The sequence below is a fragment of the Lemur catta genome, chromosome 26, assembly GCF_020740605.2.
Source record: "Lemur catta isolate mLemCat1 chromosome 26, mLemCat1.pri, whole genome shotgun sequence".
Lineage (NCBI taxonomy): Eukaryota > Metazoa > Chordata > Mammalia > Primates > Lemuridae > Lemur > Lemur catta.
Window position 1 is genome coordinate 559,706 of NC_059153.1, and position 121,896 is coordinate 681,601.

The window sequence follows — 121,896 nt, forward strand, 5'->3', positions numbered from 1 at the left end:
GTGCCGTGGCGTCAGCCTAGCTCACAGCAACCTCAAACTCCTGGGCTCAAGCGATCCTCCTGCCTCAGCCTCCCGAGTAGCTGGGACTACAGGCATGCGCCACCATGCCCGGCTAATTTTTTCTATATATTTTTAGCTGTCCAGATCATTTCTTTCTATTTTTAGTAGAAACGGGGTCTCGCTCTTGCTCAGGCTGGTCTCGAACTCCTGAGCTCAAAGGATCCTCCCGCCTCGGCCTCCCAGAGTGCTGGAATTACAGGCGTGAGCCACCACGCCTGGCCTCACTCATTGTTTTACCCACGAATCCACAGCACCCACTGAATAGCCGCTGCAGGCGTAGCCCCGTGCTAGACGCTGGGTGTGCAGAAGTGAACATGACCGCGAGGAACTGGCTACCACGTTGCGTTAACAGAAGTTTAGGTGCTTTCCCTCCATGCTTCCCAGCCTCTGTCTGAAGACATCAGCAAAGGCTTCACCAAGAAACGTAACTCATTTGTTTCTGACTTCCTCCAGCCACAGAGAACACGATAAATAGGGTCAATGCCTGAGACATAGTAGGGTTGTCACCCATGAAGCCCTTGGATGGTTTCTAAATACCTAGGATAATGATCAATACGATGATATTTTGCCAATCAATAGCAGCACAAAAATCACCAACACAGAACTTCTCCCCATTCTTCCCACTGGGAAAAATCCGCTCAGCAGCTTAACTTCTAAACACCCGTAAGACCTGAAAAACGGACACTCGGAACCAGCTAGAGCAGAGAAGCAGCGATTCTGATCCACCCCCTGAAGTCACAGGGCTCGTCTGAAGCAGAAGTGGTTTAAAAAAAAAAAAAAAAAAAAAATCTAGGCCAGGAATCTGAAAGTATCATGGGCAGCAAAAGAAAGCCATAATGATCGTCCCGATGAGTCACCTCCCATCTGCCTCTCATTCAGAAAAGATAAGTCAAGGTACAGATAACTCACGGGGAGGAGAGCAATACCGAGAAAATGCAAAGCACACTGTTCTCCAGAATGATAAAAGGAAACGGGACACGTATCGTGATAGGGAGATCGGACTGATTCAGAACCTCACTGAGCAGGCTGGGAACATGTGGGTTTTGTGAGGCCCAGAACCGGCAATGACTGATACGGGAGGGGGAAGGAGGCCGACACTTCGGCCAAACGGAGAACTGGGAAGCCAAGAGACTCAACAGCTGAGTTCCAGTTTGCCACGCCGTCCTTCCCAATCTACCTGCTGGCACAACTCGCAATGCCAGAGACAGGAAAAGGCCCTCACTGGAAGACCCCATTCCAATAAGGAAGAGAAACTGATAGTGCACTTGAAGTCTCTTCTTTAATGCCTTTCTTCCCTTCCCCTATGATTCATTTCGGCTGCCTCACTAGAACAGAGAGCTGTTGTCTGGAAATGTTCATCCCATTGCTCTTGTTTTATATCGCTAGTTTCACACTCATCACCCTGTATCATGGGGCATCGTTTGTACATCTGTCTCTCTAACAGATGATAAACTCCTTGAGATCAGAAGCAGTAGCTAATTCATCTGTCTCTCCGGCACCCAGCACAGCTCCTGGGCCAGAATGAGCACTTTAAAAATCTTAATGCGTTGAATTTAATTGGACTGCCTCTTGGTGTTTCCTTGGTGGTCTGCCATCCTACATGAGTACCAAACAGCACTTGGACTGTGATTCTTCACATCCCTATAAAATTCCGTTTGGATTCTAGCTGCCCCACTGAAAAATCTAGCTGAAGGAGGGACAGGTTACTGATATTCATTCATTTATCCTACAAATCTTTTTTTTTTTTTTTTTTTTTTTTTTTTTGAGACAGTCTCACTCTTTTGCCCTGGCTAGAGTGCCGTGGCATCAGCCTCACTCACAGCAACCTCATATTCCTGGGCTCAAGCAATCCTCCTGCCTCAGCCTCCCGAGTAGCTGGGACTACAGGCATGCGCCACCATGCCCGGCTCATTTTTTCTATATGTATACTTTTAGTTGTCCAGATCATTTCTTTCTATTTTTAGTAGAGACGGGGTCTTGCTCTTGCTCAGGCTGGTCTCAAACTCCTGACCTCGAGCGATCCTCCCGCCTCGGCCTCCCAGAGTGCTGGGATTACAGGCGTGAGCCACTGCGCCCGGCCCATTTATCCTACAAATCTTTATTGAGCATCTACTATGAGCCAAATGCTGTTCTTGGCACTTGGGGTACATGAGTCAGCTAAGACATCTGCCCTTGGGAAGCCTATATTCCAGCGTGAGGCAGGATCAGGAAATAAGCACAGTAAGGAGATATGCCGGTGTGTTGGAAGACAAGTACCACAGCAAAGAAAAAAGGTAGAGTCAGAAAGATCAGGAGAGCCGGGACGTAGGGTCGGGATGGGGCGATTTGCAGCACTAAAGAGAGTGACCCCAGCAGGCCTCCTTGGGAAGCTGAGGTTTGCCCAGACCTGTTGGCCGAGAGCAAGTCTGGGAAGAGACATGTCACACTTTTCCCTTCCCAGCTCCATCTACGACTCTTAGCCGGGCCTCCCTCGGGACTCGGGAGACAGGCGAGTTGGCGGAGCTGCCGCACCCCTTGTTTTTGGCTCACGCAATAACCTGGGTGAGCAAGGTGTGAGTCATTCTGCTAGTGCCGTGTGACATGGGACACTGAGAACAGGAACGGAGAAAGCAGAAGCAGCTGGAGAGTGGCCTTGGGGACGGGAGGAGACAGCTCCACCCGCTCTGAGACCCGGAAAGGTGCTGGACAGCCCGTGGGCAGAACCAGGTCAAAACTCCCCTTATTTCCCAGATGTCCTTCCCTGTGATGAGTTCAAATTATCTAACCCTGACACAGAGCTCTAAAAAGCCTCCTTGCTGCCTCTAAAAACCTCTTTTGGGCCAGGCGCGGTGGCTCACGCCTGTCATCCCAGCACTCTGGGAGGCCAAGGTGGGAGGATCGCTCAAGGTCAGGAGTTTGAGACCAGCCTGAGCAAGAGCGAGAGCGAGACCCCGTCTCTACTAAAAATAGAAAGAAGTTATCTGGACAACTAAAAATATATATAGAAAAAGTTAGCCGGGCGTGGTGGCACATGCCTGTAGCCCCAGCTACTCGGGAGGCTGAGGCAGGAGGATCGCTTGAACCCAGGAGTTGGAGGTTGCTGTGAGCGAGGCTGATGCCAGGGTGACAGAATGGGACTCTGTCTCAAAAAAAAAAAAAAAGAAAAGAAAAAAAAAAAACAGGGAAAGGAGGGGAAGCTCTGAGCAGCACTGGGAACCTACAAGCACAGAGAATAAGAGCGGTCAGGCTGTTGGGGACCACAGGACCCCCGGGCGTCTCCCGTGGGGAGCGGCTCTCTCTGCATGACTCTGTGTGGACTCTGCACGCATGACATCAGTGATGTCATTTTTCATGAGATGCAGCTCAGTTGCCAGAGAACTACGTGTTGTCTTTAGCCTTCTATGTCTGAGTCCCCCGAAACTCAACACACAACATGTGAACCGCGTGTCGCAGCGTGGCTGCTGCCCTGCTATCGAGTGTTTCTCTGTCAACACGCAGGTTGTCACTGCAGCAGGAGACAACCCGTGCATATCCCCACGGACGGCTTCCTTCCTCTCATGCATGGCCTGGACTCACCCTTCTGAGGAGGATTTAATGCAGCTTTTGTTTTCTGGCAGGGCCTGTCCTGTTTCCATTCCCAAATGAAATATCCGTGGAATCTAAGGTTATCAGTTGACCAGGTCCCCTTGGTCCTGCCACTCTGCTCACACCCTTGAATAATTCCTCTCCCCAGATACCGAATTTACTGTCCCTGAGACCCAGAGAAGAATGCTGAGTCCTCAGCTCCTGCATGTCTTCCAGAAAGGTAAGAGAGACCAGCAGGGCAGTACAGTGACAGGCCCATTGTTCCAGCCCAAAGCCGGGACTTCCCCATTTGTATAAGCTGAGTCACTTTTTTCCTGTTGTCAACTTGGAGTCCTGTCCGTTGATGTGTGATAGGGCTATCTTGCTGATAGATAAAGCCAGGCAGACAGGTTTCCTTGCATTTGTTGGCCTTACCTTGGACCTTTACCAATTAGCAGCCGTCCACTGGCCAAACGAGATAAGGGCTGGTTCATTAAAGCTCAGAGACTACACCGAAGGAACTAATTTCTGACAACTTGCTTCTGTTAAAACGCTATCCGCGGTTCCTGCCTTGTGCAATCTCCCTGATTTTGACAGAGGCCTTCTGGGACGTCTATGTGCATTTTATTCTTGATATCTGTGCGGTTGACACGTGCATGGAAACCACAGATAGATTTGATTGGCTGGAAAATTGTGAAAACAGGAAGCCAGAGTCTGGAATCAACTGTGAAAACAGCATTAGCAGGCGAAGCTTCCTTCGTAAGTGCCCAGATGGGAAAGCTGGTAGGAGAAACAAATAAAATGAAATTCTAATATCAGTGTGATTCCAACAGGACGGGGGAGCGTCCGGACTGTGCTAATTATCATGTCTTCAGCGTTCTATAACCAATGAAGCAGTTTTCAGGTCTTAATCCACAATGTCATTGCTGGGCATGATAAAATCTCCAAAACTGGGAGAGAGAGATTATGACATTTGCTAGCTAGGAAATAGTTGAGATAATGTGTTTTGTCTGACAATCATCATCTGTCTACACTGGGCTTTAAAACAAAAACTTGCTCTCTAGTCCTTTTATTTATTTAGCAAATATCTATTGAGCGCTCACTCTAGAGCAGGCGTTGTCATGAGAATTAGGGTTCTGCAGGTCATAGAATATTCCACTCTGGCTTGTTAAGCCTTTGCACACGACACCAAGACTTTTCTTGTAATTCCTCAAGGTTTCCAAGTACCAAGTTCTCCTGTGATAGTCGTTCTTCATGGTGAATTTTCCAAAGGTTATTTATCACCAGTGTAAAGAATTTAAAATATCCTCAAATCCACGAATGTGAGGAACACAGACAAATATAAGAAGGACGGGAATGAGGCAAGTTTTAGACAAATACCAGGAAATATTACCTCACTAGTATGTAATGAGTTCATAAAACTCATTACATTAAAATGTTTATAGAGGCCGGGCACAGTGGCTCACGCCTGTAATCCTAGCACCCTGGGAGGCCGAGATGGGAGGATCACTCGAGGTCAGGAGTTCAAGACCAGCCTGAGCAAGAGCAAGACCCCGTCTCTACTAAAAATAGAAAGAAAATTATACAGACAGCTAAAAATATATAGAAAAAATTATCTGGGCATGGTGGTGCATGCCTGTAGTCCCAGCTACTCGGGAGGCTGAGGCAGGAGGGTGACTTGAGCTCCCCAGGAGTTTGAGGTTGCTGTGAGCGAGGCTGACGCCACAGCACTCTAGCCCGGGCAACAAAGCAAGACTCTGTTTCAGAAAGAAAAAGAATTTTTATAAATATAAATGGATTTTAAAAACACTTGTATAAACTTTGAGGCAGGACCACTGTTGGCAGTAGAATGGGGAGAGGGTGGAGAAGGAACCAAGCCATATGTGGGAAATCCTGCCCGTCCATCTTTCGAGAATTTCTATGTGAAATATACTACATAAGTGATGTCATATGTCAAAGAGTCAGAAAATTAAGTTTTTACACCATGATCAATATCTCTCAAGGTCTGACTCTGCCAGAAAAGAATTTAAGATATTACAGTGGGACATTTTCATGTCATCTCGTTGGAGGGAGAATTAAGAATGAGTGAGGACCTGGCACGATGGATTGTTAGTTAGAAGACCGAGTCACCATGCATATATTAATCTATTTAACCTTCAAGCACCATTTGAAGAGGCTGTTTTAGGAGGAAGGACTTTTAGGCCAGTTGGATGTTCATTTCAAGTTAGCCTTAATTGTATTCAAAAATCTGCTCCGAGACCTTTAAAAATCAAAGCTGGAAGAACACATAAAAACGACCGACTCTAAACTTCTCGTCTCACAGGGGAGGAAACTGAGGCACAAACTAAGTGACATCCAGAGGTCACAGCATGTATGCAGGGAGCAAGGCAAACCAAATCCAGGTCGGGTAGATACCGGAGCTTGTCTCACGTCTCTGCACGGATGGAGAGATGAAACAAAACTGCATCCAGAATTGTCTGATTATTCTCCGTGCCATATTGTGAGATGAGTCAGTCTGGGGACAGAGTCGGTCACTAATTGGAAAAGCACTGCGCCGACTTTAAACTCAGCAATGAATGGCCTTAAGAGGTGTCACACCCACGGAGCAGGACAGAGCTGCCTGCCACCTGCACCAGCAAAACCGTCTCCTTTATTGTTTCATGGAGGTGAAAAAGGGAAGAAAAATTCTAAATAAAAAGGCCCTTCCAAAAAGAAATCCAGTGAAAATAGCAAAATAACAATGCAACATGTTCAACTATGTAATTTCCAAGACTTTCATTTAACTTTATGGTTAAATAACACTATTATTTATTTCACAGCTTCAGATCAGTTTGCTCACGTGTGAAACCTATGAAATACAGCCATTTTCTCTCCAGATAAACGATCCCGGTTTGAGTTCCTCGTACAATTGGATAAAAATACATTATTCCAGACGGACTCCAGTCGCCAGGCAGATGGAAATGTTTAAGGAAAAGCCTAAAAACTTTATTATCCTAAATTAGGCGGTCAGAGAGAAAAGTAGGAGGATATAACTGTAACCCAAATAATTGGTGAGTTTTCTGAATTTGTTTAAATTCTACTTTCAAGAGCAACAACTTCAAGAAAGAAAAAACACAGTGACAGATTTAAGCTTCACAGAAAGTAACTGCTTTTACAGTCAAATTTTTATCGATAAGTTGTAGGTGCCATAAATATGCTTGGCAAAGTCATTTTGTATAACAATTATCTTTACAGTGGACTTTAATTCAAAAATTATAGAAATTTTTGGGTGGAAAGAATTTTTTTTTCAATGTTAAAAATAATTTTTCCTATGTCATATATTTAAAATCTATAATGAATTTTGTCCCCTCTCCCTGTCAGGAGGCCTGGATGTTGTATGTACTTATGTGTATATTGAACCAAAAAGGAAAAGTGAAACAACTCAGTTATTTTCCTGCTAATTCTCCATTTATTCTGATCCAACAAATTAGAATGCTAGAGAGGAAAATACATCTTCTTTGGTTCATGGGATGCACATCATAGTGGAAAAGTCCTCTCGAAAACCGTAGAACTCTTCTATTTATTGAGAACCCATAGTCGTTTAGCTTTGTCTTGGCCAAGAAAAATAACGTGAATTACGAGAATCAACGGGAAATCTTCATCCCAAGCACACATCTCCTGAATTTCCCCACTAGGCAGAGAGAGGACCGATCAGGGGCATATCTGTGAAGGGGACCAGATCATGACAGGTAACTCCAGAAAGTGACCCGGCCGGTGGCGTGTAAAGTTTACATAGCCATGAAGAACGTAAGCTTTGGAGACAGACCAGCCTCAGTTGGAACCTGTCTGCGACACCAAGCTGTGTGGCCTTGGGCAGGTTACTCAGCCCCTCTGCCCACGGTTTCCTTGTGTATCAAACAGATCATCGTGTCGTCTTGAGAATTAGAAGGAAGAGCAAATGGTGAAGCCTTGGTATATGGTTAGCACACGATCAATACTCATTAAACAGGAATTTATCCTCATTATTGTCACTGTGCGTGCAGCCGGCTGTTTCATGTGTCTGAGCCAAATGATAACATTTAGACGTCACAATTTTAATAGGTCTCTGCATTCTCATAGCACCTTTCATCCCAGGACCAGCGTTGTGGAAGATATTAATTCTTGTCCATTTTACTTATGCCAGTAAAGGCAGGAGCACATACAATGGTCTAGCTATTAAAAAGAACTGTGGCATAGAGAGCTAACGCCACAGCCAAAAAGTCATAGAGAAAAACCTCAGGCCGGGTGCGGTGGCTCACGCCTGTCATCCTAGCACTCTGGGAGGCCGAGGCGGGAGGATCGTTTGAGCTCAGGAGTTCGAGACCAGCCTGAGCAAGAGCGAGACCCCATCTCTACTGGAAAGAGAAAGAAATTATCTGGCCAACTAAAAATATATATAGAAAAACTAGCCAGGCATGGTGGCACATGCCTGTAGTCCCAGCTACTTGGGATTGGGAGGCTGAGGCAGGAGGATTGCTTGAGGTCAAGAGTTCAAGGCCAGCTTGAGCACAAGCAAGACCCCATCTCTACTAAAAAATCAAAAAATTAGCTGGACATGGTGGCTCATGCCTGTAGTCCCAGCCACTCGGGAGGCTGAGGCAGGAGGATCGCTTGAGCCCAGGAGTTGGAGGTTGCTGTGAGCGAGGCTGACGCCACGGCACTCTAGCCAGGGTGACAGAGTGAGACTCTGTCTCAAAAAATAAAAAATTTGAAAATTAAATAAAAAAATAAAAACTTCAACAGAATCTAGGTCTCTCATCTAGGATTCCTGTTTAATTAATTGTATGACATGATTCTTTTCCAGTGGCTAAATATTATTTATTGGCAGCGTCAGTCAATGCTGCTGATATATTACTCTTTCGGGGAATGTTTGTGTTTTTGGAAACCGCTCTCCAATTTTCTAAATGCGAATTTAAAAGTCTGTCAGTCTACGTGCCGATAACACGAAACAGATTGCAAATGTGGCGGGATGCAATCGAGTCCAACAAACCCGAGGGGAGTGCCAGGAGTCTTTATTGGGGTTGCTCCCGCTCCCACGCTTTGCTAATGACGGGACAATTGTTTGTGCCGATTTGTGGCTGGCATCGATACGCCGGCAGCAACACTTGCATCTAAAATCGAGCTCCAGATTTTTCTAAGCCCGTCGATGAATTTGCTGCGTCTGCAAAGAGCCTTTCCAGATAATAAGAAACGGGAATATTCAAGCTCAGTCTTAGTTCTAAGTCCAGGGCGTTAGTTGAAATAGACAATGATCTTTCTCTTTGTCATTGTTTTGTCGTCTGCTGGGATCCCTGCCTCTCAGCTACTTGCATGAATTAATAACCAGACACAGCTGTAAAATATTGGAATTGGTTGAGGTTGGAGGTAGGTAGGCGCTCAACTGCAGAAGGACAGTCCAAGATTCCAAACTTATCTGACATTTCCTTCACAGGATAAAATATAATGCAAATGTGCTCTGACTGCTGTTCACATTTACTACAGGGATGGTGGTTTTTTGTTGTTTTTTTTTTTATCAAGCAGCACCTGCCTGTCTATTCAGAGATGCCTACGTGTGAGGATGAGAGCAAACAACAAGGCTTCCTTCCACCGTGGCAGCGTCTGCATCATTTTCTTGGAACTTGCCATTATGTTTCAGGGCAGAGATTGAGGTTTGGTGCAGGGAATGGAGTTTTTAATATCAGGTGAATGGATTTTTATAAGAGGTTGGAGAGCTTTTGGGTCTCAGAAAAACGGTGCTTTAAAAATAGTCACATTTCTTTTGTGCTGTAATTATCAGTGCATGACGAATCATTTTTTTTTTTTTTATTCTGTCCGTGTGGGCAGAAGGAAATATCCTCTACCCAGCTCTGTGGGCTGGCTGTTTTGAGAAGTCAACATGTTCCCCGTATTTAATCAGTTTTCTTGAGACTATATAATCGACCTAGAAAATTCATCCCGAAACATCACTTTTAAGGGAGGACAAAAAAGGAAAAAATAGCACAAATTCATCAATTTGTCCAGGAAGGCACTGTAACCTGTTTGCTGTTTGAACAGGTCATACCGAGTTAATGGGTGATTTTTCCATAATGCCTGTTGGGAAGAGGTTCACATTGTGTAAGTGACCAAATGTCAGAAGCAAAAACAATCAGCCTGGTTAAAAACAGAATGATAAAAATTGGGGTGAGTAAGACAACAGCCCGAGTTGAGCCCAGTTCTGAAGCGGATGGTGACAGCCCGGGCAAGTCACCGATCCGTCTGTGTTTCCAGTTCCTCATCTATAAAACGGAAATGGCAAACTGTTCCCTTCCGGGACTATTGTGAAGAGGAACTGGGACAATGAGAAGTGCTTTGCAAAGGGCAAAACATTTTAAGAGCATGAGGAAGGGCTGGGCATGGTGGCTCACACCTGTAGTCCCACCTACTCGGGAGGCTGAGGCAGGAGGATGCTTGAGCCCAGGAGTTGGAGGTTGCTGTGAGCAAGGCTGATGCCACGGCACTCACTCTAGCCCGGGCAACAGAGTGAGACTCTGTCTCAAAAAAAAAAAAAAAAAAATAGTCACCATCTTGCCCTTTACAGAAAAGTTTGCCAACCTCTGTTTCCTTTCCTTTTCAATGTATACTCAGGGACCCAGGGTCATCGGTTCAGTTCAGGCTATCTTCATTTCTAAGTCATTTCAATGTTCTTTCCTCTCTCTCCCCGTCTCCATCCTAATCTATTCTGCATACCTCAGCTAAATCGATTGATGCAAAATGCCATTTAATTCTGTCACTCACCTACAAACAACTCCATAGTGACTTGTGATTATGTATCTGATAATGACAAAGTCGGCATCCTCCCACCAACTAACGTCAGCTTACCCGGCAAAGTCTCATTTGCGCTTTCCCCAAACCGTCTTCTCTAAGCGGGAGCATCTTCTCTTTCTCCCCTTACTTCATTTCAGAGCCTCTGATTGTAGGAATTCTGTCCTGTTGCTCATAACCCTAGCACCAAGGACAGTGGCTGGCGTATGACAAACAGGTAATACTGATTTTATTTCTACTTCGTCACTTTATTTATACACTGCCTCTACCTAGGATGCTCCCTCCAAGCTTTTCCGTCTATCCAAACCTCTCCATTTTCTCTCCAACGTGTCCTCAGTTTACGATCTCTTCCTTCATTCAAATTGCAAATCCTAAAAATCCATCTCTCCATTGCCTGCAGTCACAGGGTGGATATTAGTCACGATATTGATTCTTGAGACAGTAGCACGGCCTCTATTTAAATATGCACAAATCATAACATCCTTTTACCTTCCTCACAGCTGTGCTTTGAGGTATTTCTTATTATCCTTGATTTGGGATTTGTCCAAAGTTACAAGATTTAGTAACTATTAAGAACGAGATGTGCTCGCTTCAGCAGCACATATACTAAAATTGGAACGATACGGAGAAGATTATCATGGCCCCTGCGCAAGGTAAAAAAAGAAAAAGAAAAAAGAATGAGAATGACAGTGCAAATTCTAAATGTATGTGCTCTAAGTTCTAAATTCCACATTTATAAGGCTTTCTAGGAAATTTCAGATGCGTTGTGGAATATAAGATTTTATTCTAAAATCTTTGTCAGTTGAGAAAGGAAATGATTCAAGTTGGGAAGGAAGAGTTGGGGGAAAGACACAGAAAACACTTATGCGTACATTATTACTCAGAAGTGGAAAAAGTTCACTTGCACAGAATCTAAAAATTACAATCTGTCTTTTCGGTGTTTGTGAACAAAACCCTGGGACAATACAGATATCCCTGGAAACCGACGCTTATGACAGTTGTGTGCTGGAGTCCTTTGCTACTAGCTGAAGAAGACAGATTGTTAAATATTCAGAAATTTTGCAAACCAAGTGTCGAACCATTGGCAACTTGAAATCACCCATCATGTGGGTATTTTCATCGAAATTGGCAAATGCTTCAAATGAAGGCTTTTTTTAGCGTTCTCTCTGGAAGCATCTATACATACATACATAAAAGAAGAGGAAGAGGGAGACAGAGCACAACGATTATCATAATAGGAATGATGATTGATAAAGACACACATTAGTGTAGCATTTACTATGCTTCAGGCCACATTTTAAGCACTAAACATGTATTCTGTGGTGTGCTAGAGCCAACCAGCGCTAGATTGCAAAAGCCAACTGTGCACATCTCATCCCAGCTGTATATCCAGTGGCTTCGTGTTGGTAGCTTGAAATCGGCCCAGGGTGGAAGAATTTACACCATGGAAATCAGCAAATACCATAAATCAGGACTTTTTTATGCAGAAAGCCAGTTGTTCAACATTAACACATCACTGGTCTCCAGCCAGATTTCTGTAAGGCAGCGTACTCACTACTGGATTCCTAAGGCATTATTCTGTGCAGTCTGATCAACAAAAATCCAGTCCTCAAGCAGAGGAAGGAGAGGGGAAAAATATGATATCACAAAAAGGAAAGAGTTGACCTCGATACAACTAGTCCGTGATAATAGAAGGCCTGGGATATAAACACGTTACTTGCCCTTCACCGTAGAAGCTTCTGGGAAGAGCTGGCAGCACACTCTTCCTTTCAGGCTGGCTGTCTTAGTGCATTTTGTGCCACGGTAACAGAATACCTGAGACAGGTAATTTATCACAAACCGCCTCCCAGTTCTGGAGGCTGAAGGTCCAAGGTTGAGGCCCAGGGCTTCCTTACTGTGTCCTCCCATGGCAGAAGGGCTAGAGAATGGGGGTGGGAGAGAGAAAACGGGGTTGAACTCACCGTTTTATGTTAAACCCACTCCCAAGACATGGACAGTAATTCCTTGCTGAGGTGGAGCCTAATCCACCCACATTGCCTAACCCCTCCTCTCTCCATACTGTTACAATGACAATTAAATTTCAACATGAGTTTTGGAGGGGACCAACCTCTGAGCCATTGTCCTGGCCCTTCTCCGGGGAAACCAGAATTGTGAACAGTTAATCACTTCAGGTTCTTGAGAACCACTGTTTCGATCCAATCACACCCTCTGCCGTCAATAAGTAGATCGTTCCTAAACCCGGACAATCAGTTATAAAATGTGACCTTGGGCAGACTCAAAGGAGCACTCCGGTGTTAACAGAGTAAGGAAAAGGGTGGCACAGGGACCAGGGGACAGGAGCAACAGAATAAGACATGACATTAAGAATGGCACCGAGGATGGGTGAGCTCTAGCAGAGTTAAGTGTCTACTATTAATAGGGTTTCCTCGATGTTTTGATATCAACCACGATGCCAGCACTCAACATGCCTCCTTCCTTCCCCCAACAACGCTCAGCGCATCTGTAAGAGAAATCCGGACCCGTGCACGCAAGGAAAATCCTGGCAAGCTTCTTCTGTCATCAATCTGCAACAGGGGACAATATCTTCACATCTAGGTCTTAAGAAACAAAAGTGAATTTTTAATTCAAGTCGATGTTTCCCTCAGGGGAAGAGCTGTTCAGTGAATGAGATGATTTTCAAAATTTTGCTAGCAGAAATAAAAATCCAAGACGTTGAAGGAGGAAAATGAAAACGATGACGGATGGTAAGTTATCTGCCACTGGGGCCTGGGAGCGAGGGGGGGGGTACAGCTTAATGAGGAAGGGCCCCCCCAGAATACCGATGGCCTCCACTTACTTTGCCATGGACCGTTGTCTCTCCCCGTAAATCTAAATTAGCATCAGCAGCCGCTCTCCTGGAAATAAAGACTTCAGCTCAGCGCTTCATTCCGAACACCCTCTGGACTTGAACTAAATTTAGCTCATGAATGGAATATTATTTAAAGGTTGATCATCTTCATGCGGCATCACTTCGGCAATGAAACCAAAACCCCTTGAAGGAAATTCTGCTTTCTAGCCAAAAGCACCGTGGCTAGGTTTCAGTTTAATAAAATGGTCTAGCTTTTGTAACTTTAAGTGCCTTTGTGTTTCAAGGTGCTATTGTAATCTCTACCACATTGAGCAGGAAGCGATTAAACGGTAAAACCTGAAGCTAATTTTTAGGTAGAAGTGGATAGCAGAGTCCCATGGGACTGTCCAAATTGGGAGAGAAGGAGTAGAGTCTCTTTTCTCTCTTCATCTCTAACTTCGAACAAGCAGCAGCCCCTCTGTCCCAAGGGGCTTTTAAAATGGCCATTTGGGGCCGGGCGCGGTGGCTCACGCTTGTCATCCCAGCACTCTGGGAGGCCAAGGCGGGAGGATCGCTCGAGGTCAGGAGTTCGAGACCAGCCTGAGCAAGAGCGAGACCCCGTCTCTACTAAAAATAGAAATAAAAATTATCTGGACAACTAAAAATTTATATAGAAAAAATGAGCCGGGTGTGATTGCGCATGCCTGTAGTCCCAGCTACTCGGGAGGCTGAGGCAGGAGGATCGCTTGAGCCCAGGAGTTTGAGGTTGCTGTGAGCGAGGCTGACGCCACGGCACTCTAGCCCGGGTGACAGAGTGAGACTCTGTCTCAAAATAAATAAATAAATAAATAAATAAATAAATAAATAAATAAATAAAATAACAATCAAAAGTATAGTAAAGACATAAGCCAGTAACATAGTCATTGATTATCATTATCAGGTATTATGTGCTGTACATAATCGTATGTGCTGTGCTTGTATGACTGGCCGGGCAGTAGGTTTGGGTACACCAGGATCACCCCCAACATGAGGGACGTGTCCTGCCAGGACTTTATGGCTACAGTGTCGCTAGGTGACAGGAATTTTCCAGCTCCCTTATCTTATGGGACCATTGTCTTACGTGCAGTCTGTCATTGGCTGAAGCATCATTATGTGGCACACGACTAATATCGTATCAAATATTGGAGAACTAATGTTCAATAGGGAATGTTCAAAAATATACGAAAAGGAGCCAATAGGACCCCAGAAGCTGAGGAAAACGTCAGGGATGCTCTAGCCATTCTGAACTTCAGGAAAATAGACCAGCTCATTCTGTCAGAAACAGAGCGGAGGTGGGTTGAGTGTTGGAACCCTGAGGATTGTTAGGGAGGGAAGGTGAGACCAAGAAGAAGGGTCGTAGCCAGACTCTGCAAATGTCTATGGTATCAATGAGGAACCCAGTATAATATATGACTGACAATCCTCAAAAATCCATGATATTTCTATATTACTACATATATGTGCATATCTACGTATTTATAAACAGAAGCCCTGATATAGGTAAATGGAGACAAAAAGCATTACTACCGCCATCAATCAATTAATAAAAAATACGACACGTCCACTTCTATTTTTACTTCCTTTGCATGTGCAGGGTAGAAAGAAAAATATTCATGAGTCCATTGTTGTGTTTCCATCCATGATATCATCTTGGATCCTCATTCCAAAATTGCACAGCTGTGGTCATCGTAATCGCAAAACAACACCGTGGTTGCTTTATGACATTTAAAATAGTTTCTTATGTGTTATTTAATCTCTTAACGGGCCTGTGAGAAAAGCAGGCTGTCAGAGCAGAGATAGTAGCACTAAGGAGGAAGAGAAGGATGGAAAAGAAATGAAGGAAGGAGAGAAAGGGGGAAAGGGGAGGACAGAGAAGGGAACAGCTGCCTGCTCAGCTCTTCTTGTAGCTGTAATTAGATATCAGTCTTTTTTTTTTTTTTTTTTTTTTTGAGACAGAGTCACACTCTGTCACCTGGGCTAGAGTGCCGTGGCGTCAGCCTCGCTCACAGCAACCTCAGACTCCTGGGCTCAAGCCATCCTCCTGCCTCAGCCTCCCGAGTAGCTGGGACTACAGGCATGTGCCACCATGCCCGGCTAATTTTTTCTATATATATTTTTAGCTGTCCAGATCATTTCTTTCTATTTTTTTTAGTAGAGGCGGGGTCTCGCTCTTGCTCAGGCTGCCAGATATCAGTCTTAATCCTACCACTGCCCCCTAATGGCTCCTACCAAGTGCTCCAAGAGTTAAGATCCACACAGTTCTTGGCACTCCGCAATAATAATTGCCCTACATATTTCAAGTAATATTATTGTCATCCCCGGATCTTAACTATAAAAAGTTTTATAAACTCATATATAAAGTTGAGGAAGCGTCATTAAAAAAATAAAATAAAAAACCAGTAAGAGCACAGTAAAACACAAAGTTAGGAGGAAGGAAAGCTTGTTCTCAATGTCAGGTTGATAAAAGGAAAAAATAGAACACAAGCAGCAGGCACTGACTTTCTCTCTGGGCCTCATAATCTTTCTCCACGAGGCGCTGTGGAGCCAAGTAGTAAGTTTACATTAAAACCCGGGCGTGTGAAGAATCAGTTTGCTGTACAGCCCACTTCTCCAAGACCAGCTTAGGGAGAGGAAATCCCTCCCTCCCTCCCGTTTTGTCCTCGGTTCAACTCGCAAGATTCCCACCCTGGGCGTGTGACTCACACGGCAAGCGCCCAGATCCGCATCTGCACGGATTCCTTCTGCTTCAGCAGGAATTTCAAGCTCCTGCCTGCCCGTAACCAGGGGGAAGATCAGTGCAACAATGTGTCCCCGTGCCGAGAAGCTGGCAGGCGGCAAAACCAGTAGTGCATTGGGCTAATTTTCTTCTCCAAGGCTTTTTACTACAAGGGAGACTGCCCTCCCTCCCTCCCTCCGTGGATTAAAACAATGTCCGCACTCGCATCCCTTTCTTGCATTTGCTCTCTTTGTTTCCACGTTAGTATGTTGTGGGAAGTTTCCTGTGACTGTGTAAACAAGCTTTGTGTTTGTTGCAGTCGCTTGTTCCTCCTGTTTCCAGGCTCTAGACAACCCCCAGCACTCACTCAGATCCTGCTGGTTAGAGTAGAACTCGACCAAGTTGCAACCCGAGTCCCTCGTTCTGTAAGAGGAAGTGCTGGGATAAATAAAAGGATGGAATTTCCTACAGCAGCTGAGACTCCTGTTAACCGGAGAAAGAACTAACTCCTCAGTGAAGAATTTGTCAATCCAACTAGGTTAGGAAAGGAAAAAAAAAAAAAAGCCTTTGAGGCGACTAATTAGCAGCTTTGGAACCTGAATACCCACCCATGAAAACATCTTTCCTTTTCCTATTAAACTTGAACATTGTATCTCTACTATGTTTCTCAGTCAATCACCTTGAAAGTGTTGCCTTATTCAGAGTTTCTGCTTCCTCTCACCTGATTTATTTTATTTTTTTTTTTATTTTATTTATTTATTTTGAGACAGAGTCTCACTCTGTTGCCCAGGCTAGAGTGAGTGCCGTGGCGTCAGCCTAGCTCACAGCAACCTCAAACTCCTGGGCTCAAGCGATCCTCCTGCCTCAGCCTCCCAAGTAGCTGGGACTACAGGCATGCACCACCATGCCCAGATAACTTTTCTCTATATATTTTTAGCTGTCCAGCTAATTTCTTTCTATTTTTAGTAGAGACGGGGGTCTCGCTCTTGCTCAGGCTGGTCTCGAACTCCTGAGCTCAAACAATCTGCCCACCTCGGCCTCCCAGAGTGTTAGGATTACAGGTGTGAGCCACCACGCCCGGCCAAGACCCCATTTCTTAAAAAAAAAAAAAATTAGCCAGGGTGGTAGGGAATAAAAAACTATTAGAAATCATAAAGTTGAAGATTGTATGGTATAAAATCAATATATAGAAATCAATTGTCATTCTGTACACTAGTAATGAACAATCTGAACATGATATTATGGAAATTTGATTTACAGTAGTAGCAAAAAGAATAAATTACTTATAAATCTAACAGAAGTGCAAGAGATGGACACTGAAAACTGGAAGACATTGTTGAAAAAAATTAAAAGAGATTAAATAAATTTCAAGATATCCCATGTTCGTTGATCAGAAGACATATTGTTGTTCAAATGGCAGAACTCCCCAAATTTATCTGCACACTCAGCAAAATACCTTTGAGAATCCCAGCCAGCTCCTTTGCAAAAATTAACAAGATGATTCTACAAATTCATATGGAAATGCAAGAGATGCAGAATAGACCAAATAATCTGGGAATAGAAGAACAAAATTAGAGGACTCACACTTCCCAATTTCAAAACTTATCCTAGAGCTACATTAATCAAGGTAGCGTGTTGCTTGCATGAAGACGAGACATGTAGATTAACGGAATAGAACAGAGGTTCCAGAAACGAACTTGCACATATAAGCTCAATTGATTTTCATCAAGGGTGCCAAGAAAATGTAATGGGGAAATAGTCTTTTAAATAAATGAGGTGAAGACAACTGAATACCCCAAAAGATTGCCAAACTATGAATTTGGACCCATACTGCCTCCCGTACATAAAAATTAACTCTAAATGAATTACAGACCTAAAACTATAAAACTATTAGAAGAAAATGTAAGAGCACATCTTTATGATCTTGGGTTAGGCAAGGATTTCTTAGATGCCAAACAAAGAACACAAGTGATAAAAGAAAAAAATGATAAATTGGACTTTATCAAACGGATAAACTTGTTCTTCAAATGTCACTATCAAGAAAATGAAAAGATAATTGTGGTAATTCCTGTTAATTAAACTTAATTAATTAATTTATTAATTTTATATGTTCCTAGGCTATGCTATTCTGATGTTTGGTCAAACATCAAGCTAGGTGTTGCTGCGAAGGTATTTTCTACATGTGATTGATATTTAAATCACAGATGTTAAGTGAAGCAGATTTACCCTCCAGACTGTGGGTGAGCCTTATATAATCAACTAAGGCCTTAAGAGGTTGCCAGAAAATAAATTCTGTCTCCAGCCTGCCTCACTATTCAAGAGTGCAACATCCATTTCTGACAGAATTTTCAGCCTGTCAGCAGCCTGCCCTATAAATTTCAGACTTACCAGCTCACACAATTATAGGAACCAATTTCTTAAAATTTCTGTCTCTCTTTCTGTCCTTGTGTGTGTGTGTGTGTGTGTGTGTGCACGTGTATTTCTAAGGGCATAGCTCAGAAATATTGCAGAGATACTGCTGGTTTGGTTCTAGACCACTGCAACAAAGTAAAAATCACAATAAAGTGAGTCACATGAATATTTTGGCTTCCCGGTGCATATAAAAGTTAGATTGACACTACTCTATAATGTATTAGAGTGTGCAATGCATTATGTCTTTAAAAAAAAATCAGTGCACCTAATTCAATTTAAAAATATTTTATTGCTAACAACAAAAAGAAAAAAAAAAGAAGAAAAAAAAACAGAAACAAAAATAAATTAATGCTCATCTGAGCCTTCAGTGAGTTGTAATCTTTTTGGGGGTGGAGGGTCCTGCTTTGATGCTGGTGACTGCTTAGTGATCAGGGTGGTGGTTGTTGAAGGTTAAGGTAGTTGTGGCAGGGGCCGGGCACGGTGGCTCACGCCTGTCATCCCAGCACTCTGGGAGGCCGAGGCAGGTGGATTGCTTGAGTCAGGAGTTCGACACCAGCCTGAGCAAGAGTGAGACCCCGTCTCTGCTAAAAATAGAAAAATTATCTGGCCAACTAAAATATATATATATAAAAAATTATCCGGGCATGGTGGCACATGCCTGTAGTCCCAGCTACTTGGGAGGCTGAGGCAGGAGGATCGCTTGAGCCCAGGAGTTTGAGGTTGCTGTGAGCGAGGCTGACACCACGGCACTCTAGCCCGGGCAACAGAGTGAGACTCTGTCTCAACAAAAAAAGAAAAATGCAAAGCAAACCCACAATACCATGTCACATTCACCAAGATAACTAAATTCAAGAAGTCAGACAATAACAAACGTTGGGGAGAACGAATGGAAATGGTAACCCTCCTGCTTTGTTGGTGGGAGTGTAAAATGATGCCACCACTTTGGAAAACGATTTGGCAGTTTCCTGATCAGTGTTAAATGTGGAGTTAGGACACGACCCGAGAGCAACTTCATTCCTAGGTATAGACCCACAAGAAGTGAAAACATGTCCACAGAAAAATTCATATGCAAATGTGTATAATAGCATCATTCATATTAGTCAAAAAGTGGAAACAACCCAAATGTCCATTAACTAATATGAATAAATAGATACATGATGTATGATATATCCATATAATTGAATATTATTTGGCAACAAAAATGGATGAAATTCCAGTATATGCTACAACTTGGATGAACCTTGAAAATATTAGGCTGAGTGAAAGAAGCCGGTAACAAAAGACCAAATATTGCATGATTCCGTTTACATGAAGTGTCCATAAGAGTCAAATCTGTGGACACGGAAAATCGATGAGTCCAGGACTGGCTTGGAGAGTGGAGAGAGGAGCATGAGGAACAGGGACTGACGGCTACTAGGTATCGAGTTTCTTTTGGGGGTGATGAAAATGTTCTAAAATTAGATTATGGTGACCTCATTCTCTCTTCTTTGCCATCTGCCTTCATAAACAGCCCTGCTTGTGTTTTTGCCAGAGTCTCCTCCTACCCCAGCTTCTACTTTTATCTACCTCTTCCTCTTGTTCCTTCTAGTTTTGCTTCATAATCCAGTCCCCAAACACACACACACAATTCACTATTCCTAACATCCCCGAATCAGAAGGTTTAGCAACTATACGCACCGCCCTTCGCCCTGGGTCCACCAAACCCGTCCCAGTCCCTGTGGCCACATCTGTGGTTACGGTGGTGAGCAGTAATGTCACCAAACGAAAGAAGCAAGAAAGCTCCTTCACAGCAATGGCTGAGACGCTGTTTGAAGGTCAATTGTCTTTTTCTTTTTTCTTTTTTTTTTTTTTTTTGAGACAAAGTCTCACTCTGTTGCCCGGGCTAGAGTGCCGTGGTGTCAGCCTCGCTCACAGCAACCTCAAACTCCTGGGCTCAAGCGATCCTCCTGCCTCAGCCTCCTGGGTAGCTGGGACTACAGGCATGCGCCACCATGCCCGGCTAATTTTTTCTCTATATATTTTTAGCTGTCCAAAGAATTTCTTTCTATTTTTAGTAGAGATGGGGTCTCGCTCTTGCTCAGGCTGGTCTCGAACTCCTGACCTCGAGCTATCCTCCCGCCTCGGCCTCCCAGAGTGCTGGGATGACAGGCGTGAGCCACCGCGCCCGGCCTGCATCAATGAGTTTTGATGCTGCTCAAAAACACAAAACATCAGGAATGTAAGTTTTCAGCCAGGCTCAACCCTTGTCCCTCGTCCTTCTCCACTAGGACATCATCGAAGGGAGAATGCATGGAACTGAATCAGTACTGGGGATGGATCCGTTCTGCCAGTGAGAACCCTGGGTTCTTTGGAGTTTAATGCTCTTCTTGGAATTAGAACCACGAGAGTTCTCTGCTGCAGCCTAAACGGGAGCAGTTGCTTTGTGGTAACTGTTGGGTAACATCGAAAGAAAGAAAATGGGAAACTCTGAATGCAAATTAAGCCTGTGGTTAAAAAAATTTTAAATAAAAAATTTAAAATAAGAAAAAAATTAAGCTAGCTCAGGGGAAGTTCTATTCCTCAACTGAGGGGGTAGTGTGATGTCTTGAGTGGACAAGCAATGAGGGGGTTACTTCAGATGTGTCTCATGTCACTTAGGCAGGTGTGACAGGGAATGGACTGATTTTGGTAGTCTGTCTCTAAAAAGAGCAGTATGGGTAACCGAGGGTGTTTAATTATCAAAAGACTTATTCTTTCTAACAATCTAAAAGATGGAAAACATTAAAAGGAACCCTTTCGGCCGGGCGCGGTGGCTCACGCCTGTCATCCCCGCACTCTGGGAGGCTGAGGCGGGAGGATCGCTCGAGGTCAGGAGTTCGAGACCAGCCTGAGCAAGAGCGAGACCCCCGTCTCTACTAAAAAATAGAAAGAAATTAGCTGGACAACTAAAAATATATAGAAAAATTTAGCCGGGCATGGTGGTGCATGCCTGTAGTCCCAGCTACTTGGGAGGCTGAGGCAGGAGGATCACTTGAGCCCGGGAGTTTGAGGTTGCTGTGAGCTAGGCTGACGCCACGGCACTCTAGCCCGGGTGACAGAGTAAGACTCTGTCAAAAAAAAAAACAAAACAACACTATTCAGGAAGAAGGAAAAATGCTAACATAGTGCCAAGTGACGTACAAAGAATTAAAAATTGCACCTGTCTTATGATTCAACTCTGCAAAGTCATGGAAGCACAAGGAGAAGGTGCTCCGTTGGACTATGCACAGGATGGCAGTGAGGGTTATCCTTTTAAAGTCCCCATTGCTGTTGCTACAAGAGTAGATTTCGGATAATTGCTCTCTAAATAGCACAGGGCAGGAGTGCAGCAAAGTCTACTAATGGAATATTCCTTCCAGAGTGTCTGAAATACGAATTCTCTCTTCACCTCCGCTGCAGACGATCCACGTTGAAATCATGTTAAATCTGCGTTACTTCCCAGTCTATTCTGCTACAAAAAACACCTCTTTAAGACACAAAAGTAATATTTACAAGATTAGAAAAACTATGCCAATTTGATGAAAGGATGTGTTTTAGGTTTGCGCCTTTCGGGTGTGGTTTTGGAATTGTCAACACTTGCATTTCTCTTTGTCATTTCAAGGAAGCTTGGTTCAGAAGGACCACAAAATGTACTAAAGGTGAGAACAAGGGCTCTAGAGTGAGGTGAAGCTGGGTTTTAATCCCTTCTGTGCCTTCTAGTTGAATGCCCTTGGGCAAATTTCTTATCTCTTTGTACCCTCATCTCCCTATCAGTAAAGTGGGTACAAAACGTCTACCTACTTTATAGGAATTTCATGAAGATTAAATGAGTCGCTACATATAACATTCTTAATAAATTGCATGACATGCAGCGATGCTAGTTGAACATCAGGGATTGTTATTGGTTCTCTTTCATCTACCTCTTTCCCAGAACAAAAAGTTGAGTCTAGGGGTGGTCAAACTATGACATATCTTTTAGTATTGTGGGGCTCAGTTCTCATTTCCATTGTAGCCAGAATGTCCAATGGCTAATATTCCTTGAAGACAACTTCAGTGCCCTCGTTCTATCACCATATAAAATATTAAAAATTATAATAGTAGGGTTGTGGGTGTTTATTTGTGAAAACTATGCAAACTATGTCCAGTTACCAGGTATGTTACTTGGAATTGAAGGGAGGCTGAAGAGTACATTTTGATCCACCTCAAACCTCTACTAAAAAGAGTTCACTTCCCTGCTGCCTCTTGCTGTATTCCCAATATTCAGGGTTTAGATTACCCCAGAAAAATTTCAGACATTTTAGGTCACCTACACTTCTTTCTTTTTCTAGAGAAGTAAATTGTGGAACCGTGGGAATTAATCCAAATTTCTTAGAGGGATTGTCCTTAATTTTCTCACCCAGGATATGCACAAATAAATAAATTACAGCGAACAAGTGAATGCCTGCAAAATAGGATCCTATCAAAGCATGGTTGAGAGTAAACTTTAAAGCATAAAAGCTTCATTCCAGCGAGGAGTAGTCTCTTGGTTCTCGTTAGATCCACCAATAACTTAGGTCTTGAACTTTCAACACTTCATTAACTGAAAGAAGAGGCTGGGGCAATCACTTTTGCAATAGCATGACTGCTATTTTTTTCACTCTCGGGGCTGCCGACTGAGAGCTACAAAGCTGCGCTTGCCGGAGCTGTGTTGGGAGTGCTTCAAGGCTCAGCGAAACTTACCCTCTTGCTGTCAGAAGCACAATTAGACGTCTGACGTGGGGCCCAGGTTAATTATAAAGTGAGCATCTCATTGGATTAATAAATGCTGAGGTTGTTGCCCTTACAACAAGCGAAGGTTAGACCGAATAATTTACTTTGCTCTTTCTGGTTGGCACTCGGCAGTGCCAGGGAGTTGGCAGATGAGTTTGACCTGGGTTGTGTCACTTAAGGCCACACGGGGCAGCTGTGAAAACAGATCAGTGATCCTAGCGCAAGGGTTACACAAAGCCTCGGTGCCCACTTAGCAAGTTCACGTTCTGTGCAGCATAGGTTAGGTTTCCCCTGAAACAAAAAAATAAACATGTTTTCCAATTGTTTCCCTGGTGAAATATTTTTTTTTTTTTGGAGCAACATTTCTTTTTTTCTTGGGTGATTTTTTTTTTTATTCTTATTTCAGCATATTGTGGGGGTACAAAAGTTTAGGGTACGTATATTGCCCTTGAAAGTCATCTCTAAAAGTATCTACGAGTTCTAATGCCTTGAACAACACGCTAACAGGGTAAAGGAATCTGTTATTGAGAAAAGTCTTTCAGTGTATATAATCTATGGCCAAAGCACAGTAGAAAGCAACTCTGCCTGAGCACATCAAAAGTGATATCTAGGCCGGGTGCGGTGGCTCATGCCTGTAACCCTAGCACTCTGGGAGGCCGAGGCGGGAGGATCGCTCGAGGTCAGGAGTTCGAGACCAGCCTGAGCAAGAGCCACACCCCGTCTCTACTAAAAATAGAAAGAAATTATCTGGACAACTAAAAGTATATATATAGAAAAATTAGCCGGGCATGGTGGCGCATGCCTGTAGTCCCAGCTACTCGGGAGGCTGAGGCAGGAGGATCACTGGAGCCCAGGAGGTTGAGGTTGCTGTGAGCGAGGCTGATGCCACGGCACTGTAGCCTGGGCGACAGAGCCAGACTCTGTCTCAAAAAAAAAAAAACGAGGGGAACTCTGTCTCTACACCCCTTGAATCTAGACTGCCCTTGTCACTGATTTGACAATCAGATTATGGCAAAAGTGACTCCGCATGACCTCAGAGAGCTACAGATTCGGCTTCGGCCCCTCTGGAAATGCTGTCTCTTGGAAGCAAGAGCCGGCAAAGGAATACAGGCACCCGGAGGGCAGCGTGCAGGGGGGAAGCCTGAGCTAAGCTTCTGGGGGGGGGGGGAGTCCGTGTGGAGAAGCACAGAAGTGTCACACGTGTCAGTAAAACTTGCTCAGAGCGTCCGGTCCAGCTCAACCAGCACGAGAGGGCAACTGAGTGCACGACTCCAAGCCCGAGCCCAGGGAGCAGAACTCTCCTACTAAACTCCGCCTCAAGTCCCAACCCACAGAATCCTGAGCAAATAAAATCATTTAAAGTACCAAAGTTCTAGGATAATTTGTTTTGCAGCAATAGGTACCCAAAACGCCCAGGGACAAATTACTTTATTTTTTATTGCCCACATGGTCTCTTTCCTATATTATCACTGGTTTTCCCGACTGACTGGTTCATCCTCCTCTTGCACTCTTACTGGGAAATTCTCCCAGCAACCTCCAGAGAAAATTCTGGAAGGCTGCACAACATCCATGCAAGTTCATTTGGGTTGGGCTGATTGGCTTAGCTCATTCTTATCAGCTCACGCTTCTTGGGCAGGAACTTTTGTACCAGTGCAATTAGTTCATCAACATTTGTATGGGTGGGTCTTAGTTGACCAGGTAGCCTGTCTTGTCAAATCAGCGTCTGGCTCTGCACAAGGAGTCCCCAGAGAGCCCGGTGCTGTCCTCCTGGGCAGGGGAAGTTCACAGAGATGTCGGGCGTGGTGGGAATCTAACCTGAGTATTCCAAACATGTCATGATTAAATCCTCAGACCTTTGAATTAACCAGCTGTCCAGTGTTCAAGTGCAGATACGCCCTGAACACATAAACTACGCGTCGATTGTTTAAACTTTAATACTGTGCACTAAAATAAAATCTTAAGGCTCACCACCACCCCACCACCACTGGCTGACTAAATGGACCCCCTCGTGGCCAAAGGAATATCCTAAAACTAAATTGCCTGCCAGGAGGAGGGAGGTCAGACATGTCTTATCATGCCCCCTCCCTCCTTGGGGACATCCTTTGTAATGCATTAACAGGCCTTAAGGGCATGCAAGACACACCTGCAGGTCCTCAGTTTACACAACAAATCTATGTCCAGTGGCTCATCTCTGATAAACAGCAACTGTGTTAAAAGATTCCAAGCCTTTAGACAAAGCTTCATGTCTTTAACCAATTACAAGTCAAAGAATCTTTAAACCCACCTGTAACCTTGTAAGCTCCCGCTTCAAGATGGCTCACCTTTTTTGGCCAAACCAATGCATGATCCCCACATATTGATTTTATGACTTTACCTGTCACCCCTGTCTCCCTGAAATGTATAAAACCAAACTGTAACCCAGCCACGGCAAGTCCACTTGCTCAAGGTTTCTTGGGCGTGGCTCCGGGTCGTGGTCCTCAAATTTGGCTCAGAATAAACCTCTTTAAAATTATTTGATAGAGTTTGGTTTTTTTTTTTTGCGTTGACAGTCCACATGAAAGGTTTCCAATGGGATCTAGCAGAACCCGAGCATTCATGTTGGAATAGGAAGAAAAGACCTGAGATCTTTGGAGGCTTGAGAGAGCAGAGGTGCTGGGAAAAAGTCAACAAGGACTTAAAGGAATGAAAAGACAATGAAAAATTAATTTTTCCTAGTTTTGCCTAGAGCCGGCCTTTTGCTTGCTGATGGTGCTGACATTTTAAAGAGAGATAGCTAAAAGATAGGATTTTTCTAAATATGGGAGATCACTTGAAAAACTGCACAAGGGCATAAATGTGAGCGTACTATGGTGATTAAGACCAAGTGGTGGTGATGTGCAAAAAAAAAAAAAAAAAAGCAATAAAAAGAAATAAAGAAAAAAAAAAAAAGACCAAGTGGCAGCAAAGGAAGAGGAAGATGGAACAAGAAGATATATGAAGAGCGTAAACAAGAAAAAGAGGAAGAGAGAAATTTTGGGAAGTATAGAAAGGATGAGACCCTGAAGAAGTTCATTGTCTATTCCTCTCTGGTAAACACTAAACACTCAGCATTTGCACAACAAGTGGCTGGGACCCTTTCTGACACACAGCTGTTTTATTGGGATTTTTCTAGAATCTTTAAGGGCAATGTTCCCAGAAGTATTATTTTAAGAATCACCAATTCTGAGTATATACCTGTCAAATGATAGGGTGGCATAACTCAAAAATATGTTAAAGAAGCAGAATAATTAATTAGAATTTGATAAGCTAAAAATTGCTTAATGTAATTTATAAAGGTGCCTAAGGGGTGTATCTTCTCTATTCAATGACTATTGCTCAACAACAACAACAAAATAGCAGCATTGAAAATTGCAAGGTTTTTAAAAGTTGAAAGAATCTAGAAGCTTTAAATGTCAGCATCTTCTTATGTTCCTGGAACTTCAGTACACAGTATTCTAACAAGAGTAACAACTCTAGACATCCCGACAGATCTTACAATTTTATGGCTCAAAATATTCTCTTTGAAAAAAAGTGTGAGAAACAAATAAAATAAAAAGATCCATTTATGCAACATAGATATTGACTTTATTAGCCTTGCATTATTGACGTCTAAGGTTATCTTAATTGAGAAGGCACGCCTGGCTAATTTTTAAAATGTTTTGTGGAGAGGGGTCTTGCTATATTGCCCAGGCTGGTCTTGAACTTTTGGCCCCAAGTGATATTCTGGCCTTGGCCTCCAAAAGTGCTTGGATTACAGGTGTAAACCACTGCGCCCAGCTGTAAGTATGTTTCCAAGTGGTAATCTTTGGCGTGTTTTTTAATAAAAAAAACTTACTCTGTTCCCTTTCACGGAAGAAAAGAAGTCTATCCAATTGTACAGCCTAACCCCTCATCTAAGCTGGGTGAGGACAGTCTCTAAACAGTCTTTTGGACCTATGGCAATGCCATGCCTCTTTTATCACAAACTATCATCCTAATTTCAAATTTATAGGAAACAAACTTCAATTGTTTACTCTCCTCTAAAGAAAGCCGGACATTTCAATAAAATATTTGCCGTTGTAGATTATCTTCTTGGCTGAAGAGGTTGTCCATGAGACAGATGGAAATAAAATCTGTGCTGAAATGAAAAGTAATTGGAGTTTATAAATTGACCATAACCTAATGTGATGAGAACATTTCTCTTCTGAAAAGCAATATGATTGCCTTTCTTCAGGGATCAATAAGGTAGTAACCACACTATCGCAACCTGTATTTGAGGGCGATTCCGGGAGGCACGCTAGAAACTAAAGCACCCACAAAATCAGTTTTCGAAGCTAAACTCCATTTGTCCACTGATGCCAGCCAATACCCTCCATGACTTGAAATCATTGGCAGGTGTCCCCAGCACCATGACGTTATGAGCACATGATGGCAGCCAATTTTCTTGTGGCTAAACATACGCTTAGATATTGATTAAAATAGAATAGGGAGGTTACTTTTTAAGCTGTGATCCTCACTGCTGGATATGTGGATTTATGTGAAGAAACTTGTATTTTAAGGACAATCACTTGTAAAATCACAAGCGGGTTACCCCAAACCTCTGTCACTTATAATTGGCCACAGAAGCCTGGTTTTGAATAACAGAGTCTGTTAAACAGTACACTGGGCTTCATGCTTATCATCCTATGCTTCTTCTCAAGGGAAAACAGTAGTCTGGAATGTTTAGCGATCAGCTTCTTGAATAAACTGTCTCAAGAAGAGCATTTCTACACTGCATTTAAAATTCATCTTGGGGCCGGGCGCGGTGGCTCACACCTGTAATCCCAGCACTCTGGGAGGCCCAGGCGGGTGGATCGTTTGAACTCAGGAGTTCCACACCAGCCTGAGCGAGAACAAGACCCCATCTCTACTAAAAATAGAAAGAAATTATATGGACAGCTAAAAATAATATATATAGAAAAATTAACTGGGCATGGTGGCACATGCCTGTAGTCCCAGCTACTTGGGAGACTGAGGCAGGAGGATCACTTGAGCCCAGGAGTCTGAGGTTGCTGTGAGCTAGGCTGATGTCACGGCACTCTAGCCTGGATGACAGAGTGAGACTGTGTCTCAAAAAAAAAAAAAAAAAAAAGAAAATTCATTTTTCTTCTGCAGATGGATACAATGAATTACTCAAAATACTCTCAGAAATGTGCATGCAAATATCTCTTGGTCAATCCTTAAGCAAAGTTTCACCTCCGTAAAATATGTTGATAGTGATAAAGGAAAAAGAACATTGTTAAGAAGGAAATCTTGTGGCTCCAGAAGCATTTTGGGCTGAAACCAAAAATGCAAGTATGGGTTAATATCTTCACACTGGAAGAATATAATGGGAAGCCAAGGTTGGCATTGTATCACCAGAAATTTGCAAATTTTTCTCAGGATAATGAAATCATGTGATTTTATAATTATTTTCATAAATGTTAGACTTAATGTTAAAAATTAAATCACATGAGACCTAAAGTTTTCAAGACCTCAGAAGATTAGAAAAGTTTGAACACAACAAATGTAGAGAAGGAGGTGATTTGTTTCTCATCTTTAATTTGAGTTCTGTATCTGCAACAGTGAGATCAGTAAAGATATACAACACCGCTAGGAATAGTCATATCAGTGGAGATTTATTCTAAGGACAGAATTTTTCTGTTATAAATTGAGATGAATTTTTTTTCCTTTTTTTTTTTTTTTTTTTTTTTTTTTTTTTTTTTTGAGACAGAGTCTCGCTCTGTTGCCCGGGCTAGAGTGAGTGCCGTGGCGTCAGCCTCGCTCACAGCAACCTCAAACTCCTGGGCTTAAGCGATCCTCCTGCCTCAGCCTCCCGAGTAGCTGGGACTACAGGCATGTGCCATTTTTCCTAATAATTCTAGGAAAAAAATGCATTTAAAGAGAGTTGCGTTAATCTACTTAACGAAGTTTGGGGACTTTCCTAAATACTAAGAGATACTATTAGAGAAGGTGATAGAGTAGTGATGACATCGCATGCGGAAAAAATGCTACTTGCTTTTAAAGTAAAAAATTACATCAGAATTCATTTCCAAATCACAAGAAGTCACTAAAAAACTGACTCGTTTTTCCTCAAAATGATCTTTCCTAAAAATCTTCAATAAGAAACATATTATTGGATTATGCTATACAATTATCCCTCGTAGGGGTATGTGTGACACAGTGAGTATCTTTGTGTAAATACCTAATTTTCAACTTTTTTCTACGCAATAAAAAGTAGATCATAGTATTTTACCCAAATCCAGATCCACAACAGGTTGTCGAGAAATTTGATATTGTTCGTTGGTAGTTAGCATGCTTTTTTTAGGAATATTTATGCCTAACAAGACTTCAGATTCCAGAAATCTGTCTGTACAAAGCTATTCTTGATGCAGTGTACACTGTGTGCATACTCAGGACAAAAGGTGATTCTTTACATCCTGGGCAGGGGGGAGGGGGCGGCATAGGATTTCATTCGCACCCTACTTAGAACAACTTAAAACATGAATTGTTTACATCTGGAGTTTTTCCTTTGATAATTTCAGAGCTTGGTTGACCACAGGTAACTGAAACCGCAGAAAGCAAAACCAGTCTCCATCTGTGCATCTCCCTTGTCCCCAGTGAGGACCCCATAACCAGAGTTACATTTGGTCTCTTTACAAACATTGGGTACAGATATAAGTGCAACCCGCCGGCTGGCCGATTAGCCTTTTACAGCTTTTTGAGAATAAAACGGTGTTCTTTAAAGCGAGCTACTCAAAACTTGCTCAACATCTGATCATCCCTCCCCCGCTTAAATCCATTTTATGACTTCCCATTGCTCTTCGGTTAAAGACTCAGCTGGGAAGGACATGAACCCAACACAAACTGGATTGCCCAGAAGTGGAAAGTGGAGGGAGTCTGACTAACATCATGACAAATTCCACAGATAGGTTATCTTCAGGTTCAGCTAGCTCAAGGGGCTCGAATGATAACACTAGGACTCCCTGGAGCTCTCTGTATCTCTCCGCTCTCATTTGTTTATCTTGGTTCTATTGTCAGATGGGTTCTTCATGTGTGATGGATGCTGGAAACTCCAGGCTTACAACAAACATCTCAGCAGAAAGAAAATGCCTCTTCCCCAGCCTCATTGTGTTTGACTTAATTGGCTTAGGTATGATTCAGATATTCAGGCCTGGTTCGGATACCCAGAATCAATCCCTAAAGGCAGAGGGACACAATGTTCAGTGTCAACGTTGACCTTGAAGCTAGATGCGAAGTCACAGTCACCTACCCACGTGTATTATAATAAAAGTGGGGTGAAGAGTATTTCCTCTGGGAAAGTCAGACTGAACCAAAGAGAAAGGGACTCCAGGTAGGACGAAACACAGAAAACTGTCACAGGTCACCTTTTGGCTGCACAATAGCCACATATGTGTTTTTATACCTCAAAATTCAAAACTCGCCGGGCGAGGTGGCTCACGCCTGTCATCCCAGCACTCTGGGAGGCCGAGGCGGGAGGATCGCTCGAGGTCAGGAGTTCGAGACCAGCCTGAGCAAGAGCCAGACCCGTCTCTACTAAAAATAGAAAGAAATTATCTAGACAACTAAAAATATATATAGAAAAATTAGCCGGGCATGGTGGCGCATGCCTGTAGTCCCAGCTACTCGGGAGGCTGAGGCAGGAGGATCGCTTGAGCCCAGGAGTCTGAGGTTGCTGTGAGCGAGGCTGATGCCATGGCACTCACTCTAGCCCGGGCGACGAGGAAGACTCTGTCTCAAAAAAAAGAAAAAAAAAATCAAAACTCCCCAGGCCTACATTAAAGCAATAATGTCATATGGAATCAAAAACATAGGCACCAGGACCTCTCGTTTTATCTGGTTACTGCATTCAGCCTGAGTCCAGACTCTTGTGCAAATGTGCTTTCCTCATGGTCCAGCAACCTCTTGTAAAATGGTACATGTAACCATCTCCAGCAAACATAATATACATTTATGAGAAGGAAACAAAATTACTATGATAAAAACGCCTAATTGAGAAAGGGAAAATGGCGGGGTGGCAGGCAATGGTGGTCATTCGTTGGCATCTACACTGTCCCGCTGGGTAGGAGAGGCAGCGAGCCCCTGTCCTGGCTTTGGAGGGACTTCCTTGGTTAGCCTTTCTGTCTGCTCTGGGATCTGTCTTTTGGGAAGATTTCCCTTGTTGCTTGTCCATTATGGCCGCAGCTGAGAAAGGCACTGCGGAGTGTCTACTTTCTGGATGTCACACCCAAGGATCCCGGCTGAGTAATTGCCACAGGGGTTGGGCAATCACAGCTCTCCGTTTACGGCTGTTTGAGTTTCTCTGGAAACCCAAGTTCCTTAAAAGTTTAGTGAGCTCAACAATCTTATCTGTTTCCAGAAAATGTCAATGAGTTTGCAACCAAAACCAGAGTTAGCATTGAGTTCTAATCCTTGATGCTAGATTTCAGAGCTGTTGTTCCTACTTTCCAACAATTGGCCTTTGTCTACCCAGGTGGGTAGAGCTCCTAGTTTTCGCTGAGGCTTCCAATTTTGTTCTACCCTCCCTCTCTTTGCTAACACTAAATGTAGAGGGGGGACCAGAGCAAAGAAGTTTTTGATTCTTAGCTAACAGGACAAGGGCTAAAAGGGCTGCTCTTAGCATTTTCCAGACAAGACAGCTTTTAATGCACGACCTCCCTGAGCTTCACAAAAAGGAACTAAAACATTCTTGACCTTTTTTCAAACACATCCTCTCATCCTCAACCTTAGTAAATACATGGTCCGAATTCCAAGATACAATAGACAGCAGATTAATTAATCAACTGCTGTGTCAATTTCTCAGCTAAAGAAAAAGGGGTCCCCTTTGCCTTGGATTCAGCCAATTCCACATTTTAGGGTCTGTTACTTACCACACTTTGAATCTCGGACCATTTGAAAAATGGGTAATAAATCAATTCTTTTCCAGATCTAAGTGACCAAAATACGTCTCCAACCGGCTTGCTTGGTAAGAGGAATTTTCTGGTTCATAAAACTGCAAAGTTATTAATAGGAAGTAGGGATATCAACTGGACTGCCTATTTATTAATAGCTCTCTGTTCCACCATCTTCTGTGTTGACTACATTGTAGGAGAGTCATTGTCTTTGAAAGAATTGAGCTTCTCTCTTCTGGTTCCCAGTCGCTTTGGGATGGTGTTACATCCAGTAGCCGTAGCAACCCCAGCAGAAAGAGAACATTTTTTCCCCAACAGCATAAGCCGAAGGCCCAGAATTGGCTCCATCGGTTCATGGTGGCCTGGCTTGGGTTGCGTTTTGCCCTCCCCATAATTGCCGTGGGGAGTGGAGGATAATTCTCTGATGGGCCGAGGCTGGACTAACACCTGCCCAGCTTTGAGGCCGGAGGTAGTTCAGCTCCTCTGAGCGTTGTGGTGGGAGGCTTGGCTCTCCAAGGATAAGTCATAGTGTTCTTCCTCCACAAACGGGAGGATGGATCCTGAGTAGGTAATGTAACAGGTAATTACAAAAAAGACGCAGTACTTACCAAGGCCCACGGGGCCCTATAGGATCTGACCCTGTTCCCTGCTTCCGCTTTGTGCTCTGGCCACACTGGCCTTGTCATGTCCCTTTCTTCTTTTGATCCTTCACACCTGCCATTCCTGCTGCCAGGAACAAGGCTCCTTTCCTCGTGTTCCATTTGATTGGTTCATTTCTACTGGTTTTTCAAAGGTTAGCTTAATTACCACTTCCCCAAGGAAACCTTAGGCTGACTCGTACGTTGGAGTGTATTCTTCCTTTCATCTTCCCCCAAAACAGCCTCCACCACTCTCCTTGTGGCTCTTGTCATAACTGTAATTAAGTATTTAATTAAGCAATTAGCTCTAGCTCTAAGAGGAAAAAGTACCCCTGTGAACCGTGAATTTAAAAATATTATAGTATTGAATAAATAAAGGAGAAGATGGGCAAGGTGAAGGAACACGTGATACCAAAGATAACGATTCTGTTTCTCTCATCGATCTACTTCTGGATCTAATTTTTCTTCAAGTCTCTCTATCTCGTATTCCAATACCGATTTCTCTCAATGTTGGTTGTGTACTATTGTGTAACAGAGAAGATATTTTAGTTGTATAAATTGCTATGAGGGAAATTCAGAGTAAAAATAGTTTTCAGTTGATATCTATGAAGGTTGCATCATGTTATTGAGGGCAAAGGGTGTATACGCTGAAACAGGCAGATCTAGGTATGGTGCCAGTTCAGTTATTTAATAGTTCTTTGTAGGTGATTCTCTCCAAATCTTCATGCATCTGTAAACTGAATAGTATTATACCTACCTTGTATAATTCTTGTAAGAATATATAAGCCATACAGGCCTACCTCAGAGATATTGAGGATTCAGTTCCAAATCACTGCAATAAAGAAAATGTCAAGGCCTTGCGCGGTGGCTCACACCTGTAATCCCAGCACTCCAGGAGGCCGAGGCGGGAGGATTGCTCAAGGTCAGGAGTTTGAGACCAGCCTGACCAAGAGTGAGGCCCCGTCTCTACTAAAAAATAGAAAGAAATTATCTGGACAACTAAAAATACATAGAAAAAATTAGCCGGGCATGGTGGCGCATGCCTGTAGTCCCAGCTACTTGGGAGGCTGAGGCAGGAGGATCACTTGAGCCCAGGAGGCTGAAGTTGCTGTGAGCGAGGCTGACGCCACGGCACTCACTCTAGCCCGGGCAACAGAGCGAGACTCTGTCTCAACAACAAACAAACAAAAACAACAACAACAACAAAACTAACCTAGTCAGGACGCTTTTTTCAGAAATGTTTTCAAAAAACTTGAGAAGGGAAGGTTTGTTAGTCCCATTTCCCATCGTTTAAGTGGCTGCTCGAACCTGAATTCCTGATTTATCACAGTTTGCGGTGAAGCGTCGAGGGACTGATGTGTCATTTCTCAATCGGTGCGTGACCACAGCCACACCGTGACCCGCACTGTCGCGGGTCTCTGCTCAGAAAACCCTCAGATCACAGAGGGATCCGAAGGGGACGGAAATACTGTCACAGGACATCTTCCACATGGTGTCATCAGAATGACCCATCTGCTCTTCTTGCTTGTTTCACGTCCGTGGTGGCATTTCCCCTGCTCTGTTTGCTCAGCCTGGTTCTATGTTTAAAGTTAAACCTACGGAGTGATGGCTCACCGCACTATTCTCACTTTAATACACTTATTCATTCATGTATTTGTCTCATTCAGGGACGTAAGAGTGAATGAGGTGTGTCCCCTGCCCTTACAGAGCTTATATTTAAGTGAGAAAACAGATATGTAAAGGGGTAGTTACAAAACATTTTTAGGTTATGTGAAGAAACGTGGGTGACTTCTCGGGCCGCGCTCTTGGGACCCGTGAACCTTGCCCGGGCCCCTCTCTTGGGACCCGTTAAAAAAAAAAGAAAGAAAGAAAAAAAGAAAAGTGCACGGAAGTGCAGTAGGAAGGGGGCTTAACACATACTTGCGGGCTCAGAGAAAATGCCCATGAAAGTAACATCTAGGCTGAGATCTTAAGGATGAACAGGAATTATTCCAGCCAAATAGAAAGAACATTTGTGATTCATGGGAGGAGGTCGAAATATTGCAATTAACAGGAGTTTGGAAGAAGTTCCTTCCAACCCTCATGGGTGACTTTGAGGGGCTCAGAGCTTCGGCGGAGGAAGTAACTGCAGATGTGGTGGGAATAGCGAGAGAAGTAGGGTGAGAAGTGCAGCCAGATACGACCGAATTGCTGTAATATCAAGGTCAAACTTGAATAGATGTCGAGTTGCTCCTTATGGATAGACAGAGAAAGTGGGCTCTTGCGGCGTTAGAATCCACTCCTGGTGAGGATGCCGTGAACATTGTTGAAATGACAACAAAGGATTTAGGATACTACACAAACTTAGTTGATAAAGCAGCAGCTGGTTTGAGAGGATGGACTCCAATTTTGAAAGCTCTACTCTGACTAAATTGCCGTCTCTCTTAGTACAGAGAAATCTTTTGTGAAAGGGAGAGAAAATCAATGCAGCAAAATTTTGTCTTATTTTAAGAAATTGCCAAAGCTACCCCGACCTTCAGCAACCCCTAACTACCCTGTTCAGACAACAGCCACCAACACTGAGGCAAGACCCTCCACCAGCAAAAAGATCACAGCTCCCTGAAGGCTCAAATGACTGTTAGCATTTTTTTTTAGCAATATTTTAAAATTAAGGGATGCACATCATTTTTTTTTTAGACATGATGCTAATTGAACATTTAATAGACTACAGTATAGTATAAACCTAACTTCTGTATGCACTGGGAAACCAAAAAAGTCATGTGAATTGTCTTATTTTGACATTTTCTTTTCTTTTCTTTTTTTATTCTTATTTCAGCATATTGTGGGGGTATAAAAGTTTAGGTTATGTATATGACGTATGACATTTTCTTTTCTTTTCTTTTCTTTTTTTTTTATTTTGAGACAGAGTCTCACTCTGGTGCCTGGGCTAGAGTGCCGTGGCGTCAGCCTTGCTCACAGCAACCTCAAACTCCTGGGCTCAAGCGATCCTCCTGCCTCAGCCTCCCAAGTAGCTGGGACTACAGGCATGTGCCACCATGCCCGGCCAATTTTTTTTATATGTTTTTAGTTGTCCAGCTAATTTCTTTCTATTTTTCATAGAGACGGGGTCTCGCTCTTGCTCAGGCTGGTCTCAAACTCCTGACCTCTAGCGATCCTCCCACCTCGGCCTCCCAGAGTGCTGGGATGACAGGCGTGAGCCACCACGCCCGGCCAAGCCCCACTATTTTATCTTAGGCCTTGAGTAATTTGCTCTTCTTTCCCTTAGAAATGCTTTTAGGAGATAGAGTAACTTTCATCCCACCTTTGGAATGAACAGAATTCCTACCACAGTTGATGGCCTATGTAAAAAACAAAAACAAAAACACCAAGCACACTTTTCCTAACTGTTCCTTATTGTAGCAGTCTCCTCTGTGCAGGGATAGGTGAGAATTAAAATGTATCAGCCTAAGATACAATGTCACAGATTGTTCAGAGCTTCTTTTATGCCCTCAGAAAAGAATAAAAGTTGGCCTATTTGTTTCCCTTTGGTTTGTGGAAGGAATACAGACGAATACTTCAGTCTGAGCATTTATTATATGCTGTGTGACTCTGGGAAAGTTACTTAATCTCCCTGACACTTTCCCTCGTATGTTAAACACGTTTTCCATGTTTAAAAAAAAAATCAGTTTTACTTATTTATTTATTTTTTGAGACAGAGTCTCGCTCTGTCGCCCGGGCTAGAGTGCCCTGGCATCAGCCTCGCTCACAGCAACCTCAGACTCCTGGGCTCAAGCGATCCTCCTGCCTCAGCCTCCCGAGTAGCTGGGACTACAGGCATGCGCCATCATGCCCGGCTAATTTTTTCTATATATATTTTTAGCTGTCCAGATAATTTCTTTCTATTTGTAGTAGAGACGGGGTCTCGCTCTTGCTCAGGCTGGTCTCGAACTCCTGACCTCGAGTGATCCTCCCACCTCGGCCTCCCAGAGTGCTAGGATTACAGGCGTGAGCCACCTCGCCCAGCCAGGCATTTTAAATTTTAAATTCCTTGCTGGACAGAATGAACCCTATGTCATTCATGGAAGCCAGGAGCAGATCGAAGCTGCAATTCCCTTTTACCACATCACTGTTGAATTTCTGTAGGTATTCCTTCCAGAAATTGCACTGTTCTTTTTCACTCGTCACAAGAGAATTCAGAAAGACTTGATCAACATGAAATACCAAAAACGAAGTCACAGGCAGCTTTGCTGGATCTTTGCAAAGGTGTGAGGGCCCCTGCCCCGTAGAGAGATACACAATGTTTGTTCTTCGTCACGGGATGCTCTATGAGTGCTAACTCTGGGTGCCTATTAGTAATAGGCATAAACACCAAATGCTTTTATTACATTTTCAACATGACACTATCCCAGTGATGTTCAAGCAGAGTCGCACATCCGATTGTCTGTGACTCTTCTGAAAAGCAACTGTTCCTCCAGCCCCGTCCCAGAACTCATCAATCAGAATCTCCAAAAAGCTGGTGGGGTGGAGGAGTGGAACCTACTTATGCGTATCTTTCAAAAGCTCGGTAGGTTATGTTCATTTGTTTTCTCAATTAAAAGGTTTAGCTCTTATGCATGTATTGAGGTCATAAAAAACAAAAAGAAGAAAAAAATAAAATAAAAGGTTTAGCTCTATCTTATTCTGAGTATTTTGATCACCAGAGACCCCTGTCCTATGAACGGTTTCAGCAGGTGGCGCGCTCCTTCCACCTGCCAGCTTCCTTGCTTGGCGGAATGAACCCCAAGTCATCCATGGCAGCCAGGAGCAGACCAAAGGTGCATTCAATTCCCTTTCCCCACATCACTGTTGAAAACACATAGCAGAACCTCACCGTGCAAATGATTTCTTAGTGGAGTAAGATATGTGTTCAAGTCGGGGAGGAGTGTGGCATCACATTTATTACACAAATATAATCATTCTTCCCGAGAGTTCATGCATGACAACTTCCTGGCGCCAAATAGGAAACTAAAGAAAAAGGGTAAAAAGCAAATGGTAGGAAAAAGCAAGTAGAGATTTAGACAGAATTTTTTTTCTTTAATATGAGGAAGAAATGGGGAATAATGACGTTATTGCAATGGAACATATTAATTGCGTGAAAAACTTATCACAGGGTAATCATAGATGTCTATGTCTGCTAAATTGGGAGACAGCACAGTGTAGCCTGCAAAAACATCAGCTTTAGGCCGGGCGCGGTGGCTCATGCCTGTAATCCCAGCACTCTGGGAGGCTGAGGTGGGAGGATCGCTTGAACTCAGGAGTTCGAGACCAGCCTGAGCAAGAGTGAGACCCCCGTCTCTACTATAAAAATAGAAAGAAATTAGCCAAACAACTAAAAATAGAAAAATGAGCCGGGCATGATGGCGCATGCCTGTAGTCCCAGCTGCTCGGGAGGCTGAGGCAGGAGGATCGCTTGAGCCCAGGAGTTAGAGGTTGCTGTGAGCTAGGCTGACACCACGGCACTCTAGCCCGGGCAACAGAGCGAGACTCTGTCTCAAAAAAAAAAGAAAAGAAAAGGAAAGAAAAGAAAAGAAAGCAAATGGTCAGTGTCAGCTCTTTAATGGACAACGGCAGACAGGAAGCTGCCTCCACCCTGAGAGGCTTAGAGACTGAGCCACTGAGTCAGACCGCAGGGGCCCGGCCAATCCAGGCAATTTTCTAACACAGACTAGCATGTTGTGGAACTTGTTCTATCAGTCTTTTTTCTCTATTAAGGAAGCAGGATTTTTCTTTGTGGAAGAAGTGCTGCTATTTAAAATTTGAGGAAAAAAAAATGGTAAAGGATTTTGATAACAATTGACTGTTGTTAAAACAGCAAAACGTTCTTTTAAAAATAGATTATCCACACCTATAGGAAGAGGAATCTCAAGAATGCACACAATTAATAAAAGCTGGCTCTCAATTACCCACAAAAATGTGATGTCCAGTAAACAACTCATTATGCCCACTGATATCCTTTCTTTCCCAGAAGTAGCAGCAGCTAAGAAAAAAGTTGTTAAAAATCAACAAAATAAAACAGGACTAAAATACTTTACGTTCGGAGACCTTCAGGATTTTACTTCCTTTTGCTGTTGAAAAGTTCACAGCAGCCAAGAGGAGTAATGTATTTTCTTTTAAATTAACAAATGTCATGGTGGTTAGGAACAGGGCGGGGGTGCAGAGAAAGAAATTGGCAAGAAAATGTTCAGGGCCAACTGCGAGCCAGATATGATTCCAGATAGACAAGAACCACCTGCTACAGCAGAGAGAGGTTTTCAAAGATGAAATCAGAAGGTGACCTGAAAGATCACTCTCCCAATTAAAATACAAATAACTAAAGGAACACAGAGATACTTATATATCAAACACACGTGAATATAATATTGTCCATATATTATTAAGTATAAGAAGACTTATATATTTCTATAGTCAGTCCAAAAAAAAAAAAACTCCTGGAAGCAGGCCGTTTATGGTTGGTAAGAGCAGTAACTACCTGAGCATGTACTTAGTTTCTAACCCAGAGAGAGGGAAGCAACATGCTCAAGATCACATGGTGGGTAAAAGATGGAGTCAAGAGTCCCTCCGGCCTGTCCAACTCCAAACCTCACGCTTCCCACAACCGTGCAATGCTGTGCACTACAGAAACGCATGGAGGACAAAACGTTCTCTTGGGAGGACTTTACTTCCTGGGTTTGAAACAGAAAGCACAAGGAACCTTCCACCACAGCTTAGGTTTTAAAGGGCACTGACAATTGCCAAGACCTCCATGACCCATTAGTTGTAGAGCAAGAAAAGACAGAACTTTATTTTCACCTGAAATGCTTGGGAGAAAATGAACAATTTTGCTTCAGCTCTGCCAAATCAGACATCTGAGTCAACTTTGTTTCAAAGTGAAATAAACAATGTATCTTTAGAGCATACTCTCTTCTTAGTAACAATGTGACCCATGGAAAGAGTTCCCTTTTTAAAAAAAAAAAAAAATGCTTTTCAAAGGGGAAATATTCCAATTTCAAAAATTAGGGCTTCAGTTCTAAAAAAAAAAAAAAAATTACAGACCAAAGGGGGGAAAAAAGTGGGCTAGACAACATAACTAGTGTTGACTTAAAGGTGCTGTGATCACAATCAGTGATCTCATAAAAAAAGGTGTGCACAAAATAACCTGTTTAAAACGTGAATGTCAGTGATGTGAGAACTTAGTAAAGGAGGGAGGAAATGTTCCCAAAACTGCATCATCTGACATAATGTGATTCATATGGGTTTGGTTCTTCAACTCGTTTTCAATTAAAAAGCTGGTGATTAGAAACAGGAGCTTTGAAAAGGGAAGTGAAACTGCTGGGCAATAGAAAAAAAAAAACTGTCAATGGAAAGGCAGAGGGGTAGAGTCCCCAGTGTCAGGGACAACCGAGAATTCGTCATTGGGAATTTAGCTCTTAATGGGCCAACGGTTTGTTGATTGCTTAATTGCACGCGTGGCAATTCTTCCAAGCGCGGGCACTTGCGCGAGGCCACCGAGGCGTTTGCCAGCGCGGGTTTATGTGTCACCCGCGGGAGGCCGTGAAGGTCACCGGCGAGGCTCATCCTGCACCCGAGGCTGCCTCGCCCTCCCCGCCCACGTGGCCAAAGTAAACACCAGGTGGGGCGGGGAGACCCGGCCTGGGCCGAGTCCCTAATTCGTCGGGTCTTTAAAAATGCGGGTCCCCAAAGCGCCGAGGCCGTGCCCGCGGCGAACCCCGCGAGCGCTCCAGCCCAGGGACATTAGAAGCGACAGGAAAGGGAGGACGCGCAGCGGGGGCGCGTGGCCCGCAGAGGCGACGGGGCTGCGGGCCTCTGAGCAGAAGGTGGGTCCGGGGACAGGTCCTGGGACGGGGACAGGTCCCGGGACGGGGACCCCGGGAAGGGGCGAGGCAGCTGGGACCCAGGGAAGTTTCACGGGCCAATCTGCCACCGCACGGCCCCGTCCAGGCTCTCAGGCCACCTGCCCCTTCGCGTGTGTCCCGCGTCTGCCGCCGGGGGTGGAGGCCCCGCCGGGGTCCCCAGGGGCCCCTGGGGCTGCGCCCGGCCCGGCGCTCGGTCCCCCACGCCGCGCGCCCCCGCGGCCGCCGGCCTTTGTGCGGGGCCCCCGGGCGGGGCTGCCTCCCTGGGAGCCGGGGCTGCGGCGGAGCCGGGGCGGAGCAGGGGGAGGCCGGGCGGAGCACGGGGAGGCCCGGGCGGAGCAGGGGGAGGCCCGGGCGGAGCAGGGGGAGGCCGGGCGGCGGAGGACGAGGCCTGGGCGGCGGAGGAGCAGCAGGAGGAGGAGGAGGCCGGGCCCAGGAGGAGCAGCAGGAGGAGGCCGGGCGGAGGAGGAGGAGGCCGGGCCCAGGAGGAGCAGGAGGCTGGGAGGAGGAGGAGGAGGAGGCCGGGTGAAGGTGGAGCAGGGGGAGGCCCGGCAGCAGCAGCAAGAGGAGGAGCAGGAGCAGGAGGCCCGGGCGGAGCAGGAGGAGGCCGGGAGGCGGAGCAGGAGGCCTGGGTGCAGGAGGAGGAGGCCGGGAGGAGGAGGAGCAGCAGGAGGAGGCCGGGCCCAGGAGGAGCAGGAAAAGGAGGAGGAGGAGGAGGAGGCCGGGTGAAGGCGGAGCAGGGGGAGGCCCGGCAGCAGCAGCAGGAGGAGGAGCAGGAGGCCCGGGCGGAGCAGGAGGAGGCCGGGGTGCAGGAGGAGGAGGCCGGGCGGAGGAGGCCGGGTGAAGGCGGAGCAGGAGGAGGCCCGGGGGCAGCGGCGGCAGCAGCAGGAGCCCGGCCCCGGCCCTCCCGCCCGCCCGCCCGCCGGCGAGTCACGTCCGCCCGGCCTGCGCGGCCGCCGAGCGCGGCGAGCGGACGTCAAGGGCCTCATGAATATTGATGCGGGGCCGCTGTCGCGGAGGCGCGGGAGGAAGCAAGATGGCTGCCCTTTAGGGTTTGCAGGAAGGAGCCGGGCTGCGACCGCGGGACGCCGCGCGCCTGAGGACGAGACCGAGGTCAGAGTGCGCCCCGGGCGCCGCGGACGCCGCCCTCCCGCCGCTTTCCCGCGGGCTGCGGGGTCGGGGACGGGGTCGCCCCGCGGGTCGCGGAGCCTCCGCAACATGGCTGACAGCTCGAGCCCGGGCCCCCGAACCCGCGGCGCGTGTCCCCTTGTCGCCCCCGCGGGCCCCGGCGCGAGGGTCCCGGCCTGCGACGCCCGGGCCGGGGCTCCGCTCTCCGCTCCGCGCCCCGAACACTTCGGCTTCGGGGGCCGCGACTTCCCCGCTGGTCCCCGTCCCCGTCCCCGTCCCCTCCCGCGGGACGCGACCCTCGCGCGCCCTGAGCGACCCCGACGGGCGCCTGTCGACCCCCTTTTTGTGCCGCGGGGTCCGGGCTCGCGTCCGCCCCCCTGTCCCCCCTCTTCGGGGGCGCCCCGGGCCAGTGTCACAGGGAACAGGGGACTGGGGACACACCGAGTGGCGCTTCGCTCTCTGCCCGGGTCCGCGCGCTGCCTCGGTGGCGCCGAGGGTCCCCCCCAAACGCAGACCCGAACCCACTTTTCTCGGGGGCGCGTGAGCTCCGCGCCGAGCTGCCCCGGGGGCCGGGCGCAAAGATGCGGGGGCGAATCTGCGCCCCGGCTTTGTGCTGGGGTCCGGCCGGTCCCCGGGCAGGTGACAGCGGCAAACACAAAGGCGGGCGCAGCCGGGGAGGGGCGCGGGGGGCGTGGAACCCCATCCGAGCACAGCAGTGGGGGCCAGATCGGTGACAGTCCCGTGCAAACCTCTTTCCTGCCTTCCCTTTGGTGTCTGTCCCTCTCTGTCCCCTCTCCAGTCTGTCCCCTTCTTCTGCCTGCCTCTCCTGTCCTTTCTCTCCTCTGTCCCTCCCTCTCCACGCACACGCTGGTCGCATCTGCCTGAATCTCTTCACTGGGACTGCTCGTCTCATTTTATTGTCTCGTTTTGTCAGGCTACTAGGAGAGTTTTCTGCCTGTGACAAAGTAAGTGTGGCCTGGATACACTCTTGGGGAGGCTGGCTACAGAGTATCCGTGTTATTTGCGGGTCATTGCCCTCATGGTACACTTTTGATTACATTGAGTGATTTTTTTTTTCTTCCCGCTCTTCATCTGTGTTTAGGGATTTGGAAAAGGGGTTATTTGGAAGGTGTTTGCTTAAAATTTAGTGCATCGTCTTTATGTTTGCCTGTGTAAGGAGTAGAATACATCCATGAATTTAAAAATCTCAAGTCACACATTGTGCTTTTTCCTCTCCAGTCGGGGATTATAATGGCAAATCCAAATCCAAAAGTATTCCACAGCGAATGATCCACTGTAGGAATAAGATTGTATCTTAGGGGGAAGTTGGGATTCACAGAGAAAAGGTATTAGTTTGGTTTTGGTTTAAGGCTGTGGGTATTGTTTCCTGGCTAATGGAATCATTACATTTGCATTTTAATGGGAAGTTGAAATACTGAGGGAGTTATGTTCTTTTACAGGTTTTGCATGTGTATTTCATAATATGTTTGGAATAGGATATAAATTTCAATGCAGTAAATACTGATTTTTAAAATGGTACTAAGCAGAGAAGTGTTAGTGAAGGATTGGAGATTCAAACTGAACTTTAGGAGGCAATTGATAGAATTAAAAGATGGATAGAGAGAAAAGCATAATAATGGGCATTCCTCCATAAATCAGATTTCCAAGACTATTTATCCTTAGTAGTTCATTTTGTAGCTCTTTCTATTTTCATCTTTGGAAAAGCAGTTAAACTTGCTTCAATCATTGATGCTAGAGGTTCTTTCACGTGACTGCAACGCATCTCTGTGGAATAGAAACAGTTCATTGGTTCTTATTTGCCCCAAAATAATAATAAACAAACTACTTAGGATTTTATCATGAATGCTGTTTATGGTAAACTGTTGACAAAAACTTTGGTTGATTATTCCAGCAATTCAGAATTTAAAATAAACAGTTCTTTTGCTAACAGATTAGTATCTATATTTTGGGGACAACTTTTCAAATGTTTTTTTTTTTTTTTTTTTGAGACAGAGTCTCACTTTGTTGCCCGGGCTAGAGTGAGTGCCGTGGCGTCAGCCTCACTCACAGCAACCCCAAACTCCTGGGCTCAAGTGATCCTCCTGCCTCAGCCTCCAGAGTAGCTGGGACTACAGGCACGCACCACCATGTCCGGCTAATTTTTTCTATATGTATTTTTAGTTGTCCAGATAATTTATTTCTATTTTTAGTAGAGACGGGGTCTTGCTCTTGCTGAGGCTGGTCTCGAACTCCTGACCTCGAGTGATCCTCCCGCCTTGGCCTCCCAGAGGGCTAGGATTACAGGTGTGAGCCACCACACCCGGCCTCAAATGTTTTGATATTTACTGTCTTCAAGCTATTCAACTAATAATAGATACAATATTTTCCACTCAAATTGATAAACAGGAATACCCAGAGTGGTTAGTAACTTTGAATGTAACCATGAAGGCTTGTTCTTTCCTACCATCAAATTTAGACCCTTATTATTTTATACATCCTCCTTTTATGCTGAAAATAGCTGCTAATTAATATTATATGAGAGGTTTCAATGGTTACAAGGAGGAGATATATGTATTACCAATCTGAATCAAAGTAACACTTTCTTCTTTGTTGGAAAAGAGAAATCATTTGAATAAGTATGGGATAAATAGTTTACAATAAAAGAGAAAACCTCAGTTCTTCATTTACCGTGTATGTGATAGTACCACCTGGGAACTCCAAAAATTCCATTGGAACTGTCTTGGATAATTGAATTTTAGGAGATTGATGATGGACAATAACAGGGTAGATAGCTTTCCACAAACTATGTCATTGATTTCCTTATTTTCTTATTGAACTAATCATTAATGAGAAATTCACTTGGAATGAGGGAAGTCCCTTGCCTTGCTTAAATTCTCACATTTGCCAAACTCTTAAAACTTAAATTAGATCTGGCTTTGGCTGGTTCATGCGAGGAGCCAGCGGGATTGATATGATTTTGATGCAGTGGTACGTGGTCCTAGACATTGAGAACAAGTAAAATGCACCTGTCAAGGTGTTGTTGTGACAGTTCCAGAGTCCTTTTTGGGCACAGGACTTGCATTAGGTAACAAAACTAGAGTTCATATTTTGGTTTCACTTGCCGGAGTTAGAACTTCTCTATCAATTCCTCCAAGACTCAACCCACCCACAATGTTGTAAGCCAAATGTCAGTATTGAAAAGTATTTCCTTATTTGCTGACCTTGTTAAGAATCTCTTATGGTTTCACAGACACACCTCACAGAAACTTTATTTTCCATCCTGCGCCAAATCCAAATTAGTAAATTTCTTATGAAATTACCTTGACATACAATGTGTTCGAAAGTTATGGATGTTTGACATTGTAGACTGTCAATATTTTAGAATGGGCGATATTTAGAAAATATTAGGTCTGTAATTTAATCGTTTTATTGCTTCTGATACACATTCAATTGGTGGTGTTATTGTTTGGATAGAATTTCATAGTCTTATCTAGCCGTCTCAGATTGCTAGAGAGAGTCTTTGTTTTGTAAATAACCCTGTAGACTGTTTTAATATAATTGTTGCCTATTATAGGGACAGGCTAAAACTCTGGACTAGCTGTCAGTATTAACGTCAAAATAACATTTTCTCAATGAGTATGCCACTGTTGCACAATAGTCCCCAAGGGTAGTAATGGCACCAAAGCCAGCAGCAGGACAGTGTCTCCCAAGCCAACTTTACATTTGGAGCCTTAACTGTGGGAGAGTCCAGTTGCCAAGTAGAGCTGGTTGTTATCTTGGAAACCAGGCTGAAGAAAGCAACCACAAGTGATTTGGCCAAATCTACAGTATTTACTTGGTCTAGATCTCTAATTTCTATCTTGACCCACTGCCAAAACTTAGTGAATACTGGTGACGTTATTGGAGGAGGTCATTCGTTACATCTATTGGTTTGTCGTGTAGTAGAATAGGGTCCCCCGGCGGGAGATGGAAAAGTGAGAGTGTGTGAATCTTTGCAACTGCAGTCCGAAAAGAATTTTTTGCATATATGCTCATTTCCAGCATTATTTTGATCCTAGATTGTACATCGCAGAGAGTCACAGGCTTAAGATGGATATATAATCTTTTCGCAATAAAATAGATTTTTGGTTGCCCGTTCCAAAATAGCAAGTTCTATCAGTTTTGATTTTTTTGTCTTCTCCATTTGTCATGAAGTGTACTTAAACGTGTCTCCTCGCTCGAAGTAGATAGTGAGGTGGGTTTTCACTATTTTTTTGTAAAAATAAATTCAGTGATAGGTTGACGTGATCTGCAATTTTTAAGGATGTAGAACTCAATGTTTTATGTTTAGTGAAGGTCTTTATTCAAAACTATCTTGAAAACACATTCCAAATAATTTGAGAATTAAGAGATGAATAAATTGGGATAAAGTGTTGAAGGAGAATTTAGGGCATAAAATTAACTGGTTGCTTCGCTACAATTACTACAGATGTTTCTTTTAAATTAGATTTCTTTCTGTGTATTGGAAGAGAGGTGTTGATTTCTGTCTTGGTATTCCCTGGTAGAACCTAGTAGAGACCTACTCAGAGTTAAGATTTAATGAATGACATAAAACGAGTGAAAAACCATGTCATTTAACTAGAGAATGTATAATCTATTCTCAATGCAGAAGAGAAAAGTCGTGTAAGAAGTCTTGGTGATGGTGCTAAGGTGCTTTTTCCTTAAATGTAACTTCTACACACTGTGACAACTGCCCTATACAAGACAGCCATTGTAAGCATAAAGTTGAATGGTTTTTAGTAAATTTATACTGGGATCACATTTTAAAAAATCATTTCAAAAGTTTTATTAAAAGCATTTGTGAAATCAAAACATGCACGATAAAAACTCAAAACAATACAGGTTCGAAAGTATGCATGTCAACATAGTAAAGGCCATCTGTAACAAAACCTGGAATACCTTTATACTCAACAGTGAAACACTCAAAGGTTTTTCTCTGGTACTAGGGCTTCCTCGTCCTGCTCCTATCTGATCACTTTTAATCAGCATAGTATTGGAAGACTCAGCCAGAGAAATTAGGTAAGGAAAAAAAAAAAGGCGTTCAAATAAAAAACAGAGAAGTGAAATTCTCTCTGCTTGCACATGAGATGATAGTATATATAAAAAACCCTAAAGACTATGGGATCACATTTTTAATTGAAACAATTTTGAGATAAATATAGATTCAAACGCACTAGTATGAAATAGTATAGAGAGATTTCATGTGCACACTGCCCAGTTTCCTCCAGTGGTAACATTTTGCAAAACTGTAGCGTAGTAGCACAACCAGGATACTGACGTTGATACTGTCTATCAATCTTATCCCTGTTTCCCCAGTTTGACTTGTACTCATTTGTCTATGTGAGTATGTAGTTCTATACCGTTTTGTCATGTGATCACATATTCTTAAATGTTTTTTTTCTCAAAACAGAAGTTTCACGATTTATCAATCACGTGGTTGATAAAGTTTTTTTGCACAATGGCCTTTGTGTTAAAAATACTATAAGTTGCTTTGTGATGCTGTAAGCTGATGTCATTTAATTTTCATCACAACCCCTGAAATAGGTGTTATAATTATCCCCCTATTTAAGCACGAGGACAGTAAAGCACGGTGTGGTTAAATAGCTTGCCCAGGTTCCCACAGCCAAAATGTGTCATAGCTGGAATTTGAATTAGGCAGCCTGTCCCTAGAATCCAGTCCTTTAACCTCTCTGCTGTGCTGCCTCATTGTTAATACTAGTGGAAAAACATATAATGTAGGCTTACGTAGGGAAAGTCATAAAAGGAAACTTAAAATGCATACAGTTGTCTGCACAAAAACTTGTAGCTGAATGTTCATAGCAGCATTATTAATAAATTAAAAAATGAAAGCAATCTATATGTCATCAACTCATCGATGGATACAAAAATGTGGTATATCCATACAATGGAATATTATTCAGTAATATAAAGGAAGGAATTGCTGATAAATACTACAACATGGATGAACCTTGAAAGGAGTAACAAGGCTACATGTGGTGTGATTTCATTTGTATATAATGTCCAGAATAAGCAAATCGAAAGAGACAGAAAGTAAGCTAGGGGTTGGGGGAAGGGGAGGGCCATTGATTGCTAATTGATATGGAATTTCTTTTGGAGGTGATGAAAATATTCTATAATTAGGTAGTCCTGGTTCTACAACTCTATGAATACACTAAAAGCCACTGGATTACACATTTAAAAGGATGACTTTTGTATGGGAATTATATCTCAAAAAAACTGTTATAAAAATGCATACAGTTGAGTTAAGGTATCTGGCTTTGAGACAGTATCTCGTGTCTTTTGCAAACGAAATGTAGGTCCTGTTTGGATCGAATGGGGCCAGGCGTATCTTTGTAGGAATGTGGCACCGGTGGGTTTTATGTAGTTAAATCACCTTTCTCTCAGAGATGAGAAGAAGGATACTTTCCCCATTGTGTTTAGTGCTGAAGAGAGACTTCAGACCTTAGATAGGATGATTAAATAGATTAGGTGGCTTGATGAGCAGGGCTTGATATATAATTGCAAGAAACTTGCTCAGATACCTTCAATTACCTATTCATTTTCCAATTAGCTCAGGAGATGTAACCTAACGTGTTAAAAGGCGTCTGTGAAAATTGTCATCCTTGTTTAAATTGCTGCCAGATACGTAGTTTAAACTAGAAATGGGAAGAAAGCTCTAGATTGCTTATTTCAGTAACATAAATTACTAGATGTTTTTTTTTTTTTTTTTGCGTTAAAATGTCTTTACGTGAAAACAGAAGAGCACTGAAGGGGTCGTAGAGAAGAAGCCTCAAAACTTTGAGTTTGTTAACTTTATATTTCCACTTATTACTGTTGTATTTCAGAGTTTAAAATTAAAATGACAAAGTATCTCAGGGTTTAAACAAGGGATTCTATTTCTGGGTAGTTGATATCGTGGCATGTTGCAGATGTCAAATAAGATTGAGAAGGAGATTGGTCTGCAGGAGTCTCCGTGATGCCAGGACACAGAGGGAAATGTTAGTTAGGGTCAGAATGCGGATGGCCATCCGGATTTTGCTACACGTGGCCGCAGTATTTACAAACACCAGCAGCTTTTTTACAGGCTTGATAATAGGGAAGTGAGTGCAGATTTTTAAGACTAAGTCCCTACGCAATTAGGACTTGTGCTTTTGGATACACAGGATGAATTACTTGGGGTTGATTGTATTTGGATTCCTAACCTTATGTAATTCTAGATACCAGACATTCTTGTTGTGCAATGCCTCTCTCCCTTTTTATCTGATGAGAATGGTGTGTTGCTGCCAGTTGGATCCCATACCTTGGGACCATGGCTGATAACCATGGTGGGGGAAATTCACTGTTCTGGAAGTATTGAGCTGTAGGGTTTAGAGATAAATTTAAGGTGTACATGTTAATTATACTCAATAAGGAAGTATTTTGGCTTCATGTAATTGCTATGATCGTCACTTTTTCAAGAAATAACTGTAGAAATAACCCAGGATTCTACTTTTTAAGAGTGTGGTCATAGAACCTACTTGTAAGTTTGTTGTTTGTTGTGTATTCGTGACAAGCACAAACGAAACACTCATGTTAGAGCCTTTGCCTGTCATGAAGGTGATGTCATGATTCTTACAGAAAGCAGTAGGTGGAATTTAGGTTTTGGTTCTCCTTACCAGAGAAACGAGCAGCTTACTTGTTTTTACCCTCTCTTATTTCTCAGAAGACTGAACTACCTGAGTTGACAATAAATTTTTGTGCTAGTATCTCTGTGATTTTTCAAAAGTCATTCATTGAGTAGAGTACTCCATCTTTGCCTCTTCATGCACTTCTAAGATTTGTGAATCTTTTTAAACAAATTAGGAATATTTTGATTTGTTCTTAATATTTTTGACTTTGTTTTTTATAAATAATTTACATGGAAGAGACATTGAAAGAAAAGAAAAATTGGGCTGTGAATTTTTGCTGTTTGACTACTCTCAGAGAGAATTGCCTATGGTCTGGCGTGAACCCACAGGTACAAGCAGCCAGTAGGTCCGCTATAATGATATTGATTCTTTTCATTTGCTACGTTTACCATTTTACAGTTTGTTACAGTTTGTTGGTGGGTCCTGCTAAGTAATGACAATTTTAATGACAAGTGTTGTGCTTCATTAGCAATTGCTTAAAACTAGCCTTATCACTTATTTTCTTGATAGAACATTAAATCTAACTTCTATGTCCAGATTAAGTTTTAATGGAAACTATTCACCCAACTCTCAAATGGGTTCTCATTATAGTATTTTCTCCAGAAATTGGCATATTTTTGTCTCAAAAAAAAAAAAAGAAGAAAGGCTTGAATGAGGATAATGAAAACCAGATGATGGAACATGGTATCTCTGAGCTATTCTTCCTGCTTTTCTTTCTTCTCTGCACTAAGAGCACCCATTTAAAAAATACCTTAATTATTAGTTGTACTGCTTTCTAAAGTACAGCACCAGAATCTGGAAATAATACGATCATACCACACCCAGATTCCATCCTTAATATACTGTCTTATTCCTATTAATGTATTTTTTAATTGTTTGTTCTCTAGCACTTTCCCCACTTTTGTTTGAAGTGTGTTACTTTGAAATTATAGAATTTTCATATTTGCCATTGGCTATAAAGGCCCTCAGCTCTTTTATAACCTTTCATGATTTTTGCATTAAAAGGATCACTTTTAGGCCACCCTCTAATTAGTTCAGGTGGTTATTAGCTTTTTGTTTTACTGCATACATTATAGCAGAACAAGAAACCATTTCTACAAAAACAATGTTTGATAGTTCGTAAAACTAGAGTGAGCATCATAAAAAGTGAGTTCAGTTATTAAAATATTCATTTATATTTCTATTTTAATGATGAAACATAGATTTAATCTATCTTTGTTCCAATCCAGTCAGCTGACTGTTTTCTCCTATGAAGTTATAGTATCTATAAATTGAAATTAAAATAAGGCTGTATTTCAATGTTTGCATTGTCTACTACATTATAGCTTGTGGAAAAACATTGGCAGAAAACAAAGCTAGTAGACATTTTGCTAATGGCTTACCTTATTAATGGCTAGGATTTGACTGTGTCTTTCTACTGAAAATCAAAATTGGAAAGGTTATTTGGTTACTAACTTTGGGAACTAAATTTTTAATGTTTTGAAACTTAACCTTTTTTTTCTTTAAATACAGAGTCTTGCTCTGTTGCCCAGGCTAGAGTGTAGTGGCATCATTGTAGCTCACTGCAACCTCCAACTCCTGCCTCAGCCTCCTGAGTAGCTGGGACTATAGGTACGCACCACCATGCCCTGCTAACTTTTCTATTTTTTGTAGAGACGGGGTCTTGCTCTTGCCCAGGCTGGTCTCGAACTCCTGGCCCCGAGTGATCCTTCTGCCTCGGCCTCCCAGAGTGCTAGGATTACAGGTGTGAGCCGCTGCACCTGGCCTTAACCTGTTCAATGTTAAAAATGTGATTCTTATTTTAAACAGGAAATCTCATAGACATCAACTAATTTTTTAACATTATAATTTAAAGACATTTTTATCAAGCGTATTTTTCAAATGTCTGTCAGACAGAGGATATGGCATCTTCTTTTTTTCTCAAGAACTCTTTGCTTTCGAAAGCATGTGGCATTTTAAAATGACTTTAAAACCATGCTTTGGATTTGGTTGAAGTCAGAATATTTTTAAAAAACACAATAAGTTTATTTTTCTATGGGCAGTTTTGCTTCATTTATTTTTTTGCACTGTTAAATTTGTCATGCTTTAAATAATCCTCCAGGTTATGGGAAACTTTTCATATTCAGGAACAGAAAACTTAGTTGTTGACATTGTCATTTTTCTCTAACATCGGTGAGAATTTAGCTAGCCCTCCTAAGGAGTAGAGTAGACTGGTTTCCTGTTCAAAAACCCACTGTAAAAGATACAATGAATGTCAGAGGAAGATGAAATCTGAAATAAGAAGATAGGTAATGCTACTAAATTGTTTTCTTCTTCAACCACAGAGAACTCACTGAATACTTTTTGCTGAAAGGGTAATGATGGAATTTTATTTGGGTGTATATTGTCACTTTGCAAACCATCTGCCTACTTAGTGTGTATCTCTAGTGTTGATGTAATCTACCTTTCATAATGTTTCAGTTCATACTGAAGCAAATGAGCAAACAAAAATGATTATAATAAGTCTTGGGGAGAGAAGAGGTAACAAATGCATTCAGAACCCTAAATTGAATTAGGTGGGGGCTGTTAATTTGGATCCTGTTAGAAGAAAAGAAATGGATGGAGAGGGACAATTTTGTCCAGTTCTTCTTCTCATTAATTTTTTTTGGGGGGGGGGGTTTGGGGAGCACAGGGAAGGAGAGAAAAGAAAAATAAATCACCCTTAGAGATAATTCCTTGACATCCGCACGCTCAGTTATAGGGCCAGAGAAATGGGAGGTTTCTCTTTGGAACTGGCTGAAGCTTTCTCGCCTTCCGATGACACACGGTCACGTCAACATTTGACATGTGGGTGCCGTGGCTCTCGCGTGGCAGCGCTGTTTACAAACACCGTCCTGGGATTCCAGACACTCTTGTGTGACAGCCCAGAGAGAGAGAGGACTGCTTTGTTTGTCTGTGGGCAGGGGGTCAACTCGGTTTGATTCACAGCCAGGGAGCACTCGTCTGCCTGTGATGGGGTCATGAACCCAAGATCAAGATGTTCAGGTCAGGATCCTCCCTGATGCCCAGTTTTCCCATCAAAGCCTCAAAGGCTGTGCCTAAGTGCAGGATCCTTCTTTTCTACTGCAGCAAATGGACCCGGTCATGCCAAACCGTCTTTGTGATTTGGGGAAGTGTGGGCAGATGATGCCTTGGGGTCTCACTGCAGTGTCCAGCCCCTGTAGGGGAAGCTCATCTGCCTGCAGCCCAGTCTTGCAAATGTTTTCACCCCCCTCAACACTTCTTTTTTTTCAACAAAGTATATCTTGATGTTTGTAAGTGTCTTGAGAAGAAAGAGAATTCGTAATCTGACTTCCCCCACTAGACAGTCCGACCAGAGAACACTCGAGAAAACTCTCGCTTAATCATTCTCGGTTTTTCCCATCCTCTGCCCATCTCTCCCCGCCATCCTCTGCTCTGTTCCCAATTCTTCACCACACCTCGCTCTGTCCTCTTCCATTTTTAATTTTATGTCAAGACCTGGAGTTAAAACAACCACGACAAAAGCTTTGAGTCTCTATGTTTATGAAATCATTCTTCCTTTCCCGGATTGGTTTATTTAGAGTTTTCCAGTTACACATTTATCAATATAAAGGAAGTTGAGTAAAAAAAAATATACATATAAGCATCAAGAATTCAAATGTCTAATCCTATATATCTGGTACATGTTTACTGGTGCTGTTCATTAGCTGTAAGCAGGCTGGTTTGAATCTTTAAAATATGAGCAGGTTTGAGTTCTTTTTGTATGTCATCTAAGGATTGTTTTAGATGGATGTCAGTATTGATCGTCTAAAAATAGAAGCCTTCTTGCCTAACAAAAAATTGCCATTAGATCATCAAAAGATGGACTTGTAGTTAATTGAAAAGTTGGCTTGTTTGAAATCTTTCTTTCATAGAATTTATTTTTGTAATTATACTACCTGGCTAAAAATGGGAAAAATCAGAGTCTTTGAAATGTGGTACTAATGAGAAAAATTTATTTTTTTTAAAAATAAAGGATCTTTTCCCAAGAGATCAACCAAGCACCAGATCTATTTTTTTAAGTAATATTTGGTATAAGAGAATTTTAGATCTTGAATAATGTAGATATTATCTGCCCAAATCTATAATTTACATATGGAACTCAAGTTAAGTTTTAGTCATTTAACATCTAAATCTGTTCTCATCTATAAGAAATTACCAAAAGAGTGACTGATTTAACCAACAATGAAATCTAAGGATGGATGTTTTTTTATCTCTGTTGCTGAGAAAAAAATATCCTTCTAGATTTTAAAACACATAACTTAGTGTTTATCAGTTGTAAGTAATTGCACATTTCTGATACATTGAATTAAGTTATAGTTTTTTTTAAGAGGTAAGGTACAGCTCTGTTGCCCAGGCTGGAGTATAGCAGTGTAGTCGGAACTCACAGCAACCTCCAGCTCCGGGGCTCAAGCAATCCTCTTGCCTCAGCTTCCCAAGTAGCTAGGAATACAGGTGCATGCCACTACACCTGGCTAATTTAAAATTTTTTTTTGGTAGAGTCAGGGTCTCACTATGTTGCCCAGTCTGGTCTTGAACTCCTGGCCTGGTCTCAAACAATCCTCCTGCCTCAGCCTCCCAAATTGCTAGGATTACAGACAAGAGCCCCACCACACCCAGACAGTTACAGATTTTTAAAGGTTCTTTTCGTTTGCTTGTTTCATTTTCTTACCTTTTGTTGTTTTGGGCTAGAAATGGTGTATTCATCTTAATCATCCTAGACCCAAATAGTGAAGCTTGTGTGAAATTCCTTAGGAGAATACTTTTCCTGCCCCGAACACTCTTGTGCTTTCACAAGAATCATCCTATCTTTTCTTAGAACATTAATATTTTCTCCTCTTCTTAGACTTTTTTTGCACAGTGAATCATGTATGGATATAAGGTAAAAGTGCTCAGAATTTGATTAAGTCTACAAGTGAATGCATTTTTGCTAAAAAAAAAAAAAAAGGGGGGGCGGCACTTCACATATAACTTTCATTTGACCATATTTTGATTTCATTTGAAGGGGCAAGCGTACAGTGAACATTGATTTTGTTCAACGCGTGGGCTATCTTCATAAAGATGAGACTCGGTGGCAATTATCGTTGTATTATGACATATCAGAATGGTAGACTGAATGTGCCAGATGCGTACGAAGGAGCCATGTGGAAATTTTAGGCTGTTTATATCCCTTTTTAATGACTGCTAAGTGTGTTATTTTTTGGACTTTTGCGGTTTAAGTCCTCTTTGGTAGAAATGGTTAATTAAACAGTGGTAAAAGTCTCTTGTCTATCAATATAAAAAATACTGATGTCATGCATTTTCCCAAATATCTTGAAGATACATCTCAGGATCCTTTGTATGAACTTTTACTTTTACATAGTCGTTGTGGAAGATAGCATTCTCTCTCTCTCTCCTCTCTCTCTCTCTCGTGCACACACACACCCAGCTGGCTTGGGGATGTTAAAATTGTCACCAGGGTGTTCCCTCTCCTACACGAGTTCCACATAACCCTGCTGCCTTTTCCTACAGGATCAAACACACGTGGCTTTAATGTTTGCTGTTCCAGAACTCGGAAGACTAGTGTGTTGTAACAGCAGGACTGGCCAAGGAGTGGTCTCTGTCTCCCAACTTGTTTCATGACCTGGATCATGGATATTGATACGGTAGCAGACGGTACTGGCCACAGTGAAATCCGACTTGAGTGGGGAAACAGGGTAGGCGCTAGAGAAGGCTTGGCTCCAACCCCCTGCTCCACGCTGCTGATGTTAAAACTGTCTTTGCCACCTGAAAGGAGCCTTTCACTTTGAACTTAAAATAGTAGCTTTTAACCCAGACAAGTGAGTAAGCGCTTTAGTATTCAAGCCCTGAAGAGTGTCACTCTCTTTCATTAACCACACTGACTCAAACTCTTTCAGACGCCATTAATAATATAGTCGCTTGACAATCTCCAATCGTGTTGCTACACACTTGCATAGAGACAGACAATTGGAGCTAGAGCTGCGTTTTCCTCTTGTTTTTAAAGCGTTTCTTACCCATTATTTATGTTTTATTTTAGAAAATGTGTCATTCTTATTACATATAGAAATGCTTTCCAGAATCACCGAGTATGTTGGCGTGGAACTACTTTGCTTAACATTAAGATTCTGTTTAAGAGCCTATATCTTCAATAATAGGAGGAGAAAAAAAAATCTTTGTATATGATTTATATAGATTCATGATAAAGGGAAAAAAAGGTGAGAAATGATTTTGGAAATTATACGATAATAAACTGGTTGTCTTAATACAACTTAATACCAGCGACCGTGTTTCACATGCAGAAGTGCCTAAGAGGGTGAGGGAAAAACATGTAAAATTAAGGAGCAGATAAAATTTTCAAAGAAAACTAAATGCTGTATCACAAATTGTAAACGTTTTGAAGATCCGTTTCAAACTCTTTCCTACTGATTTCCTAACAAATTATCGAGGATCTCCATCTACCTTTCTGTGAACTGTTTTTCTGAATTGCAGATTTAATTCTGTGCATGTGTGTTTGATTTTTTTTTTTTTTTTGAGACAGAGTTTCACTCTGTTGCCCGGGCTAGAGTGCCGTGGCGTCAGCCTCGCTCACAGCAACCTCCAACTCCTGGGCTCAAGCGATCCTCCTGCCTCAGCCTCCCGAGTAGCTGGGACTACAGGCATGCGCCACCATGCCCGGCTAATTTTTCTGTATATATGTTTAGTTGTCCAGCTAATTTCTTTCTATTTTTAGTAGAGACGGGGGTCTCTCTCTTGCTCAGGCTGGTCTCGAACTCCTGACCTCGAGCGATCCTCCCGCCTGGGACTCCCAGAGTGCTGGGATGACAGGCGTGAGCCACCACGCCCAGCCCACAATATCCTTCTAACGGGTCCCCCTGTTTCTAGCTTTGCCTTTCATTCAAACACGAATTCAAGTGATCTTTTAAAAACTAAGTCAGAGCATGCCCATCCTCTGCTTAAAACCATTACTGGGTCCCCATGTCACCCAGGATACAAGCCAAAGCCCTTTTCGGGGCCCACCTGTCCTCGGCTGAATCGGCCACTGTTTCCATTTCTGATTCCGTGTCTTGCCGCTCTTGTCCCTTGTGCTGCTCTAACGTGCGTGGATGTCTGGCCGTCCTGGGGATCGGCTGAGCCTTCTCTCTCCACCAGGTCTTTGTACTTGCTGTTCCCTCTTCCCGGAACGCCCTTCCCTCGGGAAGCCACGTGTTGCTTCTTCCTCTCCTTCTGATGTCCCCCAGAGTGTCACTTTCCCGGGGATACATTCCCCAACCACTGCATCTAACGGCGCCGCGACTGCTTACCTGGCTGTATTTTCTTTCATAAGGTTTCTCAACCCTTGACAGAGTGTTTGTTTGTCTCTGCTTTTCTTTTTAAAAATGCATTTATTGTCTCCTCCTCCCAGTAGACCTGAGTTCTGTGAGATCAGGGACAATTGTCCGGGTCGGTGACATGGAGCCCCAGCACACAGGACAGTGGCTGGCACATGGTAGGCACTCCATGAATGAATGTTTGGCACATCGGTGAGTGAATGCAAATGGTTGATAAAATGGCAATGCCTGTAGCTACTCTGGAGGTTGAGGCAGGAGGGTCCCTTGCACCCAGGGGTTCGGGGCTGTCGTGCACGTGAATAGCCACTGCACGCCAGCCTGGAGCTCAGGCTGTGTCCTCCCTTCTGCTTCTCTTCCAGCTGTGTGTCTACCACCTTTCTTCTTCTAGGCAAGGAGAACTAGCACTGTCTCCAGTATCTCTCGTATCTGCTGTTATGATGAGATACTATCTTGTAACTAGTTCCTTAGTTCAGAGTTCAGATGTCCTTGGCATTTATTTCACAATGACAAGTCGTTAGAGGTGGATGGTTCTTTGTGTGCACATTTTCTGCTGGTTTTGAAACACCTTCTTTATTCGTTTTTTCCAATGGCCGAAATAAATCCATAGCGTTTTGAGTGCGGTTTTCTTGCTGCTGTGATTGCGGGCTCAAAATCCAGTAGAATTTCAATGTGATTTGTAAGGCAAGTTGCATCTCTGTTTTGTTCAAAGTATAATCTCCAGTGTCTATAGCACAGTGCCTGGTACCGTGTAAGCCCACACTCAATATTTGGTGAATGTGGATCGATACTGTTAGAGAATTCTCATTGCAAAGATTTAGTGGCATAAAAAAACGATAGCGAGCAGTTAATATTCTGTTCCATACCAGTGAAATGAGGTGCAGATTGTTAGAGAAGTTCTTTCTTCACTTTTCCTCCAAATGTATGTAAACTTTCTGAAATCAGAGAGTTGATGTATGAGTTTTAATATCTGTTATTGATCATAATAAATATGTAGACATGTAGCCAGATAACAGAAGCCAGTAAGTAGTCTCTTATTCAACTGCCATTCTTTAAAAAAAAAAAATGACAAGAAGATGAGAATAAAGTAAAAAATTAGAGGTCAAAAGAGCTTTCAGACAAACAGAGCGTAACTTACTGGGACGTTTTCTGTAATCCTTAAATTCTGTGATGGTGCCACACTTGAGCTACAACTGCCTTTTTGATAAAGGATGCCGGTCTTTGCTGCCAGTAGAGTTTGTGCCCATTTGCAGTGGAAAGTACAGTATGGTACACAGGATGGTGACAAAGGGGTAGTAACTAACAATTGCAGCTGTGTGCAGACCTACATACAGGAAGAGATCAGGCTCTGCTAGATTGCATCGTTCATTTTCACATGCTTGCCTTTACCTACTTGGGAAGTCTCTTTCCTAATCTTCCAAGGCTTATAATCTCTTTCAGCTGTACATAGCATACATTTCTCAGATAGGCAAGACGGGATCGGTACATACTTGGAACGACAAAAAGGTCTAGTTGTCTTTAAATCAGATCTTTGGCTTTTCATGTGATGCTGGAGACAGCAGCCTGCTGTTTCTGACTCTGTAAAACGAAGGACGTGGGCAAGATAACGTTTTTTGAAATCTCATTCAACTTCAAACTCAGCAGAATAGATAGATATACATATACATGGTTACTAGCCACAGATTGCAGAATTGAATACAGTTGAGCCTTGAACAACTCAAGGGCCAAAGGAACCGACCCCCTGCACAGTTGAAAGTCTACGTTGACTTTTGACACCCCAAAACTGTAACTGCCAATATCCCTCTGTGACCAGAAGCCTCACTGATACCATAAATAGTTGATTGACACGTATTTTGTATGGTATATGTGTTATACAGTATATTCTCACAACAAACTAAGCTAGAGAAGAGGAAATGTTATTAAGAAAATTATAAGAAACAGGAAATATATTTACTATTATGTGAAAGTGGGTCATTGTAAGTCTTAATCCTCATTGTCCTCACATTGAGTAGGCTGAGGAGGAAGAAGGAGGGTGGCTCTTGCTGTCTCGAGTTCAGGAATGGAAGAAAATCCGTGTATAAGTGGACCCACGTAGTTCAAGCCTGTGATAGTCAATAGTCAACTGTATTTATTACCTTGCATTTTGTAAGTGACCTTGTAATTTCTTTTCAAGAGAAAACAAGAGTGTGCAGTTCAAATAAATGCCTGTATGTTCGTGAGAAACATTTTAGAACTCTGAAGGTTGAACTCAAGGTTTCTTGCAGACTGTATGCTTTCTACAATGTTTCGTACAGTGTGAGAATATGAATGGCCTTAAGACTTGAAACGGATTCGTTAACTCTTTGCCTAACTTACAAAGAAAAATCTGCCGGGTGCGGTGGCTCACGCCTGTAATCCTAGCTCTGGAAAGCTGAGGCGGGAGGATCACTCGAGGTCAGGAGTTTGAGACCAGCCTGAGCAAGAGCGAGACCCCATCTCTACCAAAAATAGAAAGAAATTATCTGACCAACTAAAAATATATTATACAAAAAAATTACCCGGGCATGGTGGCACATGCCTGTAGTCCCAGCTACTCGGGAGGCTGAGGCAGGAGGATCGCTTGAGCCCAGGAGTCTGAGGTTGCTGTGAGCTAGGCTGACGCCACGGCACTCACTCTAGCCCGGGCAACAAAGTGAGACTCTGTCTCAAAAAAAAAAAAAAGAAAGAAAAAAAAAGAAAAATCTTTCAGCGAGGAGAAAGTGTTCATCAGAATTGTTCTAGGAGATGATACAGTAGTGAAATTGACGTGGGCAATTAACAGCTTTTTCTGACTTGTCTGTGCTGCTACCTTCTTGGTCTGCAGTGATACAGTTTCTCTGACAGAGCAGAAACAAAGTTACTTCAGTCTTATTTCCATAAACCAAACTTTAAATATCCCCTCAGGGCATATGAGATGTGAAAAAGAATCTGCTTCTCAGAATTTTTAAGAACATAAATTTTGTTCTTAAAGAGGAAGTTCACTCGTGTGTGCCAATATAAAGGATAAAAAGTTTACCTGTCTTTAGTTTCCAAGAGGAAAATATGCATAAAATTGACATTTACTGTGTGCCGTTTACCGAGGTGCTAACTTCCTAGATCAACCTTTTAAGAAAAATTCAGTCTTATTAATAAACTTCAGATAACAATGAATCATCTTAGTAAGTCAAGGAAATAAAGAAATTCTGGTTTTGGAAATGACAGATTTGTTACAGGAATGCAAAAGTGATGAGACTAAGAAATTCAAAGGGATTTGCTGATTTGTTTTTTCTCCTACTTAGTGAATGCAGACCAAAGATTGCAGCTATTCAGATATTTGTTACATAATAAATCAAAACGTCTGTAAAATCAGGCTAATATCTTTAGGAGAACTGTTAACAAAGTGATAATATATAAACAGGATTTTTTTTCTCTCTTTTTTTTAAGATAGCGGTCTTGCTCTGTCACCCAGGCTAGAAGTGCCGTGACGTCAGCCTCGCTCACAGCAACCTCCAACTCCTGGGCTCAAGCGATCCTCCTGCCTCAGCCTCCCGAGTAGCTGGGACTACAGGCATGCGCCACCATGCCCGGCTAATTTGTTCTCTCTATATATTTTTTAGCTGTCCAAATCATTTCTTTCTATTTTTAGTAGAGTCGGGGTCTCGATCTTGCTCAGGCTGGTCTCGAACTCCTGACCTCGAGCGATCCTCCCACCTCGGCCTCCCAGAGTGCTGGGATTACAGGCGTGAGCCACTGCGCCCGGCCTAAAATATGTCCACTCTTATGGGTTCCCATGGTATTTCAATTCAAGTCCTCTTTTTGACCTATGTCTTCTCACTTGGGGTTAAGGAAAATAACCTAGTCTCCTTCTTAACTGACCCACACCCTGGTTTGCAGTGAAGAATTACCATGGATTTTTCATCAAAAGGCAAACAGAGGAGGTGATAGCACATATCCAAGAGATAGTTGGGCGTAATTCCCTTGCCTTCGTCCAATGCCAATGATGCTTCAAAGGCTACAAGCCGGATTCCTGTTGCTCCGCATCTCATGAGCACTTGCTGTTGTCAGTGTTCTTATTCTGGCTCTTCCGTTAGCTCGTTAAGTATGAAATGTCCGATTTCCTTAAGTACCAAGTCTGATAGTTGATATCTCGGACATTTCACTTTGACAAGTCTTGTGGCGTTTTTTTGTTTGTTTGTTTGTTTGTCATTGAGAAGGCACATGCTCATTCTTTCAGACGCACATTTTGCCTTGTGATTATCTTTCAAATTTCTGTTTTTAGAGAAATTTTTTGTGAAACCATGGGTAAGTCAAAAATTTGCGTTAATGTTTTAATATGAGTTCCATGGTGGAACCAGTGCAGCACAGACAGTTTGAAATAACAATGAAGTGTTTGGGAAGGACATGGCTAATGAACACACAGTACATTGATGATTTGAGAAGTTCCGTTCTGGTGATTTTAATCTTGAAAATGAGCCACGTGGGTGACCTGAGACCAAGGTGGATAATGATGGGCTGAAAGCTGTAGTGGAAGCGAATCCACCTCAACCTACGCGTGAATTAGCAGCAAGGTTTGACGTTACTATTCCAACAATATTGGACCATTTGAAACAAATGGGCAAGGTAAAGAAGCTGGACACATGGGTACCGCATGAATTAAACAAGCATCGTAAGAGAAATCATCTCGAAGCTTGCCTTTCTTTGCTGTCACGACATAAAGGCGAACCATTTCTATACCCTATTGTTATGTGTGATGAAAATCGGGTTCTTTCTGACAATCTCAAGTGTTTGTCACAAGGGTCGGGTAAAGATGAAGTGCCGAAACACAGTCCAAAACTGAATATTTGTCAATAAAAGCTAATGATGTCTGTTTGGTGGTCCAGTGCTGGTATTATCCACTACAGCTTCATGAAACGTGGCCAATTGGTTGCAGCAGGAAGTCTACTGCAACCAGTTGGATGAAATGATGAGGACGCTTGTGATTAAGCAGGCGAGATCGGTCAATAGAGACAGTCCAATCCTCTTGCAAGACTACATGTTGTAAAAAATGCTGCTCAAACTGCAAAAAGTGGACTTGGAAACTCTCTGTCATCCACCATATTCACCAGACCTTGCACCAACTGACTATCACTTCTTCCAGGCTTTGGACCCCTTTGTGCAAGGAAAAATATTCTATTCTCACCAAGCTGTGGAAACACCTTTTGTGATTTCATTGCCACTTGCTCTCCAGGCTTCTTCGCTGTTGGCATAAACAAGCTACCATGGCAAAATTGTGTTGACGGTTTAGGTGCATACTTTGATTAATTGTACTGCTTATTGTTTGAGATATAATAGCCTTTTGATTCAAAATCGGACATTTCATATTTAGTGACCTAATGTGTAGTAGTATCTCACTGTTTTAATTTGCAATTCCCTAACGACATGATGTCGAACATGTTTTCATGGGCTTATTTTCCATTTACATATCTTCTTTGGCGAGGTGTCTGTTCAGGTCTTTTGCTCATTTTTAAAGTTGAGTTTTATTTTCAAATGATTGGGGTTTGAGAGTTCTTTGACTGTTCTGGACAGTCATCCTTTTTAAGAAGCGTCTTCTGCATTTTTTTGTACCTAGGGGCTCCATACTTTTTCTCAGTATTCAAGGTGTAAAGTCTCGTTTAGTTTTATGTGAGGATTTTCCCCTTTGTTTATCGTCCAAGCATGAAGGGTATATATCCTCATCATTTGGGAAATGAGTGCTTATAATAGAAAGTCATTTGTAGTCAGCTGTTACACTTAGATGATTTATGACTTGCTTTCTGATAACGCATGACTTCATTCATGGCACAGGGGGGTGACTTGTGTACCCTGACCTGGCATAAACCTGGAGTGTTAAGTCATTTTGGTGGCACTTGTCGGAGGGAAGATTGACACCCCAGTGGAAGACTGTCCACAGCGAGGTCCTGCCAAACAGCTGCATTCCTAGTGAGATATGATTAAATTTATCTCCCCCTATTGGGTTCTTGCGTATGACTCACCTTCCCCAAGAGGAAAGACATTTTTCTAGGATGCAGAGTATCTGTTTTTTAATGGCTCCTGGGCTGAAAAACATGCATCTACTAATGGTTGTTGATTGGTTTTGTTGCCCTTTTCTTTTTACTGGTTGATGCTTGGAGGATAAAAGAGTTATGCCTTTCTGGTCAGCTGACAATTGCCCTCTCTTTGAAATGACACGTTCACATCTCCAAGGGTAAGGAGGTACAAGTGCCGGCCTTCACTTCGGTTGTCGTCCAGTCAGTGATAAGATTCTCAGTATTGATCGTCCACGGCCCGAGACCCCGGGTCAGCTTGGCACGAAAACCTTTTCCAGACAACCAAAGGCAGAACCAGCGACTTCTTTTTGCCAAAGTCCACCTTGCTCAGTGATGACTTTAAAAAATGGTGATTTTACTGTTTCATAGTCTTAAAATACTTACTCATTCATATTCCAAAATCTCAGCCATTAGTACGTGGAGGACAATACAAATTGTCACTTGCCTGTTCTTCTCTGCTCTTGGACGTGTATAAGACACATGCAGACACGTTCTATCATCATTGAGCTGTTTGAAGTTATATAGTTTCTTTGTTTACTGGGGAGCTAGGTCATGTGTCCTTTTTTATTCCGGAGCTTGTTTTATACACTAGTATTTCATTATACTTAAAAAAACTTTCTAAAATATAAATATTCCCTGCCATTTACCTCTATCTCATTATAACAAATAATATTTCAATTCTAATTGATATTGCCCTTGTGTCATTTTTTTTTTATGACTCAAATCCTCACATTTATTCCTCTGTGTTGAAGTTGCTGTCCCTAACTACCTCCTGTGCTGGTTTAATCTTCATTCTTTGTTTGCCTTATAAAAACAAGTTTGAAAGTAAAGTCTCTGATTCTATAAATCATTATCATGCTGATTTATATTTCTACCTAGACTATTTTAAAGCTCTTAACAAAGTTTCCATTATGCAGTCCTGCTTTCTAAGCTATGATCTATATACTCTTTGGGGATGTCTTTTGTTGTTGCTTTTATTATTAGTATTATTGTTATTATTTTGGAGTGTGGGTATGTGTGTGTCTCTGTAGGGTAATGGCTTGTAAATTCTCGAGTTAGTCACAATTTATGTGCTTTTAGAGGAGTTCCCTTTTCTTGGGAATTCCCTGATGATTTTTACTTTGTCATGTGATGAGGAACGTATGTCAGAGCACCGTAGCATAAATAGTGCTTTTCTGCTTACTTGCCCTCTTCCGTTTTAGAAGAACTGGTGGTAGACAACCAATCTTCTTTTATTTTGGTGCCTACAACACAGAGGTTGCTAGGTAACTTGAATCTCTTTCAACACAGGACAATCAACAACAACAAATTCCTACTCTCTTTAGATTCAGATATTCCACCTGGAAGAGTGAGCAAATACAAACAAATGGTTTATAACAGTTTTTAAACACGCAGTTCTGTGTGGACCTCCTACATCTGCAACATTGCACCACATGTTTTGTATTTATGCTGCTGTTGCTTGAGTATTATGGGATGCTTATTCGTAGGCAATCAACTTATAAGTAGCAATAGTTTTACTCCTTTTCCAGGAAATTGAAGACATGAACATCCAGTCTAATACGATAATGATAATTACTTTTATGAAAAATATTGTCAGGAGTTTATTATAAAAATATTCATTTGAATTTCTCATTCATTGATATGACTCTCCAACCTTAGATGTGATTGGATTGACAGCTTTTTATACTGTAGGTCTTCTTTACTTAGGGAGAAATATATTTAAATTCTATTCATCTTGGTTATTGCTTGAAAGTTTAACCTCATACTTTCATTTTTAAATAATTCCAATCCTGTCAAAAATATTATATATGATTTTTCTGTATAATTTTGAAAATACTGTTAAAAATGGTTCATCTTTAGATTTTCATTTCTTTTACCGCATTTCCCCATCGTGTGGCTGTCTAGCTACGGCCAAAGTTAACAGTTACATTTTTTCCCATCACAAGTGGTAGATTTGCAAAGACTTGTAACAGTTGCTTAACGCCTTTCTTTATCCCTCATTTAAGAATCGTACAAACAACCAGAGCTAATACGTAGCAGGTGCGCATGAGTGTGATTGTGCTGGTGATCACTGAACTATTTCCAAGGTAGCTGGTCATTCTGCTGCCCTGAGCTGCTATAGTTCCCTCCCCATGACTCCCCGGACCTCCCGATGCTGCAACTAAAATAAGATATGTCCTGTGGGTGCCTCTAGGACCCTCCCCGAGCACTGTGTGGCCGGCTGTTAAATATTTTGATTATCCCTACTGTGTCGCAAGAGGGACATCTATTTGTCTTAACTTGATGTTTACTAAACTGCTCTTAAGAATACCTTATGACAAAAGTGTGATGGCATATTAATGCCACGACCAATTTTCAAAATGCATAATTTTTAAACACAAGCTAGGTAAACATAACTTCAGAGTTTTCCTATATCTTTTGAAATCTTTTTATAAATTCTCTTTCCTTTTGCCTTTTTTATTGGAAATAAGATTTGATGAAATTTTCTTATTTAAATTTTTCCAATAAAAAATTTATACAGTATTGTCATGGAAGGAATTTTTTTTTAAATAGTGACAGATCAAACGTCAACAGTTACACAGTTTAGTATAAAGTTTCATTTTACATAGTTTGCAATCTCATCAAGGATTGGGATTTTTATAATTGATCCTTTGATGTTTGTATTGATGATATTAATGCTTAAACGTTAGCTCATAGGTCATATGACTTGCAGCATCCTTACATGAAGATATTCTTTGGACTATGAATAATTTATAACAATTGATTTAAGAATTCAATTCTTTTACTTCCCATCCATCTTGAAGAAATTGTAAGGTAGGGTTAGTATAGGCCTAATACTTTCACCAAAACATAGGAAAAATAAACTCCTTTTTAAAATATCTAGGTTAATTTTATAGATTTAAAGCAGTTTTTAAAAGACACAGTCTACGAAGTTATTGATCCTCAATCTATGACTGTTATAAATGAATGCAAGTAGCAATTCGGTCTAAGTGAAACATTTTATAGACTCATTACACTCAAGAATCCATTACATCACTTTGTACTATGAAATTACCAAATCTAAAGGACTAGAATATATGTTGTAAAAATCTCTTCGGAATCAATAATGAGCCTTGTGACTATCAATTATAATCGCATATTACAATTTAAGGAGTATTCTTTGTAATGTTTTAATATATGTGTATTTAAACTGGAATAATTTCATCAGTATGATTTCACTCATGTTTTTATACCTTATTCACTAGTACAATAACTCTTTTTCTTATACATATATTTGTTCTGTCTGTGTCAAATTAGTATCTAAGTCATAGACTCATAACGCCTTAAAGCTGGGTCAGAACAGAAATAATACAATTTCACATTTCATGGGCTTTAGTCCTCAGTTTCCTCAAGTGATCCGCTCAAGCTCATGAAGTTATGGAGGATCAAAGTCAGAATTAGCACGTGAGATCGATTGATGCTTTGTTGTGCCTTCTGCCAGCCCACCTCCTTAGTTTGCTTATGGGTTTATGGGAGTTCAGGAGAGTTTTTCTGAGATCCAGCTCAAAACCTGGCTCCCAGTAGAATTATCGTCCTGCAGCCCACCTTACAAATACAATCACCAGGGCCGGGCGCGGTGGCTCACGCCTGTAATCCTAGCTCTGGGAGGCCGAGGCGAGTGGATCGCTCGAGGTCAGGAGTTCGAGACCAGCCTGAGCAAGAGTGAGACCTCGTCTCTACTAAAAATAGAAAGAAATTATCTGGCCAACTAAAAATATATATACAAAAAAATTAGCCGGGCATGGTGGCTCATGCCTGTAGTCCCAGCTACTCGGGAGGCTGAGGCAGTAGGATCACTTAAGCCCAGGAGTTTGAGGTTGCTGTGAGCTAGGCTGATGCCACGGCACTCACTCTAGCCCGGGTAACAAAGTGAGACTCTGTCTCAAAAAAAAAAAAAAAACAAATACAATCACCAGTACTTGAAGTTTCTTGTGTCACGAAAAAGGAAATGACAGATGAACCATTAAAATCAGTGCAAGCTGGCATTCTTTATCCCTTTCTTCCCCTTTCCTACACTCCATGAAATTGCTAAGGACGTCCTCACAGTGCCTGGGTGTCAGGAATGGCAGTTACATTATAGGGCATCACAGGTTCCACGCCCTTCATTCATTCGCACAGTCTCTGAGCAAAGAGGTCAAGTATTAGCCAGCGTCAGAGTGTTGTGGAAATGTTTCTCTTTCAGGTTCGGGAATTTATATGATTTTTCTACTTGAGATTTTATTTGGTATTTTCTTCCAATGTGGGGTTTTGCATCTTGCTTTTTAAAAAAATCCCTATTATTTTAAAAATATCTATTTTCTCACCACTTTTTGTTTGTTTGTTTTGTTTCTGGAAATTATATAAGTTTATCTGATAATCTGCACCCGATGCTAAGTGAATTTATACTTGTACCTCTTTTGGTTCTTACATAATCTCTTTGTGCAATGGAAATACTATGCTACATGGTTTATAACTGGTGGTTAATATTTCAGCTTTGTTTGGCAATTCTAGCTCTATGAAGGCTTGATTAGAGTCAACCTTGCACGACATATATTTGTTTTTATCTTAGTGGAATTTGTTCTGCAAACACTTACTGCATTCTTCCTTGGGAGTCACCACTTTGTCTATGTGAGGAGGAGCAGGAAGTGAATACACATGAGGTCTTTAATTTTCTTCTAAGAGCTTTAACTCCCATGTAGTGACTTTTTTTTTTAAAGCATTAATAGTAGAACAACTATTGCTGCCAAGTAGCTGACATTCTGCAATAGGACTTCCCTTTGGGCACTGTAGGGTTGAGATTATTTACTTGCAGAGAAGAATGTGTGTGTGTGTGTTTGTGTGTGTGTGTGTGTGTGTGTGTGTGTGTGTGTGTGTGTGTGTGTGTGTAGGGAGAAGAAACATTTTGTGGGCACATCCTGCAGAGGTCAGTAACCTGCTGTTCCGTGAACTCCAGTCTGACCCCATCTAAACCTGGAGGAAAAATCACATCAAGTAGGGAAGGAGCAGAGGCAGCAATTTCAACAAGGAAGGAAACATCTGTTGCTGGAAATCTTGGACGAAACGTGCAGTGAAGCTGCATTAGTATCACAAAAGGAAAAGGAAGGGCTAGATCCGCCATGGTGGGCATAGTGCCCTGTTTGTAATGTGAGCATTTGATGACACTTGATCAACCATGGGTCCATCTATTGAAAGGAGAATCATGGAAAGCCCAAGGGAAAGATTCCTACACAACGTACATCATTTGTAATGAGGGAAGTAGAAATTTATAGGCAGAGTGACTTGTTTTTTGAGAAACGTAGTTTTTTGTGTTTTTTTTTCTCTTTTTTTTTCCGAAAGTGTCCACTTGAAATAACAGAATTATTTCTCTTTCACCAAAATGCAATGGTTTTTTCATTGAATCTCCTACATGTCTGCAGAGGGCAGGGAGCGTGCTGAATGAGAGTATAGACTCTGGAGGTTTGCCACCTGCTGAGCGCGCTAAGGTACACAACTGGTAGCATTCTGAAGATTAAATGATTTAGAGTGCATTCAATAAATTTTATCTACTTTTATCGTCATTGTTTTTTTTTTTTTTTTTTAAATCTTCCTTTCTGGAAAATATTGCAGAAAGTAGATATTACCTTTTTAAAACATAGTGAATGGCTGATAAGGATGAAATATCTTAGAATAGGCTTCAGTTTATTTATTTAATTTTTTTTTTGGAGAGACGGGGTCTCATGCTTGCCCAGGCTGGTCTCGAACTCCTGACCTCAGGCGATCCTCCCGCCTCGGCCTCCCAGAGTGCTGGGATTACAGACATGAGCCACCACGCCCGGCCCTACTTGTGTTTTTAAAGTGTGCATTTTATTAGGTGATCTTTTTAATGTACATATCCAATCTCTCTGGCTAAATTAAAGCCCTTGAGCACAGGAAACACGTGTTATCATGTTTTCCCTTTTTCATAGCACTTAGCACATGGTCTTGATGGTGCTGCCTACTGAATAAATATTTGGTATTTGTGAGCTTAGTTGGTGCCACGTCTCAACAAGTACAAGGGCTTAAACCAATGATTCTCCATCCTGGCTTCACCTTAGAATTACCTGGGGAATAAAGCTTCATCTGAGCCCACTGAGTCCGAATCTCCGAGCATAAATGTTCAGCTTTGCACCCAGGTGATATTCCCAGAAACCAGGCTGAGAACCAGTGGACTCAACAGACGAAGGAACATAATAAGGCAGCGGTTCTTAACTCCAGTTGGTTATGCAGTCAAGATGCGGGGACCAAAGGTGCTCTGGGCATTGCAAAGTGCCTGCAAATATCAGACAATATTATTGTGGTGCATCTGAGAGTGTGGCGTTGCTTTGAGAAAGATCCTCTAACCCTAAATTTTTTAGTAGCCAAGAGTGTAAAGGAAATAGGTCATTACAGGTATCTAAACACTTTTAAAGGCTCCACGATGGCTTTTATGCCAGATGCATATGTCCTGTTGCTTTTTGCTAACTTAGAAATATTCACACGCTGTGTCTTTTCCAGGCTGGCAAACGCTGAGCAAGCAGCACGCTGTCCCGAGAGTGTCAACTCGCCTTTGCTCCTGTTGAGTGAGGACTCTGGGGAGCAGGAGATGGGCGCGGGCGCAGCCGCGGCCGGCAGGACGTGATCCAGGCGGAGCAGTGAGGGACGGAGCTGCTGGTAAGACGGTGGGGACGGGGGATGCTTGTTGTGCGAGTGTGCGTTTACTCCAACGTCATGGTTCATCTCTCTTCCAGCCTTCCGCTCTAGGTAGCTTTGCACTCTCTCAAATACCTTCATTCTCTGTGCTTTGGACACATGGTTTAGATTATAAGATCTATGAGTCCCCTAAAGTTGTGTGCTCGCGTATCTGTATTTTTCTGGAGAAAATAAACGTCTTCACCAGATTCTCAATGTCTATGAATTTTTAAAAAAGAGGGAAGAGGCCGGGCACGGTGGCTCACGCCTGTAATCCCAGCACTCTGGGAGGCCGAGGCGGGAGGATCGCTCGAGCTCAGGAGTTCGAGACCAGCCTGAGCAAGAGCGAGACCCCATCTCTACTAAAAATAGAAACAAATGATCTAGACGGCTAAAAATATATGTAGAAAAAAATCAGCCGGGCGTGGTGGCGCATGCCTGTAGTCCCAGCTACTCGGGAGGCTGAGGCAGGAGGATCGCTTGAGCCCAGGAGTTTGAGGTTGCTGTGAGCGAGGCTGACACCACGTTACTATAGCCTGGGCAACAAAGCGAGACTCTGTCTCAAAAAAATAAATAAATAAAATAAAAATTAAAAAATTAAAAAAAAATTTTTTTAAATTAAAAAAAAAAGGTGAGAGCCTTTCATATGTAACTATAAGCACAGACACATGTGATGTCTGTAACCGCATGTTACAGTGTTTCTCTTCTCCAGTTTTACCTCATTTGTAGCCACTTTGTCTCAATCTTGTTAAGGACCCAGTGAGCGGTATCTGGTTATTTGCCGGTCTGACAAGTCAGCCGCTGTCAAGCCCAGGCAGCCAGGTTTCATTCAGGACATTTTGGCAGCATAGAACTAGCAGACGGTAAACCGTGGCAGATCTCAGGAGAACCTAGGTGGTTTTTATATGATTTTCTGAAAACACAAATAGGCAGTGACAGTGAGTGAGACACTAAATACTGTTTGCATCATGTTCTTATAATGGGTCTTAATAAAGATCAGTTTGCTCTGAATGTCAATGAGTTTGCTCCGTGTCCTAACCTAAGGGTCATCAGACCATTTTCACTCATATGCAGGCGTAGAAGTAGGGAAGTAATGTATTTTTTTTCCAAAATACTTAAAGTGAAGACTAGAATGAATTCTATAATATATCCGTTTGTCTGTACTGTAAGCCAGTTAAAATTAAAGGAATATTGCAGGGAAGAAACTGGAGGTTAGGTAGCAAAAAAGAAAAATTAGGTATTTTTTTCTTCTATAACTCCTTTAGCAGGTAATTCAGCTTCAGTTTCCCTGAATCTTGTTGATGCATTCAGCATAAGACATCTTCTAAAAGGCCTGTAGTCTCTGCCCTCCCTCCAGACACCTGAGTGTAGAAGTATCCACTCTGCCACTCGATGCTAGAGACTGTCCTGGTGCTGAGAAATCCTTTCCAGTGTGCACTTAGGTAAACGCCCGTGATTCCTGGATGTTGCCACATTCAAGACATCTGTGTAGATGACCCCTCTACTCTGGGAATTTTAAGTCACTCTGCGAGGGAAAGAGAACTCAGCACAGTAATAACTCTCAGAATGAAAATTTTCCCCTTGCATGTTAATATTTTTAGAGTAATCATTGTCACCGAAAATAGACTTCCTCTTTCCCCTCTCATGCTGGAAAATCTTAGGTAATTATGAATACAGCATTCTTTACTTTTCCCCTCCCTCCTTAATGATCGCCTTAGCTCACATCATGAGAACCGTGGCTGCTTGTTCTGTCCTTGTCCTGTACACGAGGACTGAAAATGTCTTTTGAAGGTGGAATCTTTACTCTTTAGTGAAGTCACAATGTTTGAAGATATTCTCCGCTTGGAGGTAAACGGCAGATAAAGAAGGAAGTGCAAAAGCTTATGGAAAAGTATAAAATAAATGACTGACACAAAAGGAGGACAACAAATTAAAATATTAGCTTCTTGGGAAAAGATTTTATAAGTATAACTCTGAGGAGTTCTTCCCCCAAAGCCCCCCAAAAATCTTAATTTTGCTTTTTACAGTTGGATAAGCTCAGCCTAGCACTTATTTTCAGTAATAAATAAGCCTGGGGTTTATTTTTAGTACATTTATTAGTTGGTTGTTCTCAGGAAAATTATTTAACCTCTTTATATAGCAAGGAGGAAAGTAGGTAGTAATAGATAATAATAAGATTGTTTTGTGGATAATGTGTACACAGCCTGGCACATAGTAAGTTCTCAATTTTATATTTGCTTTTGTTTTATTATTTATTACTATTCTGTTTTTGGTTTTTAAAATGTGAATTCATTCAACAGGATTTCTTGAGCATTAATGAGCATAATAGACAAACGTCTCTGTTGTTGAACTTGGAGTCTTAGAGTCTAGCGTGGGAGAAAGACATGAGCAAGATAAGGAATGGACAGGCTTGAAGCTCTGACTCGGGGGGTCGTTTATATACATATGAAAAAGGAAGTTGGGCGGCACGGTGAAGTGGTCATTAAAGATACAGCCGTCAAAGAGGGCAGCTTTTTGAGATGATGTTTTGAGTAAAATTCTGATAAAGATGTAGAAACAGGCCATAAAGTTAAGTGGGAGAAGAACATTCCGGGGAGTGGAGGAGAGCAGAAAGACCTAGATTATTAAAAGGTTTACGCAGAGTGAATCAAAGAGAATCAGAGCAAGAGCTTCAGAAGTTCCAGGAATGGCGAGGTCCATCTGGAGAGAGAGTGGCAGGGCACGGATTAGATCTTGAAGGACAGGAGGAATTTGGATGGATGAGGAATGACATCCAGCGGAGAGAAGTGGCGGGGAAATAGCATGACATGGAGTGACATTAGGGCTGTTGGCTTGGAGCGCAGGGCTGTGGGCCGGGCGGAGGGCGAGGAATGGGGGGGCCGCTGTGTCGCGAGTTCTCGTTGGCAAGTAGGGAGAGTGAAGGTGGGAAGGCAGGGTAAGGCCAAGCCGAAGATGATTTCATGCCATCCTGCAACTATTGGGGGACAAGTAGAGCAGCTCAGTCGCAAGGTGAGTTCGCGTCCTTAGGAATATTATTTTCACAAATTGAGAAAAGTAGGGAGATGGAGGTAGAGGTCGGAGTGATTTGGGAGATTGAGAACATGGATTTTGATAAGAGAGGGAAGAATGATAGATCTGTTTTAAGGAAATCATGAGGATTTACTTACTAATTGCACATGAAGAATAAAGGAGAAGAGTCAAAGATTTAAAGTTTTAAAGTGAACAATTGAGTGTTGGCATTAAAGGAAATAGGGAAGTTGGGGAGTCTTGTCAGTTTAAACTGAAGGGGAGTGAAGTAAGACAATCCGATGTAGATATCCATATGGCTACTGAAGGTAGAGTTTGTGTAATTTTTGACATGTGGGCTGAATGAAGTTTCTAAGAGATGTTTTTTACTGTGCATTAAAGAATCCATGTAGGGCCAGGCGTGGTGGCTCATGCCTGTCATCCTAGCACTCTGGGAGGCCGAGGTGGGAGGATCATTAGAGGTCACAAGTTTGAGACCAGCCTGAGCAAGAGCAAGACCCCGTCTCTACTAAAAATAGAAAGAAATGATCTGGACAGCTAAAAATATATAGAAAAAATGAGCCGGGCGTGGTGGCGCATGCCTGTAGTCCCAGCTACTCGGGAGGCTGAGGCAGGAGGATCGCTTGAGCCCAGGAGTCTGAGGTTGCTGTGAGTGAGGCTGACGCCACGGCACTCCAGCCAGGGCAACAGAGCGAGACTCTGTCTCAAAAGAAAAAAAAAAAAAATCCATGTAAATACTAACATAATGCAGAAATTATTTGCATGAGAATATTGGCATCCAAATTTTATATTTTTATACTGAGTTGAAGAGACAGAGAATCAACACATTGTTTGCTTGGGAGCATTAGACAGACATCACCTCGTCCAATTGACTCATTTCGTGGAAGGAAAAAGGACACCCAGAGATGTGACACGACTCCCCAAAGGTCATGTCACTAGCTATTACGAAACCTGGTCTAGACCCAGGTCTCCGTATTAAGAATTTCCACCCGCTCTCTGGTTAACAGTAACTGTCTATAAGAAGTGTTAGTGGTTTGCAGTTTGCTGGTGGGGAATGGGGTTGGAAGCTTTGGTTTGCCCATTCGCGCTGTCTCGTGGCCATTCTTCTAATTAACATAGACATTTTCCACCCTTTCTCATGAATCAGCTCGAACTTGTTGAGAAGCTTCACTCTTCTTAACTTATTTCATCATCTTCTCGTTTACAATGTCATCTGCTTCTTCAATGGTTTGAGAAGGAATAGGTATTTCTAACGCCGGACTCTTTTTCTGGGTATCTTTCAGAAGAAAAATGGCTTTACTCTTTGGCCTGCAAAACCATGGGCCTCCAGAAAACAGATCCAACTGTCTGCTTGATTTTTTTCCCGATCTGGTTCCTGATTATCTTAAAATTTACGTTACCGGCTGGGCGCGGTGGCTCACGCCTGTCATCCCAGCCCTCTGGGAGGCCGAGGCGGGAGGATCGCTCGAGGTCAGGAGTTTGAGACCAGCCTGAGCCAGACCCTGTCTCTACTAAAAAAAATAGAAATAAATTATCTGGACAACTAAAAATATATATATATAGAAAAAATTAGCCGGGCATGGTGGCGCATGCCTGTAGTCCCAGCTACTCGGGAGGCTGAGGAAGGAGGATCGCTTGAGCCCAGGAGTTTGAGGTTGCTGTGAGCGAGGCTGACACCATGGCACTCACGCTAGCCCGGGCAAGAAAGTGAGACTCTGTCTCAAAAAAAAAAAAATTTACATCACCTCCTAGACTTTAAAAATTAAGACTTCAGTGTTCCTTCCTTACTGAACTGAAAGCCACAGTCCTTGTTCTAGCAAACCCGAGCAGTTGATCCTTTGAGTCACAGGATTTTAAAACAAAAAGTAGACCCCAGAGATCATTGAATGCAGTTCTCTATTCAAACTGTATTCCTGAAAACGGTCTTTCTGCTTCCCATCTGTTATTTGCTTTTAATAAAACGTCACTATTGACTAGCAAGGGAGCAGAAAGGAATTTAAAAGAGAAGATGTTAATTTTTCTGTTTATAATAGCTCTACGATTCTTTCTTTAAATACTTGTGTAGACTGTCTCGATTACACCCGCCTCATGGTGTGATATAAGTCATAACCGAAACCACGTGAAAGCAAAACCTGTCTCATGTGTGGGGTCTTGTGTACACGCTGAGGCCTGGATTGCTGGTAATGGTCCATCTGTCCCAAAAGACTGACTTAGAGAAGACTGTTGACGTTCTCAGGGACTCAGCTGAGAACACTGGCAATCCCTGAATTCACAAACAGCTCTATGGCGTTTTTTTAATTAGTGCCCACCCACGTGTGCTCTGTCCTTTGAGTCTAGAACGAGTAAGCCACGCTAAAATAGACTGTGCCCCGTGAGAGTCATTTCCACCATTCTTGTTTCAGTTTCCTCATCAGTAGGTGTGGTTTCAGTTGCCTCTCTTGATCTCAGGATATTGAAGCAGAAATGACAGCGTCTTGGTGCAAACACGCTGTATTCTGAAAGAAATCTGCAGTGCGCATAAGGCTCGAGAAATGTTCACCCAGCTTCACAAAGCGTTAATCTGGCCAGACATTTGAAAATAGTATGAGTTATCTTAGCTTTTTTTTTTTTTTTTTTTTGTAATGTTGAGAAGATTGGGAGAACGTTGTTTTTCTAAGAGAATCTGTTATCATGTGATTCTCTTTGTAACTATCATGTAATTAGAATTATCATGTAATTCTAATTTCTAAGAGAATCTGTTATCATGGAATTAGAACTGTCCCTCGGTATCCGTGGGAGGTTGGTTCCAGGACCATTCTTGGATGCCAAAATCCATGGATGCTCAAGTCCCTTATATAAAATGGTGTCTTTGCCTATAATTGACACACATCCTCCTATATACTTTCAATTAATCCCTGGGTTCTTTATAATACCTAATGCAATGTGCATGCCATGTAAATAGCTGTTATACTGTATTGTTTAGGGAATAATTATAAGAAAAAAAAATTGTGTACATGTACAATACAGACACAGCTATCCTTTTTCCCCCCCAAATATTTTTGATCTGCTCTTGGTTTAATCCGTGAATGCTGGAACCCGTGGGGGGCAGGCACTGATGTTGTCCCTATGTCTTAACACTTTTACAATCCTCAACCGAAAGCACATACAGTTTTGACTCTTGGTGGGGGTCTTGGAAGGACATTTTAATTAAAAACCCTTGGCCATCTTCTTAAGATCTTAAATCTTCCTCACACTTGCACACGCATGTACATGTCCATGCACATGTGTGTACACACACACACACACACACACACACACAAAAACAACATCCTTTGTTAATCCTCTCATCCGCTGGCTTCCTGCTTTGTTGATGATACAGAACTCGTTGAGAAAGAACTTCTGCCTTTCCTTTTCCACCCATACCCAAAACCCAGCTTAGGCACACCTTGACCCAGTTCTTTCCGCTCTTCAGAATCTTCTCTCTTCTTCCATGAATTCATTATTTCCTAATGGTTCCCTCCTCCTCTATTCTTCTATGGGTTTTTTCCGGTGGTCAGTTTAAAGCGCCCCGACGTGCTCATTCTCAAATGCAAATGTCATGATGTACATCCCTTCTTAGTAGCCTTTTCTGGGGACCCGTTTTCAAGCTTTACTAAAGCAATAGGAGCTCCCCCCTCTCCCTGATGCTTTTGCAATTAAACGGGGGTTCAGCTGGCCCATGCCGACACGGATGTGTGCAGGGGTCTTGGGTGCACCCACCCACCTCCTCTCCGGGTGGCCCTGAGTAGCTCTGTGAACCCCTAGGATTTAAAGTCCTCAGTTCAGAAAACCATCGGCCTGCAGGAAGCAGATCAAACCGTGTGCTTGATGCTCCCAATCTGGCTCCTGACAGCTCGTCAACCTCCTCGTGCCCAGATTGTCCCTCAGGTTCTGCAGGGTCATTAATTCTACCTCTTCGCAGGTCTTGAACACGACACCGTGTCTCACATATTCAAGTCTTTGCACTTACGGCATCTCTCCTGATGAACTGCCCTTTTTTTCTTAATGACACAGCTTGATGCCACAGCTTCATGTTTGTGGCACTTTTGTTCCTCAGAGATCACACGGATTGTAGTCATTTGCCTGTGCCTGTCTTCTCTACAAACTCAGATTTCCAGGACGAAGGCTGCGTCTTACCTTTTTATTCCTACCGTCTTGCACAGCGTGTGGTTAGGTAGTGAGCTCTCAGTCACGCTCTTTACTAGAAAAAGTTTACTTTATCATTTTCGTATGTTTTATTTCTCCTTGCCCCCCACTGGTCCCCTCTTAAAACAGATACAGCATGTGCCCCTTGAGTGGGGGCTGGGGGGAAGAGTTGTGGGATTGGGTCGTTGGAACATCAAGGGTCAAAACGTGACACTCCCATATGCAAAGTTACATTGTGTCAGAGCTTGAACCTAAGAGATTTGAATTGAAACCAACACTTACGGAATATTTGATACTTTAATTTTTTTCCCCGAAAGTATCCGACCAACGTTAACTTTGTTGCAGTTGAATTTGATGAGCTTTGAACTATTTTGGGAAACTTCAGGGATGTGTTTGTTCAGTGTTCTCATTTCAGTAGTATCAATGAACATAAATGTTTCGCTATAGAGGAGAAATCTGAGAGCTGATGTGAATCATATTTGATGTTTATTGGGTGATAATTTTTTTTTTTTTTTTGAGACAGAGTCTCACTCTGTCACCCGGGCTAAAGTGCCATGGCGTCAGCCTAGCTCACAGCAACCTCAAACTCCTGGGCTCAAGCGATCCTCCTGCCTCAGCCTCCCGAGTAGCTGGTACTACAGGCATGCACCACCATGCCCGGCTAATTTTTTCTATATATTTTTAGCTGTCCATATAATTTCTTTATATGTTTAGTAGAGACGGGGTCTCGCTCTTGCTCAGGCTGGTCTCGAACTCCTGGCCTCGAGCGATCCTCCCACCTCGGCCTCCCAGAGTGCTGGGATGACAGGTGTGAGCCACCGCGCCCGGCCGGTGATAATTTTTGATGAATAAACACGCTCGAGACCTTGTATAGTGAGTGAGACATCAATGCAGGAGATATTTTGAAAATTACAGGAAGTGTAGTTGATGGTAGATTTTTCTCATCCAGCAGTTTTTTTGTTTTGTTCTGTTTCTCACTCTGAGGAGAGGAAAATGGTCAGCACACTTTGGAAGGTAGGCTCTCGTGGGAGGCCGTGTGTTTGGGATTTCTGTCCAGGTGCTGTGTAATGTCATTTTGACAACAGCTGAGAGTGGACACGAGCTTGCAAGGGAAAATCAATATGCGAGATCTCTAGAGAGCATTTTAGGAAAGACCTCTGAGCTCCAGGTTCCCTGACCAAACAGTAAGTGATTATTAAAACTCACAGCTAAAGAGGACAGTGAATATACCTGCCGACATCAAATGCAGAATTGAATATTTGGGTATTCTAAGCATATTTCACTTAGAACAAAAAAAAAAGGCACATATTTATTAATAAAATATAAAACCAGATGGTCTCTAAAAGGTTTTTTTCCCCTTACTCAGCATTAGACTGTTTTTTTTTTTTAAGGTAAGAGATAGTAGTTTTGTTTAATTTGTATTTTAGTTGTCTCTTGCTGTTTTTTCAAAAGTTTTACTTACTGAAAGTGAATCGTCACTTTTTAGACATTTGAAAAATTGAAATTACTGTGATGTTTATTCTGTTAGTGAGTTTTCCTAGAGTTGCAAGGTGGGAAAGCACAGCTGGGTGCTTTGCACATGGTTTGCGTTTAATAAATGCCTTTTGGTTGAGTGAAGGTGCTAATGACTTATAGGGAGGAAAATAATATCAAAATTTTTAACCGCTTTTATTAATAACGTGGAAGATATTTCTTTATTGACATAGGTCAGAAACTGGAAGAGATCATAAAATGCCAACTTCAAATCTTTGAGGCCAGGTAAAGGAGACAGAAGGGGGAGGGTTTTGGGAAGAGAAACAGTAGCCAGAAAATAGGACAAGAGAATATTTCCTAAACTTCTGAGAATCAACATCTTTACAAAATGGCTATTATTACCATCTGAGAAAATTATGCATTTTTAGCTTGATGAGAATGAACATTCTCTTTCCATACCATGCAGGAACCTGCTTTACTGACTTTCTAAAAAAGGACTAATCTAGCACCTGACTGGGTTCTTCTAATAGAAATTGGAAACTCAATGATTTGATATGTTTTTAGAAAGTTCGAATTGTTTAGTATCATGTTGCGTTAGAATCTGTCACTCCAGGTCTTCTCTTCTTTATTAAAGAATGTTGGATCCATTTTTAAGTGAATGGTGCCTTAAATATTAAAGTTTGGTATTTGGTATCTTAGATATGATCTGATCACCATAGGGCTCTCCTCGTTGCCTGGACATTGTTCATCTATTAATATAGTCCCGTAAGCACACTTGCTTTTTGAAAGCAAGACCACACTCTTTAATCACATTGAAGTTATAGTCGTTTTTGTCTTCTGTTCATGCAAAAACCAAATCTCTTCCATCCTTCACTTTTGTGATTGTGGTTTTCTAAGTCAATGTTGAAGATTTTAACTTTTAATTTATTAAATTCCGTCTTGTTACTTTAGGTCCTTCCTTTAAACCTAGGGAAATATATAAAAATCTTTTTTGCATCCCATCTGTTGGTCTATATACACGTTTTCTTATCTCTCTTTTTCATTTCCTCCATAAATTTTATAAACGTGACTTCTTCATTTTCTTCGATTTTACTGATTAAAATGTTGATTTAATTTCATTTTGCAAAGAAACTAATCATTGAAAGAACCAGTCATCCTTGTTTAAAAAAATCAAAATCTTACATGAAATTTAGCATCAGTTATTCATGATGTCCCTCATCTGTTCTATTTTTAACTTTTGCCTTTGGTAAGTTGGAGCATGATGCATTTTACTTTATAGGCAAAAAGGGTCTGTTTTCATGCTATAACATCATACTTTTAAAAGTTTAAAAGTTAGCTTTATATTTTTCACTTGACAGCAAACATAGACAAGCCCCCACAGGCTGGAGGTTTTGCATCAAGGTAGGCAGCTGAGGAAGGTCAAAATACACTCTTTATCTTTCTCCCTCTTCTCCAAAAAAAAAAAAGCAAACATTGAACTAGCCTGGCCTTCCTGGAACAATTTGAAGGCATTTGTTCCGTGAGTTTGACACTATCATGAATCATGAACCTAAGCATGAATTAGAAGGTAAGCTTGAAACATATGGAAACAATTTTTTTTTTTATTTCTGAATTTGTGGTTCCTTTGCCTTTACTTAGGGAGAGAGAAACCATTACCCTTTTGTTCCTGCAGATAATGCATTAATCATCCTTGATCCATTGGTAGACTTTTTTTTTTGTTTTTTTTTTTTTGACAGTCTTGCTCTATCACCCAGGCTAGAGTGCCGTGGCGTCAGCCTAGCTCACAGCAACCTCACACTCCTGGGCTCAAGCGATCCTCCTGCCTCAGCCTCCCGAGTAGCTGGGACTACAGGCATGCGCCACCATGCCCGGCTAATTTTTCTATATATATTTTTAGCTGTCCATATAATTTCTTTCTACTTTTAGTAGAGACAGGGTCTCGCTCTTGCTCAGGCTGGTCTCCAACTCCTGACCTCGAGCGATCCTCATGCCTCGGCCTCCCAGAGTGCTAGGATGACAGGCGTGAGCCACCTCGCCTGGCCCATTGGTGGACATTTTACATGTGACCCATTTATCAGGTATATCAGATAACACATTTAATATTAGGTAATAATACATTTCATATTAGCTAATAGAAATGTGCGAGTGTTTGGTTTAAGTCACATTAAAACGTGAGCATGAGTGGCTTCAGCCTCGCTCTACCACTGCCCAGAGTCAGTCCGGGCCACCTGGGGACGCAGAGATACCTGCCCGTGCCCTTGGTAGCAGGGACCCTAACCTCATTCCAAGCTGTGGCCCTGTGACTCGGTTCCAGCCCTGTTCTGCCGTGGTCCGGAAGTCGTCTCTCCTCCCCAAGGGACCAGGGAGAGACAGACCTGTCCAACCCCCCGTAGCTCGTCCATCAATCTTGGATGAGGCTCTGGTCCCTGAAGCAACCCTGTGACCAGCCTTCAGCCACCGTCCCCAAGGCTGTCCTGCCTGTCCCATGGGGACCACCACGGGGCCCCGGAGGCCACCCCCATCCCTGTCCCTTGTAACAGTCCCAGCATCCGCAGACCAGCCTGCAAAAACAGAAACTGCCCCGGGACCCTGGTGATTGTGTTGTTCTTGTGAAATTCTGTTTGCCTCAGAGGCAGTCGTTTTTTGGCCTCTTCTAAATACCACAATATTTTTTAGTCACGTCATAACTTAAATCCAATGGCCCTCATTTTGCAATGTACTCCCACTTACCTTGTTTTAAAATCTAAGCTTGACTTTTTCTTTATTCCTTGTCATTCAATGAAGAGAGTACCATTCTTTCCAGGGTTTTGTAATACAATTATTGTCGACAAAGTAGTGAATACACCATGTTAACACCACACATATTTTATTGTGAAAACATGAAATGACTGTTGACTGTAGCAGGTGGAATGAGAATAGTTAACTTAGACATTTTCTGGAACCATTGTTGAGTGTGAGTAAATGAAAATATCAAGGATAATTGGATACTGGGCTAAATATTTTTAAATGTCTTAAGAAACGGGAAACATTGGAGTCTTTGGACTTCTCTTATTATTTTCATCCCTAGCTCTGTGTTTGGCACAAATAGATGTTTGTAGGTGAATGATGATTATCATTGATTTAATGGCCAAAGAAGAGAGTTGGGACAGTGCCGGGCGCAGTGGCTCACGCCTGTCAACCTAGCACTCCGGGAGGCCAATGCAGGTGGATCGCTCAAGGTCAGGAGTTCGAGACCAGCCAGAGCAAGAATGAGACCCCATCTCTACTAAAAACAGGAAAGAATTATATGGACAGCTAAAAATATATATAGACAAAATTAGCTGGGCATGGTGGCGCATGCCTGTAGTCCCAGCTACTTGGGAGGCTGAGGCAGGAGGATCGCTTGAGCCCAGCAGTGTGAGGTTGCTGTGAGCGAGGCTGACGCCATGGCACTCACTCTAGCCTGGGCAACAGAGTGAGACTCTGTCTCAAAAAAAAAAAAAAAAAAGAAAGAAAAAAAAATACCAAGTCAATTCCTTTGTAACATTTTAATATAAGATCTGGGAGAAAAATCAGAGTGCCATATAATTTTTCTATATTAGGAGCTACTTCCATTCCTGCACTGACCATGTAAATTCATATTTGGCCATATATATATAATAATTTCACCAGAATATACGAAGCACCCAATCAGTTTAGAAGGTAGTTAAAAAAACGAAGTGGTAGGAGAGGGTTTTAAACTAAGTATTTACTGCAAAAGAAGCATATTTCCTTTTTTAAAAAAAAAAAAAAATCCCAAACAATACTGTAATCAGTTGGGAACTGAATGTGCTTTGTGTCGGAGAAAGTATTTGCCAGGACGTCACATTACACAGAAGGGAGGGCCCCACTCTGGAAAACACACCTGCCCAAACGAACTCCTAATTCTGGTACTCACGCTGCCAAGCAGTGGGTAACACCAAGAACAGTCAGAGCTGTGGTTAAGGGGACCTGGGGGGGCGTGTCTTGGGAAAGATTTGAGTAGGTTTTGTTTACTAAGGAATGCAGAGTCTCTGTGATGTCACCCCGAACTCTCTGGGCAAATTTAGTCTTTTGTGCCTCTAAGGCATGTTACACATAATCTATTAGAAAACTAACCACACACATTGTTTCCTTACGATGATTTAAGCATCTCGCTTCCTCAGGGACAAGAATCTTGAATCCTTAGTGCGTAGATATTTGAATGAATAATGGGCTACTCTTATTGCCTAAAAATATAGATGCCAGGTCGTATAAGGCATTATGGTTGACAGAAAAAAGTACTCTCCGCGACTCACGATAATTTACTGATGGGGGAATCTATTAGTTTTCCCTTCTTTTATTTTTTATTTTATTTTATTTATTTATTTTTTTGAGACAGAGTCTCACTCTGTTGCCCGGGCTAGAGTGCCGTGGCATCAGCCTCGCTCACAGCAACCCCAGACTCCTGGGCTCAAGCAATCCTCCTGCCTCAGCCTCCCAAGTAGCTGGGACCACAGGCATGCGCCACCACGCCCGGCTAATTTTTCTCTATATATATATTTTTTAGCTGTTCATATAATTTCTATTTTTAGTAGAGACGGGGTCTTGCTCTTGCTCAGGCTGGTCTGGAACTCCTGACCTCGAGCGATCCTCCCGCCTCGGCCTCCCAGAGTGCTGGGACTATAGGCATGAGCCACCGCGCCCGGCCCCGGGTGGCACCTTTGCCTCCCCCCGTGAGCCCTGCCGGTTGAGCACACTCTCCTTAGAGCAGGTCCACGCTGAGCGAGCAGCCAGGGGAGGGGAGAGTCCTGCAAGCTGCCGGCATCCTGTTTGTTGAGTTTGCACACGGTTCCTTTCCCCTGCACCGCTGCCTTCGATTGCCTAGTGGTGAAATAGGCCATACCTGTTTCTTCTCCGAAGCCTCCTTTGCCTTTAGCCCTTGCTGCTGTGCAGTAGGAGGGGCCTTTGGGTTGGAAAGACATCTTCCCATGTCAGCCTGAGCCTGCACCAGAGTGTGGCTCGGGGAGTGATTCCACAGCACTGCTGAGTTCTTATTTACCGTTTGCACTGACCTCCGATTGGTGCAGGGCTGGATCATGTCACCTGCAAGGTCTCTCTCTCTCCTGTTAGTTTTTCTAGCCCAGCCTGTGCCTTGTAGACCAGTGGGTGATGGATCAGTCTGCCGGGGCTTCCCCTGTTTACCTTCCACAGCACTGCACATCTGGCTTCAGAAGACAGGGCTGTGCTTAGGCTCCTGGTAATGTATTTGAACGTGGATTCATCCACATTTTATCTACAAATTCTTCCAACTTTGCTGCCTCTCGGCTGGCAGATTCCCTGAGAGTTTAGTGCTAATTCAGGATAGTTTCAAATTTTGGTTTCTCTCTGATTATTGAAATTATTTACTGGGGAGAAAAGAGCTTGGCTATCTGCTCTCAGGTTTCCACTTCCGTGCGAGTTCTCCAGCCTGATTTGGTTCACGAACAGGATGGAAATTCGCTTCCTAAATGGCTTTAATGCTGGGTGCTGCTTTTGAGGAAATTTAAAATAGAAGAAGCAGGCTTTCAAGAAGAGAGCATAAATTATCAGCCATGTCGCAAGAACAAAAATAAGCCAAAATCTTTATAAAACAAGTTTTGGAGTAAGCTTTTTATTACATTTGAAATTCATCTTGAACTCTTCAGATGAAACTTCAGAAGTAAAAGCTTCTTAAGTGATAAGGATTCTAAGCGTTACCGTGTGGGAATTTAAAAGCTCACTGAAAATTGTACATACATTTTGCTAGAAGAAGGGACCAGTTACTTTCATAAGATTCTCAAAAAGATCTCAAAGCGTAGGGACTAATGCTGTAAACGTATGGGGAAATCAAGACAAAAATTTACCATCTTAGGAGTTTCTAGTTTGGATAATAAACTCAGTTCCATTAAGAAATTGCTTAAGTACCAACATGAAAACCTTAAGTTTTCAAACCTTTATACTACATAAAAGAAGAGTTAAGGGAAGACCTGAAATTGGATTTGCTACAAGTTGAGGTGCATTCGGAGTAAGCAACAGATTTCAGAGTAGATTCTGAATTGCAAAGTTCCTCTAGAATCTATGAGGAAGAGGAGGGAGTTTGAAAAGACAGGTGGGGGCCGGGCCTGGTGGCTCAAGCCTGTAATCCCAGCACTCTGGGAGGCCAAGGCACAAGGATCGCTCGAGCTCAGGAGTTCGAGACCAGCCTGAGCAAGAGCAAGACCCCGTCTCTACTAAAAATAGAAAGAAATTATCTGGACAGCTAAAAATATATATATGAAAAAATTAGCTGGGCATGGTGGCGCATGCCTGTAGTCCCAGCTACTCGGGAGACTGAGGCAGGAGGATCGCTTGAGCCCAGGAGTCTGAGGTTGCTGTGAGCGAGGCTGATGCCACGGCACTCTAGCCCGGGTGACAGAGTGAGACTCTTGTCTAAAAAAAAAAATAATAATAATAAGACAGGTGGAGTGTGCGTGTCCAGTTTGTCTGCCCTTTGCCTCCATCTCAGCATCTGTGTTGAGGAATCACAAGAAGGAGCTGAACTGAGTGGTCACGATGCAACTCCGTTCCTCGGTGGTTTCAGAGGTGGGCTGAGCCCAGCTGTCCCCCTCTTCCCTCAACCTGCTCTGCCGTGGAAGTCACTGCAAATGCCTTCATCGTGCAGCTAGACGTTAGCAGAATAAACACAGTGCACAGAGCCAGGAATAAAACAACTTCTTAGAATATTTTCACGTGCTCTTTTGTTTTGCTGGGAACTGGCGGGAGATGCCCGTTTGTGAGCTGTCCAAATGGTCAGCATGGACAGGACTCCCCAGGTGCTCCTCTGGGTCACATCTGGTGTCCTCTGAAGGATCAGTTTCCCAAATCGGGAAACTCTGATTTTCTCACTTATTTTTATCATCTGATTATTTGTCTTGCTTCTAAGCAAAGTGCAAGGGACACAAAGAGACTTGATTGATTTTTACATTCGAGTTTAACAATCTAACTAGGGCATCTTTATTTTACCACTTCAATCTTTTTATATCTCTTGGATCTTTTCCAATCCTAGAGAAGTTGCTGAGCATACCCAACTGTTTTTATTAGCTTGTAGAACGAAGAAGAGTAAACTGGGAGTGGGTAAAGGCTCGGTGGTGAAGAGGTCGTGTTTCCGGTTCGTCTCAGAGTTTCGGGTTGATTTAGCACGAGTTCTGTTCTTTGGTGTCCGCCTGCTTCTTGGCATGGTGACCTGCCGTGACAGAGAGGTACCAATTAAATCCGTCTACTTCCACCAAAGAACGGAGCCGTCAGCAAATACAATCTCAAATTCGAAACGTAATGAGTGTTTTAGAGTGACATAGGAATAAAGGGGACAAAGCTATTAAATTTTAAAATCTGCCAGAAGACAATCCAAGTGCATGCCAGTTTAATTAAGTCTGGTAGTTAATGAGGAAGAACTTGTACAGCAGAAACACAAACAGATGCTTCGTGTGTGGGGTGTGTTTGGGTGAGGGGCAGGTTGAGCACAATACCCTGGGACAAATGTCTGCAGGAATGTTTTCATCCGTTCACCTTCGGTGGTGTATATCCTAGCTATGAGTTGTTTAACCAGGCTTATTAAGCTTGAGTCTGATTAACCATGTTGAAGTTGACATATGATTAACAGTATTTAAAGTGTGAATTTGTTCTAGGATGAGTCGAGTGTAAGAACAGCTTTCTGTGTCCAAATGAGTCTTTAGGCAGATCGAGAGGAAATCTGAAATTTCTCTCTTTCTGCTGACTGACCCACTCTGGATGATCCGGGCAACAGAGCTCACCAACTGTGGATCTGTCTGTTAGATGGTCTCAGCTGCACTGACCTCCAAGGCTAGAGGTCTAAATATTCTATGCCCGTGGGTTCAGGCCCTTGGCTGACAAGATGCTAACAACACCTTTCTTTTAACTAAAATCGGACATATGCCAGGTTGGTTTGTCATAATGGGAACAGAACAGAAAGGGGGTAACCGATTTCTCTTATTTTTTTGTGTGTTTCTTAATGGATTTAAAAATATATAATTTTACTCTTCCACAGTGAAGATGTTTTTATTCAATAGAGGATGTCTTTAAGAAACTTCAGAGGCCGGGCAAGGTGGCTCACGCCTGTCATCCCAGCACTCTGGGAGGCCGAGGCGGGTGGACGCTCGAGGTCAGGAGTTCGAGACCAGCCTGAGCGAGAGCGAGACCCCGTCTCTACTAAAAATAGAAATGATCTGGACAGCTAAAAAAATATATGGAAAAAATTAGCCGGGCATGGTGGCGCATGCCTGTAGTCCCAGCTACTCGGGAGGCTGAGGCAGGAGGATCGCTTGAGCCCAGGAGTTTGAGGTTGCTGTGAGCGAGGCTGACGCCACGGCACTCTAGCCCGGGCAACAGAGCGAGACTCTGTCTCAAAAAAAAAAAAGAAAATTCAGAAATCTCAAACTTAGAGCTAGCCATGAATGAACTATTTTAAACAGAAATAGTGTAGGGGTGCGAAGGACTGAGAGATGCACTGAAGGATCATCAGTAAGTTGAGAAGACACGGTATTCCGCTTCGGGCTTCAGCATGAACAGGTAGAAGGTGAGCGAGGCTGGAGGCAAGAAGTTCATTCGGTGGACTGTTCCGGTCCTGCAGGACCAACACGGGGACAGCACAAGCCCTGGTCATCAGAGTAAGGATGTGGATAATTACAGACTCCGGAGATGATAAGAAGGTAGAACCAACAGTACTTGGTGATTGGTGGTGATTGAGGATAGGTTGTCTGTATTCCTATGAAAGAAGAAAGAAAGACCCAAGCTTTCTTCCTAAGTAACTGGGTAGACGACAGTACCAGTCACTCCAACAAGGGAATGTAGGGGAGGTTTGCAGTAAGAGACGACGAGATCAATTTTGGGTGTGTTGAGTCTTAAGTGCCTGTGGCACATACAGGGACAGGGGACTGGCACACACAGCTGGAAATTGCAACGGGGAACTCTGCTAGCTGAGAAGCAGAGATCTGAGATTGATCTGCTCCCCGAGTTCATGGAAGCTAAGTAGGTCATACAGCAGAGGGTCATGTCAGTATCTTTCTGGCTGTCATCTGGGTCACCCTGCTGACTTCCCTTTCCCCTTGCGGTCTCGAAATTCTAGGGATTTTTCAGGCTCCTATCCTGGGGCAGCGTCTGTAACTCTGTTCCCTTTGGGGATGATCTCATTCGGTCACGTGGCTTTAAAGACCATCGGTGGGCCGACACGGATCCCAGTCAGCTCCAGCTTAGGCCCGTCCTGACTTCTGGCCTTGTATAACCAACCCCCCGCCCAAGACCCCCCCTGGCGTGGTGTAATGTGCTTTCACACTTAGCTTGTTCAAAACCGAAGTCTCGATTTTCCCATCGCTCATATTGTCTACACAACTGCCAGAGTGATCTTTTAAAAGTCCGAATCGATTCATGTCACCACTTTATGTATAATGCTCTGATGACTTCCCGCTGAATTTAGATGATAGTCCTAACGCCTTTGCATGCCTCCAGCCTCATCTTAAGATCACTGCCCCCCCACACACACACTTTTTTTTTTTTTTGAGACAAAGTCTCACTCTGTCACCCAGGCTAGAGTGCCGTGGCGTCAGCCTAGCTCACAGCAACCTCAAACTCCTGGGCTCAAGCGATCCTCCTGCCTCAGCCTCCCGAGTAGCTGGGACTACAGGCATGTGCCACCATGCCCGGCTAATTTTTTATATATATATATTTTTTAGCTGTCCATATAATTTCTTTCTATTTTTAGTAGAGACGAGGTCTCACTCTTGCTCAGGCTGGTCTCAAACTCCAACCTCGAGCGATCCTCCCACCTTGACCTCCCAGAGTGCTAGGATTACAGGCGTGAGCCACCCTGCCCGGCCTCTTTAGCCAATTTTAATCAAGTTGAGTTGGGAATGTACATGATCACACATCAAAGTTTATGCTGACAGTCAGGAATAACTCAAAACAACACACTAAATTCTAACACATCTACACCCTTCTTACTCCGAGATCTTACACCTACCTATTCTTAACCAAGTGAATTTCTTGCTATTTTAAGATTTTGAAAATCTTTTTCTATGTTTTAAGTCTCCTTTCCCCCATAAATTTTCTCAGGCATTTCTCTTTGCCTAGGGTCTTCTCTTGCTGCAACTGAAGAAATGCTAAAAATCGTACCAAAATCCCAGCACCAGGCCGGGCGCGGTGGCTCACGCCTGTCATCCTAGCACTCTGGGAGGCCGAGGCGGGTGGATCGCTCAAGGTCAGGAGTTCAAGACCAGCCTGAGCAAGAGCGAGACCCCGTCTCTACTAAAAAAATAGAAAGAAATTATCTGGCCAACTAAAATATATATAGCAAAAATTAGCCGGGCATGGTGGCGCATGCCTGTAGTCCCAGCTACTCGGGAGGCTGAGGCAGGAGGATCGCTTAAGCCCAGGAGTTTGAGGTTGCTGTGAGCTAGGCTGATGCCACGGCACTCACTCTAGCCCAGGCAAAAAAGTGAGACACTGTCTCCAAAAAAAACAAAATCCCAGCACCAAAAATCTCTTCACTTTGATGGCCCACCTTCCCGTGTGTCCCCACAGTGCCATGTTTGTGTGAGTCTGACGGCACTTCTTGTAACTCCATGATCTACCTCTGTTGGGTAAAGGCTCTGGGAGCACTGTGACCAGTTGTCACCGTGTTTCTCCTTGCCCCTGGGACAATACTCAGCTCACAAGCCCAGTACATGATGAGTTGCACTGCAGTTTGAAGCTATGAAAAGCATACCATAAAAATTTGCCATATGTAGTGGTAAAGGAGATGGTGCATACTTGTTACAGAAAATGATGCATGAGACCTTCTTATACAATCTGATCTTCCTCGACTCAGCAGTGTTTGAACTGAAAAGAATGCGTTATTTCTGTGTCTCTCTGTAATAACATCTTACGTTCACTTGCCAGATCCTGAAATGCATGTTCTAGAAAATAAATGAAAGAGATTTTTAAACTTCATGACATTTGACTTACATTTATCACGGAAGAGCCTGGATTCTTATTCAGCAACATTATAATTCCAATTATTTAAAATTCAAACGAACTAGGAAAGACTTCTAAGTGTTTGCAGGATTGGTAGCTGCATGGCAGGCTTCCAAAGCTGGGAATGCCTCTGAGGAAAGATTGAACATTTTGCAAGTATTAATATTTTTGAGGAGAGAAACAGAACGGAATACATTTCCCAGCATTGCTTCGGTAATGCCGTTTTCAACATCGTCTCAAAGCAGCCACTGCAGGGAAGATGAGATCAGCCAGTTTTCTTTTTTTTTTCTTCGCTGCAGTGATTTCACCATCTCTTCATGCTGCATCTTGCCACAAAGAGAACATTTAAACATGGGAAAGCATTGGCTTTGACTTTGAACTGCAATGGCGACTCAGTTCTGGGGTTCTAACCCGTACCCCCCTTCAGTAGAATGGTGTTCGATTTTTATGCCGTCCCATAAATGGTTGTCGTAAGTGACATTTTAACCGTAAGTCAATACCTTTGAATAGAGATGTCTGACAATTCAGAGTCCTGTTTTTCCCACATGGGACTGAAGTAAATTTCCCATTAACAGACTAACCACCATTTCCTACTTGTTCTCCCCTCAAATAAAGTTAATTCAGCGTCGGAGTATTTTATGATCTTTCCTGCTAACTGCGGGTTTTGAGGACCGTGTAAAACCCTTCCATAATGCGAATATCAGAACTTGTGCACCTGGAGTTTGGTTAGCATTTTGGGGGGAAGGTAGATGAGGATAGATGGAGGAGAAATAATTTTCTTTTAATTTTTTAAAATTTTTCTTTCATCTGCCATGGTGATGACTTCCGTAAGAAATAAATAGTTGTAAAGCCAAAGACTAAAACAAAATGGATGTTTCATGTGTGTTTCTATCACGGTAATTCTTTGCATCATCGGGTCAGGGCAAGGAGAGTTCAAAGGAAATGATTGCTTTGAATTTTGATCAAAGTCTTTTCATGAAAATGTTGGTCCTTCTGGTTACGACAGTTCTATAACCTTTGTGAGTTAATCCGAGAAGTTGTTCTTTGTCGTGATTCAGTGCTTATTTGAACTGGTGGACTTATGATGTCATATTTATAAGATGGCAGCTAAAATCTTTTTTTTTTTTTTTTTGGAGACAGAGTCCCGCTCTGTTGCCCGGGCTAGAGTGAGTGCCGTGGCGTCAGCCTCGCTCACAGCAACCTCAAACTCCTGGGCTCAAGCAATCCTCCTGCCTCAGCCTCCCGAGTAGCTGGGACTACAGGCATGCACCACCATGCCCGGCTAATTTTTTCTATATATTTTTAGTTGGCCAGACAATCTCTTTCTATTTTTAGTACAGACAGGGTCTCGCTCAGGCGGGTCTCAAACTCCTGACCTCGAGCGATCCACCCGCCTCGGCCTCCCAGAGTGCTGGGATTACAGGCATGAGCCACCACGCCCGGCCTAAAATCTGAGTTCTTACAGCCACCAAAAGATGGACAAGATAAAAATGGAAAATGGGAAGCTATAACCTTTAGGTGGTTAGTGATATTTTAAGTGTCTATTGCTTCAGATTTGCATGTATAAACCATTTTCAAATATAATTGAAGTGTAAGAGTAACGATTGGCCACAGGATCAGGCAGAAAATTTGTATCCTATTTTCTAATAGTTTTTTCCTCTAGAAAATTCTATTTTTGTTCTATGAAAAATGCCATAAACTTGGATCATTCGCTGATTAATCTGAAGCTGTTTTCAAACAAAAAGCAAAATTCATCTCCTAGCAGATTTAGTTATAGTCTGATGACAGATGTATAGCTGTGTATGTTAGACAAACTGTTAGCCTCGTCAATCTTATGCATCATTCAGTGTGACATGTGAATTTATAATATCCCCTAAGTAATGCTAAGGTTGTATAGAAATTTCTTTGCAGGTACTCAGGTCTTATTTTGAATTCAAATGTTTTTAATACAGACATAATATGGAAGTATATTTTTTGTTTTTCCTGAGTGCTTCGATTTAGTGAGTTTACGTTTTTTGTGTTTTTTTTGAGATAGAGTCTGTCTCTGTCTGGCTGTGTTGCCCAGGCTAGAGTGCCGTGGTGTGATCATAGCTCACTGCAGCCTCAAACTCCTGGGCTCAAGCGATCCTCCTGCCTCAGCCTCCCGAGTAGCTGGGACTACAGGCATGCACCACCACGCCCAGCTAATTTTGTCTATTTTTAGTAGAGACAGGGTCTCGCTCTTGCTCAGGCTGGTCTCCAACTCCTGCCGTCAAGTGATTCTCCTACCTCGGCCTCCCAGAGTGCTGGGATTACAGGCGTGAGCCACCGCGCCCGGCCAAGAAAGTTTCTTAGCCATCCCTGCCCCATAGAATTTACTTGCCGAGTTCTCAGATTGGCCAGTCCAGGTGTTGCTGATAAGCAACACCCCCTCTGCTTCTCTGTCCTGATCACCCCCATCTATTCATACTTTGGCTCAGAAGTTGGATGAGACTGCATTTCCTATGTTCCTCTTCCTCATGTCAGCTGTGCCAAGCCATTTTACTCTTTGAGTTTCTGTTTATTTACATGTAAAATGAGGTCAAAATTGCATCCTTCACACCAAACGTAGTCTTTGTGGTGACTTATTTCAATAAAGTCCCAGTAGATACTTACTGTTGCCTGTTTTAGAGAATCATAGAATTTTGGAACTCTAGAAGACCTTGGAAATAATCGTGTTCATTTCCTTTACAATACAGTATAGATTTTTTTAAAAAATTGAGATGTGAGGAGGTTGTGACTTGCTCACAAATCCACATTTAGAACTAAAACTCAGCTTTCTTGTTCTGATTAGCCGCTGTTCTAATGTATGTCTTCATCTACCCAATTAAATAATTAAAAATTCTTAAAGAAAGCATATTTTATACTATTCCTAGATCCTAGAGATTAATCTCAACAAGAACCTTTTATAAGGAAAAAAAATTTTTTTTTGGTGTTTCTGTGTTGATACCATCTAAAATGGGCTATATAATTTTGGGTGATCCTAAAATGTTTATCAGATCATTTAAGATTAGACAAGATAAAGGTAATCTTTAATGTATGGAAACATTAATGTATGTTTCTGATGAATACATAGTTATATGATACTCTTTTAAAGCACATATATAGTTGAAGTTTCTCATTTTTCCTAATATTTTACCTACTAGAAAATTTTTTTTACTTTTTTTTTCTTCTGGATGGACTACAATAATTTTATTTATATTATGAAATAATGATGATGGTTTCTTTGGGACTGGCACATATTGAAGTATTTTAAATGGATAGCCCCCTTGATGGGTAATGGGATTAATGGCATCTCATTATCAATCTTTAAGTTGAATATTCATTTTACCCTCAAGAATTACTTTGTAATACTCTAGGAGTGAACCAAAACAGGAGAATGGCTAATTGTTCCAAAATAGGAAGAAGAAAAATTACTAGGTTGTCATGGTAACTGTAGTTGATTAGGATTAGATCAATACGAAGACGGAACTGTTGGAGTTTGCACAGCACTTCTGAGAAACACAGATGGCAACGGTAGGGAACAAAGGACATGTTTGGAAAGGAGCAGATTTTATGGATACAATACAGTACATAATTGCCAAAATGCTTGGGTTGTAAGGATGTCCTGGTAGAGCTCGTCGGCAAAATGTTAGGTCTGATACTAGTTTGTTTCTCATTAATATTTTAGAGCCCTGGGGAGGCAGCAGTTTAGTTGACTCTAATATAGTTAATTTCTACATTTTGATAATTTGGGGGGTAAATTGGGGGGTATTTTTCCATTCTGGATTTTAGGGCTGAAGACATGAGACAGTATATCCAACAATATAGAATTGCACACTGATGAATTGAGATTATCTTGGTAAATCATATATTTGTTATCTAATTTGGCTCCAAGACTTCATTCACATTTTACTATCTCCATGAGACTTGCTCTTACTATACGGCATTAAATATTGCAACCTCCAGCCGCCTCCCTCAAACTCTTGTTTTTGTTTTTGTTTTTTGAGACAGAGTCTCGCTCTGTTGCCCGGGCTAGAGTGAGTGCCGTGGCGTCAGCCTCGCTCACAGCAACCTCAGACTCCTGGGCTCAAGCGATCCTTCTGCCTCAGCCTCCCGAGTAGCTGGGACTACAGGCATGCGCCACCACGCCCGGCTAATTTTTTCTATATACTTTTAGCTGTCCATATCATTTCTTCCTATTTTTCGTAGAGACAGGGTCTTGCTCTTGCTGAGGCTGGTCTCGAACTCCTGACTTCGAGCGATCCTCCCGCCCCGGCCTCCCAGCGTGTTGGGATGACAGGCGTGAGCCACCGCGCCCGGCCGGTTGTCACTTTCAGTATGAAAATGAGCCTCACAGTTGGCTGTGGCTAGTTATTCCAATATTATGCACCCCACAGTTATTCCCCACGACGTATTGTGAGTGTCAGGGACATAAACGCGTTTCAATTTTTTGTTTCCGTGCCCTGTAGAATTCATCCGGAGGGCGGCCTTGTGGATGGTCCCGAAGCACGCCTGATGGAACAAGACAGAACGAGCCATGTTGAGGGCAACAGACAAAGTCCATTCCTGACACTGTCGCCTTCTCCGGTCTGCCAGACGGAAGCTCTGGCTAGAAAGCTCCAGAATGGAAGCCCGTTGGCCGAGAGGCCCCGTGCGGAAGTGAATGGAGAAACCAAGTGGCAGAGTTTCCGGAGTTATCATGGGATAACCCACATGAAGGGGAGCCAGACCAGCCGGGCGAGTCCTGACTTTATGCAGGAAGGACGGGGGTACTCCAGCTGTCTGCAGAACGGAGGGATCAAGCGCACGGTCAGCGAACCTTCCCTGTCTGGCCTCCACCAGCACAAGAAACTGAAACAAGACCAACAGGCTAACGGAGAAGGGCACAAGCTCTCCAGGGACAGTCAAGCAAGCAACCCAAGCGAAAGCAGCCATCAACCCAACGCCTCCCATCAGAACGACAAAAGAGAATCCGTGAGCTCTGGGGCCCAGGACAAGGCGGTTAAAGGTTTCACCAGTTTCTCGACCCGCAACGGCAGCGGGTGCGAAAACCCAGAGCTTCGGCTTCCGAGCGAGCAGGAGGGGAAGAATGCCAGCTCCCGCGACCAGAACGTCGTTTTACTTCTCACCACCAAGGCAGTGCTAATACCCAATGGTGCTACCGTTTCTGCCTCTTCCATGGAAAACACACAGGGTGAACTCCCGGGGCAAACGCCATCCCGGTGCTATCCGGGCCGTGTGTCCACCGCGCTGCAGAAAACCACATCTCAGCCCGGTGACACGGGCGGGCCGGCCCCGCACGAGCCGCCCCGGGAGGTCACCCACCCCGCGCATACCTCAGGGCACACCTCCAACTCCGAGCTGCCCCCGGAGCCAGCGGCAGTGGGGACCGAGGCCTGCGAGGCTGACATGGCCCGGGAGCCGGCCGCGATGCCGGAGCCCTGTCCCTTTCAGAATCCAGAACAGCTGCGACCACAGAAGGCGGTGCTAGAGCTGTGCCCGTGCCCCCCGGAGAACGGCAGCGTCCGGGGAGCCACAGAGCTGGCATCTGGTGGAGAATTCCGTGCAGGCCCCGGCAGCGATTTGCAGGCTCCTGGTGGCAGCTCTGAACGGCATTTTTTAAAGCCAACTGAAACGAATGGTGCTTACTTCGAGCAAAGCTCAGTGTTCATTAAGGATTCCTTTTCGGCCACTACCACGCCACCGCCATCAGGATTGCTTCTTTCTCCCCCTCCTCCTCCTCCTCTTCCTCCTCCTCCTCCTCCTCCTCCTCCTCCTCGTCCGCAGGTTCCTCAGCTTCCCCCGGAAGGAAAAAGCACTCTGAACGATGGAGTTTTACGAGAACGCCATCAATACCCCAACCAAAGCAATGCGACTCTTTTAAGCCAAGTGGGAATAGAGGGTGCACCTAAGGCACCACCAGCCCAGAGCCCTAATCCCACACGTGGATCCCACCCGTGTCTGATGGTTTCAGAACGGTCCCAGAATGATTTCGTTAACAGGGGTGACAGACGGACGCCGGGGACCCTGTGCTCTGAGCAAACAAGACCGGTGCCAGCGCATCTCAGCGCATCCCCAGCCATCCTCGGGGATCTGCAGAACCACTGCCGGCCGTCGGGGAGACACGAAGAGCAAGGGATTCCGCAGGGTCGCGACAAGGAGCAAACACGAGATCTTGGGCTCCCGACTCAGCACTCTCTGAAACCAGGGTGGATTGAGTTGAAGGCCCTGCATTTTCATCAGCGAGGATCCCACCCAAAACGTGACGAAGCCTTACTGCCACCCACTCTTCGGTATCGATCCAACTCCTCCCATCCAATGACCTCCAAACCATACACTGGAAATTCCACCCTGCCGGGGACGCTCCCCAGGCACGGTTACATCCATAACCCGGTGCGGCTGGAGCAGAAGTCACACACGTACCACGGGGAGATGAACCAAGGCCAGGCTCAAGGTACAGTGGACCGACACCTCCAGTTCCAGAAACGACCGCACGCCATCCACTTCTCCAAAGCGGAGCCTGCACCCGAAACTCATGTGCGGTCGCTGTGTGCTCCTAGATTTCATTTTCAACACAGAGCAGACCCCCAAGCTGAGAAGCTCACGTCCCCGTTGTTAAAACAGCACTTGAATCGACAGGCTTCGGACACTGAGCCGTTCTCAAACTCACACCTTTTGCAACACAAGCCTCAGAATCCGGCGGCACAAACCCAACCGTCCCAGAATTCACATCTCCCCCCGAACCAGCAACAGCAGCCAAAATTACAGATGAGGAATAAAGAACAAATGCTCCCGACGTTTCCTCACCCCCAAAGCAACAGCGATCCGCAAAGGGAAGGATCGTTCTTTGGCCAGATTAAAGTGGAAGAGTGCTTTCCTGGTGAAAATCAGTATTCGAAATCAAGTGAGTTCCAGGCTCGTCGTGCCCAAATGGGACTGGAGCAAGTACAGACTATGCACAGTAGAAATTCCCCTTACAGTCACCTCTTGAAATCAAGTGCAAATAAAGGGCAGATTTCTTGTTCAAACAGTGCCCACCTCGTTGCAGAGCATAAAGAACAGACTCTCCACGCTGAACTCTTTGCTGGCAACAAGACCCCAAACTTGCATCGTATGCAATATTTTCCAAATAATGTGACCCCAAAGCAAGATGTGCTTCACAGGTACTTTCGAGAACAAGAGCAGAAGCCTCAGCAAGCTTCGGCTCTGCAGGAATATACAAGTAGACACCAAGATGTGTCTAATCAACACGCCGTACAACTCACGAAGCAAAGGTACTTGGATACCCAAGCCAATGCTTACCCTGTGCCTGACCAGGGAGGGAGTCGCCTTCAGACTCCTCCCCAGAGGGACCTTCACAAGCACGCTGCCCTAAGGTGGCACCTCTTGCAGAAGCAAGAACTGCAGCAGCAAACGCAGCAGCCGCAGCCTGAGTCTTGCCACAATCAGGTGCACAGGCCGATTAAGGTGGAACCCGGATCCAAGCCCCGTGCCTGTATGCACTCCATGTCGGCACAGCCCGAAAACAAAGTGTGGAAAAAGATAACGAAGCAAGAGATTCCTCCTCCAAGCTGTGACGATGTCCAGCCAAAGAGCATTATTGAGACCATGGAGCAGCACCTGAAGCAGTTTCAGGTCAAATCTTTATTTGACCACAAGGCTCTTACCCTCAAGTCACAGAAGCAAGTCAAAGTTGAAATGTCAGGGCCAGTCACGGTTTTGACGAGACAAACCACTGCGGCAGAACTTGACGGCCCCGCCCCAGCTTCAGAGCAGCAAGCAACCCCTTCTTCGGAAAAGACCCCAACCAAAAGAACAGCTGGTTCTGTTCTCAATAATTTTTTAGAGTCACCTTCCAAATTACTAGATACGCCTATAAAAAATTTACTGGATACACCTGTCAAGACTCAGTATGATTTCCCATCATGCAGTTGTGTAGGTAAGTGCTAGCAAATGCACTGAGACGCACGGTGTTTATCCAGAATTAGCAAATTTATCTTCAGATATGGGATTTTCTTTCTTTCTTTCTTTCTTTTTTTTTTAAATCTTGAGTCTGGCAGCAATTTGTGAAGGCTCATTAAATCTGAAGCTTACTTTTTTTTTTTTTGTCTTTAAATTACAGATGCTTGTGCCGTGCAAGAGAAAACTTCATTTACATGCAATTTTTCCCAAAAGTTTAAACAATCGTGCATGTTTATTTTTGACCTCTATTCAGACCCTTTAAAATTTGAATGTATCTGTTTTTAGTTTAATCTATCTCCTTGACTCTTTGCTCATTACCTCCTGGAGGAGACAGCCAGGCAGTAAAAAAAAAAAAAAAAAAAAAAATCTATTAAAATGAGAAAATAGCTGCCATTTGCAATCTAATGTAGGAACTTTTAATGAGCCTCTGAGTACTTTCTCCCTTTTGTACAGGCGAAAGGTGGTGGTTTATATATACTTCGATTCCATTTTCTCTGAAAGTTCACTTTTTTCATTTAAAAAAAATATGGTACAGGCATACCTCAGAGATATCATGGCTTTGCCTTACCCCAAGAAGGCAAATGTCGAAATAAAGTGAGTTAAGTGAATTGTTTGGTTTCCCAGTGCATGTAAGTGTTTACACTATGCTGTAATCCATTAAGTGTGCTAGAGCGTTTTATCTGAAGTAACAATGTATCCATCTTAGCTAAAAAATACTTTATTACTAAAAAATGCTAATGGGCACCTTAGCCTTTAGTGAGGCATAATCTTTCTGGTGGTGGAGTTTATTGCCTCAATGTTAGGTGCTGGCTGGTCAGGGCAGAGGTTGCTGCAGGTTGGGGTGGTTTTTGTGGCAATTTTGTTAAAGTGAGACAGCAATGAAGTTTAGTGCATGGATTGACTCTGCCTTTCACGAAAGATTCCTTTGTAGCATGCAGTGGTGTTTGATGCCATTTTACTCAAAGTAAATCATCATTCGAACTTGGAGTTGATCCTCTCAAACCCTGTCGCTGCTTTCTTGGCTGAGTTTTTGTAATATTCTGAATTCTTTGTTGTCATTTCAACAGTGTTCACAACACGTTCACCGAGAGTAGATTCCATCCCAAGAAACCACTGTCTTTGCTCATCCCTAAGCAGCAGCTCCTCATCCATTTTTTGTTTTTTTTTTTTAGACAGTCTGTTGCCCAGGCTAGAGTGCCGTGGCGTTAGCCTAACTCACAGCAACCTCCAACTCCTGGGCTCAAGCGATCCTCCTGCCTCAGCCTCCCGAGTAGCTGGGACTACAGGCATGCGCCACCATGCCTGGCTAATTTTTTTCTATATATGTTTTTAGCTGTCCAGATAATTTCTTTCTATCTTTAGTAGAGACGGGGTCTCGCTCTTGTTCAGGCTGGTCTCGAACTCCTGACCTCGAGCGATCCTCCTGCCTCGGCTTCCCAGAGGGCTGGGATTACAGGCGTGAGCCACCGCGCTCAGCCTCTTCATCCATTCTTAGCATGAGATTCCACCAGTTCAGTCACACCTCTGGTCCCAGTTCTAAATCTAGTTCTCTTGCTGTTCCCCGCACATCTGTACTTACTTCCTCTACCAAAGTTTTTAACTCCTCACAGTTATTCATAAGGATAGGAATCAGTTCCTGCTCATGTTGATATGTCAAACTCCTCCTATGAGTCACGGATATTCTTAAGAACATCTAAACTAGTGAATCCTTTCCAGAAGGTTTACAAGTAAGTTCCTTTGCCTGGGTCCATCCGAGGAGTCGATATCTATGGCATCTATACCCTTAAAAAATAAGTCTCTTAAATAACAAGACTTGAAAGTCAAAATTACTTCTTGATCCATGGGCTTTAGAATGGATGTCATATCAGCCCGCATGAAAACGGCATTAATCTTGCGTATCTCCACCAGAGCTCTTGGGTGACCAGGTGCATTGTCAACGAGTAGTAATATGTTGAAAGAAATATTTTCTCAGCAGCAGTTCTTAACAGGGGGCTTAAAATAGTCAGTAAACCACGGTAGGAGCAGATGTATTGTCATCAAGCTTTTTTGGTTCTATTTATAGAGCACAGGCAGAGTAGTAGACTTAGCATAATTCTTCAGGGCCCTGGGATTTTTAGAATGGCAAATGAGTATTGGCTTCAACTGAAAGTGATCGCCTATATCACCTATATTACCCCCTAACGAAAGAGTCAGCTGCCCTTTGAAGCTTTGAAGCCAGGTGTTGCCTTTTCTTCTATAGATAGGAAAGTCCTAGCTGGTATCGTCTTGCAGTGTAAGGCTGTGTTAGCTACACTGATAATTCGTTGTTTGGTGTAGCCACCGGTATCAGCCATCTCCGCTAGACGGTCTGGATTACTTGTGTTAGCATCTACACCAGCACTTGCTGCTCCACCTTGCATTTTCATGTTGTGAAGATGCCTTCTATACTTAAACCTCATCCACCAACCTCTGCTGGCTTCCGGACTTTTCTTCTGCAGCTTCCTCACCTCCCTCCATCTTCGCATGACAGGAAAGAGGGCCCTCCTCGGGATTCGGCTTTGGTTTACGAACACGTTGTGGCTGGTGTGATCTTCTCTCCAGACGGCTAAAACTCTCTCTGGATCAGCAACAAGCGATTGCAATTTCTTACCATGCGCGTGCTCACTGGAGCAGCACGTTTAATTTCCTTCTGGAACTTTCCCTCTGCATCCACACTTTGGCATGGCCCAAGAGGTCTAGCTTTGGGCTTATCTTGGCTTTGGACGAGTCTTCCTCGCTGAGCTAAGTCATTTCTAAGAGAGAGACGTGGGACTTTCGCTTGCACACTTAAGAGGCCATTGTAGGGTTATTCATTGGCCTAATTTCAAGATTGTTGTGTCCAGGGATTAAGGAGCCTCAGGGAGAGGGATGAAGCAGGGGAATGAATAGTGGAGAAGGCAGAACACGCACAATATTTATCAATTAAGTTTTCTGTCTTCTATGGGCACAGTTTGTGTGTCCTCAAGATAATTACGATAGTAATACTGCAGATCACTGTCACAGACATAATAATAACGAAAACGCTTGAAATACAGTGAGAATTACCAAAATGGAACACAGAGACAGGAAGTGAGCATGTGCTTTGGGAGAATGGGGCTGACGGTCTTGTCCAGGCAGGGCAGCCACAATCCTTCAATTAGCAAAACAATGGAGTAACCGCTCAGTGCGATAAAATGAGGTATGCCTGTATTCCATATCTTTTTTTGTTTTAAACAAACAGCTTTTTGTTAAACTTTAGGAGACACGATTGGTCTATAGGAATAAGAAAACATTTTTTGCTGATGGATGTAGATACGTATTTATTAATAGGTAGAAAGAAGATCTGAATTACAGCTACTCAGCATGGATATAGTGGAAGACATTTGAAAAAAACAAATGTTCAATTAGTGTGACTAATGACCCACTCACCCCACTCGGTCCCTCTTGCAATGAGAGACCCCCACACTTTGTAGGAGGATGGAGGGTGGAGCACTGTGCCCCTCTGTGTGATTATTAAATTGTCTCTCTGGGCGAAGGTGCCACACACATCTTAGATAACCCTTGGTAAGTTGTGATCACCTCCCATACTTCTCTTATCATCCTAATCCTAACTTTCCATCTTCAGCCCGTGGTAATAAGGGCCCCTTCTTTTGACCCGACCCTCCAGCATTTTCTCTCATTTCAAGTTGCATCCACAGTGCATACAAATACGGGTCTGGACTGAATATTCTTATTTTCCAAACAGAGTGATTAAATGTGGTGGGGAAACAAGAACGGAAAAAGGGGTCCTTGACAATATTCCGGGGGAGGGGGGGCAAACAGGAAATTTTATTTATAATCTTTTAACGTCCAAGTGGCAGGCAGGTGCTTCTAGTTAGCTTTAAAAATTTTTTTCAGTTTAAAAAAAAAATGGGGTCGTAGTCGGTACTACATATAATACGTTCTAATTCCCTCACTTGTTTTCTTTGTTTTGTTGCACTTCTGTGGTTTCCAATAATTTTTATCCCATATCTGAAATGTAATTATTTTTATCCGCAGCCAGCGTGGACATAGACTTAATTCTATCGCACATTTTCTACTAGCTCGGTCCATCAGTTTCCTCATTTCGAAGAAAAAAATTTTTAAAGTCACTTGTCAGGGCCCGTAACGTGCAGTTGGGGGAATAAGCTTTGTGGGTGTAGCCTTTCTATCTAGTATAATTGAGGTCTAAAATAATAATCTTCTATTATCTCAACAGAGCAAATTATTGAAAAAGATGAAGGCCCTTTTTATATCCAACTAGGAGCAGGTCCTAATGTGGCAGCTATTAGAGAAATCATGGAAGAAAGGTAATTAACGCAAAGGCACAGGGCAGATTAACGTTTCTCCTTTTGTATATGTCAGAGTCTCTCCAGCCTGCACACACAAAGCAGCCAACAATCGCACACCGAGTGATTACCAGGAGGCTTAGCTATTCGAGGGTTGCCAACACTATACACTGTGCTGTTCACCAGACAGCCACAATATTTGTCAGGGCTAATCGTCCGCCAGCCGGCACAGGAGACGGACGCCAGGAAACTGAGGCAGGAAGGAGCACGAGCCGTGTCTGCCCGGCACAAGGGTGCTGGCGTGGGCTGCAGGGAGAGGGGTCCCCCTCCGGCTTTCCCACCTGGTGGTGAAGCATCAGAGAGGAAAGAGGGTGCAGCGTGGTTTACGAAAGGAACCACTGAGTCACATTCACCTAGCGTGGCAAGCGAATCGTTGGTTCCCTCTAAGGAAGATTTCTCTTACTGTGGACAGAGAGCAAGCGTGATCACGTTGACCCGAAGGACAGATCCTGTTTACAGCTGCCTTTTTTTTTTTTTACTATCAATCACAGGTATGCCAGTATTTGCCTGTATCTACACAGTCACTGCTGCATGTAGAAGACCCTTAGGAGCGAGATAATCAATGCAGAGAGGGTCTTTCATATAGATACCGACAGCCCTGAGCTGTTACTCTACTAGGGTGGCCTGTCCCCGAGAGGTAGGCAGAGTCGTTCTTAAAATACGTTAGGATACATGCGGGCAGCAAAAGGACACACTCAGTAGTATCATTCTTGCTCCATTTCCCAATTATTCATTTCTAAATTACCCTGTAGAAATTCACTAAATAATCACCTCGTGGCCGGGCAGAAGCAGTGAATTTTCCTAAGTGCCTTTTTCTTTTTCTTTTTTTTTTTTTTTTTTTTTAAATAGTGCTTTGGTCATAAGGGAAAATATAGTCTATTTCTAGAACTATATTTTCAGAACGGCTGGATACTAATTACTTGCCGGCTCCGTTTTTTTTTTTTTTTTTATAAATGTGAGAGATTCTTTGAAGAATAATCCTAACTAAAATCTATTATGACTCCCTAAGTTTTAAAATATCTAAACGTAGTCAAGGACTAAAATCAAATACTATGTTTTGGAAAACTGAACTCAGCAAACTAACTTAAATTTTGTGCTTTGTGAATTATGTATAAAAATAAACTTTCCCGTTATTTTCACCCAACCTATGATTTACAAATAGTTCATTATAATTATATTTTGATGCTGAAGAAAAACAAGGCTTAAAAACTATTATCCAGTTTGCTTGGTGTAGACCTGTTTTAAAAAAAAAATTAATAAATAAACCATTCATTTCTCTGGAAGTGGTCATAGAATAAAATTATGCTCAAATGTTCAGATATTTTAATTTCCTCTTGAATTCCTTTGCTAATAATTGTGTGTGTGTGTGTGTGTGTGTGTATTTCTGTGGGTTTCTTTAAGGTTTGGACAGAAGGGTAAAGCAATTAGGATTGAAAGAGTCGTCTATACTGGTAAAGAAGGCAAGAGTTCTCAGGGATGTCCAATTGCTAAATGGGTAAGTGTGACCCGACAAGGCTTCGGTCTTCAATTTTGAGCCTTTTTATTTATAAGTCTAACCCTGAGAATTGCATTAGCCAGATCAAGGCGTCGTGCCCCACTGAGAAAAACATTGCCCATTATTTTTGTATCACGTGTTATTTCTTAAGAAGGCAGACGAGTTTTCAAATTACGAACAAACTGTAATTAATTGAAAGAGTTTACTGGTGAGGAGGCCATCCATCCCCGTGTGTGCCAAAAGTATAATTCTTCTTGGCACGGGAAGAAGTGGTTCTTAACCCTCAACTAATCTTTATATTGTCATTTATGGAAACCTTTAAGGAAGACGTGTATGTCTTGCATTTGGCTGCAGCCGTAGGCAGGTGACATTTCCTTGTCCCCATCGCCCTGGGTCTAGTCTGCTACACACGAAGGACCAGTTTTCCGTCTCTCCCTGTCCTGACACCGGGGTGAGCCCCGCTGCATAGACGAGCCCCACTGTGTAGACGGGCAGCAAAAGGCAAAAATTGCACGTGGTGATAAATGCCGCCCTCGTTGTGAGCCAGACATGAAAAAACGTACATGCATGAATAAATCCGTGCTGTCACCTGCCACAAGTGACCCCGTTGTTCTGTTCTGGCTGGGCTGCGGGGTGTCTGGGATGAAACGGTTGTCCACGCAGGTGGTTCGCAGAAGCTGCAGTGAGGAGAAGCTGCTTTGTCTGGTGCGGGAACGGGCCGGGCACACCTGCGAGGCCGCGGTCATCGTCATCCTCATCCTGGTGTGGGAAGGGATCCCGTTGTCCCTGGCCGACAGCCTCTACTCGGAGCTCACCGAGACGCTGAGGAAGTACGGCACGCTCACCAACCGCCGCTGTGCCCTGAACGAAGAGTAAGTGAGGACCGGGGGGCCCCTGCCCGCTTTGTGGGCGCTGGTGGGCGAGCCGGGTCTCTGGCTTGAAGCAAAGGAGCCGGGTTTGTTTGCATTTTTTCCGTTCGTGACATGGGGATCGAAACGCCTGTTGCACAGTTACGTGATCAGAAGTTGCATTTGCTGACATGAATAATTGGGTTGTTTTATGAGTTGATATTTTGTATGCTCAGAATTTGGCCATTAATTAGGAGTTTACTGGAAGTCTAAGTGGCTGCACCCACAGGGCTTCCATTATACCATGAACTTGGGGTTATTTGTGTGCACACACGTGCTACAAGGGTCAACCCCTGGGTGCTGCCGCCATATTGTTAAGTCTTGACACCATCTCCCTGGTGCAGTGTCCGAAACAGAAGGTGAGTTTGGTGAGAGGCTTTGGGATTCCCATGTCAAGAACCTCAATATCTATATAGCAAACATGAAAACAAAGGGCCTGTAAAAGTTCTGTAGAAATAGAGCTGATCTTTACTTCCCTTCACTACTTCCATTCCGTGATTTCCACAATGGTGATCAAAATTGCTCCCATTTTTACCGGGCTGCATGATCCAGAAATTACTTCCTATGGTCATGCATTATTTCCCAGGAATAAAAAGCTTGGAACAGGACAGCAAGGGTATGCAGTTAGGTATATCTAGTGCATCTGGATGGCTGGTATTTTTTGTTTGTCTTTTAAATTTCATCCACCTCGTGAGAAGTCTGAACTTTCACCTGGAGAAAGCTTCGTTTTCAATATTCCTCTGCTATGCTATTCCTGTAGAACCCTGAAATACAGGAAGGTTCACCGTGCTGCCCTGGAATCGTACCGTAGTTATTTTGATCGTAATTGGTTGTAAAATTATTTTCATTTTACACTTCTGTCTTTAGTCTGTTTTCCTCTGTATCCGCCAACTACAAATAGTTTGCTGAGCGTATGGAGATATTCATGCCACCCACTCCGGCAACCCATTGCTAACCACGTTTGTCCTTGTGCCGGCTCTAACTCCCCCTGGTCCGGTTTTACTAGCTTTTATGTTAACACGGTTTTTCTCTCTGGGTTGTAGGGGCAAATCAACCATAAATAATCTATTTAGGAAAATTATTCTTCCTGGATGAAAGTGTGACTTGACTTTCTATGACATGATCCAAAATTCGCGGTGTGTACCTGTCAGTCTACTTCTGAAAACAAGTAGTCGGAAGATAAGACTTATAAACTTAATGATGGACTACCTTTTAATCTACCCTAACTCTACTATTCTGTCTTAAAAATATATATACGTAGGCCCCTTTAATCAGAAAGAAAATAAAAGTTAAGGTACCTTGGGCTCATATTAGTAATGCCATTTCTGCTCAGCATTTAGTCACATTGCATTGTTGTTTTTTTGGTTGTTTGTTTTTTTGACGCAGAGTCCCACTCTGTCACCCGGGCTAGAGTGCTGTGGCGTCAGCCTGGCTCACAGCAACCTCAAACTCCTGGGCTCAAGTGATCCTCCCACCTCAGCCTCCCAAGTAGCTGGGACTACAGGCATGCGCCACCATGCCCGGCTAATTTTTCTATATATTTTTAGTTGTCTAGCTAATTTCTTTCTACTTTTAGTAGAGACGGGTCTCGCTCTTGCTCAGGCTGGTCTCAAACTCCTGACCTCAAGCGATCCACCCGCCTCGGCCTCCCAGAGTCCTGGAATGACAGGTGTGAGCCACCGCGCCCGGCCACACTTTTAATTATTTAAATAATTTTAAGCTTGCATTCCTATGCATGCTAAGATCGATTCTCCAAATTAAAAAAAATGTATACTTATTAATAAATACGTGGTTAAAATAGACACCCAATGGCAATAGAGACTTCGCTCAGAAATAGCTTTTGAAGTTTCTTCCAACCCGTAAATAAATTTTATTTCATGGCTGGCAGAAGTTAAACTTAAGACTTTTTGCCAAGAACAGAGAATAATCTCAGATTGGGGGCTGCTGACTCAGTTTCACGTTCAAGGCTGTGTGAACCTCACTGAGTTCTCACAGATAAACGTCTGTGCCCACACGTCCCCAAACACCCGCTGGGAGTCCAGAAAAGATCTCTGAGAGCGTCTTCCAGTGAGAAAGTCACAGACTGATCTTTACATTTCGTTTGAGCCGAACCAGCTGTTTCTCCTTTAGAGATTCCCTTTGAGATTTCCGTCTCATGACTAAGCCTAACCAATGCTTTTTGGCAAGTAAGAGTGGTGGGAGTGTAGCTGTCATCGTCATCGTCAGACACTGAGAGCCAGACGTGCCTTCTGCCATGGTGGGTGACGGTAAACATTTTAAGAAACTTTGTTATACAAATTTTCAAACATACCTAAAAGGAAGAGTACAATATAAAGAATCCCATGAGCCTGTCACATGGCTTTAGTGTTTATCAACATTGCATCAATATTGTTTTGTGTGTTTCTCTCACACTTCTATCCCCACCCCCACCCCCACTAGTATTTTAAAGGGTGAAAGATTTATTCTGAAGGGAAACCAGAGCATCCCGCTAGTATTTCAAAGCAAAACTCAGAGAGTTTATCATCTCACCCGTGAACATGTTAGTAGGTCTCTCGATCAGATAAAGACTCTTTTACAGAACCTACTCATGATGTCATTATCATTCATCTCAAAATTGGCAATGACTCTTTAATATCATTTAATATTCAGACCATGTCTGTTCCAATTCCCTGATCAGATCCTATGTCAAAAAATGCACAGGCTGGGCCCGGTGGTTCACACCTGTAATCCCAGCACTCTGGGAGGCCGAGGTGGGAGGATCGCTCGAGGTCAGGAGTTCGAGACCAGCCTGAGCAAGAGCGAGACCCTGTCTCTGCTAAAAATAGAAAGAAATTATCTGGACAGCTAAAAATATATATAGAAAAAATTAGCTGGGCATGGTGGCACATGCCTGTAGTCCCAGCTACTCGGGAGGCTGAGGCAGGAGGATCACTTGAGCCCAGGAGTTTGAGGTTGCTGTGAGCGAGGCTGACGCCACGGCACTCTAGCCCGGGTGACAGAGTGAGACTCTGTCTCAAAAAAAAAAAAAAAGAAAGAAAGAAAAAAAAAAAGCCCCAGTTTAGAAGGTAAATTATATGATTTACAAGTCTCTTTATTTATAATAGTTTCCCCTCCTCTCTTTTTTTTTTAATGTATTTTTTTGTTAAACAGACTGTGTGATTTCTCTCTGTAAAAGCTCCCACATTTTAGATTTGCCTGATTTCATCTTTCTTTTGGTGGTTATTCCTCCATCCCTGGTATCTTCTGGAGACGGGTAGTTAGAGTGATACTTACATAACATGTGTACACATTGGTAAAAATGCTTCAAAGTGGTGCTGAAATCTCCCACTTCTTTTTTTTTTCTTTTTTCAGCATATTATGGGGGTACAAATGTTTAGGTTACGTATATTGCCTTTGCCCCACCAGAGTCAGAGCTTCAAGCATGTCCATCCTAGACAGTGCACAGCGCACCCATTAGCTGTGAATATACCCATCCCCTCCTCCCCAGCCACCTGGCCGACACCCGATGAATGTTATTACTATATGTGCACTTAAATGTTAAGTCAGTTAATAGCAATTTGATGGTGAGTACTTGTGGTGGTTGTTTTTCCATTCTTGGGATACTTCACTTAGTAGAATGGGCTCCAGCTCCATCCAGGATAATACAAGAGGTGCTAGATCACCACTGTGTTTTGTGGCTGAGTAGAACTCCGTGGTACACGTAGACCATATTTTATTAATCCACTCATGTACTGATGGGCACTTGGGTTGTTTCCACATCTTTGCAGTTGTGAATTGTGCTGCTATAAACATTTGAGTGGTGCTACGGATCCGGGAGTGTTTCATTTGTCAACATTTTCAAACTGTAAAACCATGTGTAATTTTCTGTGTATTATGCTGCCATAATTTTAATTGTGTTTTAAAGTCAGTTGAAATAGTTCTGTGTTAGAGTAGTTCAGAGTTAGACTAGACTTCTTTGCAAACTCAGTTTGCATCTGTGCACTCAGAATATGAGATTGGCAACCCGGATGATGCTGTCCACGGCCATGAACTTGATCCTTTGATTTCTCAGGAGAACGTGTGCCTGTCAGGGGCTGGACCCAGAGACCTGCGGGGCCTCCTTTTCTTTCGGCTGTTCCTGGAGCATGTACTACAACGGGTGTAAGTTTGCCAGAAGCAAGATCCCGAGGAAATTTAAGCTGCTTGGGGACGACCCAAAAGAGGTTAGTTTATGTCCTGATGTATCTCCTCATTTTTCATAGAGGATTGATGATCATAGATTATTAAGTGAACAGCATGACATATATTGAATCAACAAAATTTTAGCCAAACTGTAGACACACACACTATTTTGTAAAGTTGCCATAATGATAACCATGTTATACCAAAGTCGATAAAACTTAAGCAACGTAAGATCTTCCTACATATGGCCTTTTAGATTTATTCTTTATGTTAACGGCAGAGTTTTAAAGAGCTGTCTCTTCGGTATTGAAACTAAATGAGAATTGTTGACGGTTCTCTCATCTTTTCAATCTCAGTTATAGAAGTTGTGTTCACGACTGCCACATTCAGAACTGTTGAGTCCCATTTAACAACATACCATCAGGTTTATGTAACAAAGTGACTAATGAATGCATTCAAGTAACAAAAACATCTATATTTTAATATAAATCTGCAGTTGAATTAAGTGAACATTGATTTCTCATATTGAAGTCACTTGTTTTTGTCCTGCCTCTAGAATATACATTTCTTAAAATATAATTTGCAAACTGATATCATATTTAACTTTTGGGCAGCATGCAGTCTAGAATACAGATGTTCCTTGACTTAAAATAGTTTCAACTTACGATGGGACCATTGTAAATCAAAAGTCCATTTAATACTCTAATAAATCCACCATAAAGTCAAAAAAGTCTTAAGTCAAACCATTGTAGGACTGTCTATGTGCTAACTGAATGTTAGAAATGACCAAATTTTCAGTTACTCTGTACCCCTTATAATTATCGTTTAAATCTTAAATACAACTAAAATGTATATTTATGCTGTGGTTGATATTGATGTGTCCTTCTAAACAAAAAAATGGTGACTATATAATGGTAAATGTAAGTATAATAAAGTAAGTACAAAAACTCCTGAAATCATGATATAGACTTTCTTCAAAGGATCATGTTTTCAGTAATAAACACATTACTTAAATATTGTAGACAGCTTTTTAACTAGGTTTCTTTTAAACCAAACCTAGGAAAATCTTCCCTCTGTTAGGTACGAGCACCGTGCTCAGAGACCTCCTCACCTTCTCAAATTTACATCTCTGTCAGGTATAAGTATGAATGGAACAACTGAATATCACTACCTATTGTTTTTAAAAGACTATTGTAAAATCTATTCTTCATGACCAGGGTGGCTGGGAGAATAACTGAGCATTTCCGCTTTCAAGTAAACTCTGTAAAGTTTTTCATAGATACCACATTCTAGTTCTGAGAATTTTATCCATATTTGAAGTGTCCAGTAATTTTTGGTTCTAGGGAGACATCATTTCAACTTTTGAAATGAAAAATATAAAGATTGGAAACAGACAAACTAAGCCGAATAAATTCTTCCAACGGTTGGTTCATCTTCCTTGGCTGCCACTCAGTGAGAGTGAACTTCTTAAAGACCCTATGACTTCATTCTCCTCACCCTACCACAAGGCTAAGTTTTATTTATAAAATGCCAAGTATCTGCATGCAAAGCAGAAAATCAATTAATCTCACCAAAAAAAATTCCAAAAAGCTAGATATTTAATTTAATACAACATACACAAATGGGTGATAGAAGGTCCGTACTTTTCATTTAGAAATAGTCGTTTTTAAGATGCTTTAGTTATTTGTAATAAGAAAGGCACTATATACTGTCTTTTGGATCCAATACGTAGGAAGAATAATCGGATAGCCTCTCTTATACAGAGGAAGGATTATTTTTTAATGTGTGGAATTATTCATTATTTGCAGGAAGAGAAACTGGAGTCTCATTTGCAAAACCTGTCCACTCTTATGGCACCAACGTACAAGAAACTTGCACCCGATGCATACAATAATCAGGTAAGTTTAAGTAATTATCTACAGTGACTGTAACAATGGGAAATGGTATTCCGTTAAGCCACGGGAAACTTTATCGTGACGTAAGTAAGTTCATCTTAGCAAGTTCATCTTTTGGCCATCACGAACTAATAGGGACTGGATTTACCTTTACACGTTTAAGAATAAAACAGACGAAATATAGCGAACGATGGTTTTTAGACCTAGAACAAGAAGCAGCTCAAGAGACAATGATACCGGAAAGAAGGGAAATAAAAACATGAACTCGTGGTTGCCCTTGGCTTAATTTCTGAAGAGAGTGTTAGGCTCCAGGAAAGGGAGTCGGAACCCAAACATACTCCAGAATTATCTCTGCATTAAGGAGACAAAGTTCAGAATTTGGGAAGGTCACAGTGTCTAGAATTCCCGGTTCAGAATGCCAGCAAGGAGGCAGCGGCGCTGAGAAAGCTCCGGAGATGTGCACAGGGCTCCGCTCGAGTGTTTGGCTGAACTCTGAACAGCGCTCGCTGTAAGGAAGCCACCGAGGCTGCAGGAAGAGCCAGCAGAGCAGCAGGTCTCGTGCAGGAGCTGGAAGAGTTCTTCCTACCAGCCAGAGAGAGAAGACCTCATAATCTACAAGCTATCAAGTAAAATATTCAGAATTGTATTGCTTTGGTAGTGGAAGCAGATCGGGCCGTTCGGGTCTCATCTAAATATGTTTAAAATCAGGACTTAACAGGATCAAAATGATTCTAAGTAATGTAACAGCATCCCACAACAAAGACTGGGGGGGAAAAATTCTAACAACCAAAAAGGTAATATTCATAATATCCAGCATCCCATCAAAAAATACAAGCACACAAAGAAGCCATAAAAATATGACCCATAGGGAGAAAAGTCAATAGAAATAGTCCCAGAAGTGACATAGAATATGTAGAAAAGGTTGTTAAAATGGTCACCATATTCCATATGCTCAGAAAGTCAGAGAAAATCATGAGTACGGCAAGGAAATAGAGAAAGACAGAAAAAAAAAGACCCACATGGAAGTGCTAGAAATAAAATATTATATCTAGATAAAAATACAGGAGATGGAATTAACAGAAGATTAGTAAGCTTGAAGACAGCAATAGAAAATTTTTAATATAAAGAGAAAAAAACTGAAAAAAAAAATTAAATAGATCAAAGACGTATAGAGCAGTATTTTTACACTACTATATGTGTAATTGGAGTCTCAGAAAAAAGTGGGAGACGGAATTTTTTTTTAAGTGGCCACAATTTTTTCAGATTCATTCAAAATAATAAATCCACAGACTCCAGAAGCTCAGCAAACCCCAAGTGAAAAAGCAAAATGAAAGACATGAGGAACACTACATAAAAACACATCACAATCAGTTTGCTTACAGTAAACCTGAAAAGCAAACGGAAATTTAAAAAGACATTACATATATCGGGGGAAAACGATAAAGACAGGAGACTTCATGTTGGAAAATGGCAAGAAAGAAGGTATAGGAGTTATTTTGAGTTTTCTATTTCCATACCGATTTTCTGTCTACTTTTCTGTCAATTATTGAGAGATGTATTAAAATCTCCGACTATAATTGTGGATTTTTCTATTTTTTTTTAGTCCTATCAGTTTTTGTTTTATAACTGTTGAAGTTCTGTTATTAGGTGCATAACTATTTAGCATTATCACGTTCTTTTGATGAACTGACTCTTCTATCATTATCAAAAGACCTTCTGTAATCTTGTAACATTCTTTGCTATAAATCTATGTTGTCCGTATAGTCATTCCAGCTTGCTTCTGATTGAGGTTAACATAATGTATTTCTTTTTCCTACTCATGTACTTTTAACTTATTTGCGTTACTCTGTTTAAAGTGGTTTTCTTGGTTTTTGGTTTTTAAATTTAATATCACAAGTTCTGCCTTTTAATTAGAGGTGTTAAAAACAATTTACATTTAATGTGGTTATTGATACTGCTGGGTGTAAGTAAACCATCTTGCTATTTGTTTTATATTTGCCTTTTTTGTTCCTTTTTTTTTTTTTTTTAACTTTTTTGGATTGATTCCATTTTTCTCTTTACTGGCTGATTAGCTATATATTTTGTTAAGCGGTGCTTGCTTTAGCTTTACAGTGTGGTCTTTAACTTCTGACAGTCTACAGCCAGGTAATACACCAGTCAATATAGAGTTTAAGAACTTCACAAGGCCGGGCGCGGTGGCTCACGCCTGTCATCCCAGCACTCTGGGAGGCCGAGGAGGGAGGATCGCTCGAGGTCAGGAGTTCGAGACCAGCCTGAGCAAGAGCGAGACCCCGTCTCTACTAAAAATAGAAAGAAATTATATGGACAGCTAAAAATATATATAGAAAAAATTAGCCGGGCATGGTGGCTCATGCCTATAGTCCCAGCTACTCGGGAGGCCGAGGCAGGAGGATCGCTTGAGCCCAGGAGTTTGAGGTTGCTGTGAGCGAGGCTGACGCCACGGCACTCTAGCCTGGGTGACAGAGTGAGACTCTGTCTCAAAAATAAAATAAAATAAAATAAAAAATAAAACCTTGACCACGTCCAGGTGTTTGCCCTATTTTGTGTCAGTCCATTTTGCTTCCAGATGTCAAGTGCAAAACATTTTTTAAAGCTCCAAAAAGTCTACCCACTCACGAGTCTCTTTGTCAAAGCGTAAAACTAACTGCTTTGCCTGCCCGCTTTGCTGTTTCAGATCGAATACGAGCACAGGGCGCCGGAGTGCCGTCTGGGCCTGAAGGAAGGCCGTCCCTTCTCAGGGGTCACCGCGTGCCTGGACTTCTGTGCCCACGCCCACAGGGACCTGCACAACATGCAGAACGGCAGCACGCTGGTAGGTGCGGCTGGGGCAGCCTGGCAGCTTCAGTGCCCGTTGCCCAGTAGTTAAGCACAAAACAAAACAAACACAGGCCGGGCGCGGTGGCTCACGCCTGTAATCCTAGCACCCTGGGAGAGCAAGGCGGGAGAATCACTTGAGGCTGGGAATTTGAGACCAGCCTGGGCAACACAGCAAGACCCCATCTCTATAAAAAAATTTTTTTTAATTAGCTGGCTACAGTGGTTGTGCCTGTAGTTCTAGCTACTCAGGAGGTTGAGGCGGGAGGATCACTTGAGCCCAGGAATTGGAGGCTGCAGTGAGCTGTGATCGTACCACTCTGCTCCAGCCTGGGCACCACAGTGAGACCCCCATCTATTAATATTAAGAAAACAAAAAAATCTTTCATCAAAACCAATGTAATTGACTGTTAAATTACCAAAACAACAGAAGTAGCTTTTCCTCCCACTTTTCAGAGTACCCACTTGAATATGATGATATTTCACAAAAGAAATGAGAGACGAGAAACAGTAAGTTAGGTTTGACAGAGTCCAGAGGAGGAGAGAAAAAAGACAGATAAAAACGGCGTTAAGTTGCATATTCCCTGTCATGATAGAGTCCTTAACTTCATTTTTTTTTTAGATTTTTACTTTGGTATCTGGTGGAAATTTCTTAAACAGTGAATTTCTTACACTGAGTTAGGTGTCGGGAGTGAGGAAGGCTTTGAAATTTCTTTGTGTACGAAAGTATGAGATGCACTCTGGGAGGCCGAGGCGGGAGGATCGCTCGAGGTCAGGAGTTCGAGACCAGCCTGAGCAAGAGCGAGACCCCGTCTCTAGTAACAATAGAAAGAAATGATCTGGACAACTAAAAATATATAGAGAAAAATGAGCCAGGCATGGTGGCGCATGCCTGTAGTCCCAGCTACTCGGGAGGCTGAGGCAGGAGGATCGCTTGAGCCCAGGAGTCTGAGGTTGCTGTGAGCGAGGCTGACGCCACGGCACTCACTCTAGCCCGGGTGACAGAGTGAGACTCTGTCTCAAAAAAGAAAAAGTATGAGATGAAGCGAAGGTGATGCCGCCCAGATCACGGGAGGGTCATTAGGTAGAGGAAACGTTTAGCCCGGTTTAGATGTGAAGCCTCTTCAGTCTCTGCAACGTGAAAAGCAGGCGATTGTGTCATTTTGCTGGGACGGCTGCCTCTTCCCTTCGAGTTAGGGAGGGACCCAGAGTTTCTGATACACTGAAAAAGGGGAAGGGAGGAGTGTGAACTGCTTCCATCTCCTGTTCCGTTGGGACGCTGTCTTGGTGAACAACAGACAGACACGGTTTCATGGCGACACACGCACCACCCGTCTGGCCCAGCTAAGCCGGCGACACGAATCTAGGCACCGAGAGGGAGAGAGACGCTCAGTCTTCCCCTGGGCCCGTCGCGGGGGCGGTAACCTCTCCCTCCCTCCCCCCAGGTGTGCACTCTCACCAGGGAAGACAATCGCGAAATCGGGGGGAAGCCCGAGGACGAGCAGCTGCACGTTCTGCCTCTGTACAAAGTCTCCGACGTGGACGAGTTTGGGAGCATCGAAGCTCAGGAGGAGAAAAAGCGCAACGGGTCCATCCAGGTCCTGAGCTCCTTCCGACGGAAGGTCCGGATGCTGGCGGAGCCCGTCAAGACCTGCAGGCAGAGGAAGCTGGAAGCCAAGAAGGCGGCTGCGGAGAAGCTTTCCTCCCTGGACGGCAGCGCCGGCAAGAACGAGAAGGAGAAGGCGGCCCCGTCGCGGGCAAAGCAGACGGAAAATGCCAGCCAGGCCAAGCAGCTGGCAGGTGAGTGTAAGGTGGAGCATTGCGGGTGCACGTTAGACGATGCTTGTGATAAAAGGGAACATTGCAACTCACGCCTGTCACCACAGCACTCTGGGAGGCCGAGGCGGGAGGATCGCTCGAGGTCAGGAGTTCAAGACCAGACTGAGCAAGAGCGAGACCCCGTCTCTACTAAAAATAGAAAGAAATTAGCTGGACAGCTAAAAATATATAGAGAAAAAATTAGCCGGGCGTGGTGGCGCATGCCTGTAGTCCCAGCTACTCGGGAGGCTGAGGCAGGAGGATCGCTTGAGCCCAGGAGTTTGAGGTTGCTGTGAGCGAGGCTGACACCACGGCACTCTAGCTCAGGTGACAGAGTGAGACTCTGTCTCAAAAAAAAAAAAAAGGGAACATCGCTAATTGTGGAAGGTTACATCAATCATGGTCTTAGTTTTATACCGGAATCTTCTGTAAATCTTCCGAGCCCGGCTTTGCTCTCAGAGATGGTAATGAGATTGCACCATCGATTCAGCTGGATAGAGAAGTTTGGAATTCATTCTGTAATAAACGGCAAAGTTTTAAACAGATAGATGATATGGTGAAATTAGTGTTAATTGGCCATGGCAGGTAGACCAGAGTAGAAGTGGGAGGAGTTAATAGTTTGGAGACAGACATGATAAACCAAGAGTGAGGTAATAATAAGATCTTGAATGTCAGTATTAGCAGTCAAGATGTGCAAAAACGATGCAAGTTTTCATCTTCTGAAATAGAAAAAAAAAATCAATACATTGGTGATAAAACATTGGAATGAAGAAGAAAAATTTGAGGATAACTTCCAAAGTTTTAAGCCTACGCTCAGTTGATATTTTCTTTCCATAGCACCTTGCTTTAGGTCTGCAGTTAGTATTATAAAAAAATCCAAATTTTGGAGATGGTATTGGCCTATTAGCACAAGAACGAACGTCTATCTTTTAAGTTTAGGGTACCGGTTTGCTTAGAACCCATCACCTTTGGGTTACAAAGTCAAATTCCCCTACTGATTCATTTCCAAGCCCCGAGTAACTAAGTTTAGTACTTTAGAACAATACGCTAAAGATGCTGAATACTTATGTGTTGCTTGGTTGACTTCCAGTAAGAGAAGTAAAATCCTCTTCACCCCGACACCTCCTTCAGTGGCTATGAAGTATAATCAGATAGAACTTTGTCTCTCTTCCCTTCTGACTGATTTCTGCAGATGACAATCACTTCAGTTCTCAGAACTGCCGCTGCAGTTCCAGCCATCTGTTCTTAACCCATAGGACTATTTTTTTCTTTTTTTTTTTTTAAAGCGAGGGCATCCAACAGAAGTCTGACTTTTAACAGTGTCACCTGCGGAGCTGAAAGTTTCTCTAAAGCGTTATCTACGATTACGTGGATTTCCTTTCTGGAAAGGAAACATAGACGGTGCTTTTTCTGTTCCGGTGAATGTCATGCTTTTTCGCGTAACATTCCTGAATCTTCCGTAGCTCATCTCAGTGTGACTTTAGTGTAACTATGTCCCTCATTCTGTTGCCCGCCAGGCGTTAGAGAAACAAAGCACAGTAAGACGTGGTCCCTTCCCTTCTAGGAGCTCAGCAACGGGGGTGGGAACGGGGCTAAACACAGAGAATTACCGTGCATTTGACTATTGCTCTGTCACGTGGATGCTTGCAGTGGGCTCTGCAAAGGCCCCAGAAGATGAGGAGCCAGAATCTTCCCTGGGGAAGGGATGACCAAGCCAAGGACGGGGAAGGGGGAGGGCATGTTTAGAAGCTCCAGACAAGGTGCTGCTCTCACCGCAGTGGCTTTGCGGGTTTATTGAGCTTTTCTTGACTCCCCGTGCTAAGTGCTGCGTTTCACCTCTGACACCGTAGACACAGACGGTTGTGCCGGGCGGCGATCGTCACCCTGACTTAGCTCTTGTCTTTGCACGGCGGGTGCCGTGTGACCCCGGGGGTGTTTCTCGCGTGTGTTTAAGCGTCCTCACCGGCCTTGATAACGCAGTCATCAAGCGTGTGTGTCTGTCCCCACCCTCTCTCCCTGTCCACAGAACTCCTGCGACCTCCAGGGCCCGTCCTGCAGCAGCCCCCGCCCCAGCCTCTGCAGAAAGAGCCACCGCAGGGACAGCCGCAGGGACCCCAGCCGCCACACCACCCCGCGACTCATCATCCTCAGCCCGACGCCGTGGGCTCTTACTCTGCTCCCGGACCCCCCAGTCCCTACATGAGACAGCCCCACCCGGTCAGCCCTTACCCCGGCGCGTCACACCCTGCGGACATGTACGGAGGTGCCACCTCCACGAACCTCTATCCCCCCGTGCCCCCCGCCGCGGGTTCCTACCGGAGCCCCTCCAACGCCGTGAGCCCCTACCCCGGGCTCCTGGCCCAGAGCCCCCAGTACCCGTCGTACCAGTGCAATGGCACCGCCTCGGTGGACAGCGGCCCCCCGTACCTGGGGCCCTACTCCCCCCAGTCGCAGCCCGTGGACCACCTGTACAGGTGCCCCAGCCAGGACCCCCTCCCCAAGCTCGGCCTCCCGCCCATCCACACGCTCTACCAGCCGCGGTTTGGAACCAGCCAGAGCTTTGCCTCCAGGTACTTGGGTTACGGGAACCCAAGCGTGCCGGGCGATGCCTTCAGCCATTGCACCATCAGACCCAGCGTGCACCACGGGGGGACTTTCGCTCCTTATGCCACCACTCCCGAGGCCGACGGCGACTTCGTGGGAGCCGTCTCCAGGCTCCCCCCCAGTCTGAGCGGTGCGAACGTGGACTGTAACAACGGTGACCATCACGCCCCGTCTCACCTGATCCACGGCTACGGCCCGGCCCCGGGCAGGTTCCCTGGCTCCCTGCACGCTCTGCAGCTCCAGGACAAGGAGGACAACCTGCTTCCCCCCACGGCGAACGGGCTGTCCAAGATGCTCCCGGGTGTCCCCCACGACAGGACTGCCTGCGTCCAGGACATGTCCCTGACACCAGGGGAGGCTCCCGGTCAGGACAAGCCGCAGGTGGCTCCTGCAGCTGCAGACGAGGACGAGGTCTGGTCGGACAGCGAGCAGAGCTTTCTGGATCCCGACATCGGTGGCGTGGCTGTGGCCCCCACGCACGGGTCCATCCTCATCGAGTGTGCCAAGCGCGAGCTTCACGCCACCACCCCCCTGAAGAATCCCAACCGGAACCACCCCACGAGGATCTCCCTGGTCTTCTACCAGCACAAGAGCATGAACGAGCCCAAACACGGGCTGGCCCTCTGGGAGGCGAAGATGGCCGAGAAGGCCCGGGAGAAGGAGGAGGAGTGTGAGAAGTACGGCCCGGACCACGTGCCGCAGAAAACCCACGGGAAGAAGGTGAAGCGGGAGCCCCCGGAGTCGCAGGAGCCCCCCGAGCCCACCTACCTGCGCTTCTTCAAGTCCCTGGCCGAGAAGACGACGTCCCTGACCACTGACTCCACGGTGACCACCTCGCCATACGCCTTCACCCGGGTCACAGGGCCTTACAACAGATATATCTGATGTCGCCGCCCTCGACAAAGCCACTGCCGACCCGGCAGTGGAGCGGTGCTCATGGCGTGGGGCAGTGGGGACAGGCACAGTGTTCATGGCAAACGTGGTGAGAGAAGCCTCAGCTCACCAGCAAAAAAAAAAAAAAAAAAGAGGTGATCTTACCCTAGCACTTAATTTCTGCTGACTCCCAAGTGGTCACAGGTGGCTCCAAGGAGAAAGACCAAAGCATCCTATGCAAAACGAAGGTGGACGGTGGGGTGGGGGGGGGAAACGTTCTGCAATTTACATTTTTAAACACTGGTTCTATTACTGGACGAGATGATACGTCAATGTGATTTGTTTGTTTTTTTTTCCCCCCCCCCTCCGCTTACAGCTCTGCACATCTGTGACCACTTTTAATAATAGTGAGTTTGCATAGTCATGGAACACAAACCAGACAAGTACTGTAGTCTCACGGTGACAGGAATCTTAACCTACCATCTGGTGCTGAATACACGATGTACTCAAATACTGGAAACGATGGCTTTTGGACGTGGCAGTTCTTACTGTAACCTTAATATTAACTCTTATTTATCAAACTAGCTACAGGAAAAACCAACGAATGGCAGCAAAACACTGAAATTGTTTGGTTGTGCTAAGAAATGGTGCTAAGACAATGGTGTCTTTAACAGTTGAAATTTTAATGCCTTTATGTCATCAAGATGCTATCAGTATACTCCAGTGCCCTCGAGTAAGCGGGGCACCTTTTCATTCAACTTTTTACCGTCATTACCTGTTCTTACACAAGCTTAGTTTTTAAGATGTGGACATTTTAAAAGCCCTCTGGATTTTGGTCATCCGGTGACGTCCTTGTAGGACAATAAACATATATATGTACATATATACACAGACCTATGTGTATGTGCACACACGTATGTGTATGAATATTTTAAATGATGTTTTAGAAGCACTTTGTCTACCTAAGCTTTGACAACTTGAACAATGCTAAGGTACTGAGACGTTTTAAAAAAAAAAAACAACAACAAAAGTTTACTTTCCTTTTAGAATGCAAAGTTGATCTCTTTTTTTTTAATGAAACAAGGAAAGCTTTTAAACTATTTTTTTTTTTTGCTTTTCGCCATGTATCTGCCCGATGAGCAAGATGTCCATTTTTTTTAACACAAGCCAGTCAGATCCAAAACGGGGCTCGCTGGATTCAAGGGAGTACGTCAGTCCCACCGCACACGCGTGTTTTTGGTGCTCACCTCACATCTTATACTGTAAGACAGTTTTTCTACGGAACCGTATGACAAGTTCATTGCTCAGATATGTACAGTTTCAAGGATTTTCTGTGAACTGCAGGTCATAGTTAGCAGCATGCTAGAGAGTCAACAGAGCTAATTCTCTTCAGCCCATGCTGCTCTGTGGATCTGTCTGCTCTTCAGAGAATTTTCTGGCAGCCTGCCTTGGTGTTGATAATTATGTACATTGTGATGTCGTCATTTCTTAGCTGAAATGTCCTCTTTCCCTGGGGAAGACTGAGCAGACTGATGCCTGCATGAGATAAACAAACAGGGTTAGTTCCATGTGAATCTGTTGGTTCAAAACAAACAAACAAACAAACAAACAAACAAAAAAACAGGCAGCTGGTTTGCTGTGGTGGTTTTAAATCATTAATTTGTATAAAGACGCGGAAGAATTGTATAGTAAATTAAATTGTAAACAAAACTTTTTTTAACACAATGCTTTAGTATTTTAGTACTGTAAAAAAAAGAAATTTAAATATATACATACATATCTATAGATAGATATATATATGGATTTGAAGCAGAATTCACATCACGATGGTGCTACTCAGCCTGCTACAAATGTATCATAATGTGAGCTAAGAATTCAGTAAAGGTTTGAGTGATGTTCCTACTTGTCATAATACCTCAACACTAGCTTGGCAATAGGATTTGGAACTGAGAGTGAAAGCTTATAGCATCGTGTACCATCATTTTTTTTTTCCAAGTCTTTTTTTTATTATTATTATTATTAAAAACATACCTTTTTTTTTCAATACTTGATTTCTTAGCAAGTATAACTTGAACTTCAACCTTTTTGTTCTAAAAATTCAGGGATATTTCAGCTCATGTTCTCCTTATGCCAACGTGACACCTGTGTTTATGTAAAAAAAAATGTTTGTAGGTTAATAAATATATTCTTTGTCAGGGATTTAACCCTTTTATTTTGAATCCCTCCTCTTTTTCTTGTATATGTAAACTGGTGTAACAGACTAATTTTGTAAATCTGTTGGCTCTTTTTATTGTAAAGAAAAGCATTTTAGAAGTTTGAGGAAACTTTTTGACTGTTTTAAGCAGGAAAAAAAAAATTACATGAAAATAGAATGCACTGAGCTGATAAAGGGAAAATCTGTAAGGCGGGAGTTTGGCAAGTGGCTGTTGGCTAGAGTCTTAACTCTCTAAATAAAGTTTTTGATCCTGTACTCGATACAGGCACATACTCCATGAGGACTTCCCCCAACGGGCAAAACACCTAGAGGTATGGTGTGCGGTAGACTCTACAATTACCTTTTGGCCTGAGTACATTTAACTAACATTTCAAATAAACTCTTCATCAAAGGAGCCCTTTGGGTTTAATTGGTCCAATCTTTATAAGATGGATTTTGTCCTTTAAAAAAAAAAAGAAATGAGTTTTTGGCTGCGTCCGATTTACAAACATTTCGCAAAATGTTTGCTTGCATACAAACCAGAAGGATTGTCGTGTTTTACACAGACCATGATATCCAACCCCAAATATTTGGTTACTGCATGTGCATTCGGTGATATGAGTCAGCCACCCTTCATGAATATTTGGTTTCTGTATCATCCACCGTCATTTGTCAAACTGCCGGCCAAAAAGCAGGAAGTATAGTTGGGGTGGGGAGGGTTAGGGAGATTAGGTCAGGAGGAAGAGGAGGAGGAGGAGGAGAGGAAATTGAGGGGCGAATTGTAAATATCAGATCTCTACTTGTAAATATCAAACCTGCCTCAGTTAGAACGGATTGGGAAGCAGATCTACAGTTTGCTTGTCTCGGAATATCAGGTTGACTATATAGCCATACTTGAAAACGCTTCTGAGTGGTGTCAACTTTACTTGAATGAATTCTTTTCATCTTGATTGACGCACAGTGATGTACAGCTCACTTCTAAAGCTAGCGGTTACCGTGTGTAGGAAACTTTTGCAGTTTGACACTAAGATAATGAATTTCTGTGTGCATTTTTTTTTCTACGCTTTATTTTTTTTAACTTTTAGTTTCATTTCGTTTCCATGAGATGTTTGATTTGTTTATAAGAAAAAAAATCTGAGGATGGTTATAAATACTGTAAGTATTGTAATGTTATGAATGCAGGTTATTTGAAAGCTCTTTATTATTATATCATTCCTGATAACGCTATGTGAGTGTTTTTAATAAAATTTATATTTATTTAATGCACTCTAAGCACTGTCTCGCTGAAGTTTGTTTGGGATGAAAAAAAAATTGGTTTTTAAAGATATTTTTGAGACGGTTGTTCTTGTTATTAAAGTATAATTTAATATCTAAATAATTAAGACCAAAGTTTTCATCTCTTCCTCTCCTTTGCCGCGTGCTGGGGGGGTCTTTCTGTCCACTGACCACAGCTGAGAGCTCCCTAAGCTGACTCCTACAGCCCTACTCGAGCAGGGACCCCAACTCCCTCCCCTGACGAAACAGACAATTTTTCTTTCCAGCTCTCCCTTTAGCCTGTTCACTTTGCGTGTGCAGACAGGGCG

The 121,896-nt window shown here is 43.2% G+C and overlaps 1 protein-coding gene and 1 non-coding gene across 4 annotated transcripts; both read left to right on the forward strand.

Moving 5' to 3' along the window:
* The first annotated feature begins 10,983 nt into the window (after positions 1-10,983).
* Positions 10,984-11,089, forward strand: LOC123627795. The gene has a single exon (XR_006731502.1). It is a non-coding gene; the product is annotated as a U6 spliceosomal RNA (small nuclear RNA).
* Positions 11,090-41,509: 30,420 nt separating this feature from the next.
* Positions 41,510-121,579, forward strand: TET2 (tet methylcytosine dioxygenase 2). 3 transcript variants are annotated; one of them, XM_045537389.1, is made up of 11 exons: positions 41,510-41,687; positions 69,366-69,521; positions 93,674-97,143; positions 101,401-101,491; positions 102,932-103,025; positions 103,689-103,897; positions 107,985-108,135; positions 109,903-109,992; positions 112,685-112,822; positions 114,270-114,624; positions 116,669-121,579. In XM_045537389.1, exons 3-11 carry the CDS (start codon positions 93,720-93,722, stop codon positions 118,129-118,131), a joined length of 6,015 nt encoding a protein of 2,004 aa, XP_045393345.1. In that variant the 5' UTR covers positions 41,510-41,687; positions 69,366-69,521; positions 93,674-93,719; the 3' UTR covers positions 118,132-121,579. The 3 variants fall into 3 exon arrangements, with proteins under 3 accessions (XP_045393345.1, XP_045393347.1, XP_045393346.1); XM_045537390.1 differs by lacking the exon at positions 41,510-41,687 and having other exon boundaries at positions 68,710-69,521; XM_045537391.1 differs by lacking the exons at positions 101,401-101,491; positions 102,932-103,025; positions 103,689-103,897; ... (3 more) ...; positions 114,270-114,624; positions 116,669-121,579 and having other exon boundaries at positions 93,674-97,227.
* Positions 121,580-121,896: the final 317 nt, after the last annotated feature.

Coding starts and splice junctions, on each gene's coding strand:
- TET2 (XM_045537389.1), top strand. CDS start 93,720: ATGGAACAAGACAGAACGAGCCATGTTGAGGGCAACAGACAAAGTCCA. Junction 103,898..107,984: donor CGCTGTGCCCTGAACGAAGA/GTAAGTGAGGAC, acceptor TTGATTTCTCAG/GAGAACGTGTGCCTGTCAGG. Junction 108,136..109,902: donor TTGGGGACGACCCAAAAGAG/GTTAGTTTATGT, acceptor CATTATTTGCAG/GAAGAGAAACTGGAGTCTCA.